General features: G+C 34.3%; 1 protein-coding gene across 2 annotated transcripts; it reads right to left on the bottom strand.

Annotated features, from left to right (window-relative positions):
* Nucleotides 1-39,028: 39,028 nt before the first annotated feature.
* Nucleotides 39,029-103,306, bottom strand: TRIQK (triple QxxK/R motif containing). 2 transcript variants are annotated; one of them, XM_054590054.1, is made up of 4 exons: nucleotides 103,201-103,306; nucleotides 59,808-59,889; nucleotides 44,312-44,397; nucleotides 39,029-40,150 (listed from the first exon to the last, which is right to left on the bottom strand). In XM_054590054.1, the coding sequence occupies exons 2-4, from the start codon at nucleotides 59,866-59,868 to the stop codon at nucleotides 40,037-40,039; spliced, it is 261 nt and encodes an 86-aa protein (XP_054446029.1). In that variant the 5' UTR covers nucleotides 59,869-59,889; nucleotides 103,201-103,306; the 3' UTR covers nucleotides 39,029-40,036. The 2 variants fall into 2 exon arrangements, with proteins under 2 accessions (XP_054446029.1, XP_054446028.1); XM_054590053.1 differs by lacking the exon at nucleotides 103,201-103,306 and adding an exon at nucleotides 76,597-76,708.
* Between the last annotated feature and the right edge of the window lie 40,873 nt (nucleotides 103,307-144,179).

Genomic DNA, 144,179 nt, shown 5'->3' on the forward strand with positions numbered 1-144,179 from the left:
TCTGTCACTCTCAGCCTCAATTCCTGCTAGTTTTAACAGCCAGAGTTATAAGGATTGTCTTCCTGGTACTGGCATTGGAAACCAGGACTGAGTGGCCTGGTGTGGGGCTGGGATTCCTTGCTCCTCAAGGGGAACCTCTGCAGCTGAGATATTCCTCTCAATTTTTATCCAGCACACATTGATGTAGAATCAGTCCATTTTGCATCTCTGCCCCTCCTACCAGCCTCAATGTGGCTTCTTTAAATCCCTTGTTGCATGACTTCCATTCAGCTAGAATTCAGGTGGTTATAGCAGTAGTTGTTCTGTAGCTTAGTTGTAATTTTGATGTGGTTATGAAAGGATTTGAGTACCACATTTACTTATGTTGCCATCTTGAGCAGATCCCGGTCACACTTATCCACAGCCAATGTCTTGATATGGCAATCACTGGGCCACAACCTCTCTGCAGTGTTAGAACGGAAAAATGGTAGATCTATAACTAAACCCAATTTTGTCTAGGACCTCTTAGATGAACTGTTTTCAATTAGTGTATTAATTAGCTTTTGCTATGTAGCAAATCACTCCAAAACTCAGTAGATCAAAATATCAATCATGTATTTTCACTTATGTGTCTGAAGTTGGTCTGAGGCTAACTGATGCAGGCTGAGATCAGCCAGGCTTAACTTTATGCTACAGGTTGAGTCTCCCATGGCCTCATGGGTTACTTAAGTTTTTCATATGGCTATGACAGAAAAGCAGAGGGATAAGCAAAGACATCTAATGCCATTTTAGGGCCCACAGAGACCTGGTACATCACTTCTGCCCACATTCCATTGGCCACAGCAAATAATATGGTCAAGACCAATGTCTTAGACCATTCAGGCTGCTATAACAAAACTAACATAAACTGGGTAGCTTATAAATAACAAACATGTGTTTCTCACAGTTCTAGAGACTGGGAAGTCTAAGATTTGGTGTCTAATGAGAACTTGCTTCCTCATTGACAAACATCTTCTCATGGTAAACTCACATGATGAAAGGGGCAAGGGAACTTTTCTGGTCCCCTCTTAAAAGAACATTAATCCCATTCATGTCCTCATGGCCCAAGCACCTCCCGAAGGCCACACTTCCTAAAACCATCATCTTGGGCATCAGGATTTCACTATACGAATGGAGGGAGGGGCACATTCATACCATATTACCTGATATCAGGAGGAAGGGGGATATGTTTACATCTAGAGAAAGAAACTGCAAAGTCCTATGGCAAACGTTTTGTGCAGGACTGATCATGGGTTTGTTACTTTATAGTTACATAGGGTCCTGTGCTTAGTAGGATCCCATGATTGGTTTAATATTCTGCTGCCAAGGTCCTGAAATTCTTAACTAGTTTGAAAAAGTGGTGAGAAAACAAATGTTGAAGCTTTTTGGAAAACAGTTTTAAAAGCCAGAGGTGAGGACTGACAGAGGAAAAGGAAAAAATAAGAATATTCTAGGCCAACTGAGTAAAGGAAAAAAATACTGTTCTGGAAAATTTAAAATATTTCTCTCTTGAATTTTACTTATCTAAGAAATAGAAAATAATATTTTTAGATAAATAACAAAATCAATCAACAACTCTTTAAAGGCAATGATGATAAACTAGTTATGAAACAAAGTTAGTTTTTATTTGGGATAAAAATTACTTCTCATTGATAATTTTGGCTCGCAAGATTTCAACACTGTGTTAGGTGATGATCATATGTTATGACCTGCATCATAAACCACTCTGAAATGTATTATAATATTAAAATTATTATTTAAAATATCATATTCAAATTGAATTAAAATTTCACATCTGTCTACAAACTAGCATGTTAAGGCTAAATGCAACTAAATCACACATTCAATCACTCGTTCACTCTCATGGTTATTTTGTTCATTCTAAGGAAGTTTATATGCCTACAATGTGTCAGATACTTTGTTTTACTGTGTCATTGAGTGCTCTTAGCATAAGCAAAGTATCTTCTAAAACTCCACAACAAATAGATGCTGTATATAAACAGTTACTATCACTATGACTTTCTTTTTTTGTATAGCAAATAAATTCCAGAAAAGTCACTAAAGTCTTAGTTAGTAGTAAAGGGTCCTTTCCCACAATATTCTGAAAAAACTGGAACTATCAGTGCAATTTTTTCCAGGAGGAAAAAATTAATGTTGTTGAAGAAGGAAGTGTGGTTATTAGAAGAGATTGGAAGGTTATATATAAAGGAAGAGGTTGAAGGGCATATAAAAAGGACAAAACTTTATTAATAATATGTTGATAGTCATTGAGGAGTAGAAAATAGGAAGACTCAGCAAATAGAGAAGACTGAAATGATAAGGGGCAGTGAAATAAATTTACTTTTCAGTCACCTTTGACTGGTCTGTGCTGAAGACCCACGTTGGGCCCATTTTTGTGGTACTTTCCTGATAGCAAAAATGTAGGCCATTCAGCAATTTATCTCTTTGCCAAACTCATAAAATATTGTTCAATGTTCTAACATACCTCAATGAATATTCAATAAATGCAAGATTGGACTAAGAGGAAGCTATATATACAGAAAAACCCCTATTTATGCTATCACAATTTTGCATTTTCTCATTTCCTGAGCCATGAAGTTGTCTATGTTGCTAATGTACAGATTTCCTGCCATTTGCTATCATTTCTCAGAAACTGTTAAAACATAATCCCATGTTTGCTGTGAAATTACCCTTGAAAAGAAAGCTGCTGAAGAGTACATAGCACCTTCTTTAGTAGTACACATCTCCCTGATTCCTACTGCCTTCCTATTTGGGAAGAAAAATATTATATCTTTCTAGTCAGTGAACAAGCGGGCATTATTAAATGCACTTTATTCTAAGCACTGTGCTAGATACAAGGATTCCTGAGACAACAGCCAACCACACCTCCTCAAGAAGGTCATTGAAGGGTAGTGAACAAAGGATTTCTCTAACTTAGGTTGTAAAAAGGTTAATTTCACTGCTATGTGACTGTGCCACACAGGGTGGGTGAGCCAGGGGAGGGAGTAAGAATGAGGACAGAGAATCCTGTCAGTGCTATTGTAGCAAACCAGAGTTAGGGCAGTGGCTTTGGTTAGAGCCTTGCTAGTGAATATTGTGAGAAATAGTCAGATTTAAGAAATATCTTAGAAGTAGGTTCCATGTTAGAAAAGGATCAAGTATGGTAATATGTTTTTTTCTCTCTCTGAATGAAAATGAATGGTGATTTAATTGACTGAGATGGGGAACATTAAGAAAGGGAAATGTTGGGGAAAAGTTAATAAATCAAGAGGTTCTTATGGGACACGTTAAGTCTGCAATACATATTAGATATCCAAGTGGAGATGCTAGGTAGGTAGGAGAGAGGTTGGAACTGAACATAAGCTTTAAATACCCTTAGTACGTCTACAGTATTTAAAGCCATGAGGTAGGACGAGATCACTAAACAAGTAAGTTACGTGGAGAAGAGAAGATATAGTGGCATGATATCTCACTCCCCCAGGGGAACTTAGCTCATACCCAACACTCTCAGCTCTACCCTGGAGCTGGGTGATATTGGCCACTGATCACTTCCTGGAACTCGCAAAGGATTCCTGTTTTTTTCCTTGCATAGATGCTGTTTAGCTGCACACTAGTTTCAGAGAGCTGTATTCTCCTCCTTCACTGGCCTTTTCTGAGCATGTATAGGAGAACCTTCTTTCTTCATTTTCTCAGCCAAAAGCACTAGTAATACAGTGTTGGTGTGTTAAGATTGACAAAAACCATTATCCATCACAGGAAATTACATTACAGGAAAGAAAAACTTTCTTTTTCTATTCCTACTCCTCCAAAATGTGCCTTTTCTACCCCCAACAAAGCTACTTTTTTTAAAAAATCGAAATTTAGTTTTGCTTTTTCTTAACTTCCCTATCCCATACAGACTCTTGACCCTATCACGGTACATTTAAAAGTTCTAGGAAAATGTTTTTTAAAAAAAGGCAAATTTCTTTCTATAATAAATTCTGCTAGTTTCTACAGTGTGAAAAGTACTACATTTTTTAAAAGAGTGACATCTTTCATTTTTCTTTTTTCTAATTATATTCATACTACATACGAATTACATATCACACTTCTAAGGAGATTCCTAAACTTATTCCTATCGATGTTTAGGTCTGCTACTTGAAAAAGTTCTGCCAGTTACTTGGGATAAGTCAGATTTAGAAAGAAAAATACTATTTAAATATGTAATAAACCAATTACTGCACACAACAGAAATGAGCACATACTAACCTTTGTAATTCACTATTTTTTACTTTATAATTTCTTTCTGTTATTATTAGTCCCTCCCTCTCACTACAAAAGGGAAATAGAAATAATTGACTGAGTTACAGAAACAGGAAATTGCTGGGAAAGCCAGCAGCAGAATGGTGGAAGCAGCCCGGCATGGGTGCTGGGCAGATCCGCGTCTGGTCCAAGCTGTCCTCACTCCTAGCTGTTGGAGCCCCGAGGTGCTCATCCAGCTGACCCTCAGCACTTCATCTGCAAAACACTGACCAGCACCTCAGAGAGCCATTCTGAAGATAAAGAAAAAATATCTGTAAGTATCTGCTACATCATAGGCACTAAATCCTGATGATTCCCTGAGACTTTCAGACTCCATGTTTTTGTTAAGACTCCGTAAAATGGCTACTGGGATGGTTGGGCAGAGCCACAGAACTTTTATCTAAATTCTGACCCTGGAAAATGCAGGAGAATGTTCCCTGGGTTGCCCATTTCACCTGTCAGCTATTATATCCGACTCCCGTCTGCCATGTCAAAGTCACAGGGCTCCGGCTCTTGGCAGTGAGTCCTGCACTGTCAGCAGTTCCTGACAGGTGAGACCCACTGGCCCAAGATCAGAAAGCTTGCTTGCTCTGCAAAAGGACCCGCCTCACCTGTCAGCTGTCACAGTCACTCTATTTACACTGCTCCACTCCAGGAAAGGTGGTATCTCGTTCCGGAGAGTAACAGCCTGGAGTTACGAAGGACAAATGAAGTGATGGCTGTTGTTTATTAGGCTCTGTGTGGTGTTTCTTAGAAATGGTTTGCTTTCAATGGGCACCTGTAGAAACGGCTTCTTTTATGGCACTTTAGAGTCACAATTGAAAGTTATGAGCATGACTGCCTGGCTGAAAAAAGTGGGATTTGGTGCTTAAAAGATCCCAAATTCATCAGCTGATTCCAAGTGACCAGACGGGCTCAGGGTACGGCTGCTGTGGTAACACGGCAGGCTCCACGTGTCCGCTGGGGTCCCATCCAGGCTTTCCTAGTTGAAGACACTGGTTCTAAATGTGAAATACTGAGCTGCCTAAAATCAGTGGCCTACCCTCAGCATCCAGCTGAAAGAGAACATCCTTAAAAAAACAGTAAATCGTAATGTTAAAAAACACAACCTGCCTCATCATTACTCAATAAACGTAAGCAACATCTAAATTCCACCAAAACTGTAGCCTGAAAGCACTGTGGTGATTGTATCTCTTCTGCTACTGACATGCACGAACACATACATGAGGCACTGCAAACACAGTCTTTCTTATTTTGGGTAGAAAAAACTACCCTCACAGGAAGGATCTTTCAAATGCAAACTACCTACAATTAGAAATAAAATAATAATCACAAGATATTGGAATAACACAATCAGAAATAAAAAAACAAAAACAAGAAAAAACAATAGTAACCATTTAGAAATACACAATTTTTGTTACACCAGTAATTCATGACCTTAAAATTCAAATATTAGAGTGTACAAAGGAGAACATTTAAGTAACTTCTCTCAAATACTCCCAAAGATACCTATACTTCCAGAGACTTCTTAGCATAGCTTTTTAACTCACACATTTACTCATTGCTGTCTTCCCCCACTGGGATTTCACCTCAGGTTTGCAGTTTGTCGAGCTCACCATGATTTCGCCAGTGTTGAGCTTAAAGTCTGGCAAAACTAGTCCCCCAACACATTGGTAGAATGACTGAAAATTCACATCCCTTTATTGAAAGTCAGTCATTTTTTTTGTCACCAGACCACCAAGAACCTGAAACACAGAACTTTTTCAATCAAGAACTCTAAGAGCATCTACTTTATTCTTTATGGTGAACTCCATCTTGTGTTGGCTGCCATCCATTCTCTATGAAAAACAGTTTAAAAATTCATTTTTGAAAAACTGTGTGTAAGGCAGTGTTTCCTAACTTGAATTATGTTATACACTGGAAATCTTTCAATTTTTTTTTTTTTTTTTTTTTTTTACAACAGACACAACTATTTAGGGAATAAGGAAGGAAACATGTTACTAAGGATGGGGTTAAGAGGAGAAACAGTTAAGTGGCAAGAGTTTTCTTTCTAGAGTTGGATTTGTGGTTGGGACACAGGTTTATGTCATCTTTTTTTAACCACAGACAGATAGGCTAGATTCTAGATGTATTGTTGGTAATTCATTACTGGTAACAAATAACTGGAATATGTGAATACATCCCTTTCAATGTAAATTAAATAAAATTGAAGGTCAATATTGTCATTCTCACATATTTTAAAATTCTTTCTTTAGAAAAAAGCAGAGAAAGACAAGGCATTTTAGCTATGCACTTAAATATGACTTTTTTCCCCCCACCTCAGTTACAGGTTTAATGAAGTCTGAAAGACATGTGCAATCATCGTTAGATACAGGGAGACCCTGCCAGGCTGTCTCTGCACCACAGTAGAAACTATGTGATGGCCAGGTACCCTGGCCAAGCCCAGCAAATGGGGTTCCCCAGTAGAGGACTACGAAGGCTCGAGAAACTCCTGCACTGAACCTAGGAGAACACTACAGTCGTAGTCAGTGCACAGAAAACAGCCGACCAGTGTCCATCCATGTGTCATGCAAATACACATGGTCTTGAGTAGCACCTCCAGTTGCCGCCAGGGGCACCTAACCAGCAAGTCCTCATGGTCCCTGAGTCCTGCCCGGGCAAGATATATACCAAAATACGTATTTCTAACACAATGAAAATGGGTCATGCTTGTTGAAGCCGTCTGTGGCAAAGGATGGTAAAGGACTCCTGGTCTAAAAAAAAATATTTACCATTTTATTCTCTAAAATGGTGTTGGGCTTGGGACTCCTCACTCCTGAGATTCCCTTCTCAAATTTTTATCCACCACACGTGTTTATGAGGCCAGCCTATACACAAGCCACGTCTCTGTACCTCCTACCAGTCTGGATGGATGTGGTTTCTTTAATTCCATAGTTATTGGACTTCCATTCAACTCAATTTCTGACAGTTCTGAGTGATAGTTGTTCTATACTTTAGTTATAATTTTGATGTGATTGTGCAAGGAGGCAAGCCATGTTTATTTATGCCTCCACCTTTCTGTCAGGGGATTATGACAGAAACCCCCTATACATTCAGTTTAGATTGAATATATTTTATGATTCCATTTTATCTCCTCTATTGGTTTGTTAGCCATATGTCTTTGTTTTATTTTAATGGTTGCTTTAGGCTTTAAAGGACACATCTTTACCTTACCACTCTATCCTTGAGTGATACTCTAATGCTTCACCTAATCCTCTACAGCTCCAGCTCTCACTGGCCCTTGTAATGATTCTTTCTCTTCTTGCCCCTTCATCCCAGAGTTTTTATCATTTCTAGTTTCTAAATGTGTTCACATCCTTTACTTATTTCTTTGTAAATAGTTTGTTTATTTTAACTATTGGAGGCACTTTCTGCCAAGAGCATGCTTGATATATAATGCAGAGAAAAAGTTGTTACCTCTGTGGGAAAGTTAGGGGAGGAGTATATTTTTTGCATCAATACTTAAAAAAATGAATAGTTATTTTCCAGACATACTGGCAAGAAGAGAGTATTACCAAGAGAGGAGATTGTACCTAGAAAGGAGTAAGGCATGGGAGAGCAGAGCATTATCATGGCATTAACTAACTCCACATTTCTAGGTGTGAGGTGTAAGACCACAATGATTGGCTACGAAGAGTCAGATACTTAAAAGTTCATTTAGCTGATCCTCTCTAAATCCATGTTTTGAATTATCTACCAAACCTTGAAAAATAATGATAACAAAGCCATCACTTACATGTCACTAATCGCCACATCATAAACTATTACTAGCTCTTTCTGGTATGCAAATACTGTGTGGTAAGCTGAGGTGGGCAAGCTCAAGGTGAGGGAGGTGAAGAATTCTTTCAAAGAAATGCCTAAATATGATGCTGTAAATGGTGTGTTCATATAAATAAATAATGTCAAAGACATTCCAGTCTTTAAAATAAAAATGCTAGATAAGAAAATAAAGCAGTGGACCTCAAATACCAGAATGGGCATAAAAGGTCACCTGATGAGGTAAATCCTCTTTCACCTTACCATGTGGGTATTCCTAGGATAAACAGTTAAACTTAGTAACAGGGAATTAAGAATTTCCTGAAGTTCCTTTATTCTACCTCTGAACAATTCTGGCAAAAAGGGAAATTGTCCTTCAAGTTGAACTTAAAAATAGCTGTTCATTTGCCAATTAGAACAGCTTTCTAAACATTTATTCATATAAATTGTACATGCTCCCTGGAAAAAGATTCCTAAAAAACATCCAAGATACTGCATAGAATATATCTCATTTAAGAAGTTCTACAGCAAGTAAATCTAATTATTGTTAGTTTTCCAAATATACTCGACAACAAAAGGTTTCATTTTTATTATTATTACCTCACTTGTTAACATCTGGGAATGAGTTGTCTTTGCCTAGGTCCTCTAGAAGGCAAAACCTGAGGAAAAGTTAAAGTGGAAGTTCTGTATTTGGGTAGTATAAGCCCAAGATTAAATAAGTAGAAAAGGAAATAAAGCAGGCATAGGTAAGATGTGTTGCCAACTACTTCACAATGAATCAGAAAAAGATAGAGCAAAATGCTCAATAATATCTTCACACAAAATGAGATACTTCACACAGGGATAAAGGGGGAATTTATCTGCCAAGCTTCCTTCCTTTCAGCATTGTGGAAGAACCTTGTATATTGTATGTGACAAATGACTCTCTCATACACAAACCTAACACAGGTACAATTTTTGAGCATCATATTAAATACTAGTTAAATTTAATTTAAAAAGTGTAAATATAACTTACAGTATTTTCTTTACACAGCCAACAAATCATATTGCACAATCCACTTTAATGACCACTACTCTAAATCACACTTTATTTATGAGGTTAATGGGGACAACTTATTCACCTCTCTGCATCTCTATGATTTCTCAGTTAAAAAAAAATAGCCATTCCTGTTGTAGTTTGGAGCCCAAGAGAGTATTGGCCTCCAATAGTTAAAATAAACAAACTATTTACAAAGAAATAAGTAAAGGATGTGAACACATTTAGGAAGAGTCACATGGAAAAAGTGATTGATAATTGAGGTCAACAAGGCTTTCTCCTACCCTCCCCATCTTTCCTGAGTCTAGACTTCAGCACCCAACCATGAGGAAGAGTAATATCTGCAAAGCAGCCTCAGAGTGTATGTTCTATGTTTGCTACTTAGAGAATCTATCTCTATCTCAATGATGGGCAAAAATGCTCACTTTACTGCTGTTAAAAGAGGAAGGCACCAGGGAGCCCAAGAGAGCACAATAAGTTGTGGAATTTTCCTTGGTTCTGTTATTTCAAGGGCAGAGGGAGCTGAGGGGGGGCCAAATGTCTCTCACTCATTTAAACAAGCTGCTCAGTAGAGCCAAAAGGAGTGTTTCTCCCACTACTATGGGCAACTGTGTCTGGGACGTGTCGGGTGTGATCTGCTGGCTGCTAGGTTCCCAACGGTCATATTACCTAGCCCTCCTTCTGTGGAAAGAAGGAAGTATGCAGTAGAGGGAATAAAGCCAGAAATGTTCCTTTGAAATTCACCAAACTGGCCCCTTCTGTGGGAATATAAAGATAAAGGATTTCTCCCTTAAAAACCTGCCTGGCAGGACTGGTAAAATGACTAAATGAAGTATACATGGAAAGCTCTTAAATATAACCATCCACATAGTAGATATTACATAAAATTAGTTTAAAAGTAATGATAGTCCTTGAACTCTAGTGTCTGAACTCCAATGGGAAGAAGTTGCCAGTAATTACTAATATTGACTAATTTTTCAACAAGCACTTTAGTCACTCCTTATATATTATAGTTATTATTAAGTACCTAACAAGGTTTGTTGGCATAGAACAATGCATTGTCTTGAATTGAAAATAGACAGTAATTCAATAGAAAAATTTATAGGCAGTGTAGAACCCTTTAAATTGAATTAGAGTCTTAAATATAGTACTTACAGTACCCTTGATGTAAGCTTTTTTAAAGCATTAGGGGAATCAAACAAACGAAGTCTATATTTTTGCATAGAGTGTTTTATGTTCAATGCTGCAATATTTATGTTTGGCACTATTCACTCCATGGGGAAAATATAGGCTGTGTGCCTTTTATTTGCTTGATGGTTCAGTCTCACTGATTCTCAAGGGCTTACTACACCCACAGATTTTGTCACAACATGTATATTCTGAAAAGGAATTTTACTATTCAAAAGTAAGCCAAGTTTAATTTTGTAATTGTTATATACTATAAGATATTATTATTTAGTATGTGTGAAGTACCTAGAAGATCTATCATCAGTGAATATGACATAACATAATCTATTTTACACAGTAAAATGGCTTGCCAGGATCTGCTTCATATCTAACAAATGGCTGATTTAAAAAGACTTTTTTTAATGCTCTTAGCCCATTATTAAATTCAGTATCAAAGTAATCAACAGCAAATAATCCAGTTTTCTTACACTTATTAAGTTCTGACTTTATCATTTCAATTAATGTTTTGCCTATGGAGTATTTATTTAAATATTTTTTTTCTTTTAGGAATTCTGATGGTTCCGGTCTTTAAATAACAATAGTGAAGGCCAACCCAGCAGTCTTCTTAATTCTCAGAACTATGTAACATACTAATCTTTTTCTCAGAGGTGGCAAAAAACAAGCACTTTATCTTGGTTTGTTTGTAAAGATCCAAAGATGTTTATTAGTTGGAGACCGTGAAGCGTTGACGACAGCGTGGAAGAGACTGCGGCCGTCAAGGATCTTCTGACTGAGGCTCAGAGTCTGGTGAAGTAAGATGGTGATTGTATGAGGCTCAAGACTCGAAAGGAAGAATGTAAGTTACAGAGTTGTACTTTCTCCACCAGATTGTTCTGGCATTTGCTCACCTAGAAACTATATCGGTTACAAATAGCAGAAATTAAATTAAAATAAAGATACTATTTTTTACAAGTACAAGGTTGGTGTACCCACTGCTGAAGAAAAAAGGACAACATTTGATACATTCGAGTTTGAGGAAGGAAAGGTTTACTGATCAAGAAGGCCTAGCTTGAAAAGATGGGAGAACTAATTCTCAAATCCATCCTAAGAGAATCTGGAATTCAGGTATCGTTTATTGTCAATTTGTCAAAGTGTTAATGGGGAACAGCACCAGTATGTTAGGACTTGGTCCTTGAGTTTTGGCTAAGAATTCAGAGCCATGACTCAAATGCAAGAAAAAGTTTATTTAGAAGGTCTCAGAGGTGTAAGAGGTGAGCATGGAAGATGTAAGCCCGCTGGGCTCAGGAAACACGTGACAGAGCAAAAGGAAGGACCTTAGGGGGTTAGGAGAAAGAAAGGCAAAGAGACTGTACCTGGGGGAAGGAGAAGGGAAGGCTCGGGTATGCAGAGGGAGGTGGAGAAAGCACTCTGGGGAAAGAAGGAGTTGGGGAAAGGCATGGAAATGCTTGAGGGAGAGGGAGTAGTACTGCCTACTGCAAAGGTAACAGAAAAGAGCCGAGGCAAGGGGTAGGTATATAACCTAGACGGGTAGCCATCAAAAGGGATCCAAGGAAGAATCCAAAAAGTTCCAGTTCTGTTCCAGGTTGACCCTGGCTGATCCGAGTCTAGTTCTGGAGTTACTACTTTGTGCATATTTCCCTACCTCTCTTTGAACAAAGGGAGGCTTCTCAAGCCTCAAGCAGAATTCCTCTAGTTAGTTAGCATATCTATAGCAGAGCTGTTAGCCTAAAGGCCATCAGAGAGAAAGCCTTTCACTCTGTTACACTATTAACAACAACAATAATAATAACCATAATTTGTAGAGTACCTATTATGTGCCAGATGTTTTACAGATCCACCCAAATGATTTTACACACACACACACACACACACACACACACAAGATCTCAGAGAGGTTAACTGTATCAAGCAAGATCATGGTTCATAGATCATGCAGCAGAGACTCAAGCCAATTTAAAACCTAAATTATTTCTTTTTTAAACTTACATTTTTGTTTGTTTTTTTAATTTAATCTTTATGTATTTTTTCCATTACCAATTGGTTCCCTTATACCTCCCTACCCCCAGCAACCACCACACTGTTATCCATGCCCATGAGTCTTTTTCCCTTTTTGTTCAATCCTTCCACCTCCTAACCTTTCCCCACTAGCTGTCACCCTGCTCTCCATCTATGAGTCTGTACCCATTTTCCTTGTTAGTTCAGTGTGTTCATTAGATTCCACATATGTGTGAAATCATTCACTTAGCATGATATCTTCCAGGTCCATCCATATGGTCGCAAAAGGTAAAATTTTCTTCTTTTTATGACCTAGTAGTATTCCATTGTGTAAATATCCCATAGTTGTTTTATCCACTCATGTACTGATGGACACTTGATTTGCTTCCATATCTTGGCAGCTGTATATAATGCTGCATTCAACAACGGGGTGCTTCTGTTGTTTTGAATTAGTATTTTACTTCCCTTTGGATATATTCCCAGAAGTGGGATTTCTAGGTCCAAAGGCAGATCTGTTTTAAATTTTTTGAAGTATCTCTATACTGCTTTCCATAGTGGTTGCACCGGTCTTCATTCCCACCAACAGTGCAAAGGTTCCCCTTTCTCCACATCCTCACAAGGCTTGTTGTTTGTTGATTTATTGATGATAGCCATTTTGACAGGTGTGAGATGGAATCTTATTGTGGTTTTAATTTCCTTTTCTCCGATGATTAGTGTTCTTTCAGTTAAACTGCTGTTATGGACCTAAAGGGGTGTGTTTGCCTCTGCACACCAAAGCTCTATCAAACACAAACAGAGGTTTGCAGCCAAGAAAAATAAAGGTTTATTAATTAAGGAAATGGTATCACAGCCAGAATCACAGGTGAGTGTGTGCTCAAAGACCTAGCTCCCTGTATGGAGACTAAGGGAGTTAGGGCCGTAGTCTCTTTTGATTGGTTAGGACTGAGGTAGGAAATCCTGGATCATTGCATCTGGTTCTGATTCAGACTTGGCGTTGCTCTGTCTGGTTTTGCAAGGGTGTGGTGGGTAGCACCTTTTCCCTTTTCTGGGTCTGGAGCTGAATAAAAACACAACTGAGGCCTAAATGTTATCTCTGCTTTGACTGAAACTTTATCTCTGTGGTCAGCAGACACCAGGCTTTGTTCCTAAGCTTATCTGATCCTGACCGGAACCTCATTGTTCTGGGGGCTAATTCTTAAGGGAATGGACAGGTAAAGGAGAGGGAAGTTGGTGAGTCAGGGTGCTGGATAAGACCAGTATGAATCAAGAGGAGGGCAAAGATAAAAGGTCATATTAAAAAATAAAGCTTCTGTGTGTTTACATTGTTGTCCTGTGAGAATAACCTACACCCATCGACCTGATCACTTGTGTTTAATTTATGGAGGAAATCTAAACCATTTAGGCTCTAGTCCATTGTCATTTACCAATACTATTTCTGTGGGGATAAACTACACTAATTTCAATTCAGTTATGCTAATTCAAAGGCATGCATGGGTTTATGATTATAAGTACCTCTGTGATTCAAAAAGGTAAACTATTCTTCCTTTTTTTCCCAATCTATCAAGTTGACTGCTTCAGAGTAAGACACTGACACATAAGATATTGCATGTTGATATAAACTTTTTAACAAAGAAAAGGAATTGATATTCATTATAGCAGGTCTTCTGCGAGAACTTGCTTTCTTAATCATAAAAACAATTTATGGGACTGTATATTAGCTTCACTTTATGAATGAGGAATTAAAAACTGACAGGATACAAGTCAGTTGCCAAAGAACACAGAAAAGGCCAGAAGTCTCATTCTCTTAAACACAGAGTGGCACTAACAGGGACGCAGAAGGAACGAGACAGACCTGGGGTCCGATCCTGGCAGTGCTTTTAACCATAACATGCCAAACTCTGGACTAGGTACAGGGACACCAAAAATGACTATGTTTCTTACACTTAATTTGCTAACAGCAGCCGTGTCTTTGATGACCCAGTTCTGTGGTGTGGCTTTTGAGTCATTTATGAGAGCTCAACCAAAAGTCCAATTTTTCCAGCTGTCAGGATGATTTTGTAACCCATCTGATTTTCTGTAGAATATTTTTTCCTGCTTAAAGAAGCTTGAGTATATTAGTTCTCTGTTACTGAATTCTTTTGATTCTTGTGAGTACAAAGGGTAATAGGACATTGGGAATCTGCCCACATCATTTACACGTTAGTATTCCTTCATATTTAAGACTTAATTTTTTAAAAAGATTGTATTTACTTATTTTTAGGCAGGGGGGAAGGGAGGGAGAAAGAGAGGAACAGAAACATCAATGTGCGATTGCCTCTCACACATTCCCCAGTGGAGACCTGGCCTGCAATGCAGGAGTGTGACCTGACTGAGAATCGAAGAAGCGACCTTTTTGTTCACAGGCCAGCACTCAAATCCACTGTGCCACACCAGCCAGGGCTAGTATTTTAGACTTTAATCATCACAATTTATAAAAATATGGACCCCTGTTGTTTGTTTACTGGAGTAGTAGAAGGTTTGACTTTTCTTAAAACTCAGAAAATCTGACAAAAGATAGGGCTAAAGAAAAAATATGCAACAGGTGCAGCTGCGCAGGGTAAGATGACAACTAATGGTTTGTCTAGAGCAATTTTGTTTCTTAGTTCGCCTCATCCCTTTATCATATGTGTCATGTAAGGAGAAGGACCAAGGAAAGGAATGAAATAGTCATAGCCAATTTTTTTTTTAAAAACAGAAGTAAAAAAGAATAGGGGAAAAAAAGACAGCAGAGCATACAGAAAGATTACATATTGTTTAAAAAAGTTATCTCGATGCTATTTTAAGACCTACAAATGGATTATCAAATGAAGTTTGAAACATACTGGTCTAAAGAGATGTTGTCAGAAGGAGTCCTAATTCCTCCACCATCTTTGGTTAGCAATAAAGTTTAACCACAGTAAGGAGATGTTTCTCTCCCCAACTTCTGCTCTTCTATTCTTTTTCTTTCCCCAGAAGAAGCCTTAAGTGGGTTCTAATAGTTGGAGTCTTACCACTAAAATCAACCCTTCTTTCTAGCCTTATCCTCAATCACTGAAAACATTTAGACTCGTTGACTTTGTCTTATCCTCAAGATGTGAAGAAACCAAATAATTAAAATCAATCATGTGCAAACTTAACAAAGTATCAATTCTATTTACAGTATTTCTGCAGAATGACATTTAACCTCTGCCTGAATAGTTATACTAATGTCTTTGTCAATTAAAAGAAGGAATTCAGGTCAGATGCAAAGAATAGTCAGGTACTCTTCTCTAAGAGCAATTAGCCACTTGGTTTTAACATTTATGTTCTTTTAAAACATTATGTTTATTTACATGTGCTTCCTCCTCTATCTCCCCAATTCATGTGTAAACAAAGTGATACAGTGTTAGCCATTTCTGGTGCATTTGTTAAGAGAACATTAGCTTCTAACAGCTGAAGATGACTGGACCTTCACCTCTAATTTATTTCCTGAAAATAACAGTTGTCAGATGCAAAAATATGTCTATATAAATACAACCAAAGAAATAAACATATGCAGAGAATCATATGCTCATAATAAAATATCTTAACGCAACTCAATTAATTGACGCTTTAGCCTTTTCAAGTTCAAGTGGCTGTCAAAGATTTATTCTGAGGCTGGCTGATGTGGTCAACCACATGCAAATACAAGATAGCTGGGAGCCCTTGAGTGTTTGGGTACACTAGAAAAAAAAAATCACTTTTCTAGATTAGGAGCCGGAGTCACAAACTCAAAAGCCTACTGGGTTTAGGCAGATGACAGAAATGAGTGAAGTGGTAAACTATTACCACTTCATTACTACGTTTTTATCCCATTACTAAACCCTGGCAAAGTTTTTCTGTCAAAAGATGTAGGCCCAGTTATCTAGATTTTTCTATTTTTTAAAAAAGGCCAGACAGCTTTTTTTTTTTAAGGAAATCTCTTTATTTTTAAATGTTGGACACTAATTTAATAAAGAACAAAAACTCAAACAAGCTACTGGCCAAACAAAATATATATGCAAGTTCATGTGTGTCCAGTTAGTACTTCTTTTAAGCAGATAGCCCAGTTTCAACTTCTTCCCTAAAATTCACTATTTATATTCACCTATATACTTACATATGAGTAAGATATTTTTAAAATGGTTTTAAAGTGCTTAAATTAAATTAGATAGGAAATGTCTTTGAGATAAATCACTTTAGAGCAGTGTCTGCTCGGTAAGGTAGTGACAGTTCTGATAGTCTGTGGAAGAGGGAGGAAAGGCAGAAAAAATATATTTTCTTGTAGAAATTACTGTTCAACAGTATTGTAACTCACCCCACCATTTTTTTTCACATTGTTTCTAAAATGTTGACTCTAATATGTAGCTTATAGATAAATAGCATGTTTGTAAGGATCCTAAGAACTAACTTCAAAAGATACGGACTCAAGTCTTCAGGCACTCTAGCTCCACGAGATTTGCTGACCTTCAACCATATAACCAGAAAGACACACACCAGACCATGGCTTGACCAATTTCAAGGTCCTTATCAGAACAGACTGTTCTGGGCTACATGTAGAGAACTTCCAACCCCTCCCTTTGATCTCTTTGTTCTGCTTTCTCTCTCCTTCCTCATTAAAAAACAAAACAAAAACCCCAAAAACAAACAAATGAAAAAAAATAACCCTCTGCCTGCACTGAGATGTTAAGATGGGCTTTGGGGCAAGGGTCCCCCATCTTCTCAGGTGACTGGTACCTGGATAAATCTCTTTCCTTCTTACCAGCACCTGTCTCATAAGTACTGGCCTTCACTGGGGCATGTTCTGTATTAGCATTACCGCCCCAGAAAAGTATCTGCAATGATGGAAATGTTATATACGGGATGGGGAAAAATAGGTTTACAGTTGGGAGTATGTAAAACACAGAATTTATTCTTGTATTATTCTTTATTAATTATTGTATTATATTCCTTACAAACAACAGTAAACCTACTTTTGCCCCACCCTGTATATCTGTTCTGTTTAATATGATAGCCATGCGGGTTCTTGAAATATTGGGGGGAACACTCTGTAAAGTTTATGCTTATTTATCCACTGTGCTGTAAATCTGAAACTAAAACAGAATATATATTCATATAAACTGTAATCAAAAATAATTTTAAAAACAGGAAAATTCCAAGATTCTATTAAATCAGAGTCTTTGAGGAAGGGCCCAGAGACCTGGATTTCAATAAAGAACCTCATGTGACTCTTGTTTCTGTTAAAGCATGAGAAGGAGTTACTCTGTTGAGGCCAGAGGCAGTGTGTGGGCTTTCCTCATTGGCAGGAGTCAAACACACTGGTGAACAGATCTGGACCTTGACTTCTCTGCAGTATCATAGCTATTCAGAGTCTGGGCTCTAAAGACAAAAAGACCTGAAATTTCAATCCTGGTTTTGCCACTTACTTGCTGTTGAATCTTGAGGTTGCCTGCTCACTGGGAGCCTCAGTTTCCTCCTGTGTAAAGTGAGGGCACTGATGAAGGCTACCTCAGAGGGCTCGGGGATGCTGAAAGGAGACGGCAGTACAGGCACACAACAAAGTGTGGTACCTAGAACACAAGGGTTGCCCAGTAAATGGCTGTCATCTTCATTAATTAACATTGCCATCTGCTCCCAGGCAAGCATTAGAAGTATTCAAACAATAAAGCATTTTTTGAAAGCACCCAACAGTTGGAAGGGTCGGTTTCTGAGTGGGACGATATAACTAGAAAACAAATATTTGACCTCACATTGTGATGCCATGAAATCTGCTACCCAACCTGGCCATTTTTGTCCAAGACAAAGACTAAAATAAATGGAATGCCTAGGTGGCAGATGAAAATTGGATCTTCCCAGGAAAATCAGGAAACGATGTGCTTATCCTGTTTATATTCCAACCTCCAGAGTGTCTGTCTTTGGGATGGAAAAATACCAATATTGCACAGTCTGTCATCTTTTGCTGTTAATTTTGCATTAAATAAGTTATTTTATTGTTTAGCAAACTGTATTTGCCAAGTGAGGTTACTGTTTAGGTTTGTCATCTATGCATAACAAATACTGCAATGAATAAAATTACAAAAATTGATTGCTGGCAGGTCATGATTTAACTTCAGTGGCTGTAGGGTGAAGTTTGTGGCAATGGATATCCATAAAGAAGGATAGTAAGATTGTTCAGATTCTCGCCCTGCTGCCATCACCAGCTGGCTGTGTGATCACAGGGAAATTACTAAACTCTGCTGTGTCGCATAGCTCCGTCAGCTGCAAAAGGAGAAAAATGCCACCTGCCCTAAGTTCCTCAGAGACTGGTAATACTATCAAATGAGATGTCAGAGAAAGTGCTTTGAAAAAGTATGACAAAATAACACTTATATTTAGTGAAAGATAGAGCCTCTCTTCTTGAACAGAAAACACCCATATCTCTTTTTCAGCCAACAAATGGAATTGGAAGAGGGTATGTATAATTATAATAAAGCTCAAAAGATCCGGTCTCATGGGCCTCATTTGCCTTGCCCTCCCATTGTTGTGGCAGATGATTAATCATCAGGTTCTTGACTTCCCACTTTGCTGACTGGCCACACTAGGGTCGTAGCCACTTTTCAAATCCATCTTCGGGCTTTGCAACTATGCAGGGCAAAAAGCCTTTCCTAGTGTTAGGTCATGCCAAAGCTAAACCCGGAACCCCCATTAGCCTAATTGACAGCATGCCTTTCCCCCGGGGAGAAGAGTAATAATCTAGCTATTTATCTTGTCTGTAGGTTTATCACCACTGTGCTCAGGCAGAGATGTTTAAATATAAAAATGAGGTAAGGCACATTCTTGCCAGACCATGTGCCATTAAAGCCAGGTTGGGGGTCAGAAGAATGAAAGGGGAGCATCTGGGATTGTGGTCCTCTCTGTTGCTGTTTAATGTCTCAAGTGGCCTTGGAGTAAGTGGCTGCTCAGGAGGGCACTAAAGGACATCTCTTTGTAATTGGGAGCAGGCTGGAGCTGTGTGGCCACTGCTACCCACGGAGCTGCTGCCTGTAAGCAGCTAGACTGCTGCTTTCCTGCAAGGCAGGAGAGGCCCATTAGACTCGTGAAAGGGTGGTTTAATTCTGCAACAAGATGTGTACAAATGTATGCCTCCTATTGAAACCCATGCAACAGCTTCCAAAGTTAATTAAAAGCTAATTTTCTAATGAGGTGGCAACACTGGCAACAACATGCTATCAGTATGAGAGCGGCAGCCAGCAGCCGGGGAGGGAACAGGCAACCGCCCTCTTACAGGATGGAGCATCCTACCTGCATCTATTAATTAGCTTCTAGCTGTATTGCTTTAATATTAGATACCAGTATCAACTGTCAAAAAAAATCATAAATTGCTTTGGCATTGCCAAAATATCATTGGTACTTATTTTGCTGCAGGACCCTTTCCAGCTATAACATCACAGGCAATGAAATCCATTCCTGGAATCTTTAAATCCAGGGGGCAGTGCCATGGATGCTCTGTCAAGTGACAGGGGCATTTTAATCCTTTGGTCAATTACTAATTGTAGGCCAGAATTGCAATTAGCTTTAATAAATAGAAAGTGCCTTAAATTAACTGCACTTATGTTGGTTTTGCCTCTTGTTTTGATTTCAAACACATAGCCAAGTAAGATGACTCATGATCATTATCCTAATGATGATGGTCTCCTGGCCACAGTCAAACTGTGCCAGACACCTGTGGCTATTCCTTCACATTCTTCACAGGGAGTGAATAATATAATGAATGATGTTATTCAAGGAGATGCTGACAATTTTCAAAAAATAAAATAATAAAATTATTATTAATTTTCAAATAATAAAAATAAATAAAAAATAAAAAAATAAGATTTCCATAAAAACTCCAGGATTCTGGATATTTAAGCACAGTTTGTAGACATATTTAGGGTCTTTAAGTCAATCTAATACATTGAATAGAAGTTTATTACATAGTCATTTGACAGTAAGGAGCAAGTAGAAAGGTGCACTTTGTACTACTTCTGTCGGAAGTTTCTTATCAGTTCAGTAAGAGAGTAAATTTTTAAATTTATTTTTATTTTTGATCTTAGAGAGAAGGGAGGGAGAAAGAGAAGGAGAGAAACATTGATGTGAGAGATAAACGTCGGCTGGCTGCCTTCCGCACATGCCCAACCTGGGACTGAGAGCCTGCCACCCAGGCGTGTGCCCCTGACTGGGAACTGAACTGGCCAACTTTTTGTTTGCAGGAAGGTGCCTAACTGAGCCATACCCGAGCTGGGACAAGAGAGTACATTTTTATTATGTGTTCATCCTCTTGGAAAATAATATAGTTAGGACTTTTTGGTCAACTGGTTTTTATATACACTGTTCTCTCATTCTCAAACTCATTTTCTCTCTCTCACAGTCTTTCTTTTAGCTTCTCTCTCCTTCTCTCATTTACTTCCTCTTCTGTCTCTTGTATTTGATCATTCTCTTTCTCTCACAGGCTCTCTTGTACTCTCACATGCTAGTGCCCTACAGAGTTCTCTGAAGCTTATAACGTGGTGTTAGGTCTATGTTGTTACCAGTTCACAGAAATTTCAAAAAATGACCCTCACATCTCACTGGCCAATACTGAGTCAAATACCATATTGAAACCAATCACCAGAAAAAGGAATGAGGCCCTGCGATTGAACTGGATTATCATGGATCAGGACTGGCCCAACTTCCCCTGAAGCAATGGCTGTGTGAATGTTGGCCACCTGAATAGAACTTGGGTTCTGTTAGAAAGGATACAGGAGAAAATAGTTGCTAGGTCAGAAACCAGTAGTATTTGCTACAAGGATTATTAGCAGTATTTAGAGTATGGCAGAGAGAGGAGTACAGGGTCTGAATAGTAGCTCACGTAATTGTTCCCAGAAGATGACGACTAAAGCTGGGCATTTTTGGGAGGAAGTAAATTCCATGTTCTGTGAGATTAAGACCTACACATGCCAGCAGGTGTGAGAAAAAGCTTAACTTATCCTAGAAGGGATAAGAATTACATAGCATTCATTTGTTCTTTAATACGTTTGTGGAGTGCTTACTATGTGCCAGACACTCCATTCGATTCGTGGTTATGACAAGTGAACAAGTCTTTAATCTCATAAAACTTACTCTCTACCAGGAGAAACTGATGACGAGCAAGTAAAGTGCATAAAGTAATTTCAGACTGTGAAGAAACTGAAACTGTGCAAAATTGGAGCGCATATGGGAGGCAATGTTTCGATTCATGTTTCTCTCTCACATCTCTCTCTCTTTCTTCTCCTTTGCTCTCTCCCTCTCCCCCCATTTCTTTCTCTCCAAAATCGATAAACACATCCTCAGCTGAGGATGAAAAATTTTTAAAAGGCAATTGAGGAAGTGACTACAAATATAAGGTAATAAAGGGAACTAACAATGAGCTAAATACCTGATGCAAATGCAATATAGTTAAAAGGCATGTTCCAAAGAATTCTTGACTTTCCTGGTGATGACTTCATTTCTGAAATATTATTGCAACCACTGTGATTTAAAAATCATGACTAAGGACATACCATCCACTAAGAATTTTGTGTACTTTATTGCTTCATTCAATAACTGTTCATTAAGCACCTACTACATGCCAGGCACTGTTCTGGACATGTGCTAAGAAATAGCAATTAACATTTCTGCTACTAGGGAGCTGACATTCCCATTGATCTATTTCTCATCAATTAAAAAAACCCACAAAAACAATGAAGTATACCCTAAATCACATTTAGCAGATGGGAATATTGTAGCTTAGACATATTAAATACCTTAATTAACATAATATTTCAAACTCTTGAATTTTTCTATTATGTACACTGCCTTTAAATGAAACAATACAAAAAACACTTGTAGTAGAAAATGCAAGTGGTAATAAAATCTTATAAAAGTAGTCTTCAAAATATTCAGAGTAAAGACAGGCATACACACCTGTGAACTGAGGTTTTAAAATAAACACCGTTAAAATTATTTATATTAACATTTTGATTACCTTAATACAACTGTGATAATTCTAATGAAGAAAAATGAGAAAGTATTTAGTATTGGTGTTTTTAATTAGAATTTGATCCACAAACGTGCATGGATGAAAGTCATTGGTCATACAAGTTCTAGAAAAAAACAGGCAGTAAGATCTCAGATATTTCTCTTAGTCATATTTTCTCTGATATATCTCCTTGAGCAAGGGCAACACAAGAAAAAAATAAGAAAATGGGACTATATCAAACCAGAAAGTTTTTGTACAGCAAACAAAATGAAAAGACAATCTGTTGAATGAGACAACATATTTGCCAATGATACAGCTGATAACAGTTTAACATTTAAAATTTATAAAGAACTCACAACTCAACACCAAAGAAACATAAACAATCCACTTTTAAAAATGGGCAAAGGACCTGAATAAACATTTCTCCAAAGAGGACATGCAGACGGCAAACTGACATATGAAAAGATGATTAACATCACTAATCATCAGATAAATGCAAATTATAGCCACAATGAAATATCACTCACACCTGTCAGAATGGCCCAATAAATCAACAAACAACAATTGCTGGTGAGGATGTGGAGAAACCGAAACCCTTGTGCACTGTTTGTAGGAATGCAGACTGGTATAGTCACTATTGAAACAGTAGGGAGGTTCCTCAAAAAACTGAAAATAAAACTACCTAATGGCCCAGTGATCCCACTTCTGGACACTTACCTGAAGAAATCCAAAGCACTGATTTGAAAAGATATATACACCCCTATGTTCTCTGCTGCATTATTTATAATAGCTATGAGATGGAAGCAATCTAAGTGCCCATCAATATATCACTGGATAAAGAAAAATGGTACATGTGTACATGGAATATTAGTCATAAAAAAGAATGAAATCTTACCATTTGTGACAGCATGGATGGACCTAAAGGGTATTATGTTAAGTTAAATAAGTCAGTCAAAGAAAGACAAAAACCACATGATTTCACTTATATGTGGAATCTAAAGAACAATATAATGAACAAACAAAAAAGAAACTGACTCATAAATACAAAGAACAGGCAGATGGCTGCCAGAGGGAAGGAGGTTTGGGGGACTGGGTGAAAAAGACAAAGCCATTTAGAAGAAGACTGATGGTTACAAACTATTAATGGGGATGTGAAGTATAGCATAGGAAATATAATCAATAATATTGTAACAACTATGTCTGATGTCAGGGAGAATATTGTAAAATATATGCTTATCTAACCACTATGCTGCATACCTGAAACTAATACAAAATGATATTGAAAGTAAACTGTAATTGAAAGAAAAAGTAATAAAATCCCAAGATTAAGGTCCATAAGTTTAGTACCTATATTTTCTTCTATGTAATTTATTGTTTCAGGTCTTATGCTCAATTTCACTAGATATTAGGGAAATGCAAATCAAAACTACAAGGAGATACCACTTCATACCTGAGAGAGCAACCATTAATAACATGACAGATAGTAACAAGAGTTGGAGAGGTTGTAGAGAAAAAGGAGCCCTCATTCACTGCTGGTGGGAATGTAAAGCCACTATGGAAACTGGTATGAAGGCTCCTGAAAAAATTAAGAATAGAGTGACCATATGACCTAGCAACCCCTCTTCTGGGTAACTACCCCAAATTTTTGAAAACATATATTCACAAAGACATATACACCTCTATGTTCATTGCAGCATTATTCACAGTGGCCAAGTCATGGAAACAACCAAAGTGTCCTGTGACAGACACTTAAATAAGGAAGATGTGGTATACATATACAATGGAATACTATTAGCCATAAGAAAAGATGAAATACTGCCATTTGTGACAACATGAATGGGTCTTGAGAATACCTTGCTAAGCAAGTAAGTCAGACAGAAGGAGTTAAAGAACCATGTGATTTCACTCAAAGGTGGGTTATAAAACTGAAAGCAACAAATGAACATACAAGAAAAAAAAGAAACAAGAACTCATAGACACAGAAAACAGTATGGTGGTTACCATAGGGAAGGGGGTGAGGTATACCAGTGAAGAGTAAAAAGGGCCAAATATACGGTGACGGAAGTTTTGATTTTGAGTGGTGGACACACAATGCAATATACAGATGATATAGCATAGAACTGGACACGCCAGTGTAAAACCTGTATGATTTTATTAACCAAAGTCACTCCAATAAATTTAATTGAAAATATAAATAAATTCATTGAACTTAAACTTGAATGCGTAGGGTAGGGGTGTTCATAGCTTTCATAAAATTCCCAAGTGTGTTCATTCAAAATGGTCTAGAATCATCTCTTTAGAAGTTACATATATCTCCAAAGGGAACTTTCTACTACATTTAATGTTAATGGGTCCATAAAAGGAGAACACATAAGAAAAAAGTAGCAGAGGTCTCTATAGAATACCATCAGGGATTCTTAGCTCCTAAATGAACAGAGGTTAGTAAAAATTGTTAAAAATAAATATTAAAAAGTTTCACTTATATTGCAAATAAGAGCCAGGAAGATCCAGCTTGGCCTGTTGCTCAGGTCTGATTGTATAACACTGACAGGTGACAAGCAGGGGACAGATATGATAAGATCTGATTTATTTTTCTGCCTTGGCTGTCAAGTAGAGTGATCTTGAGATAGAAAAGGTAGGACAAATGCTGGGAAGAGGAAAGAGAAGCCTAAAATCTATAAAAAGACTCTAAGAATTTCTATCTGTCTCAATTACATTTGTCTCTTGCCTTGCAAATATTATTTAGAACTTGAAGGAAACTTAATATCAGCTCATTAGTCTACCTTGGATATCCTTGGAACTATGAAGATTTGAAACTTTGGAAAACTGGACATGAGCAAATTTAGTTCTGATGTTCCAAATCAGGTCAGAGAACTTGACTCTAGTCAAGAGTCTGAAATGGGTCATTTAAAATTTATCTTGGGAACACTTAAAATGAAGCCAACCTATCTCAGGCTCATTTTCTTTTAAACTAGTGTTTCTCAAATAAAAGATTATGGAAATGTAGTAAACATACTGCATACCATAATATGTTTAATGAGTTTCCTATTTAGGAACTTTCTTTTTTCTAGAGCAAAATACAGCATAACTTTACAGATGTTAAAATATGAAAACTAGAAAACTAAATGGAAGTGGCATCACCTACTCAAATAATGTCTTGCTGAAAGCAAAAAGATTTAGTAGCTAAATAACCATGGTTAAAAGACTGGTTCTGGAATGAGACATTTTTATTTTTTGGAAACCTAAATCAATTATTTCTACATTTTGACATTGAAAAGCCTCAGTTTTGATGTAAAATGAGGATAACTGTACCATCTACCAGGATTCTATGAGTATCAAAGAAAAAGATACACATACATGGTTCGTCAGTGAGCCCTGGCTGGCATAGTGTTCAATAAATGGTAGCTTTTGTTGCTTTTATTATTCCTAGCTAATTAAATTTAGTGGTTTTTGTAGCTGTAAACCTGAGTGATGCTCAAGGGAAAGGGTTCAATATAATGGCACAATAAATTTTAAAACTGTTAAAGGAATTATCATATGAGGAATATTAGTAGAAAGTCTAATAAGCTCTAATCTCACATGTTAATATAATGCTCCATTAAAATGTAATTAATAATCATTAATGTTATTTCAGAGTGAAGTTTGCCAAGGTACTGAGAGAAGTGTGAAGTTATACATAATAAATGTCTAAAACATTATAAAAACATGTGAAATAACAGTATTGATATACATATAAATGGCTCTTTAAAATAACTGAAGAAAAGATAACCACTATAATTTGCATAATTGTAAACGTGTCTCTATATTTTAGCATCCAGTTACTCAGAGCCGCAAAAAGATACCTACTTTTCAGTGAAACTGTACCATACTTACCACTCACTGAGATACTTTGTTAACAAAATACAGTAGCTAAAACAGGATAGGAATTCATTTGCTCAGTCCTTAATTTGGGAGTGTGCTAGGCAATTCTGAAAGTTGCTAATTAAACGACCTTTTCATAGTGACTGTATTATGTCATTGTAATATTAGGACATTCTTATTTATTTATTCTTCATTCAGCTGATTTACTGGATTTCAGCTCTCTCAGGCCAATGTACAGGAAAGGGTAAACTAGATGTGAAGCCAGCCCACAGGGGGATAACAGACGACATAAACCATTCTATTGCTTGATGAACTGTGGTAAGTGCTTATGAAAGGTACAGCTCAAGAGCTCTGGGAAGGGAAAATGCCATTTCAGTTGAGCCTTGAAGCACCAGGTCTACAATTCTTGGGGTGGGTTGGTGGTAAAAGTGGGTTAAGAACCTGGAGAGTAGAAACAGCCCAGTCAAAGAGCAAGAAGGAAGACGGAGGTGGGCACTGAGGAATAAATGAGTTTAATTAGATTGGAACAAGGGATTCCCATAAATAGATTAAAGACCAAGGAGTGCTAAGAGGACTATGGATTGAACCCTGAGGAACATCCAGGAAGCTGAAAAGAATCAGGAAGAGAAGTGAAAAAGAAGGATAATGTGGTGTGACTGAACCATGAGAAGAAAGGGTGTCAAGCAAAATATGGCTTCCAAGAGTGTCACACTAGAGTTAGGAGTTTCTTAGTAATCTCAGCTAGATCAGATGTGGTGATGTGAGGACGTTAGTCAAAGTGCAATACGGGAGTAATGAAAAGGAAGTGAAAAGGAGAGTTCAGGGAGGTAGGTGAGCCTTAAGAGGGATGCACTTGGTTACAAAGAAAAGACAGAAAGGGTAGCATTAGGGACTGAAAGATGTCCACAGCAAGAAAGAAGAGGACAGAATGCCAGTGAGAGCACAGAGGTGAAGTAGGCAGGATATGAAGCCAACACAGCTAGTCCCTCGGCCAAAAGGGACAGAGGGGGAATAATGCAGGACAGCTAGGCTTCTACAGACACAGGAGCCACTGACTGGAGTAGCAAACAGTGGAGAACAAAGGTAACAGAGAAAGCAGGTGTTGAACTCTGTGGACAGTCCCAGTCTCAGGTCCCTTTGAGTCTTATTTTGTAGATTTATGATCTCCAAATATTGCATAGGACTAATTTTACGAGTTAGAATACATAATGCTTTGTAATGAGGTTGGAATGAAAATAAAAATGTTTTTACAACTTGGAAATATAAAGGTTATCTTGCAGTGTAGTACCCAAAGAGTGACAAACAAAAAGTCAAATATTGCAAATTTGCAGGCCTTTTCTTTATTAAAACACTTTTCGCTTAGATCATGGGAGACAATGCTGTTTATTTTCCTCCTACTTTCTACCATCTACTTTTCTCAGCCTTTTTACCTGGAGCTCCCTCATCTTGCGGATTTCTTAACATTGGCTGGCCTAAGGACTTTTCCAAAGACCACTCCTTTTCTTCATTGTTACTCATTCCATAGAAGATGTTTTCCAACTTATGACTGCAAATGTCACCCAAAATGGCTCCCAAATCTGTATTTTTAGCCTAGACTTTCTCCCAAAACTCAAGTCTTAGTTATTCAATCATCTATTTAACATCTCCACTTTAATCATCCCACAAATATGTTTTTTGGACTTCTTACATGTCAGGCAGTAGGTTTAGCACTTGGAGTACAGTAATTCCTAAGCCAAAATCTCTCTTTTGAACCTTATCTTCCTGCAGAGACTGAAAGTGGACGATATGCATAATAACTTAGTAAAATATGTATGCAGAATATTCAAAAGTAAAGTGTTAAGTAGTGAATAGATAAAACTACAGCAAGTGGCTTGGGACTGCGGGAGCAGGACAGGGAGAATCAGGTTGTAATTGTAAATAGACTGGTTAGGGTCGGCCTCATTGAGGTGGTATCTGAGCAAAGATTAGGAAGGGGTAAAAGAGTCAAACAGAAAGAACAGTTAGAGCAAAAGTCCTGAGTTCGAGCATGTGTGCAGAAATCGAGAACAGTCAGAATCATGCTTTGGTAGAGCAAGTGGAAGTGGGGTCCCTCATTCTCTGCTTTCCTACCTTCTTTTTCTCTGTAGCACTGGCTTATTATGTTTATATATTTATACTATTTTCCTTTGTTTATTTCATCTTTGCTTACTTATTCCTCCAGAATGTGGGCTCTGTGTGGACAGAAATTCTTACTAGCTTAAGTTCACTGCTGTATTTCCAGTTGCTAAAAAGTACTTTGCATGTAGTAGAAATGTCATAAATACTTGTTGAGTGAATGAATAAATAAGAAAGAATATGGCAATATGGTGGGTCTGCAACTACATTTATGGATCTTTTGATTAAAGACAGCAAAAATTTGGATATTACTGTAGTCACAGCGATTGAAGCCTAAGAACAAATAAAGTATATTTTATAAGAATATGAATATAGCATAAAGCTTAGAAGGCTAAAAGCCAACTAACAAATATGTAAACATTATTAGGGAATATTTCTGGGTAATATGATTGGGGTTGAATTTTTCAATTTTTTTGTATTTTTTATGATGAAAATATATATTAAAGCATGATAAAACTCACTCCATATATATATATTTTTAAACCTGTAAAATTTTCTGGATTTGAACTTTTGAAACAGAGGAGGTAAGTGCATATTAAAGCCTTATAATTTACCTTATAAGGGACCTTATAATTTTTGCTTCCATAAAATATAATTGTGGCATACCTCCACAAGCCACAATTTAATAAACCTGGAGTTTTGTCATTTCTAGGACAAAAGAAGATGGGGAAACATGGAGCTCAATAATGCTGTTTTGTTTCATTAAATATCCTCACTGTGTGTGTGGAAATGTGACTTGTCACTGACAGATGATAAAAGGCAGCAGACATCATTAGTGTCCATCACATGACCCCTGACACCTACTAGGAAGAGGGCCTCTGTTTGCTCATGATCAGAGGTAAAGTCTTTCTACAGATTGATTTGAAATTACTTCTTAACTTTCGTGTTCAGATCTAGCCATAAAGCCAAGAGTGGCTTTCTATTCCAACCTTAAAAACCTTCTTGTGAGGTTTTAAATCTTTTCAGCTCTACATTTCAGAATGCTTCAATGGGTAACTATGTTCACAAAAGAAGAGGATTCATGTAGTAGTTTATTAGAATTTCAAAAAAGTGCCATCTCTCGATCTGCTCATTACTAGGAACAACCTGACGCCAGGCAATTTATGATTATTAAAACATATAATTTGCATTTAAATTAAATGAATTAATTAAGATTACAATAATGTTATATTTTCTTATTGTTTGTTGCTTTAATTTTTACACATGCTAAAATAAAAATATGGGTTTTTATTTGTATTTTACAAATGGTATTAAGAAAAATATGTATTAAAGAAATTACTTAGTCTCTATTATTTCCAGTTTTTTTCATGAGAATATGTTCTCAGTTGGGTTTTTCCATTGAAATGTGGCTTCTTTATGAAATGTATTTAAGAAATAAAGTAAAAATATATTTTAATTTTTTTAAAAGATATTTCTCAATGTTAATCTACATCAAAAATCTTTTTCAAGAAACATATGAGTAACTCAAATGTTTTGTTTATAACTTTTTATCTAAAAAGGTTTTCTTGTATCAATAAATGGTAATTTTAGTAACTAAGTCATATTTATTGAGTAACTATAATATGTGGGTTATTATACTAGGTCTTATGATGAAAATTAAAACTGTAAGATCTCTCCCCTTAAAATATGGAGCCAAATTAGGGTTGTGCAACTTAAGACACAAAATACTTTTAAATTCAAAATATAGTAAAATCTATAGAAAACAAATCCAAGGTGACTTTATGTTTATCTTAGAAAATGGTCAATTTCAAAACTCTATTTCCAAGGAAATTATGGGACTGGAGATAATGGTGTCCTCTTGAACCTGAATCTCTCGTCAAGTTCCCTCAAAATAATAGTATCAAAAAAAAGAAAATAAATAAAGTCATAAAAGACTCAAGCCTTAAACTTACTAAGAAGTAGAAAATACCACAATCAAGTTACCTATAAATAGAGATATAAACATCACATTCCAACATTCCTCCTAAGATGAAATAAGCCTGTGGGTGCTGAAATTAAGAAAGGGAAAGCTTAAAAGACATTAAAAAGTAAAACACATAGGAAAAGAATAGATCCAGAAAAAGAAAGCACAACACTAAGTAGCTGAATTGGGGGTCTGGTAGTTCACAGTACCAGCCGGAGGAAAAAGGATTGAAAATGATTGGTGTTGAAGCTTCAAAATGTATTGTGTTTTTGGAGAGAATCATAAAAATAAAAATTATGACCTTGAGGATGTAGCAGAAATGAGAAAGAAGAAGAGGGGAAAACCAAGTACCTTTCAGAAATGAAAGAGAAACAAGGCATGCTGACCTTTTGTCTCTCTCCTACCACTAAGGGTATTCATTCAAACAAAATGGCCTCACCAGGCTGACAGAGGCGGGCACTCCTGGATTAGTGACTCTACTCCCAAAATGACTAGGAATAGAAAAAAAGAATCAAGCCAACTCCATACAATGCTAACAAAAGAAGAAAACAGAATTCAAATCAAACTATGTCAGCTGATGAAATGTTCCTTACCAGTAGAGAAAAAATTGTAAAACAGAATAATGCTCTAACACGACTGTTTCCTGAATTAAAAACCCTCAAAAAAGTATTTGGAGATCAGATTTAGATAGGCATATATATATATAAAGATGTAGATATAGATATAAACTACAATAATAAATCTTAAAAGACAAGACCTTAAGTGGGGAAAAAGAATGTAATGGAATAAGAGTAGATTGATCTCATTAAAGAAATTAAAAAGAAGAAACAAGTCCACTCAGGAACAAAGAATAAATTAAAAGGTACCCACAATATAATAGATTACAGTAAAATTTACTAATACACTTTGAAGAAAAGCAGAATAACAATGAGATAAAATAACAAGTTAAAAGGTCAAAGAGAAAATGGTTATAAAGGCCATGTAAAGAGTTCAACATCCATATAGCTGAAATCTCTGAAGAAGGAAAATAAAACATGTGCTATGACTGACTTGTAAAACTATAATCCAAGAAGAAAAAACTATGTTTTCATATTCAAAGGCTAAAAAACATTTAAGGTATTTAGGCATTAAGATCAAATTACCACAGTAAAACAAACAAACAAACAAACAAAAAACGCTGGCATCATACTTCTCAAGGGCAATATACAAAACAATAGTGGAGCAATATTTTAAATAAATTCAAAAATAAAAATTGCAAACCAAGTGTTTTATAACCATCCAACTGCAATAGAAAGACACCTCAAGATTCTCACCAAATCCAGGGATGCATTACACGCTAGCCATTCCTTGGCTGAATGAGCTTCATTCAGCTAAGAAATACTTGGGAAAATTTTAGCAAAGGAAATGATGAGAATCATTTCATGTATTTAATTTTAGAGTTAAATTTAAGAGTTAGATACCTAAAAAGAGGTGGTGGTATGGGTGAAAAGTTGTGTGTGTGAGTGTGTGTTATGTGTTCTAAATGTTCTCGCAAAGTGGAAAGAACACTACTAGAAATGGAAGAAAGGAAAGACAAAAGAGAAAGAATAAGATTGATTGTTTTATAGGAAATGGACCATAGTTAAGGACATCATGTAAGACTGACAATGCACAGAATAAAAGGTAATTTATAAAAATTATATTTAAGGGCTCTATAAAGGTAAAAAATATAAGAGAATCCTCTAAATAAAAATACGAATGTTAAAAAAAAATTTTAGAGCAAAGACATACCAAATATAGATGCACAGTGTATATAACAACATACATAGGGTTATTATAACATAAATTATATATAAAATGGATATCAAGGTATCAACCATCAAAAAATATGAATGGGCTTATCCATTATGAGAAAAATAAAAATTGGCTCATAAAGTAAATTTCAAATCACTAGTTTTATGCAATGGGCTAGTAATTCAAAGGTTGAAATTTTGTATGGGGCATTAGTATTAGGAAAATGAAACTATAAAACAGCAGTAATTGTGATAGTAATACAAGAAAAGTAAAATTCAGCCCAAAAAAAACCCAGCAAAAATATTCTATAATGCTAAAAGTCATAACTCACAATAAAGATATAAAATCTATATATTATCAATACACCAAATAGCAGAGCTACCATGTTCAAAAAACAAGAAATACAGAAGATGCCTGGAAAAATAACATAATAATAGATGCCATACTGACCTCAGGACAAGGAAAGTTAAATGGATGAAAAATAAGACTTTTAATGTACATTGAAAAAGTGCCTTCCAGAAAATGAGATTGATGTGGAAACTCAAGAGTTAGAAAATTTTAGTTTTAGGTAATAGTTAATAAGCTTACAAGTTAATGCATGTAAGAAGGTAGTTTCAGGAACTGAAAGTCAGCCCACCCTGACTCCAGGACACCAGAAACAATTCAACCTCTGTGCTCCAGAAGAAACCATAAGCAATCAAGATGGTGCCTGAGCCATTCATTGTGTTCCAGGGAGAGACAGCCCGCCACCCAGGCCATAGATAAAGAAAATCACCCAGGACATGGGGTATAGGACCCAGGTAGAAAATCACTGGTCAACAGATGAAAGGATGTTAGGGAAATTGCTGGACTGCAGCTTTTATTTGATCAACCTCTTTCCTGAATTCCAAATCCCTTACCTACTTTTTCTGCCTCATAAAAAAGGCTGGCTTGAAAGGAAATGTAAGACGGCCGGTTAGGGTACATAACCCACCATCTTCTCAGATCACCAGCCATCTAAGTAAGGCACCCATAAAGTTTCAAACCCTGTCTCTGCTTATTGGTTCTGGTAGTGACAGGCAGCATGAACTCTGGCTTTTCCGGTTTCAAGATTACCATTCCCTCAAGCAGCATATGAAAGAGGCTGTTTCCTCACATCCTTAATTAACACTGGGTAATGGGCTGCATATTACATTTTAATTTAATGTGTTATAATCAAACAGTAATTCCTTTATGATTTTTGACTCATGAATCAATGCCTAGAAATAATTCCCCTACTTAATTATTCTAAAAATGCCTGCCATTTCTTCTAATAGTTTTTATGGTTTCATTTATTTCATACAGAAACCACAAATATCATCAGAAATTAATCTTGTTTTAAGTCATAGTATAAGCATCTTTTAATTTCCAAATGAATACTCAGTTTTTTCAGTACATTTAATAAGTTATCTTTTTACATGATACATATTCAAATGCATCAAGAAATTTTATACATAAGTAGCTAAATCATCAGACTTAGAAGCAGATACATAATTCTTGGAGAGCTTTTTGAAATGTTAATGTATAAATTATTTTTCATGAATGCAGTGATCACATCTGATTCCCAATTACTGTTTTTTAATCTGAAATGACTCAAAAAAAATTTAAAAGCACTTATTATTTATATATGTACATATATGTTATTGCAAGAAAAAGAACCAAATGCATACCCAAGTAACTAGTGCCCAATTTACATTTGGTATTGTCCACTATTTTTATTTTTGCCATGTTTATATACAAAGAGTATATAAAGATATTTCATTTAAAAATTTTTATATTCCTAATAATCTTTGTCATTTTACTTATTTCTACCACTGATTCTCTAAAGGTTTGAAAGTATACTATCCTACCATTTGTAAATAGAAATAATTTAAATTGTTTCTTCTAATTCTCATGATGTAATTTTCCTTTAATCCAAGTGCTGTAGAACAGCCTGTTATTTAAATTTTAATTTTTAAGTTCAAATTTTACTACACTATAATCAGAGTGTTGTTTACAATATTTCTATTTTATGGAACTTGCTGATGTTTTCTATTTGACCTGACATATATTTAGTTTTCTTACATGACTCGTGTACCTTAAAACGGTGGTGTCTTCTATTGTAAGGTGTAATATTTATAAAAGGATGCTAAAAGTCTTAGTTAAAATGTTGACATAAACTTGACTTTGGAGGGAATCAGGTTATTACATAAACCCACTAACAGATTTTGGCTTCGTCACAAGCAAGGCAACCAGATTATTGTGTCTTATAAAGTATCATCAACTATATTTCCCTTAAAAAACAACAAAATTGTCTGGGTCTAATCTAACCTAAGACAGTTTACAGAAAATAGAGAAAGTAGAGGACTAAAATGAACAACATAATGAAAAAGACAGAATCTAGAATGTTGAACATTCAAAAGGATATATAATTTAGCTTCTTCAAAAAATCAATAGCATGAAAGAAAAAAGAGGTTATAGAATAAAAGAGATACAGTACCTAATGCAGTACAGATCTTGATTCAAAACCTATTATAAATAGACATCTTAGAGACAACTAAGGACATCTGAATATGGCCTTGGTAATACATGATGTTAAAGAATAACTATTTAATTCTATAAGCTATAATACATCTTAGTTAATCCAAGGGGGGAAAAAACTCCAACAAATAACAACCAAACACCAAAGTTCTTGTCAGGGATTTATACTGTGGTATTTATAGATAAAATGTCACCATATCTGAGGTTTGCTTTAAAATACCTCAGATTACAAAAAATGGGGGAAATATATGAGTGGCGAAATATTGATAATTATTGAAACTGGGTGATATTTAGACTTGAGGTTCATTATACTGTCTCTCTAGTTTTGTGTGATGCATGCATGTGGTTAGTAATGAGTCAAAAAGTCAGATAGAGAAAAACATAGGTAAGGATTAATGATGATTCTAAGTAAAAGACTAGAGGCAATTAATATAGTAAGCACATAATTAAATATGACAAAGTAGTAGTGAGTTTCATACACCCTAAACTGCCTAGAATTTAGGATTGAGGCAGATAGGAGGTGAGGAGTAGAAGGGAGCAAAAGCACTCAAATAAGATGCCTAGAAGGGCACCTCCTATCTGGATCACAAATGTTTGGAAACGAGAGTAATAAATGATTTTTTTATGTCTGGACTGTATCTCTTTGATCTACCTACTTCTCCCACCAGGGAGCCCAAAGAGATGTAAGATAATGATCTCCTCATGGTGATTACTGCAGCAGTTATATCTCACCATTGTTTATCTGTAAAGCCTTCCTTTAAAAATGAATCACAAGAATTTAAGAGACTTTCAATGTCTTTAATCTCACTTGATAAATATGAAAACGGAAAAAGAGACCTCTGACTTTTGCGTCGTCCGAGGACGCGCAGGTGAGGCAGCCCAGTGTAGACCTGCCTTGCCACATTCAACAGAGCAACTGCAGAAGCAATCTGTCACAATCAGATGGGTAGTTGAACACTAAAAAGAATGATAAACTAGAATGAAATTGGATATTGAAATCAATTTCTTTTAGGCTTACCATGAAACTTCAGATTTACACAAACAATTGTATTTAAAGAAGTTGGGGGAAAAATGCCATACTAAGATGAGTGTCCTTAAAAACAGAACTTTACACATGCTATAGCCTTTATAGTCACCATTTACTTGGTTGGTCCAAATATTTATAGTTCATTGTTATGACTGCCAAAACTGGCAACCACAGGATTGTTGTCTCAATTAGGACAGTAAACAGATTGTCTCCTTTTTTTAATGAAAAAATCTAAAATGTAAAACTTCACAGTTTAACATGTTTATTCATCCAAACGAGCTAAAAAATAATGGTGTGACATCTGCTCGAGAGGCACTGGTACCTCCAATTTTGGCTGCCTCCCCACCAAATTGGTTGTTGTTTTAAAAAATGAAGAATAGGGGGAGGTGCTGTCATCAAAAAAAAAATCTTCTGGCATTTAAATTATCTTATTTTTCTTAAAATAAGGATCTCAAGTCTGTTGCTGGCGATAAAAAAAAATTAACAAGGAGGCACAATGCAGAATACAGCAGCATTTCCATGTTTTAAGTGAATTTACTGACTCACTATGGATATTTCCACACTGCTCTATTTCTTTAAGTGACTCTCCCAGATACCTCTATACTTACCTGTATAGCTAAACCTTGTACAAAACAGTAAGAACGTTTCTTACTGTTTTGAATTCATCTTACTTAATGAGTTCGTCTGCTAGTTTTTTACTGTGGGTTGCACCAATTCTAGATATGATGTCAATGAAACAAGATCTAGCAAACATCATTCCATCTAGTGTGCCCTGGAGCCATTCTAATAAAAGGCGGCAATGCTGCCAGGAGAGAAGTGGTAGAAATCTCCCCAGAGAAGCCTCAGGTAAGTATAAAGAAACCTAATTGTTGGTAAGGAACAAAAAAATTTTTTTCGATAGTCTCTGGCTTGACAACCTTATGTTATGAATAAAATAAATTAAAATTTAAAATTTAAGTTTAATTTATAAAAGTTTACTTCTGAAGTTAATCTAAAGCAAAATTTGCACTACTGAATTATCAATTACTACAAATTTTAGCGTCATGGAAAATATAATGCTTTAGTGTTCACATAAATAGAAACATTATAATGAAAATTTAGTTTTATTTTCACCGGGAATGAAGGGTATACTAAGTTATATTAAACACACTGAGTGTGATCTTTAACATGCTAAGAAAAAGATAACATATTTGATTTCCTAGAAAAGAGCAATTCCTCTGTTCCATAGTAAACGTAACGCTAGTTGTCTTGATCTCAAGACAACCAGGATGAAACACATTTATGTCCCAATACAACCTATGACCATAAATGCTAATTGTTGAGATCATTAATATTGTGATTTTAAGTTTCATTTATTAACTGCAAATAATTTTGATCATCCACTACATGCAAAAAACTGTGTCAGACTCTAAGAGGACTAAAGATATTAGCTGAAATTTTAACATGCATTTATTAAGTATGGGCAGATCACTTTATTATTGGAATTACAAAACTGAACAAGAACATATTATCAGAATATTGCATCATTGGTTGGGATGGGAGTATTCCTTCCATCTTTATGAAATATTGATGATAGAAAATCTTCAAGTATTTTGCCACCTTAAAACAATAACAAAACCTATGCTGGTACTAAGATAGGTTTTTTTGTTCATTCGCTTTAAAAGAAATTCTAGATGAGGTTATATTTTTTACAACATTTCCTCTCAAGTGCATTTTATATTCTTGATTTTATATGCAAAGTAGGAACCAGCAGCCCTTCCAGCTTCATTCACATAGGCTATATATGTTAGGTCTGCTGCGTTAGTTGCAATTTATTCGGCAGAATATGTTAGCAGACTCTAACATTCTGAAAAGTCATTATAATTTTTTTGTCTTTGTCTTCTGAATTACTCTGAGCAGTCAATTATTGGAAGGAGAAAAAAACATGCTTAAAATTTGTGTCTGGTGCCAGTCTCTGATTTATGCCAAACACCACTTACTATTCAAAAAGTGTGGTCCTCTCAAACTGCAGGCTGACTATCACCTCTTCAAAGATTGAAACCAGACTTCAATCTGGGATTTCTCTACAGAGGACAGGCTGCTTCCCAGTTAATGTGGGTACGAAAAACTTGCACTTCACAAAAACAGTGTTATATAAACATATATTGTCTCACTTTACCTGCTATTTATTAAAATCAGAGTTTAGCCTTTGGGACTTAAGATTGTCTGGGGTCATTACAAATGAATCAGTCATACAAACGGACTAGCCATAGGTTCAGGGTATCCAAAAACTATGCAATGAAACTTGGCTATAATTATACTATGCTTAAACTAATATTTATTGCTATCAGAAAGAACATTTTAATCAAATAACTATGTTGTAAAATTTCCCATGACTTCTCGTTCCTTCTTCAGCTTTGAAGCTAATATAACATTGTATATTAACTATATTTTTAAAAAGAAACAACATTTTTTCCCCAAAAGAATACCTCAAGAGTACAACAGGATAGTGCTTTTTTTTTTTTCAGGTTAATGAGTATATAAACATTTCCAAGAGTATAATCATCTATTTTATATACTGCAAATTCTGTTATATCATACTGGAATTGGTATCTAATAAACAATTAGTACATATCCTCTCATTTAAATTACCACTGAAATTAACAATAACTTTATTTAATAAGGCTGTTTTTTAACACCATATGGGAGGGGAAATAACGAAATGAAAATTGTTCACATAAATGTGATAGGAGTGAGGGAAAAAGTATTTCTTGACATGTGGCACGTCACTCGGGAAAGTAAAAGGCCCATCATATCCAAAATGCCAGCTTGGATATTCCCTTGCCACCCACTTCACAAACAGACATACCACATGGCATTAAATGCTGTAACCTTTCCTAAAAATGCCACTTGGATTGGTCTGCTGTGGTGAGTGTCTAAGAACTCTTGGTCTGTCTCTTGAGTTTGTGATTTCAAGGGGAAGAATCCAGTAAATAACACTGAATGGTGCTCTCAGATATTTGGCATAAATGATTTGTGAGGATATTGGAAATTTTGGCTGTTTTCACACTGATGAATAATTATGCTACTTGAAAACATTCTGCAGAACATAATGCTACAGTCACATCAAGTATTTGCAAAAGTCTCAAAGAATATGTAGGGTATTTATGAAAACTTTATTCTCTTGGCAAATATGGAAACAATCTTAACATTTTACTTACTCTTCATAAATACAATGTATGTACTATAAAACACTTTGTGCACGTTTCACACTATTCATTTTCTATAAAACTTTATATAAGGTAGTGGCTAACAACTGCAATGAACACATATTTTCACATTTTCTAAGCCTTATGTATTCATGTGTTCTAAAAATATCAAAAAATTCCATTACCAGTAAAAATATTGGATATACTTGTCATTCTATTGCAACAAATGCAAAATACCTTGAAAAAATTATATAAACAGAACACTGCATATGCAAGTAATATGAGACATATTTTCTTCTATTTATTTTTCATGAAAGAGTTCTAAATGATTATCTGTCAAGAGACAAAATGTAATTTTTTAAAACAACTTTGTATTGTTCAGCTTTAAGAGATAACTCACAAAAATTACTGAGTAGGTAGGACTTCTATTATTGTTATAGGAAGAAGACCGCACAATTAAATGACAGATTGCTACATACATTCCTAACAAGAAGAGCAAACTGATACTGCAAGAAGTCAGAACAACATAATTAAAATAGAATTCCAAGTTTATATTAATAGAGTAATCAGTTAATTAAAATCAAGATCAACTGAACTTTCTATTTACATCAGTTTAGACAGCCTAAGAGGAAAGGAACTCTATTTTAGAGACATTATGTGGCTCTTTGCGCTTCTGCCATCCAGGTGCCATTTCTGATGGAGCACATGTGCACTGAACAGTTGGCAAAGACAGAAAAAAATTACTGTAGATGTATGTGCAGATAGTCTTTCTAATGATACAAAATATGTCTGGAAAGAAAGCAGGACTTCTTCGTAAATTGAAAAATTTCCCATGACTTCTTGTTCCTTCTTCGGCTTTGTGGTTTAAGTATGTTTTTGTAAATAAGGATATACACTTTTACTTCTCATATATACGTAGAAAAAAAACAGATTTAGTAATCTGTAAGTGATGGAGTTACAAACATAGATTGGCTGACACATCTGAAGAATTTGGGATCTGTTTTCCATTTTATCTAAATGCACCATGAATAGGTTGCCTGTCAAAGCAGAAAGATTTATAAAAGCATTCGGTAGCATACATTATACTACATTGCTAGGTTAAGGTTCTTTTCTTGATATATTATGCAACTATTTAAAAAGATGTATCTGCAAACTGAAAATACCAGCAAAAAGAATTCAAGATGTTGTCGTTTCAGTATTTCAGAAAGCACTGGTCTCAAGAGGTGATTTTATAAAATTATTTCCTTAAAATGCATTGATTGCTGCTCAGCTACTCTTCATCAGGTTCCAGATCAGGGTCAACATCTGCAGTCAGTCTGAGATAAAAGAAAGCATAGAAAGCCAGTAGGAGGGCCAATATAGCTGCAAGTACAAGGCCAACTTCCTGAGGAAGAAAAAAAAAGTAGACTTGAAAAAAAAAGTAGACTTGATGAAGTGAGACTGGCTAATGTTATCAGTTTCATCATTAAAATAACCATATAATTCCACAGCCTAGAATGAACAATTTGAACCTAATAATAACATTCATTTTTAAAGCTCTTTGCCATTAAGAAGCTTATTTGTACTTGACATAGCCATTTCAATAGCAAATGGATCAATGGGCAAGTCATTTCTATTACTTTCTTTTTAAATTTGTGTTTTACTAATAGTAAAATTAACATTTATACTTTTAAATGATTTTCAGTTTAGATATAAAAATATTGGGGGTAAGCAATGTAGTTTATGCCTACAAAGTTTATCTGTTATCTATTTGGTTATGTTTAACTTTATTTCTTGCATCAATAAATTCATTATTAGTTACAGAACTTGGACACAGTTTCTGTTGTTTTTTAATTACCATTTCTTTCCTAATGGGAAGAAACTATTATAACTAGTTTCTAGATTATGCCTTTTTAAACATCTTTATTAAATATTATGTTAAACTTCTAATTTTTATATTCTAAATTTTATAGTTTATAATGTGGTTGGACAAAACCGAGCACTTAGCTCATGAAGCATGATACAGTGTAATTTATCACAGCTGTGAAGGACGGTCCCAGCTATTTCCTTTGGTGATTTAATGTCGATTATATTAATCAACTACGCTGAACTAACAGCCAAAATATTTACTACATATACAATGATGAAATTCATATTATGTCTCAAAAAGTCTATAATATTTTAAAATGCATACACACTATCAGGGAATTTCCTCAATATTAACATCTCATTTGGCTAAATAGAAAAAAGAGCAAATAGTGCTAGTTCAGTTTCCTAAAGGGCCGAACACTTCCTTCCAATTTTCATTCATTTATCACACCCCTTCCTGGCATTATTTTATGAAAAAGTAATTTATTTGCATTTACATGAATGTATTTTACATATCATAAGAATGCAGTATCAATAATTCAGCATATGCCAACTGAACATTAAGAACATTAAAATGAATATGGTTTATAATAAACATGAAATTTGTACCTGAAAGTTTAAATTACAAATGGACACCTTACACAGATTTTTAGCTCATAATTACATTATTTAGATTTCCAAACTATAAAAGTAAATATTAATAAAAGCTAGGGGTTTGGAAGACTCAGTGTCAACTATTTTTTTAAGATTTAATTTTTCAACCTAATATATCAATATTATGACAAATGAAAGTGAATTTTTCTTTGCTGAAGTTTGTAACACTTTGGCATCTCAGAAGGGCACGGAAGCATCAAACAGGTTTCATTTATTTTCTTATATCCACAGCTGTGCTCCCAGACCCATCTGGTTACACAGCAACCAATTTTAAGAGGATGTAATAAACAAGTGATACACAACTGCAAAATCCATCTGTCCTGTATAGTGACAACAAAACTGTTCAACAGCAGTGATGACCATTCACACATGTTTAATGCAAGAAGAATGTTTTTACTCTTGATTGGAGGCCATCGTTCTCATCTCATTGATAATCACCTCTAACTGGTGATTCTCAACTTCTTGTCTTTTCAGACAACCTTTTTAATTTCTAAATTAGTAACAAAGGCTTGAGTAAGATTTACATACAAAGTATATTAAATTATGTGATGCTTTGAAAACTTCACAACAGTAATAATACTATTACAAAACGCTATCTCCACAGCAAAACTGAGAACATTCTGTACTACATAACATAGCTACACACTGCAGACTTAGCTGAGGTAGGGGATCTTCAGGCCAATGACAAACATCCAAGGAAAGCCTTATTTATACAAACCAATAATAAATAATTCCAAGAAATACTTTCTCAACCTGCTAGCAATTCATAAATGGTTTCTATGTGCTAGGTTCGATGTCAAGTGTTTTCATTTTATTACTTAACTCTCCTGACAACACTGTGAAGTAAATGGCATAGTCTCCCTTTTACAAATGTGCCAGCTTGAACCCAGCCAGGTCATGGCAAGAGTAAGAGACAAGACAGATTTGATCCTCGGCTTCTTTATTTTGTGTTCAGTTGTTGTCACTGCGGTGACTTTTCCATGCAGCTATTCATATTTTCTGAATATTTAAATTATTTTAAGAGCATAACTATGATTCATTTTAAAGAATAAGTAGTGAAGTAATAAAATATTATAATATTATGGCCATCCCATGTCAACTAGATAAGAGTCAAACATGTTTGATGTTCATTAGTCCCCAGTTGCTTCTCTGACATTATCAATATGGATAAAATCACTCACTGGGGAAATTAAATAGCATTAAATAGCAATGGCTAAAAGAAATTTTGTTATTTAAAATCCTATGCTAAATGACAACGCAATCAAAATTTGACAGGGAAAACTAATTAGTATGCCAGATTTGAAATGTAAAACATCCCATGGTTCTGATTTTTAAAAGTTTCCTATTATTTTAAAGAGCTCTTTACATAAATTTCAAGCAAAATAAACAATGTTTAAAGTTAAGGCTTTTTTCCCATAGGTTCATAAATCAAAATATGCCAGTTTATTTTTTTAAAAAGTTATGTTCTGACCAGAAACTCTTCTGTACGTACTTCAAATTGTAAATGAAATCTAACAAAAATTTCTCATAAAAAGATAAACTCCACATTGTTTTTAAAAGGACAAACAATCGCACTATAAGGCAGACATACTGGGAACACAATTATTTCCTTAAATTAAAACAACAACAAAAATTGTAAGACCATATAAAAAAAGAAGGTATGTGTGAGAAAGTGGTATATATTTATAGATAAATGACTGCACTATTTTTCAAATTCTACTTGACAGCTGTTCACTACATTATGTCACAAGTGGAGTTTGCTACCCTAATATTTTTCTTAAAAAAAACAAAACAAACAAACAAACAAAAAAACCCTAAACAAAAACACCACATTGTGAAAGATAAAAGTACATGCCACATTCCCTTGGTGAAAGATAACAAACAAATGCTCTCATTACAAAAAGCAATAATCAGGTAACTAATTGTAGAGTAAAAAAACTAAGCAATGTTTTTAGAAAGGTCATGTCATGGAAATAATTTTAAAGATGAATGAAATTACATGTGAAATTAGAAGAAAACTTCAAAAGATTAATCATCTCTCTTTTAAACAAAAAGGCAATTCACTCTTTTTTTTTCTTTAAAAACTGACAGCACTAACTGAGGAGATTGTATTGTAAAAACATACTGCATCACACAGCAATGCTTGATCAAAATCAGCAATCAGGAGTAAAAAGAAGGCAGTGTTTCATAATCATAATAGCAAATTCTGGAAGACAACCAAATACATCATCTGGCAGTTCAACAGCTGTTACAGCTTGGTAGTAATACCTTGGCATTTGCTATCAGCTATAACTTAGAAAAATTGATTTTTCTCATCTGTCAGATAAAAACCAAAATCTCCTTTTAACATTCTAATATTTAAATAAAATATAAGTATTAGTCATTGTAATTTTACACACTTGACAATAGAGCCACCAAATTAATTTTTCTATTTATAGTTTAATTTGACTCTAAATAGTTGGCAAAGAATTGACATGGATAATAATGGAAATGTAATTTTGTTGAATTTCATTGTACTAACACATTGGATTAATATCTGCTAACATTCTCAGCTGCATATATCCCTCTTAAGTAGTTAAAACACTGCTTTTCTAAGAAAAGAAGTATGGGAACGTCGTTAGAATTCTATCATGGAGAGAATGACAACAATAATAATTCAAAGAGTAAATTTACATATATTAATAATCTAAGTATATATAATAACATCTAAAATTTAAACAACTGTCAATGAAATTTATTGAAAATGAGAGTTTTTGATTCAGGCCACATAAATCAGTGAATACAGCAGCTAGAGAAAAAAATAAAATGCAATTTAAGTATACCTGGTTCTTGCAGGTAACACGGTGTTTTATTTTAAGACTTGGTAAAATCTCAATATAGGAAGGATGTTTCCCATTAAATCAATTCTTTATAAAAATCTTTGATTCTGGCATTCGATTCAGATTTTAAAATCTCATAAAACATTTAGAATTCAACATTTATGCAATCCAGTTTTAGAAAATAAAATGACATGGATATATCAAATTTTAAAATTATCAAGTACCTTTATTCCTATTGCTGTCTTCTTTGCTTCTGCTTTTAATTTGGTTGCCCGTAAAATAGGTTTGGTTTTTTTATAATCCTGTTTACCTAGAAAAAAATAATTTCAGACAATGAGTTATGCTTACCTATACTTCATGTTTAACAGCCATCTGAAATGTCAAAGAATGTTTAAGTAGAGTAAAACCGGGACACAAAGTTGCAAAGTAGTTCCCAGATATGGAAACCATAAACTTGTCTCCCTAAGGTCAACTTTTCCTTCTCCTTTACTCTTTCAGGAAAAAGATTTGACAGGTATCTTAGATTTGCTGTGCAGTGATTATCAAAAAAAAAAAAACTCTACTTCCTTTAGAGAATAATACGTGTAAATTACAGAGAGTAAACCTGGGGAAGCATTTGGAAACAAACACATAAATAAGTGAGTATACATAAGATCCCATTAATAGGTAAAGTTAACTTTGTCTTCCTAATTTAAGAATAACAGCTCATTATAAATTTATTTTATTATTGATATATTATTTAAATAATTAATTTGTGAACTATTCTCAAATTTTCCACATAAGAAACTAAAAAAAAAAAAATCTGTAAATAATTAACTTTTACTCATTGAATTCATTAGAGAAAAGATGTATTTTTGTTATTAATAGAAGACAGAATAAACATGGCTAGGTAAAAGATACAGGATAGCTACATTCAGATATTAGTTTCAATCTTCCCTATTACATTTCACAGCAAAAAATGAACAAAAATGACTTAGTGTCACCAAATTTCTTTTTTTTGTACCATCTCATGACTCCACTGAGTAATAAAAGAGCTATTGCAGCTGGTGAAGAAAACAGATTTAACAACAACAAAAGCACTGACTAGAATATTTGTTAACCTCACCCTCAACTAGGAACTGGGTCAAAGGAGTCTCAAACATAACAGTATAATATGTCATTCTGAGTGGGAGTTAACATTTGAACAACAATTTTATATTCTGTTATGAGGCCTTGGTTTCCATCTTACTCTCTTTCCTTTCAGCGATCAGTTCCTTTCCAAAACTTACTCCTTTATTTTCTTTCATTTCCACATCTTCCACACACTGAAATAAATTTGAAAGCTGTTGATCTAAACTAAAATAAATCATGAAAATTCAATGTATGATGTATTTCTTAATGTGTCTGCTAATGATTCAAATTTATGTTTAAAATTCCTATAAAATTTTAAAATTAGAAATGGCAGAGAAGTGAGTTAATTGGATGGGAGTCATGAAAATATGCTATAGTTGTGTTCATTAGACACATAAAATTGTTTGTCTGGAGATTTTTTTATTTTAAAGAGTATAGGCTACGTTCTTAACCACTGTGGTATAGCAATCATTCTGGATCGATGCACGTGCAAAACTTAATAAATGTTATTTGATAATGCAGGTCTAATAATTCAAAAATAAGCCAATTGTAAAAATGTATATCAAATTATCTAAATTTAAATTATGGAATGAACAAAATACAGAAAAATATTACTCTGACCCATTTTAAATTAGTAACATTTAATTTCATTGGAAAAACCTTGATAAATATTCACTCTGATTTCACATCTCAGTGGTCAGACTATTCACATGATTATTCTTGCTGAGATACAAAACAGTTCAGAACAATGAAAATGGTAGTATATCAAATGTCTCTGACACTCAGGGTTCCAAAGCAAGTTTCTAATGATAATCTACAATGAAACTGAAAGATTACAGATATGAAGCCAAGAAGCCCTACTTGTTTTATCTCATATATACCCTATAATAATCTCTGGGTGCAACAGGGAAAAAATAAACTAAAAAAGATTAACTTAACCCATACTCTTCTCACACACATATGCAATATTCTGGATGATGTGTCTGTCAGAAAACAAATTCCAATATACTTCAAAGAGTCAATGTTAAAGTGAGGATTTATCAGTCTACCTCACAGGCCATATAACCATTGGTTAAAAATATGTGTTCTATTTTGGTTGAAATCCTGTAATATCTTAGAGAATGATAGTCTAGATATATATTAAATTTGATATGAACATTTGAAACTGTGTTTATAAGTAGATGGTTATAAAAATTATTGTACATCTAGTACTGCTCCAAGTACTGAATCTGTCATTAACTTAGCGAACTATGCTATCTCCTAGCTAACTCCTTGCTAACTATGATATCCAAAAGTATATACTGAAAAACACGGTTTCAGCCTACTCAGTGAAAACATTTACGGTGGTATCTATTAAGTTCTTTATAACTACACCCAGATCTTTCCCTTATATTCCAAGAGGTTTTCAACATATTTTTTTTATAGCTTCAAGGAGAGTACCTATGTTCACCTGATTGTAAAAAATTATAAAATACAGAAGCCCCCACTTGTGGAATACTTCACTTAGAAAAAAATACATTTGTAAAACCTAGGTTTTATATAGAGATAGTTTCTTGAATACACTTGGGTCTGCTTTTGCTTATGTCAATAATGCAATAACCAAAGTCGGTATTTATTTAGCAATTGCTCATTTTATATGAGGGAGAACATGGATAATTCAAGCCAAAGAAGCCTATCTGGGGCCTCAGTCATCTAGTTTCTCTATTCTCAATGACACTATTCATGTAATTTCTTCCCAAGATATAATTTAGGTAACAATAGTGTTTCCCCCGATTTCTCCTATTGATTGATTTGTGCTTCTGTCCTCGCACATAATCCTGTGTAATGCTATTTTATTTTATTTTTTATTTTATAGCTATAAAATAATTTTCAATTACAGTTAACATGCAATATTATATTAGTCTCACTTGTACAAAATAGTGATTAGACATTTATATACCTTATGAAGTAATCACCATGACAGTCTAGTCCCCATCTGATACCAGGCATAGAATTATTTTAATTTGAAATTATCATACAGTGAAATGGCTATTTTTCCCTTTTGGTATAGAGTTCTATGAATGTTCACATTCATGTACAGATTCATGTAACTACTACCATAATTAGGACACAGACTAGTTCTATCATTCCAAAAAACATGCTTGTGCAATCCTTCTATACCCACTCCTCTTCCCACCAATAATTCCTGGCAACCACTGATCTATTGTTTATTTCTATAGATCTGTCTTTTTAATTATGTGGTATAAGGTCTTTATGTTTCACCCAAGTTGTGTGTGTATATGCAATTCATTGTTTCCTAACTGATTAGTATTCTATTCTATGAAGGTATCATAGTTTATTCACTCACTGAGGTACATTTAGGTCACGTCCAGTGTTTGGTAAGTATGACAAGAGCACCTATAAACACAACTGTCCAGGTTTTTATATGAACACACATTTTCAATACTCTGAGTTGAACTGCTGAGACATGTGATAAGAATGAGGTCAGTCTAGAAAAAGTCCAGCCATTGTTAATATAACAAGAATAGTTTGCGTGACATCGATGTAACCTGGCAGCCAAGAGGAGTGGACTGGAATGTGCGTGCATGAACAATGATGACTTCTCTGTACTAGGCAGTGGGGTTGAGAGTTGCCATTGAGTGAGCACATTTACTGTGTGGCTGTCGCATTCAAAATGACTGAGCAAGAAGAGCAATGCATCTGCATCAAATTTTGCATTAGGCTTGAACATTCCTCTGTGAAAACTATTGAGATGATTCGGAAGGCTTTCCGGGATGAATGAATGAGTGCAGCACAAATAAAAGTGTGACACAAATGCTTCAAAGATGGTTGAAAATCTGTTGAAAATGACCCATGTCTGGAAGGACTACAACAGGCAGAACACCTGAGAATGTCAAACATGTACAGGCTGCTATCGACAAAGATCAGCGATTCACAGTGCAAGAACTAGAAGCTGATCTGGGGATTCTAAAAACTATGGTGTCCACGATTTTTGACACAGGATCTTGGTAGGAAATAAGTCATGGCAAAATTCGTTCTGTGGTCTCTGCTACCAGAGCAGAAGGAACATCATGCTGCAGTTGCTAATGACTTGATTCAAACTGCTACCAAGGAACCAGATTTCCTCAAGAAGGCCATAACTGGAGACGAATCATGGGTGCCTACTAGGAGTAATATATTCTACTCAGTTGAAGAGAACTGAGGCATCACTGTCCTATGTACAATGTCCCATGTATCTTCTTCAATAGTGCCTCCATTTTTCATATTACCTGGCTGGATACTTTCTGGACTGACCGTGTGCATTTTCCCTGCTCTGACAGGACTTTATAGCTCAGCCTTAGCCTTCACTTCCTGCTAGCTTCCTCAAGATCAACAAGAGGAAAAATTACATCCCTTTACATCTTTCTTTGACATGGGATAGCTGTGCAGAGTCTCATGACTTTGGATTCCCAAAAATCTATGTCAAAGATTTTCAAATACCCTACAGACATCTCATTGCCCTGCTTTACCTAAGGTTTTAGGTCAGCCATGTGTTAGTCTCCAACTAGTAATGTTGCCTCAGGTGGTCATGATGTTAAGTACTTGCTGCTCATTGCTTACATCAAATGCCATGCAGAAAGGGCTTTTCACAAAGACTAAGCTCTAAATCAGTCAAATAAAGACAAGTTCTGAGAATGGGGCTTTTCAGTCAGCTGCCAGCCAAGCCAAACAGTGACAATTCCCTAAGGACAAATTTTGGGATAGATCCAAACCCATTATACCTTCTGCAGTGGCTGCAGGTTGTTTTTCACAACTACTATAGTTGCAAAGCTAAAGAAATAAATATGAAATTAAAGCAAGTAAAAAAAAACTTGATGTTCTTATTAAAATTCAGAAATTTTTCTTGAATAAACATTCTCCAGACTGTTGTAAATCTTTTGTTATTTTACAAAGATCTAAAAAAATTTATTTTGACTTTCTTTTGCCATTGTTCTTGTTGCTTTTACAAAGGAGCACAATTTTGAAGTCCTTTCCATTCAAGAAGTGTTTCTTTTTTTAATATCACCATATTTGAAATAATTTTCTTATACATAGCCTATATTTAGGTCATTTTATTATATTTCAACCTTTATAAATTTTCAAACCCTTTGTTCTTTAATTGTAGGTTTGAACCAGTCACATTTTCTTCCCTTTTTACTGAATTTATTGGGATACACTGGTTAAAAAAATTATACAGTTTCACATTTTAGGTCTGAAGGGATTGGCATGAAATACTCAAAGTGATGAAAACAAGGACTTACAACCAAGTCTACTTTACCCAACAAGGCTATCATTTAAAATTGAAGGACAGATAAAGAGCTTCTCATACAAGAAAGAGCCAAAGGAATTTATCACTACCAAAGCAGTAATACAAGAAACGTTAAAGGAATTCTTGAATAACAAAAGAGGAGGAAGAAAATAGTTAAAAGAATAAATATGTACTACCAATAATCACTTTCAAAATGAATGGATTAAATACTCCAATCAAAATACATAGGGTAGCTGAATGGATAAGAAAACAAGACCAATATCATATATATGCTGTCTACAAGAAACTTACCATAGAACAATACACAGAGTAAAAATAAAGAGATGGAAAAAGATATTTCATGTAAAAGAAAAAAAAAGGTGGGGTAGCAATACTTATATCTGACAAAATAGACTTTAAAACAGAGAATATAGTAAAGGACAAAGAAGGAGACTACATAATGATAAAGAGAGTAAGGGAATATAACCTTGTAAACGTTTAAGCACCAAACATAGGAGCACCTATGGAATGTTTTATTATGGAACCACGGTAATTTCTGGCTCTGGCTCACATTCTTATAAAACTAAAATCAAAACATAATGGATACTTTTCCTTGGATTCACTTTAATCAATTTTATGTCTACAATGATTATCAAGTTTCTTCCAACTACAGAAGACTAAGATTCACCTAATAATATGTATTCAAGTCCCACTGAAAGCAACTTAAACAAATCAAAGTAGCCTGTCTCCTATTTTTCCTATTAAACATGAATTGAAAATACATATTCAAAAACTTATGGTACATAATGAATAGAATTTCCTGCTTCAAGTCTTAAAGAGGGATTATGGATAACAACTAAACATAAAATCGTACCTAGAAAGAAAACACTAATGCAAAAAAATTTCAAATTATGCCTGGGTTTTTCACAGCAAAGATGATACCACACATATTCATAATTTTTATTTATATATACTTTGCAGACAATTTATGTAGTATTTACTTCTTAAACAATATTTTAAAAAGCCATGTTCAGTTATAATAGTAAATACATATTATCTGTGTTTAAAGTTCCTTTCTTACTCAGTATAATTAATATATTTCACTTTAACATGGGTACTGTTCTATAAATAACTACAAGTACCTATAAAAACATATAGTTAATAAAAATCATAAATATGTGGGCATCTTATTATTACCACTCTTCATATTACATTAATTTAGAAATAGATAATTTATATGCTCTATTTAATACAACATAGAAACCTATGTTTCTGTCATGAATTATTTAACCATTAAGAGGCAATACTCAGCTTTACCTAAGCCACTGTTTTACTGAGTTACCTTAGTTTGGTGAGAAATTAGATTACTTAACTACTTTTGGTATTTGCTTTTTGATTCCTTGGCTTTGCCCAGAAATAAGACTGCATCTTTGCCCTTTGTTGATATTGCTACCAAAGTTCATTATCATGTGAATATCTGGTTATTGTTTTCTAAGTGTTCATCTTTCAGAAGCCCAGTTGTTGTTTTTTTCTTTCTCAACAGCGGACTTTATACTAACCACACTCATTATCATCATGTGGCAGGACAGCTCTACCTCTGCCTTTGCTGCTTTAAAAATTAATGCACTGTTATTTTCTGAATACTGCATAAGCTGCTTATGAGTACATTATGCTATCAAGCAAGCCCATGCAGAAAAGCTTCCTAAACTGTTATTCTTTCAATGAAAATACAGCTGGTTCTGCTTCAAAGGCACATCTTTTCACCTGCAAATGGACTTGCTCCTACACTTATTCCTCAATTCATTGTCTTTTATTTGTGTCTGGAAATCTTTAATTGCCTTTAATTAGAAAAAAGTAAATTCAGTGCTTTAATCTTGCAAATACATTCAATCATAATTCTGTCTGGGATGAATACCAAGTTCTATTCACTGTCTGATCTCTATAACAAAGATATATAATTTATTGTCCATTTATATGGACCATGCCAATTAAGATACAATAGAAAAGTGAAGACATAAGAGTCAAAATATTTGAAAAGAAAAATTTGCAGTCTAAATTTAATTGCTCAAAGAAATTACTGGAAGATGAGTTATTTACAGCATGCCAAAAATACTGACAAAATTAAAGTTTGGTAATCAACAGTAAAGACTTTTATATTTCCTTCAACATTTTTAGAATAATTTCTCATCAACTGCTCCAAATCCCTCCTTGCTTCCTCCAAAAGCAAAACAGTATTTGGCATCTTACTTTTCTCGTATTTATAAAATTATATACAAAAGGGCAATTCAATTTGGAATATAAAGTAATTTCTCAACTGCCATATGAACACAATTTTTTAGTTATTACATTAAAAACCACAAAATAACTGTAGAAAACTCATTACAAAAGCAAGGGTCCATAGTGCTGCTTATGGAATCTTACAGCGAACTCAGTAGGTATGTCAGTCAATACAAAGGGTCGACTTTTTGACAACAATGAGATGAGTAAAATCACAAAAAATAATAAAAATGTTAATCAAGTTGATAAAAAATTATTATAAAACCAGAAACACAATATAAAATACAGATCCAGTGGATTATTACCAGCATAGTACATTTTATAGTTAGCCAGACATACAAAATGATGCCACATGTTCCCTTAAAAATAAAAAGGGGTGTTATGTATAGAAATAAAATTTGCAAAAAGCATTTTTCTCAAATTTAAAAATATCTGGACAGATGAGAGGAAGCTGGTAAATTAATCCTTAAAAACAAAAATCTCATGCAAACTTTTAAATATTGTGTAATAGAGGCAACTCAAACCAATGATAGTTTTTCAGTGCTTGAATAGAACAGCTTCATACTAATACTACATTGTAAAGGATACACCATCCCTTAACACCAGATTAAATACTAATAAACAAGTACTATACTTCAGGTTGCTATAAAGATGAATGAACAAGTGGCTCATGAGATATAAAGTGCTTTCCAAAAAATGATATTAAAAATACTAACCAAGAAACTTACTTATGTACACAGGGAGATGTAATTAAGAAGATATTATAAAGTATATCAATGTTTAGTTTGTTCTTAGCCAAAAAATTCAACAAACACTTTTTTTAAACACCTGCTGTGTGCAATGTACCCTTGGGGGTAGAGAGATAAAACCAAAGGAAAACAACAAAAAATATCACAGGAAAATTAAAAAACTTCAGAAAAGTTAAGCAGTATTATTTAAATAAATTATCAAGTCAGTAAAATATACTGCTTATTTTAAGGGAAATGACAAAATATTTAAGACTAATTTAAACAGAGTAGTTTAAACAAAGCATATATAGAACTTTTACCTAAGAATTAGGGAAATTGTTTTATTGATTATTTTAACAAATGGTCATTAAATACTTTCTATCATTAGGGATAATCATTATGGATGCAAAAATAAAATTAGGTAGAGCTTCTACCTGCAAGAAGATTGTCTCAATCCTGATAGGTAAAAATATAAATATATAAATACACACATACATATATATATACACATATATATATTTAAAACAGGTAGAAAAAAGTGGTATGTGAAATCAGTGAAGTAAAATATTCACAGGTCTCGCCTTGGCCAGGTAGTTCAGTTGGTTAGAAAGTTGTCCCAATTCACCAGGTTGTGGGTTCAATCCCCAAACAGGGCACATACAAGAATCAACCAATGAACGTATCAATAAGTGGACAACAAATCAATGTTTCTCTCTCTCTTTCACTCTCTCTCTCAAGTCAATAAATAAAAAATAATAATAAAATAAAATAAAATATTGAAAGGACTTCCAGTCCTGAAAGCATGGTAAGCTGAACTGAGATGGAGTCTTCTCTGATATAAGTACATAAAACAGTAAGAAAATAGCCATTCTATAATGCTATAAATGCATGTCATATTTACAGAGACACACATATACTCATGTATTTATGGTAAAAGGAAATAAAGGAGATGTTCAAATGCCAGAAAAAAACAACAACAAAATAACCTCAAATCAAGATAGCTAGTTCCAGCTGATATTCTGGTAGCCATGGTGTGGAGGTGGTGGGTGGTATATTAGTGCTTGTCAAGCACATGCCAAGTACAGGTCAAGCACACTGGCTTTTAAGGCTCAGGCATGTACAGTGCCTCTGTGAGAAAAGAAATGAAACTGAGATATATGAATAAAGTTAAGGTCCTCAAAGGGCTGACCACATCATACAAAGAGAAGAGAAAAATAATCTGCACTTGTTTGGAGAAATAGCAATGCACCTTCCCGCTTCCTCTAAACTCTGGGTATGGGGGAAAGATGTGTCTACTATGAGCAGTACAAATCTTAAGCCTTTAGACCCAAAACAAGGTGTGAGGTTCAAATTTCAGGCGCATTAGGCCAACAAATAAATCCAGAATACTGGCCCAAAATCTATAAAACTCTTACTGTCAGTAGTTAAATATCACATGGTTCTGCAAAAAAATTTCACAACTCAAACTGCTAGTGCACTCACAAAGGGAGAAAACATAAACAAAAACAAATGAACCTCTGTTGAAGTTTGAAACGCGCACGCACACACATACACACACACACCCATAAAGCCCAAAGGAATTTTAAAAAAAAGGAAGAAGAAAATAGTATGAGATAGAATAAGCCAATACAACAAGTGTGGAAGTTGATACAATAAGGAGGAATAGTGGAAGAATTATAATTGGACTTTAAAATAATTAAAGGAGAAACACCAAAGAAATAGAATAGAAATGATTTTTAAATTATTAAATAGCCATTTTACATATGACAAAAAAGTCACTGAAATTATATATCCATGGATGCAAGTTAGAAAGAGCAATAAATTACAGAGAGACAGAGGCAGAGAGCCAATTCAAATATGAACTAGAATTATGTACCCAGCTAAAGTAAACTTTAAGTATGAGTACAATATAGCAATACTGTCTTAGAAGTAGACATTGAGAAATTTTGTTACTAATGAATACTTACAAGAAGGCATTAGGAACAAGGAAATTCACCAGAAGGAAGATGTGAAATACAAAAGGTACTGGTTAGTAAAGACAGAAAACATAAACTTTGCTCTAAGTTATCACTGGTGATTAAAAACTTAAAAATAATAATTGTAATAACTGAGTTTGTGCTTTTAAAAACAAGAGAGAAATTAATACAAACAACATGAACAACAGAAGGAGTAATTTGGTATAAGGAATTAAAATCTTTATATTGTTTGTGGTAAAGATATTGATACATTTTAGATTTCATTAAGTCAAATATACCAGATAAAATTTGAGAAAACTGAGAAGAAATTGAATGAAAAACTTTAAAATTTTTAAGACAAGAAGGTTATTGTACAGATAGACCAAAAAAATACAAAATAAAACTGTGAAAAGATAATCTAGATTGTTCATTCACAATAAATGAGGTGGAATTAAATTTGCTTGCTCAAAATCACAGAATCATAGACTATATCAAAAACATAAAACAGTGTCCAGTCTAGATGAATGGAAAGGGATAGAAAAATAAATATCAGAATACTAAACAAAAGAGAAATATTTACCAATATTGATGTAAGACAAAAAACAAATCTAAGAAAAAAACATTAAGTTTATAAATAAGTCTATTATTTAATAGAAAAAGGGGAATTATCAGAAATATATACCAGTTTAGAAATGCTATACAGCAAAAACATAGCCTCAAACTATAGTATATACACCAAAACTGAAAAAATAGCTCCCTAGTCTCCACAATCTTAGTGAGGATGTTTTCATTCTTCTTTCTCACAGAATGACAGTTCAAACACTCACATAAAGTACAAAACAATATGAACAACACAATTAACAAAGGCAGTATTGCATCCTAATGTTAGAGAATACCTACTCACTTAAAAAACAGACATAAATTAACAAAACTGATCACATACTAAGCAGTAGAGGAAAACTTAATACCAAAACCTGATATCATATTGAAAATATTCTCTGAAAATAAAAATTAATCAGGTTAAAAATCAATCTGAAATACATATGTATCTGTATATGTCACTAATATATATAATTAAATAGATATGTTGAATATATAATATGTAATTTATATAATTGAACAGTTTAAGAAAGTTCTAAATAATATAATGAAGAAAACAGATCCATTAAATGAGTATATTAGTAAAAAAATGTTTGAATAATAAATAGCAAAAGCATCCAGCTCAAGTATCACAAAAAAAGTTAAAGAATTACAATGAAGGAAACCTTAAAGATAAGAGTAGAATTGTACAAAAAAAAAAAAAAACACCCCAGTAGGATCTAGATTAACAAAGGTTAACTCTTTACAGTGTCTATACAATTAGATAAATCTCAGTCAATATTGATGGAGAAAAAAGAGATATTGTAAAATTAAATAATATCAAATATAGAAATTCCAGTAAATATGTTCAAACTATTATTATTTTCAAAGAAGCGACATTTAGATTGCCTCTCAGCAGCAAAAATAAGTCTAAATGCAGTGGAATGATATTTTCATGTATTGAAAGAACACATGATGAAATAAAAATAAAACCTGACAAATGAGAATTCCATAACCAGAGGAAACTTGCTTCAAAAGTAATGGTATGACAGTATCATAGAAGAAAGAAACTGAGAACTTGTCGTAGCAGGCAGATATTATAGGAAATTCTGTAAAAAATGTCCATCAGGTACAAAGAAAATGATCTCAAAGATCATAGGTTTGGGATGTAAAGAATTAGGAACAAAGGAAGTAGTAAATATGTATACAACTGTATAGGATTTTAACTAAATAAACTATAATAAAGTCTTCAGTGTTTAATAAATACAGAAAGAATTAAGAAATGCAAGAATCCTATTTTGGCCTTTGTATTCTAAATTAGGAGCAGAGGTACCTGAGACTCTCAGGATAGTTACAGTGCTATTATACTGTCCATTTCATGAACTCGGATCCTGTGACTTAATTATCTTTGCATCTGCCAACACCTAATATATGGCCAGGGAAGTAGCATAGTAAAAGGCTTCTGTGGTCAATTTCTTGAAATTGAGTCCTGGCTCTAACTCTCACCAATTGTAGACCCTTGGCAAAATCCTTCAACCCATCTGTGCTGAGTTTTCCTGATCTGTAATAATTAAGATGATAATAGTTCCTATTTCATAAGACTGCTGTGAGGATTAAAAAAAAAAAAAAAAAAAAGATGTTCCCAGCACAAGATGCCTTATATTTGTTAGCTACTTCTATTATGTAAGAAAATAGGGCTTTCCATGTAAGTTAGTTACATTTTTACACAATTTGCCTAGTAGATATAAATATTTGGACTCATATTTAATAACAACTATTTATAAAATATTTTAGTTATGTTAAAAGTTTTTAAAATTTCTCATTTTCACTTTTGAAATTATTTATCTCTAGAATAATATAAGTAATATTAGCCAATGTTATACCATCTATTTTTTAAAAATTATTTCTTTTTTTTCTGTTACTCTTTTTTTTTAATTTATTTTTTCAAATACATTTGTCTCTGCCTACCCCCTACTCTGAAGAAATGCTAAGGCCCAAACCAATTCACTTCCCCTTGTTGTCAGCACTATTTCATTTTTCTTAGTTTATTGCCTTGAAAGTCAGGTTTTTCATCTCAGTTCAGTACACACTTCAAGATCATGCTCAATAATTAAAACAGTGTCCACATACTCTGAGATTCTATAACTACAAGGTATTTCCAGTCATAGTGTCAGCTCATTTGATTCTTACCTGAGCAAAGAATATTGTTTAAAAAAAAGACTTTTATGAAAGCCATTAGTCACTGTTATTTAGTACATAATTGAAAGGCAAAACTTTTAGCAGATGATAAATATTAAACAATAATGTTTAAGTCATCATTCCAAAAATGGCACTAGTCTTGCCAAATATAATTACTGACTGACCATACTAAGTTTGCATAAATGAGATTAAGTAAAAAGGGGATATTATATACATATGTGAAAGTTTATTAGCAATCTAAATTAGCTTACTAATAACTTTAATATTCACAAAACATTGTAATACTCACTTCATTTGCTATTTGTACTTTTTTAAAACACCAGTACTGAAATATCTCCCCAAGATCACTCTAGCTGCTTTTAGTCCTTCCTCACATTTTGGATCTCTTGGAAGCATCTGCACAGGACTCTACTTAAAAGAGGTGATATCAGTAATAGAAAATCTATCATCATTAGTATGAGTTCAGCCTCATGGTACTTTCTAACTCTGTCACAGAAAATCCTTGAATTAGTTACCTTAATTATTTTTTATTAGTTAACTAATAGATTTTTTATTTCATTTCTTTCTCTACCTTTACAAAAACCTTTTATATATATAACATTCTAGAGTATATGCATGGGAATCTTAAAATTGCAGGGCATTATCCTTAAAATGACTAAACAAAAGTAAACATTCACTATTCTAATTTTAACATGTTTTATTTCATTATCAGTACTGTATTTGCAAAATACACACAGAATAACTCATATTCTGTGATACTCATGCAACACTATAGTTTACAAACTGCTGTAATATTTCTCATAAACCTCACAAGAGCCGTATGAGACAGGTAGAGCATGTGCTTACTTATACAGGGTGGGTCAAAAGTAGGTTTCCAGTTGTTCGTCTGGAAAATAACACAATAAATAATAAATAATAATACAAGAATAAACTCTGTGTTTCATGTACTCACAACTGTAAATCTACTTTCAGAAGGCAGCTATGCTCACCACTGTACGTCCAACGCCAACTGTAAATCTACTTTTGACCCACCCTCTATTTTCCAGAGTAAGTAAAATAGAAAAGAGAACTTTCTATGGTTACATCACAATATAGTTACTCTTCATTTATGTGATTAGCACATCCCATTTGATCAGAGACTTCAATCTGGTAAGTCGGTCCTTCAATTTAAACATATAAATAACATAAGAACTCACACTCTTTATCCATAAGTCATCCTATAAGTAAAAAAAGGATAATAAAAAATAAATCAAACATCATAAACCTCCCCTGTAGAAATTACTCAGTTAGAAATATTGTTTTGTAATTTGCATTTATCTGATTCCCAGTTAGGTGAGTTAGATATTTACATAAGACCCTTTAATTTCATTTTTTATTGTAATAGTTCTCTGTTTCATTGTTGTATATTTGTCTATTTAAATTTCCATTTTTTAGAACTGTCTCTATTTTTGCCCATTTTACTATTTTATTTACATGTACTAGGACTTTAGTTTTCTACATATAACCTTTAATTGGTTATATGTATTCTAAATATTTTTTCACTTTGTTTGGATCTCTTTTATTTTGCAGAAATATCTTTTCCTTTATGGAGAACAACTTATGTATAGTATTTATGAAATAGGTATATTTCGTAATTTATTTTCTAATTTCTACTGCCAACTTCTTTGTTTATTCTCCAGTTATTTAAAAGGTTTTTTAATAACTATTTTTTTAATTTCAAAGAAATGAGAATGGGTAGAAGGAAGGAACACGTGAAAAAAGAGGGGGGACGTTGGTAAGGGTAAGTTACCATTTTCCCTTCTGATTCCTAATTTGCTATACTTTGTTCAGATTTATGGTTGTAGGACACTGATTCTTTAAAATTGGAGGACTTGGTCTGTGACTGGTATGTGGGTAACTTTTTATAAATATTCCATGCATTCTTGAAAAGAATGGGTAGAAAATCCTACATCATCTCAAGCATAGTCTAAAACAGATAAGCTTCTTGTTCTCCTTCTATGCTGATAAGTAGACTCTCCTCAAGTCCATCATTTTACTAAGGTAAAATTTTAGAGGAAGAGTCAGGTCAAGGAACATGTATAAAGGGCCCAAGAACAAAGACAAAGAGGTGGGAAGATTGAATGTGGGAGGTGGGAGTGGGTAGTGCAAGGGAGAGTAATGGGGAGAAAATGGCGACAACAGTAATTGAACAGCAATAAAAAAAATAAATTAAAAAGAGAATTTTAAAGTTATCAAATAATTACCATTAATAGGCTACAAAATTAGAAGTTTTACATGGATAAAAAGATTTAATTTATAACCATATTAAAAAATACTAATTACATAAAACCATCTAACCTTAAGAATAAAATTTTTTTTTGCTCTTATTAAATAAAAATTATAAGAGCTTTGAAAAATCACGGGTACACAAAAATGGATTTTTCCATTGGTAGGCAGGTCTGCACTTCATTTTTTGCTCTTTAAAACCTCTATATATTCTCGCATTATTCATATTCTGTATTTTACATGTATTATGGAAAAGTTATTTTCTTAATACCACATATAATTGCTCTTTTTCCCTTTATCTTAATTTGCAGGAATGTATCAAAGGGAAGTCACTGCTTACCAATTTGCTTTCTGTACTGATCAACAGGAAGTTTTACAGTGGAGGCATCTTTTCTACCCATCTTTGATCTCCAAAATGCCTGCTGCAAAGAAAAAAAATTATGATGAAAATCAAAAATCAAAAAAAAAAGCATTATCTACAAAATTGAAGAATAATTTATTCCATAAAATTCATTTTTAAAGCAATGGGTAAAAGTGCCTTTGACTTATTCCCATTAGGTATCAGTAAAGAACACGAAATTCTTTCAAATAAATTAGCAAGGATACAATTGCTGGTAATTACATTTTCCAATCATTTGTTCTTGGTAACATTCATTTTATCAAGTACTATCAATGCTCAATTAATGCACTATTAGAGAGAGCATTATCTGTAAATGCAAAAATAATGTAGTATTTATTCAGATGGCTTGAGGCTGTAGGCATGTTCTTAACAGTGTGTTTCTTCCCAATTACCTACTTTGCTACCTAACAAGGCTAAAGTTTGAATCTTAGATATTTTGAATTTTGTTTTATAAAACATGGCATAGGTAACAAAAGTATAGGAATTTGAGTTCTAGTTCTTCCTCTTTCTTTAAAATGGCTAAGACTAACATTTACTAATATTCTCACTCTTACTATATTACATGCACTGTTTGATTTAATCCACTACATAGCTTTCAACTCCTAGAATTTTTTTTTTTAGTTTAAATATTGTAGCTGAGGTAACCTTCACCAAAATCTATATTCTCCTTTTGTTCCTGGTACAGAGTTAGAATGTATTTCCTAACCTCAGTTCAAATTATGTAATTGAGTTGCTGTCAATAGAGTATGAATGGAAGTGATGTGTGTCACTTGCAGACCTGAGCATTCAAAACGCTCCCCCTTGAATCCTGCATTCCCCTTCCCTGTCCGATTGGCTAGGATGGAAATGATCCCTAGACAAACCCTAAGAGTACATTTGTTGGAACACAGAACCTTGGTCAGCCTGGGCTGGATAGGAGTATTCTGTCTACCACCATAGTACTCTACTGGAAAAGGAATGAACTTATATTATGATTGAGTACATTACATGTTGGTGTGGTCTTATTACCGATCCTAAGGGTCCCTCAGAGTGGTGCTCGTATGTTGCTCCTCTGTCTCTAGGAAGGAAGCTACAAGATAAAGATAAGTCGGGCAAGAATACACCGGGGCTTAAGCAAAAATATACGGGACTACAAAGCCAAATAATTTGGAGACCAACAAGGTTGGAAAAGCCAACTTCTAAAAGCCAAATAGGTGGAAATAAAAGTGAAAAAGGTGTTGAATAACAAAGGTCCACTAAGACTTCTTAGGTTAAAAAAAAGGGGGGGAGGAGATTAAGGATGTTCCTCTCTCACCTGAGCCCCTTGTTTCAGATTACCTGAAGGCAGCCACTATTGCATGCAGAGAGAAAAGCACAGAAAGTCCTGAAGCTTAGAAAGGAAGCAGGTAAGAGAACTAAATCTAGGATACACACTGCAGTGTGTCTACTGGCACATGGGACTAACCAGAAATGCTAAGAAGGTTACTAAAATCTGAGGAAACCAGAAATTCTCTCTACAAAAGTCTGTGAATGAAACCCAACCCCTGGGACTCTAAACTTAAAGCAGCAAAGTGTGCAGTCCTCAAGCAATGCAAACACTGTAGATTTGTAACATCCACTTCATATGAGATCAGAAAGAAGAACCATCTGGAAGGCAGAGCCACAGAGAACAACAGACATGAAAATTTATCTAAAAAAGATCATAATTAGGATATAAGTGTAACCACTGAACCAGGTCAAAATGGTCCTAACCTATTTAACAAGATACCGAGCTGCTTTTCAGAGACAACAGGCCAAAACCACAAGTCACACAGCCAAAGCGCTTGGAGGGGCGAGAGCTTTGACCTCCAGCTGCACCCGGATCCGAAGTCTCACCCTATCTGTCCGCCACCCCCCAACGCAGGAAGCCTTTCAGAAGCAAAGGGACCACTGTCTAGGAAGTCAGTGCTGAAGCCCTTTTACAATAAGTGGCCAAGCTCCAAGCTCCTCCAATTAAAATGTGCCCCACCAGCACTTCTGCGTACCTGCTCCCCATAACTCCTTAAAAGCCCACTTGAATTCTGGAAAGGGGAACTCAGGCTTTTGAGCCATAGCTTTCCCATTTATTCTTGCTTAGTGATCTAAATAAAGTGACTCTAATTTCTTCACTGCAGTTCTCAGAGTTTAGTGTTTGGCTCTGCTAGTGCCGGGTGGACACTCTTTCCGTGGGTAACATAAGCAAGTCACTTGTAGTCAGTACAAAGGGCCTTCTTAGCGGTCTCCTGTGTAGCAGGTTTCATCATCATGACAGATCAATAACTCCTGTGTTTTCCATTTTTCCCTTCCAAAATAGGAGCAATTATTTGAGATATGACTCAGTTTTCTTCTGCTTCATCATTATTCTTTAGGGGATTGGTGAGGCTCAGGAAGAATGGGCAAACTTCATAGTCTGTAAACCTCAAGGAACCACATTCCAATCTGAGAGCGGATGCTGCGGTTTGGCTGTACGTCCTTGACTTTGTGCTGGATGCAGTAGATAGAAACTTCTGGATCTCCCTTCTGGGGAGGCAGAAAAGAGGATGTGCATGGCCGTTTCATAACTAGAAAGATAGGCTATCGGAAAAACTGTTGGCTACTAACTGAAGTACATTCTCTCTTTCTAAGCACCCTGGGCTATATTTTCCAGCCTCCTTTGGTGCTAGTTGTGGGCATGTGACTGAGTTTCAGCTAATGAAATATGAGTATATGTCTACTATTCTAGAACTAGCCTATAAAAACTTTCCAATGTAATCATCCATCTGGCTAAAATGGAGGTAACCTCCAGAGTGACACTGGGAAAAAAATGTGATGAAGACAGACATTACATCTTGGTTGCTCAATAACTGCATAGGAATCAGCTATTCAATCAACATGTTTTCCTCTTTCACACTGCTGTGAGAACAAGAAGTAAACTTGCAGCATTTGTGTCTCTATACCTTTTGTATCTATTAGTTACAGTTAAGTAGTATCACCCTAACTAAAACAAATATGTTTAGATGTCTTCATATAAACTGACACAATTATCAAGGTGTAATTTTGCTAATGAGCATTATTAAGGCTCTCAAATACTAAATGAATTTGAATATGCTCAGACCAAACTCTACTGTTTACTTATATATGGTCATACTGAATAATGTTAATAATGCTCCCACATGATATAGTAAAAGGTGTCCCCAAATTAATCATTCTTATATATAAGAAAATTATAAATTAAACTAAAAATCTATCTCTATTTATAATATTATCAAGTTTATATTATGGAAAAACTTAAGAATATATAAAGTAAAACAAAAAATCAAATGTATTAAGTTTTCTCTCCTCATAAAGAACGTAAGTTCTTACATATAAGATTACACACCTTTAAAATTCCAGAAATAAAACCAGAACATGACCTAATCCTATATTCTCAAATTTTGTAATTCAGAACATTAAAAATAATTGTTACTACAAGTACCCTAAAAAAGTCAAAATATATTAATTCATACAGAAACCATTTGCATAGTACTTTATATTTGTTCATTGTAAAGAGGAGTCAAGTTATTTTACTCTTGATTTCTTGATTGTGTGGGGATAAAACAATACATAACTTAAGTTTAGGAGAGAAGTTAGTTTAAATGAATAAATGCACAAAACATTATTCCCTGTTAATTTAGTTTTGTCTTTTGCCTTTATGGAACACCTTAAATTTTAAAAAGCAAATTACTTAAACTATCTACCAAAACAGGCACTCACTACTATTCCTCCAATTCCTTCCTTCCTTGTCACTTAAACCAACAACCCAACAGAGATAACACTTTCGAGGCCAGTATTTTATTCACTCATTACTTGTAGTAAACAAAAATAATAGATCCAGAGGCAACGTTTTTCACCAAAGTTAACTGAAATTTACTTATTCAAAAATAAACTTGAAATATAAAATTAAGCCAAAAAATCTAAAGAACCTAAGTTTTTATAATTTCATTTCACTTAATGTAACCTTCATTTCTGCCTGGGTCTTTTCTATACTGTTGCTGTACTCAATGAGTTTTTCGAGCATCCGGACAACCAGTGTTTTGAACTCTGCATATGATAGGTTGCTTATTTCTATTTCTTTTAGTTCTTTGCTGGGGTTTGTTCTGTTCTTTCATTTGGGCCATATTTCTTTGTCTCCTCAATTGGCAGCCTCCCTGTGTTTGTTTCTGTGTATTAGGCAGAGATGCTTTGACTCCCTATTCTAGTATTGTGGCCTATTGTAGAAAGGGCACCTGTAAATTGTGTGGGGCGGATCCTTAGGTAACCTCCAGGGCAGGGCAACCCACTTCACTGCTTTGTGGCTCTCGGTCGTGGGAGTGCTTGGAGACAGGACAATGCTGTTACCTGGCTTCTAGAGATTTGCCTGGCACTTGCCCTGTTTCCAGTCACTTCACTTTCTCCCCATAGTGCCCTCCCAGCTGTTTCCCTGGTGCTGAATCCAAGAGGTGGTGGGCCTCTCTAAGTTGAGTTCCCACAGGCCCTTTAAGAGGAGGCTGCTGAAAAGCCAGCAAGTTCTTCTGCTGCCCCCAACCCCCACTGGTTTTTATAGCCAGAAGTTATGGGAATTTATCTTGCTGGTGCTGGAACCCTGGGGCTGTGTGGTCTGGCCTGGAGCTGGGATCCCTCAGTCCTGAGGTATCCCTCCTATTTTTATCCACCACACATGAATGTGGGACTGCCCAGTCTGCCGCCCCTCCATGCCTTGCTGCCCATCTTTGCATACTTGTCCCTCCTACCTGTCTTGATGATTGTGTTTCTTTAAATCCTTGGTTGTCAGACTTCCATACAGCTTGATTTTTCTGATGGTTCTGGGTGATATTTGTTTTCAGGTATAGTTATAATTTCCACTGTAGTTGTGTGAGAAGGCAAAGCATGTTTACCTATGCCTCCATCTTGACTGGATGCTCTATGTTTGTTTAGTGATTGGTAATCCCTAATCAAAACTTCAAAACTGTAAACTTTATTCTTGTGTTTATTATTTTTTATTCTTTAAGCAAAGTGACAGTCTACCAAATATTTAAACAAATGGGCCTAGGAAATGCACACATTGCACAAATGACCCACATTTTATTAGCTGCAATAAACATAAGAAGTTAGAAAATATTTACTTTCCTAAAAAAATACTAAGGCTATTTTAAATGATTTAAAGAGATATCTATTCATGTGTATGGTGCAAACTGTCAATTCCTCAGGAATCAGGAATCTCTAAAATATTCTGACTTTCCTTTGTTCTTCAAAGGCTTGTAGTAATCAGCATTTGTTTCTATTCTATTGATGATTAGCTAGTAAACTTCCAAGAAATCCAGGGAGAACTCAGCACATATAGCCACGATTTCTACTAAGACAGATATTTGCATACAGGATAATTCACAATTTAAAATGTGCTCTAATGTATGTGAAAAGGGAATAACAGATTTATATTAGCATGTACAATACTAAAATTGTTTTCACAATTTAGTTCCTTGGAAATGATATCTCATTGCCTTCTTTTATAAGGAACACTACATTCTCTGAGGAACTAACTTGCTCTAAGACCTAAAAAAACTAAAATATGGGTTTTTAAGATAATATTTATTATTTATAAATCTTGCTGTGGGATTAATTTCAGGTTAAATAATCAGTTTATTATATTCTTGGAACCTGATATCACATATTTAAAGAAGAAAATACTGATTTATTTAATATGTAAATTGCATATTTAAATAATTCATAATTTTTCACTTAATTAAACTTTATACTCTTTAGAAGTTTTAAGATTAAAGGGTGTTTTAGTTTTAATATAATTCCTTAAATTTGTTTTGCACAGCAACTTACCACATGTATTTGTAAGCTTCATATGCAACCTTTGAAAACAAACAAAAGTAGGACATCCCAGATGGAGGCAAAGTAGGTGGAAGCTACTACTCACGTCCTCCAAAGACCAAATTGGATTATAAATAAATTATAGAATAATCATCCTAAATAACCAACTTCAGACTAGCTGAAGAGAAGTCTAATATTCAAGGATTTACAGAAGAACCCACATAGAGAATAGCAGGAAGGGCACAGACACGAAAAACGCTGGACCTGCATCTATGGGTGGCAGCTGGGGTCCTGAAGGGATATCTCAGCAGCATGGGGGTTTCCCCTGAGATGTATGGAATCTAAACCCCAAGGCAGATTCCCCGGCCCAGAACACCAGAGCCAGGAAGAGACACCCATATGACATCTGACTGTGAAAAGTAATAGGGTTGCTGACTACCAGGGACAGCTGGGAGTCCAGTAGAGACACAGACACCCTCTTAAAGGGTCAACACACAGAATTTCATTCATGGCAGTTACCCAGGGCTCTGGCAAAGGGAGGATAGAGTGGACTAGAGTTGCGTGAAGAAAGTCTGGGGTTTGTGGCTCTTGAGAACTGCAGAGACAGTTGCCAGGATACCTTTGTGAAGCCATTCTCTCATATCAGAGATGCCATCTTCCTTGGGTGAAGCATTCCACTCCACGCAGCATCAGCCTTGAAGAAAGTGAAACCCCACACCCAGGACACCCTCTTGCCCCCCTCTGTGGAACATAAGCCATGCTGAGGAGCACAGCCAGAGTTCTTTCAATAAACATGCCTAACAGGCAGCCAGCAGGTAGAGGCAGGCTGAGAGGACCTCAGGGTGCCTTGGGACTTTCGCTGACCTGCCCCATGGCCAGTGCTAATAAAAGCTGGCCTTGGTGCATACCTAGTCCTTCCTGTGAGATCCGGGCCCTGCAGAGGTAGCCTCAAACTATGGGTCACTTGAAGCTCCAAAGAGGTTGCCAAAAGCCAGTTACAGGTAGTGTCTTACACTGGTCTTAACCAAAGTCCCTCTCAAAGTGCAGAATCAACACACTCAGTGGCCAGCTTCAGACAACATCAGAGCAGGATCTAATAAGCTTCATATGCAGCATATCCAGAGAGAAATCTTGGCAGGGACCAACCACCGCTGTGGTGACTTCTGCTACATGTGGTCACCACCTGGACAATAATTCACACACTGGGCTTGAGGCTGTGCCTTACAGTCAGCCAGCCATAGGAATGATCCCATGCACAAACAGGGCAACAGCAATCAAGATTCAATTATAATAGGAGTGCCCACATAACCCACCCAGTGGACATTGCTGGAGCACCCAGCTCAGGTGATCAAAGAGACAATCACTAGACCCCACAGAACACCTACTATATAAGGCCACCCTACGAAGACTGGGAGTCAGAGCAGAACTATTTAATACATAGAAACAAACATGAAGAGGCAGCCAAAATAGGGAGATAAAGAAAAGGCCCCAAATAAAAGAACATGAGAAATCTCTAGTAAAAGAACTAAATTAAATAAAGGTAAGCAATTTATCACTAATGAAGTATACAGTAATGGTTATTATGATGCCAACTGCATGATACAGGACATAGACACCATTAAGAAAGACCAATCAGAAAAGAATACAGTATCTGGAATGAAGAACACAATAGAAGGAATACAAAGTAGGCTGGATGAAGCAGAGGATCTAAATAAATAAAATCAGATATTAAAAAAAGTAACACCACCAAAGAAATACAAAGAATTGTAAGAAAATATTAAAAGCAACTATATGCCAACATTTGGGCAATCTGGACAAATGGATAAATTCCTAGAAAAATACAATCCCTCAACACTGAGCCATGAAGACTCAGAAAATTGCAATAAGACAGACTACAACTAATGAATTGAAGCAGTAAACAAAAAAGCCCCACCAAACCAACGTCCTAGACTAGATGGCTTCACAGGTGAATTTTTACAAACATTCAAAGAAAAACTAACACTTATACTTCTCAAACTATTCCAAAAATTGAAGAAGAGGGAAGACTCTCAAGCTCATTTTACAAGGCCATAATTATCCTAATTCTAATACCAGATCAAAATACTACAAAAAAAGAAAATCGTAGGCTATATCCCTATTGAACATATATGCAAAAATCCTCAAGCAAAAATTAACATACTGAATCTAGCAATACATTAAATAGATCATACACCATGATCAAGAAGGATTTATTCAGGGATGCAAGGTTGGTTAAATATCTGCACATCAATAAATGTAATATAGCATAAAATGAAAGATAAAAACCACATGATCATATCAATAGATGCAGAAAAATCATCTGATAACATCCAGCACCCATTTATAATTAAAACTCTCAGCAAGGTGAGAAGAGAGGGAACATAACTCAATGTAGCAAAGGCTGTAGATGACAAAGCCACAACAAATTACTCAGTGGGAAAAATTATAATCATTTTCCTAAAGATCGGGAGCAAGAGAGGGATGTCTACTTTAACCACTCTTATTTAACATAGTATTGGAAGTGCTAGCCATAGCAATCAGAGAAGAAGTAAAAGGTATTCAAATTGGAAAAGAAAAAGTAAGACAGTCATTACATGCAAATGACATGATGCTATATATAAAGAACCTTAAAGATTCCACCAAAAACTCCTAGAACTGACAAATGAATTCAGTAAATAAGTAGGATAAAAAGAAATCCAGAAATCAACTGCATTTTATACACCAGTAATGAACTATCAGAAAGATAAACTAAGAAAACAATCCCATTCACAATTGCTTCAAAAAAAGAAGAGGAATAAATTTAACCAAGCATGTAAAAGACCTGAACTCAAGAAAAATTATAAGAAACCGAAGAAAGAAAGATATAAATAAGTGGAAGGATATAATGTGTTCATGGTAGGAAGAATTAATGTTATTTAATTGTGCATACTACCCAAAGTAATCTATAAAGTCAATGCAACTCCTATGAAGATACCAATGGTGTATTTCATAGAACTAAAACAAATATTCTAAAAACTTATATGGAACTACAAAAGATCCCAAATAGAGACAGCAATCTTGAGAAAGAAGAACAAATCACACTACCTGATATAAACTATCCTACAAGACCATAGTAATCAAAACAGCATGATAATGGCATAAAAACAGACATACAGATCAATAAACCCACACCTTTATGGTCAATTAATATTTGACAAAGGAGGGAAAAAATACAAGGGGTAAAGACAGTCTATTCAATAAATGACTGGGGAAATTGGACAGTTACATTCAAAAAAGTAATATTAGACCACCGACTTACCCCATACAGAAGAATAAACTCAAAATGGACTAAAGACTTAAATGTGAGACTCAAAACCATAAAAATCATAGAAGAGAACACAGGCAGTAAAATATCTAACATCTTCTTAGCAATATTTTTTCTGATATAGATCCTTAGGCAAGGGAAAGGAACAAATAAACAAATGGCACTACATCAAACGAAAAAGTTTTTTCATAGCAAAGGACACAATCAATAAAATAGAAAAACAGGCACTAATGGGGAGAATATATCTGCCAATACATCTGATAAGAAATTATAACCAAAATTCATAAAAAACTTACACAACTCTACACCAAAAAAAAAACAACAACAAAAAACACAATCCAATTAAAAATGGGCAAAGGACCTGAATAGTTACTTCTCAAAAGTGAACATACAGATGGCGAATAGACATATGAAAAGATGCTCAGTACCATTAATCATTAGACAATGCAAATTAAAATTACAATGAGGTACCACCTCATATCTGCCAGAATGGTTATCATGAATAAATCTACAAACAACAAGTGCTGGTGAGGATGTGGAGAAAAGGTAACCCTCGTACAGTATGGGTGGGAATGCAGATTGCTGGAGCCACTGTGGAAGGAAGTATGGAGTTACCTCAAAAAATTAAAAATGAAACTTCCAATGACCCAGCAATTCTACTTTGGGAATTTATTCAAAGAAAACTGAAACAGTAATTTGAAAGTATATATGCACCCCTGTATTCACTATAGCATTATTTATAATAGGCAAGATTTGGAAGTAGCCCAGTGTTCATCAGTAGATGAGTGGATTAAAAAGTTGTGGTATATTTATACAATGGAACACTACTCAGCCATAAAAAAGAAAATTATATTCTTTGCAATAGCATAGACAGATCTGGACCACTTTATGATAAGTGAAATAAACCAGCCAGAAAAAGACAAGTATCATATGATTGCACTCATAAGTGGAATCTAATGAACAAAATGAACTATCAGAACAAAGAAAGGCTCACAGAGAGGAGGTTGACAGCCGTGGGAGTGGGGGGCTCAGTATGGGGATGGAGGAATTAATCAGAAGAAGACAAAAGAAAAGCTCATGGACATGGACAACAGTGTGGTGATTTGGGCGCAGGGTGTGGAGCAGGGTGGAGGAGGGTGTGGGGGTATAAATGGAGATGGATGAAGACTTGATATGGGGCAGTAAACACAAGACAGTATATAAATGAAGTGTTGTAGAAGTGTGCACCCAAAAATTGTATAATTTTGTTAACTAGCATCACCCCAATAAATTCAATAAAAAGGAAAAACTAAAGTGAAAACACACAAAGAGTAGTTTCACATTTAATCACATTCTGGTCAAGTTATTTTATTGCTAATTTATATCTTTCGTATGAAATATATAAAGAACAAGTAAAGAAATAAGAAACCTGAAGCCTTCACATATGTTTGTTCAGAAAAAAAAAAAGTATTCAATCCAGATTGTGACATTTAAATACAGATTAAAACACAGGTTATTAAAAAAAAATCCAACTTATGACTCCAGAAAAATAATCATCTCAATTTTTAAGACTAAAATATAGACCCTTACTAAGAAAACTCCTACTTAGGTATGAAATTATAAATATGCAGAAAAGATGTTTGGTTATTACTGGGTTACAATTGCGAAACAATCATGAAAACACAATCTCATTCTAGATACAGGGATGAATATAGTAAGTAAAAAAGACACATGGCCCTGATCTTTGGAAACATTACATTGTTGGCAAAGTAGTAGTTTAAAAATTCAAACTGATCATGTAATTAATATGACGGCCTATTTCCTAAATAAAGCAAAAATCCTTAATATAAGAACCATTAGTGTCCAAGTTTATCATTTGTTTTTCCTCATGTTCCAATGCACTATCAAATCCAGCTTTTAGTTCTATGAGTTTGGCAAGCTCATTCACACTTTCATGAATTTACTCATGCTCTTAAATTTACTTTCAAAGTCACTTCCATATTCCCCCACTTATGGAATCTATATTTTAATATTTCAAGCAAGGGTACGTAATTCAGATCTCAAGAGATAACTGTACATACATACAGAAATGAATAGTCAATTTAAAACAAAATAGTCAATTATAAGACTATCAAAGTGTATATTCTTTGTATTCAAGTAGAAAATGTATACTTTGATATAAATATATCAAGATAAGTCATTATATTGATGAACAAATTCCTATTGTATTAAACTGGAGGGCAAAGCAGTAGCCTTCCTAATGTTTTAAGGGATCAAGGCAACCACCTCATCTTTTCCTTACTAATTAATTTCCTTTATTGCTGCAGAAAGAGTATGTAAAAACTTTAATATTTGAAAAGCTGATTTCTAAATCTGATCACTTGCCAATGCTGATATAAAAGTTCATAAGTATCTACAGGACAGTAATTTGTGTAACCCGCAAATTCACATTCCAGGAAAGGACTCTTAGCCATTGGGACAAACCCTCCAGCCATATCATGGGACTAAAATGAATACAGTATCAACAAACAGTGCTGAAACAACTGTATATCCTTATGGAGAAAACACGCAAACAAAAGACCTGGACGCTTATCTCGCTCCGTCCACAAAATTCAATTGAGGATAGATCATAGACCTTAAAAAAAAAAAGAGTTAAACAATAAAGCTACTAGGAAAAAGATATTACTTTCATGAATTTGGAGTAGGTAAATATTTCCTAGAACAAAGAGAGTACAGTCTATAAAAGCAAAAAAAGGATGTATTGGACTTCATCAAAATTAGGTTCTTCTCATCAAAAGATACAGTGAGAAAATAAAGGTGAGTAATCAAAAGGAAGTAAATATTCATAATACCTATATATGCCCAAAGAACTTGCATCCAGAATGTGTAAAAAAAAATAAATAGAATACAACACAACCCAATAAAAAAATGAGTAAAAGCCTTGAACAGAAATTCTGCCAAAGAAGATATTCAAATGAGAAATAAACACATAAAGAAGTTCTCAACACCATCAGTAATCAGCAAAATGCAAATTAAAATTTGGATAGCACTACACACACACTAGAACAGTTCAAGTAAAGATTTACCATACAAAATATTGGGAGGATGTGAAGCAACTGAAACTTTCATACATTGCTGATGGGAATGTGAAATCATACAACCGCTTTGGAAAATTGTTTCGCAATTTCTTACAAAGTTAACTACCAGTAATTCCACTTCTACATATTTACCTAAGAGATAAATACATATGCCTACAAAAAAAAAGGCTTTATACAAGGATGTTCATAGCATCTTGATTCATAATAGCCAAAACTGAAAAGAGCTCCAATATTGACTGACGTAAGAACAGTGGTTTTTTCACATCGCGTAATATACTAATCAGCAAAATAACTGATAATACATAACAATGGAGATAAATATGAAAAACACTATGCTGAGTGAGTGAGAGAAGCATGGCTCTTTGTCCTAAATTGAATGGGCAGTCATCAGTTTTACAGGTCTTTGAAACATCATCAGTTTTACAGGTGCCTGCAACATCATTTAACAGTGATGATTATACCTGCTCCTTCCCTGGCACACATTGAAACACTGACCCGCTATGGGCTAAGGAATAAGTAAAAGGTGAGAAAGCAGAGATGGAAAGTATAGACAAATCTATTACAAAATAAAAGGGAGTAAAGAGAAAGGATAGTGTATAGAGAGGTTCAAATTGAGGTTGAGGGAGGCTTTTTGGTTATGCTTTGTTTTGTTTTACTCTTAAGGACTTTTGTTTTGGAATACAGGTGGAAATCTAAGCTGATCAAAATACGTAGAAAGAGCCAGTACAAAGCAAAGGCTAAAGATACAAAAAAAAAAAAAAAAAAACCAACAACAACAATAAAAAAACGGAAACCATGATTGAGAAGACAGAATCCAAGTAGATAGAAAGAGACAGAATCCAGTGCACACTTGAAAGAACAATTCTATCAGACTACCTCGAAAGCTTTAACAGGAAAGAGAAAAATGGATGGTTAATAAACATGTAAGATTTGAGGCTGGGTAGCCCAAAGTAGAGGGAGCTTTATCTGGTAACTCTACTTTCACTATGAAGTAGAATGCAAGATTATCTCCTAAGAGTGAAATGGAAGATGGGAAGTTTGGAGATGTGAGAGTACAGAGGCTGGAATTTATACTGTGGAGGAATAGAAAGAGTTGTCTAGAGAAAACAGGGTTAATGAGAAGCACTAAGAGGCCAAATTAATTTGGTAACCATAAACCATGGTAGCAGCAAACTACATAACTGCAAATAATATATTTATTTCTGAGTGGTCAGCTGCTCACTGCTAACATAGGGAAGGGACAGAGAGCTGGATTAAGGAAAGTTTAGGTTACCCCAGACAGGCATGACAGAAGGGCAGTAGGGCAAAGAATTCAGGAGACTATAAAAAATGACTTTTTGGTATTCTTTATCCATAGTTTGATTATATGTTTGTTGAATTTTTTTACCTAAAAAAAAAAAAAAGACTATTAACCCTTTTATAGATGTGTTGCAAATACTTTCTTATTCTATTACTTGTCCTTCAATTTTTTTATATGCATATTACTGTACAGTCTTAAATGTTTAATATAGTCATACTGTCAATATTTTAGCTTACAGCTTCTGGATTTGAATATTTCACTTCAGGGTAAAAAAAATATTAGTTTGTATTTTCTCCTAAAACTCCTTAGATTTTACATGTTGATTTTTAAGTCACCTGAATATTTTTTGTATAATGTGTGAAATAGGGCTATTTGTTTTATTTCAAGTAACAATGGTCCATGCACCTTATTTGTTGAATAAGCCTTATTTTCCCCACTGATCTGAACTATCAATTTAATCATATATTACATTGTTAGACAGATATATATGTTTGTTTCTAGAATGCTCATTTTATTTCATTAAGCTACTTGATTATTTCTGTGCTGGTGTCTCGTTTTAATTGCTGAGACTTTATAATGGATTTACATTTTTGAAATATTTTATAATGGATTTTGACATTAAAAAAATAAATAAAATCAATCTGCATTTAAAAAAAAGAAGAAAGGAACTCCTACCTTTTGAGACAACATGGACAGAACTGGAGAATATTATGCTAAGTGAAGTAAGCCAGTCGGTAAATGACAAATACTATACGATCTCACCTATAAGTGGAATCTATTCAACAAAATAAACTAACGAATAAAATAAACCACAGGCATGGAAACACGGAGCAGACTGAAAGTGACCAGGGGAGCTAGGGAAGGAGGACAATGGTGGAAAGAAGGGGAAGGGACTAGACAAAGACCATGTCTGAATGACATGACCCATGGACATGGACAGCAGAGTGGGAATTGACTGTGGGAGTGGGATGGGGGGTGGGGTGGGTGGAGGGGTGCAAAGGGGGAAAAACTGAAACAACTGTAATAGAATAAACATGATTTAAAAAATAAAAACTTTTAAAAAGTGGGTGAAATGATGTATCATGGAGTCTAAACTAGGAAAGAAAGTGAAGAAAGCAGGGGGTTTCAAGTTAAATAGAAAGTTTTTGGACTTAAAGATTTGAACGAGGTCAGATAATGAAAGTATTAGAAGTAAAATGGACTTCTTTTATCCAAAAAGAACCAAGGTTATGAATAAACTGTAAGGTAGTTAGTGTTATTGAAATGGAGCAGGTTATGATCCAGGGTAACAAAAGTGATAGGAAAAGATGATGACAAATAAGTGAAGGAAATGAGAGACCAGGATACTACTACTTCATACGTGTGAATGAGCACCCAGGATGGCGGCAGGACTCGGGCTAGGGTAAAAGGAAAGACTCTGAGCTACTCTAAATTAGGAAGACTGAAGAGTGACCTGAATATAGACAGGTAACAGTAAAAAGAGGTAGAGGGCACTAGAGTCAAGTGGAATGAACCACAAAGGAGTTGGGGTTTTTTGTTTGTTTCATCTTATATGCATGGAAAAGTCAATGATCTGAAGGTAGCAAAAAAATAGCAACCAGACCCTTAATCCACAGGTATGTGCGGAGCCGTTTCCACTTAAGATGGCTTCAGGGAAATTGTGTCTCTGAGAGAATAAGATTTCAATTAATGTCAAGAAGTAAAAGGAATAATCACTGAAGTACTTGAGGATGGATGGGATTCAAGAGATATAAAAAGAAAAATATAAGAGGGATGGGAATATCAAGAGATTGGTTCAATAAATAAACAAACAAATCAATCAAAACAGAACAATATGGACATAAGCGTTCAGGGGAAGACAAATGGCCAAACAGATCATCTTGGACAGTGAATGAAGGTAACAGAAATTTGTAGCATCCTGAACTACCTTATCTCAAAAGTACTGAGAACTGCACTGAATAATGAGACCTCTCAGGAGCCATCTGTGGCGTGGGAAATCCCAGTCCCTCTGGAAAGGGTCAGCTGGCTGGAACCAAACATCTCAGAGGAAAAATTCAGGTCTCAAGAGCCTCAAGAGCTTGAGGCACACATTCTCAAGCAGAGACTAGAGGCTCTACATAAGCCCTAGTCAAAATGTGATCCATCCATCCCCTGGGATGCTCTTTAAAATGCACATTCCTGGGTCCCAGCACAGTCCCACCGACTCAGTCTAAAGGACTAAGGACTAGGAACATCCAGTTTCTTGTGATTTTCTATTTCATTTTGGGGGAAGGGTCATTAATGTTTGAGAACCATTACTTTTTTTTAAACATTCATGGGGCATTTTTCTCTGTACCAGCATCTGAGAAATGCTGCTCGAAGTAGATGTGAGGCCTGAGCAGGGGCTGTAAGATCTTTTGGTGGAGGCTGAATGGGGTAGTAATACTTAATTGTGGAAGCTTTCAGTAATTATCTGAAACTTCAGATTTTTTATGAACTCAGCAGGAGATCATAAAAGGGTGCTGGGTGGTAAGGTGACCAAATCAGACACCTTTTAATAGATTAGAAAGATTGGGAGGTTTGATGACAACATTTGTGAGGAAAAATAACATGAGGTAACCCACTAAGGCAGGAATGCAGCAAATAGAAAGAACATGTATTTGGTATTTGACCTCTTAGAATTCGGGAACAGCTCAGATGGGGGCATGAGGCAGAGGAGAAACTGAAGATAACTGTGTTTTTAAAATTGAATAATTAAATATAGTTTCCGCGGCCTCACTCGTCAGAGATAACCAGTCAGTAAGTTTGGGGGTGGGCCAAGGAAGCTGAATATTAAACAAGCACCAAATCCCTGCCAGGGTTTACAAGCTCAGCTCTTTCATGGACCATATTGGGCAAAATAGTTAGTTCCTAATGTCACAGATAGGGGGAGAAATAAATATGAGACAGGTGTAAGCGTACAGGAGTGTTAAAAATCTGTATCATAAAAATGCTAATAATTGCTACAAGAAAGCAATACACTTGTCTGTCCTAAACCCTAATAGAATTAGTTGATCCAAACATAATTATATCACAAATTCCCTGGCGTCCTCCAAGAAGCATTCACAAATATTTTACTCACTTTTACTTTAATGTCTTTTTAATGCACAGATTGTCCTGGCATCTGGACACATGACATACTTGAAAACACATTAAATGTATACTGCCCAAAGTAGACAAAAAAAATTGCCTTGCACGTACCATCTATAATGTTCATCATTGGGGGCCTTCTGCTTTAGCCTGGTCCCATTGAATTATTTTTTAGAAAATTCTGTACTTTGCATGGATACAAAGGAAAGAGCATTTCAAATCTAGGAGGAAAAAAATTTTCACCAAGTAAGTGACTGTTTTCCTAAGCAAAAACATGATCATTACTATTTGCCAGGGTTTAAATTCAGCAAATGGGAAATGAACCTCAGCGATTTCTTGTATTATATTTGTAAAAGGAGATAGGTTAGTTAAGCTACAACTGGCCTATGATGTGACTTTTAATAGTCTATTTTAAAAGTTATTAATGATACAAATTACACTTTCTTCCAAATAAAAGTTATCTCTTATGTAAACAATACTACTTTCAAAAGATTTCTACAAGCTACAATATTGTCCCAAATTAATAAAACTGCAAATGCTGTTTTTGCTATTACAAAGTACTGAAACAACAAAAGACACATAGCCAACCACGTAAAACAGCAAAAACAGCTACAACTTTAGTACAAAACCAGCAGGGCCAGCAAATTGTACGACTGAATGCTAAGAGCTTAACAAGCCAAGAGGAATGAGAAGCAAGTGTATGTTTGGCTTCAGGATTCCGAGGTGAAGAAAGGGCAGTTTCATATATGCTTTGAACATTAACCAACCCACCTTCACACTGCTTTTCCTGAATAGACAGAGTTATTAAAAATAGAGATATAGATCTAAAGGTCCCAAAATTAGTTTTTCAATACTTACAATTCTTTAAACTGTTATTTTAATATAATCTCATACGAACCCGATTATTTCAATTATCATACAAATAATAAAAAACTCCATCTACATGGTACCAAAAACTGGTGGCTAACTGATGAGGAAAAATAATAAGCTCTGGATGCAGATATCTCAGGTTGCATCTATTTTTATCTCTGTGATTCCTAAGTAAAAACACACATATCTATTTTATCCTAATTCCCCAATATGCATTGCCTCTTCTTGGTTCTAAAGTAATATTAAAAATACTTATGGTTTAGAGTTTTCAATAAGTTACTTGAGACAAAGTTTTACTAGGAAAAAAAGTACATTTTTAATGTTTAACCCAAATGTTAAATGCATTTGGGAACTTCTGATATTTCTATCTGTGTTCAGTGTAGATAAAATGCTTTGATACACTCTTAATAACTAAGTTTGGTTTATTCAAATTAAAAATTTTTGTTTTCTTTTTTTTTTTCTTTTTCTTTTTCTTTTTTATTATTGAATTTATTGGGGTGACATTGTTTAATAAAATTACATACGTTTCAAGGATATAATTCTACAATACATCATCCGTATATTGTATTGTGTTTTTACTACTCCAAGTCTCCTTCCATCACCATTTATCCCCCCATAGTCAAATTTGCTTTTGACAAAGATTTAAAATAAAAATAAAACAATAGGGAAATGGTAAATCAGTGAAGAGAAATTTATAAAAAGCACACAAAGTTTGATGAGAGATTATGTGAGATACTTCCTCTCCATGCCCAATTTCTACAAAATGTTAGTTTTTAAAAAAAGGTTATATGGAAAAAAATTTTAAAATTTAGTCAGGTACAGATAACTCCATAGAGACAGAAAGTAGATCAGTGGTTGCCTGGGGCAAGGATTAGGGATTGACTGTAAACTGGCACAAAGGATATTTTGGGGGTAATAAAAATGTTCCAAAACTGGATTATGGAGATGGTTGCATATCCAAGAAATCATTGCCAAATTCAATGCCATGATGTTTTCTTAATTTACATGTATTTTACATTGAAGGAAACACGAACCAAGTTCCTAACACATATGAGTTTTAGGGCAATAGTAAAAGTTTGAGAAGTCCACCGAAAAGCTTTTCGGAGTCTCTACATGTACCTTGTCAACCTCTAGGAGAAGAGTTGAAAATGGCACATTTACAATGCTACTTGTCCAACTTTTCAAATTTTGCTCATAATTCATTGAACTTCCTTGATCCAGCTGAATGGCAAGCAGCGCTTATGGTAATTTTAGTCGTTTCAATGTGTATTATGTATTTCAAGTAATTAGATTTCCATATTTAACAAAAACATCCTGGGAAAAGTCACTTAAATGTACTTAAAGAGAGCAAAAATAACCTAGATTTGTCTGTCTGTCTGTCTCTCTCTTGCTAACTACTTCAGGAATAATGAACTAAAAAAGAAAGTCCTAGTTTGGCAAATAGGTGGTTTTCAAGAAATATGTGATGTCTGCCCTTTGGCATAATACAAGCATAGAAGGGAAATAGACCTAAGACCTAAAACTTTAGTATAGCCATGTCTTTTCAATATGAATGAATGACCTTGACAAAGTCAAGCCATTTCCCTTTTTATACAATATCTAAATTTTCTTCAAATGTATAAACCTAGTATACATGAGCATATGCTTCAGGTTAAGGATAATTATTATATGCCTAGAAACATATCCTTGTATATTAGGGTAGGACAGATAATAATACTACATACTTTTTAAACTTGTCTTTTAAAACCAGTGAAGACATGTTCACTGAGGTAAGCTTAATTTGAGAATGTACGGCAAAATAAACAGCTCAAGGCAACCATCAGAATGCCCTTTACGGTTATTTTGTTTCTAGTTAGTTTCATAATTCTGTAAGACTTACTAAAAATAACTTTATTAGTAAATAAATATAAAAATGAATAGTATACATCCAATTCATAGAAGCTGCAAAAATGCATTCATTATTTTGAAATCTCATGTGATGATATCATTACCACTTTACTAATATAAGAATATTTCAGGCTGGTAGTTTTCAAACAGATTGTGTTATTAAAACTTACATTTACAAACATTGATGCAAATAACATGATTATAAAACTACCAAATTATACTAACAGAGGTATACCATAAAGAGTACTGAATTTAATAATATGAGAACACAATGTGAAAAAGGCTAATGGAAAGAAGCACTGGGTTATTATTAACTACTGTAACTCTGCAATATGGAAACATAAACAAAAACACAGAAGGAAGTACAATTCTAAAAAGTATATTTACAGAGACAAATGTATTTGAAAAAATAAATTAAAAAAAGTATAAATGTTTCTAAAACAAGAGAGAAAAGAATACAACAGATTTAAACCAAAATTTCTACGTTGTAGCATATTCTCTCCCATTTCCTATTCCCTAATTTCTATTAAAGCAAATGTGCAATGCCTTCTATAAGGCATTTCAGTTAAAAAGATGCCAAAGTACTGCTCAATCACTGGCCTTTTTAAAGAACATTCAGTTTCATAAAAAGAAATGATTAATAGAAAATATAGATTTGAAATAGTCAAAAAGCATTAAAAATACTTCAAATTCCATCAGTGTTATGGACTACAGAGATTAATACACTTCAAGTGCAAAATATCTAGAAATTATCAGGATTCTAGTTATATGAGTGTTCATTTTATGAATATTTACCATATAAATTTCTCTCCACCTCCCCCATCCTTTGGGCTATTGTTGTCATACATTTTACATCTGCATTCTACTTAGTCAAATGAATCCTCTTGCCTTCCATTTAAACAAAAACAAAACAACAAACCTTTCCTCAGAATAGGCACTAGACAATGTTTAGCAGTATATAAGAACTAAGGGAGTCAGAGTAAGCCATAGCTAATATGTTTCCTTTAAACAAATATTTTTTCAAAATTTTTTAATAAGAAAAATATATTTTATATTTACCAACATATTTACTATTTCCAGTACTCTTTACTCCTTGTATACATTAATGTTTCATTTTTCTCTTTTCATAAAACATTTCCTCTAACTTTCCTTGTAGTGCCAGTCTTTGTGAAACAAATTCTCTCAGCTTATTGTTAAATAAAAAAGTGTTTGTTTTGTCTTTTATTTTTGAAGAATATTTTTTGCTGGGTATAGAATTCTGGGGTTACAACTATTTTTTCAGTACTTGATAGATGTCACTCTTTTGTCTTCTAGCTGGCATACTTTAATGAATACTTTCAGATTTTTCTTCACATTCCTCCCCTGCTCTGGCTACTTTTTTAAAAAAAATCCCCATTTTCATCAAATTAATTTTGATATGCTTTGGTGTCTATTTTTATCCTCATTTGGGTCCCTTGAGTTCTTAGATCTGTGAGTTTAAAAGTTTTCATCAAATTTAGAAAATTTTCTTCCATAATTTCTTCAAATATGTTTCTGCACCGCTCCAGAACTTTAGCTATATATATATAAGTATATATATATGACAATTTCATATGCCTCATAAGTCACTGAGGCTATCTTTCATTTTGGACTGATTTTATTACAATACCTTCAAGCTCAATGACTTTGTCTTCTGCAATGTCTATTCTACTCTTAATATCCAGTGACATTTAAATTCAGAGACTGTATTTTTCATAACTAGAAGTTCCTTTTATTCCAATACCTTCCTTTATGTATATATTTTTCTTAAAAAATATTTATAATAACTGATTAGCATTCTTGTTGGTAGTTCCACAAAATCTGTCACTTATAAGTCTGTTTCTATTGACTTATTTTTATCCTGGTTATGTATCAAATTTTCCTGCCCATTGGCACATATACTATTTTTTAATTGCATGATGGATATTATAAATATTACATTGTTGAGGGTCTGGATATTGTTTTCTTCCTTTCAAACAGTTTGAGTGTTTGTTGTAAGGAAGGGGAGCCAATTAAATTACTTGAGTATCAGTTTGATCAGGGTTTATTTCTTTGTCTAGATTGGATCTGGCACAGCCTTCACTCCACAGATAGGTAAGCCCTGCTTATAAGAAATTATCCACTCTACAGTCTCCACTAAATGCCCTGGTTGATCATGATTTCACACAATTCTGAATGGCTAAAACTCTAGTATCTCCCCATTCTCTGTAAGCGTTCATAATTATTCCATTTAAAATGCCCCTTCAAAGCTGTGTCTTGCCATATGGAGTTTTGTACTACCTATGCATGGTCTTGTTAAAAGATTGTCAATCTTGTCTAGCTTTTCAAAGAACCAATTCTTGGTTTCACTGATGTTTTGTAATTTTTTTTGACTCCATGTCATTTATTGCTACTCTCATATTTATTATTTCCTTCCTTCTACTCCCGTTGGGCTTTGTTTGTTATTCTTTCTCAAGTCCTTTTACGTGTATAGTTAGATTGTTTGAGATTTTTGTTTTTCCTTGAGGTAGGCCTGTAAAGCTATGAATTTTTCTCTTAGGACTGCTTTCACCGTGTCCCATAAATTTTGGGTCATTGTGTTCTCAGAGAATAAACCAAACTAATAAAACCTACAAAGACACTCACATTCTCTGACTAAAGAGATAGTGATTATTTTGTGTATTGAAGATTGAAATTTAAAGGATTTATTCCGAAACTCTCAAGATAATTAGTTTGCTACTTAGCAATGGCTGGTTTCACAGATTTAAGCAATAGTCTAGTCTTCATGATGTCAAAGTAAATAATTTAAATGTGAGTGCTAAGAGGCAATAAAAACTTTTAAATAAAAGTTTTGGTTTCAATTATTAAAGAGGAAAAGTATACAAATCTGACAATCATATTTGTATATTACATATTCAGGAAGGTAATTTCTACATAAATAGTGAAGCTTCATATAATTTGATAAACAAGCTGTACAAAAGTATCTAGACATGTAACATGAAAAATAGAGGTATTTACTGAAGAAGATACAAGATGCAAGAAACATTGTACATAGAGCAATGACACCTCAGTCCCATTCAAAGTAGGCACCTGGGACATCACACAGTTCTCCCAATCACCATCAACTGTCCTGTCATATTTCCCTGAATCTCATCGATGGTCTGAACTCTCTTCCCTTTCAAAGGGGACTTTAGTTTGGGGAAAAGCCAGAAGGTGCAGGGTGCCAAATCTGGGTGGTAGTGGGGCTGATTCACCTGAGTGATTTGATGTTTCGCCAAAAAAATCTGCACAAGCCATGATGCATTGGTGGGCGCATTGTCATGATGAAGGTGCCAATCACCAGAAGCTGTGGCCTTCTGAAGCATCCAAAGAGTTTCTGCAGTAGACTGTTCAAGCTTAAGGCAAAATTTGATGTTCATTCATTACTCTACTTGCTCAGTCATTTTGAATGTGATGGCTACACACTACACATGTTCATTCAAAGACTTCTACTGCCCCCACTCACTAGTACAGTGAAGTGGTCACTGTTCACACATGTGCATTCCAGTCCACTCTCCTTGGTTGCCAGGTTATGTTGATGTTACTCAAACCATTGTCATTATATCAAAAATGGTTGGATTTTTTCCAGAGAGACCTCGTATGTTATCACTACATAAACCAATAATCACATTCATTGATAAATCAATAAAATCAATGTTTATTACAAAAATGCTCTATGGAAAATTGTTTATATGATGTATATATATAGAATACATATGCACAGGGTTATACATATATACAAGGTTATATGTATATACAGCAACAAATATTCATTCTAGTATTATCTTATGCCCAAAGGGACAGCACCATGTATTGTTTGGAGCATAAAATAAGTTAATTTTAAATTAAATAGTAAAAGAAAGTTTCTAAAATATGTCCAGACAAAAACAGTATTATTTGTAATTGAAAATAAAGGCAAAGAATAGAAAAAGAAAAAGTCTATCTTACAGTTAATAATGTAATTATTAAAGAGAACAGAAAGAGTTAATTTTCCAGTGAAAAAGATGCTCTGGGCAGAATGAAAATGACTGAAGTATCAATATGAAAAACTGAAAAGTGGTTTATTTGCTAGCATAGGCTAACTCTTAATGAAAATCTACCACAATACCTAGAATACAGTGACAATATGAAAATGATGAGTAAGTTATTTCTCAATTGTGATATATCTAGGAAATAGATCAGAGAAACCACAGCATACAAACAGAAAAATTCACATATAGGAGCAAAAAAAAAAAAAATCACAGTTTACATTGTATTCACATTTAAAATCAAGCATCACTTTTTCACATTCTCAAAATCTCCACCTCCCCAAATATGGAAAGAAAAACAAACCATGACATTAATATAATATTTCTTCTAACCTAAAACAGCTGCAAAAAAACAAAAATTGCTGGAGATAAGCTTGGTTATAAATATCAACATTCTCTTTAAATAACAGAGTCCAGTTTTCATACCATCTGCCTTTTTTTAAAAGGGAAAAAATATGAAAATCATAAACCAGAACACTGTTTCAAATAAGGCTCTTAAAAATGAATGTAGTAGAAAGGCTATGAATGACCCTAGCTCCTGCCTTTAAACTTGCCCTGTTTAGCTCAGATCAAAAAATGGGATTTTATGGAAGTAAACAACTCTTATTCCATGGAAAACCTGCCTGAAATAATTAACAAAGAACAAAAAGAATGCTGTGTTCCAACTTCTTCACATTACTGGCCCTCGTCACAATATCCTATTGAACAATTTCTCTTTAATGTGTCATACACACTACTGTATACTTTTTAACTACATGTGATACTTTTGTTACCTTACTTTTTCGAAAATATTTTTAGAGCCTGTTCAAAGACTTTCATGTTATTTAAGTACAAAAATCTAGTTATTAACAGAACTGTGCTCTTCTGTTACTACAGATTTTATCCTCTACAAAAATCATTCCTATGCCTCACTCAACAAAGTGACTTTTTTCATACTTGAGTTTGGATTTTATCTTAAAACCTTTCTCTTTTTTGCCCTTAAATATTTTTCATTTTGTTAATGACTTGTGATTGAACATTTTAATTTTCTACTGTACCACATCATTACAGCTTCAGTAATTATATCCATTATCTGTATCCATTATTTAACTCCTAAAAGCATTCACACACACACACACACAAAATGTATTAATGCAAGAGGGTTTACCAAGTAGAGCGGTTCAGACTAGTATACTAGATACACCTACAAAAACAAATATCCAGTATGGTAACACTTACATAGCTTAGGTAAAGTAAAAGAAATTTAAGACAGAGAAAAGTGACGTACTCCACCTTAATAATATATGTAAATGTTTAGTCCATTCCCTCAATTACAAAGGCAAGACTCTGAAAAGCCACTGAAACAAAGGTAGCTCCGGAGTCCTGGCATATTTCATCCTCATTTTCATTTTTATTCTCCCCCTTTCCTCCTTTTCTCACTCACACACAAAGGCACACCTCTATCTTGCAAACAAAAAGAACAAAATTAAATCTTTAATCATGAGCATTTGAAGATATTTTCAAGGGCTAAGGCTGCACTTAAATAGGTCCTTCATAAGAAAAATATGTCCTAAGACGTTTTTTAATTCACTTTCATTCTGTTTTAACTATGGACCCCCTAAGCCTGTAATTATTTTTTTAAAAAGTTCTATTACAAATAATAAATGACATTAAATTGCTTTCTTGGAATGCTGCATCTTCAGTGTGTAAGGAGGGAAGAAAAGAGATTTCTTCAAAGTAATGGTCAATAATATTTAATATCAAATTAATTATTTAAAATAAATAACCATTTTACAGTAATCAATATTTCATTTTTTTATGATCTGATGCAGGCACTACAATATGACTGAACAATTAGATTACCAGTGTTACAATAGAAACTATTTTTATCTTGAACCTGTCAACTATTATGTTAAAAGTAAAGTTTTTTCATATTAAATTCAGTCTATTGCTTATTTTGTGACTTCCCTCCACTAGAATGTAGTAACACAAGAACAGGGATCTTTGTTTCCTTCACTGAAGAATCCAAACAACACAAAATGGCATATAGTTTTCAATATACATTTTTAAGTAAACATTCTCCATAAGATAGTAATATTAACTGAAAACATCCACGTTATGCTTAAATATATAAACTTAAATATAAATAATTTGAGTTTTAACATATTACCATGTTATTGTTTATAAGAATATGATCCTGATAAAGAGTGTGTTAACTCTTCTCTACTTTAATTTTTTCCTTTATGATTCTGTCACTTTTTTTAATTAAATTTATTGGTGTGACATTGGTCAATAAGATTATATAGGTTTCAAGTGTTCATTTCTATGATACATAATTTGTTTATTGCATTGTGTGCCCTCCACTCAATGTCAAATCATCTTCTGTCATCATATATTTGACTGTCTTTACTCTTTACTAACCCCATCCCCTTCCTTCTAATAACCACCATATTGTTGTCTGTGTCTATGAGTTCTTGTTTTTCTTTATAAATTTGTTGCTTTCTGTGTTCCTTCCAATACATGAGTAAAATTATATGGTTCTGAACTTTTTCTGTCCGATCTATTTTGCTTAGCATGATACTCTCAATATCTATCCATGTTGTCACAAATGGCAGTATTTCATCTTTTCTTATGACTGATTAGTATTCCATTGTATATATGTACTACATCTTCTTTATCCAATCATTTGCTGAAGGACACGTTTCACTCATTTCCATGTCTTGGCCACTGTGAATAATGCTGCTATGAATATAGGGCTGCATATATATTTGCAAATAAATGTTTCCAAATTTTGGGGGGAGATACCAAGAAGAGGGTTTGCTGGGTAGTACAGTAACTCTATTCTTAATTTTTTGAGGAATCTCCATACTCTTTTTCATAGTAGCTGTACCAGTTTGCATTTCCTCCAGCAGAGAATGAGGGTTCCTTTTTCTCCACAACCTCTTCCAACACTTATGTCTTGTCTTGTTGATCATGGCCATTCCAACAGGTGTGAGGTGGTATCTCACTGTAGTTTTAATTTGCATTTCCCTAATAGCTAGTGAAGTTGAACATCTTTTCATATATCTCTGGGCATTTGTATGTCTCCCTGGGAGAATTGTCTGTTCAGGTCCTCTGCCCATTTTTTAATTGGATTGTTTGCTTGGTGTTGAGTTGTATGAGTTCTTTACATATTTTGGATATTAATTCCTTGTTGGAGCTGTTGTTTGATTTTATCTCCTCCCATTAGGTTGGTTGCCTTTCTGTTCTTATGGACTTTTCTTTTGTTGTACAGAAGCTTTTTAGTTTGACATAATCCCATTCATTTATTTTTGCCTTTACTTGCTTTGCCTTTGGGGTCAAATTCACAAAATCTCTGAGACCAAGGTCCATAAGTTTAGTACCTATGTTTTCTTGTATGTAATTTACTGTTTCAGGTTTGCTACTTAGGTCTTTTGATCCTTTTTGAGTTATTTTTTGTATTTGGGGACAAACTGCAGACTAATTTCAACCTTTTGCATGTAGCTTTCCACTTTTCCCAGCACCATTTATTGAAGAGGCTTTTTTTCCTCCATTGTATGTTTTTGGCTCCTTTGTCAAAATTTATTTTCCCTTTTACATGTGGATTTATTCTGGGGCTCACAATTCTGGTGTATTGGTCTGTGTGTCCTTTTTTTTTTTTTTTTTTAACCAATCCTATGCTGTTCTGATTATTATCACTTTGTAGTATAATTTGAAGTCAGGGACGGTGATACCTCCAGCTTCATTCTCTTTTTCTCAGGATTGCTTTGGCTAAACGGAGTCTCCTGTGGTTCCATACAAACCTGATGTTTTTTTGTTCTTTTTCTGTAAAAAATGACATTGGGATTCTGATGGGGATTGCATTGAATCTGTATATTGCTTTGGGTAACATTTTAACTGTTGATTGTTCCAATCTATAAACATGGAATATCTATTCATTTCATTGTGTCTTTTTCAATCTTTTTTAAATTTAATCTTTATTATATTTTTTTATTACTATTTAGTCCCTTTATACTCCCGACCCCCCTACAATCACCACACTGTTGACTATGTCCATGAGTCCTTTTTCCTTTTTGCTCAGTCCCTCCACCCTCTAACTTTCCCCACCCCCCGACTAGCTGTCATCTGTTCTCCATCTATGAATCAATCTCTTTTAGTAATGCTTTGCACTTTTCATGATTCCCAGGTATTTTATTCTTTTTGTTGAAATTGCAAAAAAAACTGTTTTTCTCATTTCTTTTTCTGAAAATTCATTGTTAATATATAGGACTGCAGAGGATTTTTGCCCACTGATTTTGTATTCTGCAACTTTACCTGTTTATTTTTTTCTAACACTGAGTAGGGTTTTTTTTTGGTGAATTATTTAGAGTTTTCTATATAGAAAATCTTGTCATCTGCAAAATGTGATGCTTTTACTTCTTCACTCATAATTTGGATGTTTTTTTTATTTTTTTCTCTTGCCTGATTGCTCTGGCTAAGATTTCCAGTACTATGTTTAAAATAAAGTGGTGAGAGTGGACATCCTTGTCCTGTTCCTGATCTTAGAGGACAAACTTTCAGTTAACTGTCACTTACTAGTTAATCATGCTAAGCGTTTTTCCATTTTACAAATGATTACTGAAATAATTTAAAGGTTAAATTATTAACTATTTAACATGGTGTTTCCCAAACAGTAAATACTATGTTTTTAGTATTGTCACATCAGGTTGGCTTAATCAAGTACTGTTGAAGAAACACTTAGTCCAAATAGTTTTTAGATAAAAATAACCTGAACTTGATGATGTCAGACTCATTAAAGAAGTTAATGAACTCCCTTATATTTAAGGTTCTTAGATATAAAAACGGCCTTGCAACATACTAAACTTAAAATAACTTAATTACATATAAAATATACAGTTTCTGCTATTATTTGGCCCTCTATCCTCAGCTAAGTGACTGAACAAAAGTATCTTCAGGTAACTTTTAAGATGCATTGTCTTGTTTTCAGTAAGTGTTGGAATATATATATCTACAAATCCATAACGAGTACTCAAAAGTATTTACCTTCTAAAATGGAAGGCTTCTGAACAACAACAACAAAACAAAAGCTTAAGCACTAGTCCTCATTTTTAAATTTGACAACTGAATATCTAATCTTTGTCAGGAGTCCCAAATTATCCTCCAGTCTAAGAAAAGAATCTTGTTAGGTCAACACTTCCACCAATTCTTTGTTATTATCTCCTCAGGAATTGTAAGCTCTGATACTATTTCAACTAAGTCTGTATGTCACCATTTCTCTTACATACCCACCACATGCACTGAGCAGGTCAGCACAGTTCCTACTAGAGCAGCAGGAGTCTGACATTAGATAAAACTGGTTCTTGAAGCCTCAAATTTTTAATTTGCAATAATTTAAAATCCTGAACATTCAATATAACCTTGAGCCTAACACACAATGGAAAACAAGAAACAATTCTAAAATATCCTTTAAAGTACACTACATTCCTGACAATGTCTTCCAAAAGCTTTAAGAAAAATGTCGTAAATATTCCAATGACTTTTCTATTTTCTTTTTGAAAATTAAATGTGACTGTAACATTATACTACTTTATTTAAAAGCCTATCATAAAAAATGATTTTATAAAAGCTCTGGGTAACTATGCCACTAATTTAAAGAAATTTTCCTTCGTTATGAAATAATTAGGTCTTCATTATCACATTAACCCAAATTTGGGGGCTGGGATTAGATTACATCTAATGAACGAGTCTCTCTAATGGAAAAAATATATGCAAAATTTTTCTAAGTGTATATTTTTGAATTATTGCTGAACTCTAAACAATTTAAAGAAAAAAATGAGCTTCCCAACACAATTTTTACAGTAAACTGTGTAATCTAATTTTTTATAAGCACATAACACTGCCCAGCAACCTCTTTGCTCCAAGTCAGCTGTATCTCCCATTTGACTCAATTGTTATTCCAACTGGCAGGGCTCTGCTGAAGTCTTCAACCCACCTTCATTTTAGTCTGGGTACCTGAGCTGGTCTACCAAGTCACAAAGAGAATAGAAATCATTATGTAAGAATTGCTTACACTGCAAGCTTCTTCTGACTCACCACACATACCAACACACACATTTGCACGTACCAAACACACACAAATCCACGCAAGCATGTTCAGCCACAAACATTGCCACGTCAGTACCTCTGATTTGATTTCAGTGTCCTGTCTCCTCCTGCTAAGGCTTCTACTCTGCCCTGGAGCCCACCCCATCCAGATACACTTTCCCTACCTTCTGTTCCCCTCCTTTATCTCCTAGATCTTTGCCCTTCTGTAGGGGTCTCACCGGCCTTACTGTATTAGCATTATCATTGGTGTTATTCCTCCCGTCACGCCCATCCCCCACACCGCTTGCAGAATAATCTCTCATAAATAAAATTTAATCAAGAAATTCTCTAAAGTATATCACTTAATATTTCTCTACATCCTTTAGGACAGAGTTCTATTTCCATAGTTTGGTATAATCTAACCCCTTTCTCGCTCCAATCACCTGCCTTCATCTCCCGCGCGCACTGTGCTCCAACTACTTTGAATCACACACAGTTCCCTAAAATTTTATTTCTTTAACAGCTTACTGACTGCCCATGCTCTTTCTTTCTCTGGAAATGCTTTCAAATATTTCTTTACCTGGATATCTTATACTCCTTCAAAACAGCAGAAAGACAGGTATGTCAGTCAGTCATTCTACTTAGGTATCTGGATGTTTTCCTTTCCCTCTGAATGGAAAGCAATATTGCGCTGCCAGGTCCCTCATTTGAAATTAAGCAATTTGCTTTGACCAATGAAACTTGAAATGCCAGTGCTTAATTAGCCACTCTCTCTTCCCATTGCTGCAGTGATAATGGAAGTACCTCCAGATAAAGCCTTCGATGACATGGGTCACTAAGCGTTCCTACGCAGCCCATTTTGGACATGTAGTCTGTGTGATAAATAAACATTCGTTGTGTTGAGACGCCAAGATTTGGGCGTGTTGGTTCCTAGACCACAAGCTAGGCTCTTCTGATGGATACAAAGGGCTACCTTTTTTAGGAAGCCTTGCAAAAGCCTAGGACAGTCTGAGTCAAATGCTCCTTCTCCGAATGACGACAGCATTCTGTTCATACTCTTATCATAACCCAACACTGTAGTAAGATGGCTGCTATAATTATCTATCTCCCTTCAAACTGTAGTTCTGAGGAAAAGAACTGATATTTCATCCCTGTATCCTCATCACTTAGCATAGTGCCTAGCTCACAGCAAGTGCTGAATTAACTGTTCACTCATTCATTCATTCATTCATTCATTTCATCCACTCACTAATCATGGCCCAGGAACTACTCTAGTTGCTAAAGACAGAGTAAAATCAGAGCGAACAAAAAACCCTGCTTGAGCTCTTAGGAACTAGTATCCTTGCAAACAATGTCAATAAACAAGACAAATAAGTATATATATAAAATAAATGTAGTTTATAAGATAGTGATAAATGCTAAGTAGAAAATATAGGATACCAGAGGAGACCTCTTTATAAAATCTCAAAGTGAGTACGTAAATTATCCATGCAAATATCTGAGAAGAGCAACTCTGCAGAGAGAATACGGCAAATACTGTGAGATGGGAATGCTTGGTACGCTCAAAGAACAACAGGAAAGCCTGTACAGATGAACAAATGAGTGCTTCAAAATGAGATTGGAGAGGTAACCAGGGGCCAGGTCTTACATACAAGCCAGTTTAAGAGTTTTGTCTTTTATCTTGAGTAATACACAGAACCACTGAAGAATTCCGAGTGAGGGATGGAAGGGGGCGGTAGAAGACAAGGTCAGACATGTAATGGAGGCCCATATTCTTTCATATTATATTTCCGCTCCCCACAATACATGTGAAAAACAGATGTACCAATTAGTCAAGAAAGATTAAACACAATATTGAATAACTGGTATTTTATGAAGAACTTAATCTGTTTATTAGCTACTATGCAGGAACACTGATTATAATCAATATATATTTATCAAATATAAAAATGTACCAAAGGATCATGGTGTATCAAACATCAAGACAGATCAAGTAATTAATGCATCAATGAATGCTAGTAGACAATTAATAATACTAAACAAAAAAATAAATCAGATAAAGATTTATAGCTCTATGGATATTGTCTCATTTACCTGCATTTACCAAATTACCAAAAAATAATACAAGTACAACCATTTCCACATTGTTATACTGCTTTCCATAAGAAAGAACAACATTCTGAACACAAGTTCATTGCCAGAAGCAAACAAACCAAAACAAGAAAAACAAAGTGAAAGAAAACAAACCCCAAGTCAAAAAACCTTTTGCCGAATGTTAAATCAAATAAACACACCTTGCGCTGTGTCCTTGACGCTGCCAGGTCTGAACTGTGGAAAGCTGCCAAGTGGAAAGCTGCCAAGGGGTGTTTCCAAAGGCAGGATTTTTACTGAGGAAACTGCTCGCATCCCTGGCATATTCAATTCCAGATACCAGTAATAATAGTCTTAGTTGCTTTTTCTTACTGGAATTCAAAATTTAATATAAATATTAAATGGATAATCTGCAGTTCCCTAACTGTCCACAAAATAAAATCACTGGGGTAGCATTTTACAAAAGGTATTTTTAAGTTTGCTAATTCTGTTCTATGTTCAACTGAATTAAGTCCTATGACCAAATATACTTGGAAAATGTTGTATACTATGCCCCTGTTTTCACAGGACACACTTTCATAAAAAGGCTTTGAGAAGTTCTACAATAGAAAACCTTATTTAAATTTACATGACATAGGGTGTCCCAAATTTATTTAAATGAAGACTGCCTTCCCACTATAATAAACAGTAATGTTATTTTTGCAAATTACACTTTAAGAATGGTACATTGTAGAGCAAACATCTGAAAAGTAGTGAAAGCTGCTTCCACAGTATTTTACAGCTGAATATGAATGTAAAGAAACCAATAAAAATTTACTTTCTATATTGCAACTTATATAGAGTTGACCTATAAAAATAACTATATCCAACCATAAACTTTTCAGTATATGTTACTTTTTAAACTTAGTCAACAAACAACAAGTGCTGTGAGGCTGTGGGAAAAAGGGAATCCAAGTATACTGTGGGTAAGAATGCAGACTGGTGCATCCACTGTGGAAATTCCCTCAAAAAACTGAAAATGGAACTGCCTTTTGACCCAGCAATTCCACTGCTGCAATTACACCCTAAGAATCCTGAAACAATTCAAAAGAACCTATGCACCCCAATGTTCATAGCAGCACAATTTACAATAGCCAAGTGGTGGAAACAACGTAAGTGCCCATCAGTAAATGAGTGGATCAAAAAACTATCGTATATTTACACAATGGAATACTACACAGCAGAAAGAGAGAAGGAGCTCCTACCCTTTGTGACAGCATGGATGGAACTGGAGAGCATTATGCTAAGTGAAATAAGCCAGGTGGTGAAAGACAAATACTATATGATTTCACCTATAAGTGGAACTTAAACACCAAAATAAACAAGAAAGCAAAATATAACCATAGAAATGGAAATAAAAAACTGACAGTAACCAGAAGTGAGGCAGGAAGGGTATAACAGGCAAAGAATGGGAAGGGTTATCAAAGAGCATGTATGAAGGACCTGCGGACAAAGACAACAGAGGCGGGGAGGGGGTGGATTGAATGCGGGAGGTGGGGGTGGACAGTGCAGAGAAGGGTAAGGGGGGGGAATGGGGACAACTGTAACTGAACAATAAAAAAAAGCAACAAAGAAAATAATGTATAATTTATTTATTCTTGTTTAATGAATGTTTACTAAATAACTTTTATGTGCCAGCTACTGAACTTGTCTCTAGTTTTATGCTACCATTGCTTTCATATAGATAAGAGTATCAAATTTAAATGGTTCCAAACACTAAATAATAATAATAATAATACCAACTCAAAACCTAACCCAAATATTTGAAAACACAAGTTTCACTAATTCTAATCATACTATTAAAAAACAGTTTACAATGTGTTGGCTAATTTTAAATAGTGATAATAATCCAGGTCAAGCATCATCATATGGAAGCACAGTCTTCTTTTTAAAATGTTGCTGCAAAGAATAAAGTTGAACTACTACTTTACACCATCTACAAAAATTAACTCAGAAAAATCAAAGACCTAGATGTAAAGGCTGACACTATGAAATGCTCAGAAGCAAATACAGGAGTAAAACTTCATGACCTTCACTTAGGTAATCATTAGATATAACACCAAAAGCAAAAGTAACAAAATTAAAGACTAGATAAAGTGAACTTCATCAAAGTGAAAAAAAAACTTTTATGTGCTCTAACATACATGATAAAGGGAGAAAAAGACAAGCCACAGGATGGGAGAAAATATTTTTAAATCATAGATCTGATAAGGCTATCCAGAATATATGAAGAATTCTCACAACTCAACGGTAAAAATACAAAGAACCCAATGGAAAAAATGGGCAAAGGATCTAAACAGACATTTCTTAGAAACACAAACTGCTAATTAGCACATTAAAAGATGCTCAATATCATCAGTCAGTAGGGAGTTCAAATCAAAACTACCACAAGAAACCAATTCACATCTACCAGGATAGCTGTACCAAAAAACAGACAGAAAGAAGTGTTGGGTGAGAGTATGGAAAACTGGAACCTTCATACATGGTTGGTGGGAATGTAAAATGGTACAGCCATTTTAGAAAACAGATTGGCAGTGCCTCCAAAAATGCCAACATAGAATGACCATATGACCTAGCAATTCCACTCCCAGATATATACTCGAGAAAAATGGAAACATGTGTCCATAAAAAGATATACACACAAATGTTCTTAACAGCATCTTTCTTATAGCCAAAAAGTGGAAAAAAATCCATGATGAACAGATAAACCTAGTATATCCTTATAATAAAATATTATTTAGCCATGAAAAGGAATAATATATCAATACACATTACGGCATGAATGAACTTTGAAAACATTATGTTAAGTGAAAGAAGCCAGTTACAAAAGTCCATTTAATGCAACATTCTACAGTTCTCTTTATATGACATGTCCAGCGTAGGAAAATCTATAGAGACAGATAATAGATTAATGGTTGCTTAAGGCTAAGGGTAGGGGTAGAAGAGACAGGGAGTGGCTACTAATGGGTGCGCAGTTTCTTTCTGAAGTGATAAACATATTCTAAAATCAGGTACTGGTGATAATTGCACAGCTCTGTGAATATGCTAAAAACCACTGAATTGCACACTTTAATAAATTTTATGGTTTGAATTATGTCTCAATACGGCTATTATTAAAATGTCATAATAATTTGCATCTACAGTCCTTATTTAAAATGTTTGGGCCAGATGTATCCTGGAAGTTTTAGATTAAAGAAAGGTAATGCCCCATCTACAATGAATCCCAACTGGAGAAAACTGAGTTTTCTAATAATTAACTGATTTTTCCAACCATGCACATTTAATGTGGAAAAACAGCAGCAATTTGACCTCAAACCTATCTAATCACAGAGCTCACTCACTTTCCTCTACAAGGAAGAATGTGTTCAGATCAGCCAGCTGAGGTTAGACTTTATGTCTATAAAATGGAAAAAAAATAATCATTTTATACATATCAAAGAGATTACTGTAAAGATGAAATGAGATCATTTATGAAAATGTTTTAAATATAGAGGTTTATATAAATGTGAGACAATATTATCTGGGAAACTATTTTCACTATATATCTAAATCAAGATTTAAAATAGAATACACTTTTAGTCAAATTAGATACAGGCATTCAAAACAAATATGCTAATTTTCTTAGAAGAATGCTAAGCATTAAATAGTTTTTTTTTAATATCTAAGAAAAGAAAATTCAAGTATGTTCAAGTTGTCCATAACCAAACTTCCATCATCTCAAGTTCCCATAAAATTTTAATAAGCCACATATAAAAGAGGTATAGTGTCTTAGAGCAGTTTTATGTACTCAGAAGCCAGGAGGATTACCCTTTTACTTTACAGGTAACTTCTTAGTCTTTTGAAAATTTTAAATGACTTCAGTTTATGTAAGAGCCTGCTCACCTAAGTTTCTAGGATAAGTAGGGGATTGTTTATATTTCCTCCTTCAAGGAAACATTTGTTATAAATAGGACCTAAGTGGGTATAAGCCAAGGCAACTTCTATTCTGTTCAAGCATAGTCATAGCATTAAAGAATTTTATTGTTTGCTGTCTATGAAAAATAGTATAAAAACCATTATTCTAAAATATGAATCTGATCATGTTCTACAGTTTAAAAACCTAAAATGGATCCTCATTGTCCACAAGATGAAAATTGCTTTCTATGGCATAACAGACTTCTCAGTCTGGTCCAGCAGGCCTTTATTGCCTCAACTCCAGCCCCTTTTCTCCAAATTAGGTTCTAGCCACTGAACTTCTTTCATTTCCCAATCACATGATCCTACTTGCAATTTAGCGGCTTTACAAATCTTGCTCTCCTTGTCTCAAGAGCTTGAATTCACAGGCATCCTTCAAGACCTCATTTCAATTCCACTTCCTCTTTTTAATCACCTATGCCCGCCAAGCAAATCTTTATTGATGAATTGATTGGCATATAAATCACTTATTACATACTGTGCATTTATGTCTACAAGCACAGAATTTTGGTGTACACTGGTAAAGTCACCATTATTTCTTACAATATTACAATATTGACTGATTTTTGTCTTTGGAAATAAAATTCTAAAATCTTTACAAAAAACTTCTTTCATTTAAGGTAAAGATGGAAAATGAATTATAAATGTTAAGAATAATAGATTCTTGTTTTTGATTCCGGTCCATATGAGACCAAAGAGATGCTGGAGTAAGCAGAACATCAAAGTGCAATAACTGAATAACTTTGAGTCCTTTGAATTAAAAAGCTCAGTGTTACACACTACAATTTATAGTCCAGGTCATGAGATATAGAATTCTTCTGTAAGGGGCCAAATCATAAATATCTTAGGCTTTCTGAGTCAAAAACCAAAATCAAGATATAGCTGTGTCACTGCGATTTGCGGTGCTCTGAGGAGCAATGCATAGCAGGAGAGCACCAAAACTGCATTTTTGTTGCAACTACTCAACATAGCTGTTTTTAGTTCAAAAGTAGTCAAAGACAAATATATAAACACATGATTGCAAATGTGTTCTAATAAAACTTTATTTATAAACAATAAAATCTGAATTTCATACAATAGTCACATCACAAAACACTGTTTTAATTTTTTCAACTATTTAAAAATGCAAAATCTATTCTTAGTGGGTCATACAAAAACAGGCAGTGAGACAGATTAAGGTGGGCATCTGTCACAATTTGCCAATTAATGGTTTAGGTATATTTTTAAATCTATCCTTATTCTTGAATTACCAGGTTTTATCTTTGTCATAAATAAATCAGAAGATAACAAAAGTTTACTCTAAAATCTAGAGTATTGTTATTGAATTTTTACATTATACATCTTCTCTTGCAAGCAGTTTATTACATTTGCAGTCAACTTTTAACTAGATTTAACATAATACTTAGAGCTTTCTCTATATCCTAGAACTCTAGAATATACCATTAATTGTATAAATCTATAAACCTTGGCTTTTGTGTTTATATTGTATCATCTTTTAATCATTGTTTTATGTCTTAATTGTGTTTTAATTTTTTTCCCCAAAAGCAACCAGGATGTAGTTGTCTGTTATATTCTTCAGAGTCATTTTCTATTACCCTCACAACAGAAATACAAACTGCATGAAAAAAAAACTTAGCCCTAAAAATGTTGCTCTGTTGTCTTCTGATATTTAATTCTACAGAAAAAAAAATAAAGTCTGATATCAGCTTAATTTTTGTTTCCTGATAGTGATGTGCCGTTTTTCTCTTTCTAGGTTTTTAAAGGATTTTTTATCATCTTTTTTTGAAAACTTTTTGATACTGGGTCTTTTTGGGCTGTTATGTCTCATATAAGAAAAGTTCTTTCTGCATTGATAGGTCTTTTCAGCTCAGAATGTTTTATTTCATGTTACCTATTACTTTTTTCCAAATGCTATTTTCTTCTTAGGGACAATTATGTATATTACAGTCTTTTCCACAGAAACTCCAAATATTCATATAGTGAACTTCATTCTTTTTTCCTCCATATATCATTTGTTCAAGAAGCTAGAACTTTTCATGTCTATTTTCCACACCAATTAAATTTTCTGCAGTGATATCAATTCTGCTCTTTACTGCACCAAATGTGGATTTATGATATGATATTGTGGTACACAGAATAATGCCGCTCCCTCAAATGTGTCAAAGCCCTAATTCCCGGAACCTATGAAAATGTAAACTTACATGGCAAAAGGGACTTTGCAAAAGTAATTAAGTGAAAAACCTTTAAATGGAGAGATTATTCTGTATTATCCAGTGGGTCTTTAAAAGTATATAACTTTTCCTAGCTGTGGACAAAAGAGGATTTGTCTACAAATGAGAGTCAGAGAGATGCACTGTTGCTGGCTTTTGAGATGAAGGGTGGGAACCATAAACCAAGGAATATGGGCGGCCTCCAGAGATGGAAAAGGCAAGGACATACATTGCATCGCAGAACCTCCAGAAAGGAATGCAGCCCTACAGATACCATGTTTTTATCCCCATGAGAACTATGCCAGACTTCTGAAGTACAGAACTATTAGATAATGATTTCATGTTGTTTTAAGTCCCTAAATTTGTGGCTGTTACAGCAGGAATATAAAACTAATCCAATTCTCATAATTTTAGGTTTTTTTGTCATCTTGTTTTACCTTACTATCTTCCTAGTCACTTAATCATTGTCTGTTCTTTATATATGGAGTTCTACCCACAGAGGGCATGCAGTCTTGTATGTGTTTGATGAAGAATTTTCTTAAATATTTTTCTTAACTTAAACTTCTTAGAGTTTCACAGGTATGTCTCTGAGTCATCTGCTGATTTCATTTCCTTTGGTTATGGGGATTTGTTTTTTCTGTCCAGAACATTTTTGCATTGAAAGAGACTGTATAGATCATTTCTACATAGTCCAGTGTTTACCAAATGTGTGTATGCATGGGGTGGGGAAGGGGTGTTATTGAGAAGAGACAGAATGGACCTCTAGGAAACAAATAGAATCAAATATTGGGCAGTTCTTTTGAAAATTATAACTTCCCATCTGCAAAAAGTGATATACCTTGCTCAGAGAGATTCAGTGCTTTATTGAAACACTGTGAATAGCAAGAACATACTAAAATACGCAAGCATATTCTTCAGAAAAAAAATGGTAGCAAATCACAAATCAACTCTCTTCATGCATAAGGAAAGAACTTGATGCCTGGAATCATTATAAAACCCAACAAATGATATATCTGTGTTGGAGCCAAGTCTAAAACTTTCAGTCCAGTGTATCTTCTACCAGGTATAGGTAATAAACTGTAATACACAATAAGGACTTTGCCACAAGTATCAACATAATTTACTTTTCTACATCATGTGATATATAAATATTTTTAATATTCAAAGTATGTAAAAATACTCTTTGGATTAAGCCATCTCCCTTCTGTCTTTGCCTAAATTTTAAGTTGTTCAGTCTAATTGGTCTGTTATTTTTGCAACTATGTCACCACATAACACTACTATAGAAGAACTAAACTTTTTTATTCATGTTGTCACTGTTGATGTTCAGTGGCTTGAAAACCATGAAAACGACAAGATTCTCTCATTTATGAAACTGTCTCCACCTTCTGATTCAAGAAAACAGTGTTTGTTAAACCTCTCAGTATAGACTATTACCTTTCTATTGTTTAACATTGCAAAAGAGGTAAGCTAAGAAATCACCTTTTCTTTTTCCCCACAACATACATCTATCCCACTGTATTACTGCAAAGAAACTTAACATTTCTACCATATAAGAAAGGATTAAATGTATGTAATATGTATTGTATAAAAAGGTTTGGCTCACAGACTCTATGATCCTTATCTGTCAAGCAAGAAATGTCCTGAGAATATCAAATATGATAAAATATGTACCACTCTTTTCCATTACTATCATTTTAGTCATTCTGAAAGAATACCAAAAATAACTATATTCTAATTTTCATTAAGACCTTTACACTTACAGCCAAATCTATTGATATGAAAAACATGGATACATATGAACAAAGACTAGGGGGAAAGATTAGCCTCATGTTTTTACATGAAGGAACTTCCACTGGAACTGTGGTCCTCAATGGAGATGTTTTTGACCTTGAAGTAGAAGGAAATTCTTTAAGCTGGTGGACCTCTACATTACACAACATTTAGCATGCCTAAACTGTAGGGTCTGCAAACCAGTAGTTTTTTAAAGATATTGTAATAATTTAAAGTCATCTCCATATATTTCAAATGGCCCATAGGTATCACCCAGGATGAAAAACCAGAGTACTAGATTAACTGTCCTGATTTTGCACTCCTTATTCACAGCTTCACAATAAGGAAAATGATCTGATCAGTAGAAGAAATCCATTGGTCCATATTGTTCTAATGGGTAGAGATAACCTATTATAAACCTGTGAACAGTAAAAGGTTTGCCCTCTTTCACTCTCTCTCTGTCCTGGACCATGCAGAGTGATAACTCTGGACTAAAATCTAGGTTCTGAGAAAGGGAGTGGAAGTAGCAGGGGGCAGGAGGTACTAGTACTCGTTTAAGGTCTCCTCTCTCAAGCACTATGTCCAATCAGCTCTTTAATAACAAAACATATATTGCAAACTCCAGCTGTCTGTCTACAAACCCAAGAGAAGGAAAGAACTATTATTTACTAATCCCCTAAAAACTGTAATTCTCTAATCTATCTGTCCTTATTCCAGTTCTCTATTAGAAATGAAACTGTATAGATCATTTCTACACTGTCCAGTGTTTACTAAATGTGTGTATGCAGGAGGAGGGGAATATTGGAGAGAAAAGAAACAGAATGGACCTCTTGGGAACAGACAAAATAGAATCAGGAATTGGGAGGTTCTTTTTAAAATTATAAATTCCCATCCGAAAAAAGTGATAAAGAAAGGGATAGTTAAATACTTATTAAAAACAAGACAACAGGCCCAAAATGGAGTTGCTTATGCTCAGCCCCATATCACCAAACCAAGGCTTAATTACAATTTCAGCTCTTCCAGAACTGGAATCTTAAACCAGTCTATCAGGAATCACCTGATCAGCACTAACTAGCTAGGTAATCTGCCGGATAGACCCCTGCCGTCCTCTAAAGGAAACCCACAATAATCAACCGGTTTTGGTTGTTTTTTTTTTTGCCAGTATAAATTCCTCATTCCCACTCCCTTCTGCCTAAAAGTTGAGCTCCTTCCCATCTGCTGGATTGAATGCTGTCCAATTCATATCAATTTTTACTCAAATAAACTCTCAAACATTTTAATATTTATCTTTTAACATACTAAACAGTTTGAATAAAATTGTAAGTGGTAAAGAAACAACAGGTACTCCTATATACTCTTGTGTTTATTACAAAAGCCATATACCTTTCCCTCTTCATTGTTTTCCATATCTGATGACAATATCCACTACTGATAGCCACTTTTATTGATAAAGCTAGATAAAGGAAACTGTTTGGAGGCAGAGGGGCCTCTATTCATAGCCTTTTATTTTAATACAGAAATCAGGAAAACAGCCAGAGTGGAACCAACCACAGTATTTTTTAGCCACAGGAAATTAAAATGTTATAAAAGGTTGTTCACATAAGTTTAAGAAGAGTTTTAGGAGTCAGTTAATCATATTCCAGTGGTATTTTTTTTCTTTGTCCAGAATGGAACCCAAAGAGAAAATTTATGTATTTAATGTTTACTTCAAAAATACAATTTAATATTTTCCCAAAATATTTGATAAATTCTCTTCACTTCCTCAAATACAGAAATATGATTTAAGAGAATGATCAAAGGGATTTGGAATAAAATACGGCTGACATGGTGTTGAAAGACAGCAAAAATTTATTGAGCAATGACAGTTCCTGTTAAATGTTAAAAAAAAAAAAAGAAAAAGAAAAAGGACTGGGGATTGGCTGAAGACCCTGAACTAAGGTGAGCTATAGTAAGATGCACTGTGGAAGAAAGAATATCCAACTCTGCTCCCCAGCTATGTAGCTTTGGGTATCAGTTACCCAGTCTCTCTGTGGGATGAGGCAAAGGGAAAGAGTAATTTCCTTTTTACTTAAGAAGTTGATCAAAAACACATGTTCTTAATCTAGCGTCCACTTATGCTTCAAATTTGTCTTTTTCTAGGAGGAGAGTCAATAGCTTTCCTTGGCCTCTTAGAGTGGTATATGTTACCAAAAAGATATTCATCATTGGATTACGAGGTAATCTTTCCCAATCCTTTCAGGATATATATAATCTTGAAAAAACCTAGTAATGTCAGGGGGAAAAAAAGTGTCATGCATGACATTCCTGGTTCACCTAACCAGAACTAATCAATAATGGAGAGAAGAATGGGTTTCTTCCCCATTTCTTAATAACCCAAAGATAAAAGAGAAATTATAAGTCTGAATATATTTTAAACTGATTAATCATAATTACATATGTTTACAAATTCAGATCACATAGACAAGAGATGAAAACTGTAATCAATAACACTTTACATCTGTGTAGATCATTATTTTAAAAATACTTTCACAATCAATCATCCTCCTTACTTTTTAGGAACAAAAGTATCCCCACTTTATAAATAACAGTTATGAGGTTTGCCTAAGGGCAAACATTCCCTAATCCTGCAAGTTTCCTGATTTCTAGGCCAAGGTTCTTCCCAGTTTTAACAGGCTATAAAAGCTTCCTTCTTAGAGACCTATACAGTACACCTTGCAGAAGGGAAGTAAAAGCAGACTTTTAGCTCCTTTGTTTTCTCTCTGGAATGTTTATTCTGCTGAGTCACTGGGGAACGCCTGATATGAGCAAAGAAGAAATTTAAAATAGTTATTTGTGGTTACCATCTCATAGTTAATTATTTACTATGGGCGAATGAAGCAAAAAGGGGATTTATATGCTAGTATCACCCCTCTCCAGTGGGATCTGAAAGGGAGATCATAAATATATTGTCCAATAATGAATTGCCTCAACTTCCTGAGAAGCTCCTTGAGATCAAACAGGCAGCAGCCAAGAAAAGAATTCCACATGGAAGAAACCAGATGCCCCTATTCCTAGTCATCCACGTGGACATCCTTGTGGGTTCAGTGATTCATCAAGCACTAAGAAACCCTCCTTCCATCCACCCCTAATAAAACCACCTCATGCTGCCTAAAGCTCTTCTTCACAAATGTTTTAGTCTGCAGATAACTGAAGATTAAGAAAGGAAAGTAGGGGAAAGTGTGTAGAGTCATAAAATGGTAGATGAAGGGGCTGAGCGGGAACTACACAACCACTGAACTGAAGAATGAAATGAACGGACGCGAATAAACTGACAACACAAAGGGACCAATCCCTAGTTGAAGGCCTAGGGGAGGTGGGCGGGGATAGGTTTCCAGGGCCCAGCCACCTCCCCCCGACACCGTGGCAGAGCGGAAACCACGCGTTCCTTAGCAACCGTGGCGTTCACGCCCACACCCAGAGCGAAGCCCGAACAGGGTAGTCCCCACCCCCACCGTGAGCACCTTTTCGCGGGAAGGCGTCCTTAAGTCATTACCATACCTACGGAATTTCCCAGGGCCTGGGTTCCCCCTCTTCCAGAGCCTCCCTCAACCCAGCACGCCCAAGTGCCGTTCCCCGGAGCGGAAAGATCGTTTCCAAAACGCTCTGGGGACACGGTAAGGAAGTGCGCCCGCCTTCATTCCCGGATCCCCAGCTTCCCGGGAAGGGCCTCCCCGGCCTCCCAGAAGTAACCCTCTCCGGACACACACACACACACACACTCACACCTCAGCTCAGCCAAGGCAAGGACCGACAAACTTCGTGACCGGCTAGAAGTGATGCTGTACAGGGTCCTGTCACTTAGAGGCGGGGGCTGGAGGAGCCAACTGCACACCTCCACTCGCTGAGAGCGGGACGGAAAAGAGGCGGTGCTCTACAGAAGAGGGCGGGACCGGTCCTCAGCCTGAACTCGGATTGGCCGGTCTCTCTCGCGCCTCTGCGCTGGTCCTGGACACAATTGAGTTTTCCCTGCGTCCTTAGCAGCCTTTGGACGCGAATCCTCGATTCAAATACCCGCCTGGAAATGTGACTGTAAACATTCAAAGCAAGGGCTGCGACTTGTTTTATAAATATAAAACACAGAAACATGTTCTTTTGATTATTGAACTCTTCCCACCTAACACAGTACCCATTCACAGTCTCCAGGGATCATCCTGGATGTATGAACTGTCTCAGAAAACAATGCTGTGCCAATTCAAGCTTTTAACGGAAGATTAATCAACATAGGAAAAGTGATTACTGAAATAGGACCAACAAGTAAAGTTTGGAGATACGAACAAGAATCCAGTTTTCACATGTACAAAATGGGAAGAAATATTATTAGTTATAACTTAGAAAACATTTGACAAATAACTTATAATCATGTAACCCTCACAGTATGCAATGAGAGATATTATCTACAGCCTACAAATGATGAAAATGAGGCGTAGAGAGATTACATTTATTCAATAATTTAACTAATGGAAAGGTATCTGTAGTCATTATTTTTATACTTGTGGTAAATTAAAATTCTTTAAAAAAAATTGTGTGACTTCCCATTTAATTCTCTTGCTGAAACATGTCACTTTCCTCTAGGCCAGTGAATTTCAACCAGTGTGCCGCAAGAATTTTTAAAACATGCAATAGATGAATGTTTAGTCAGGGTCACTGACCTCTTTTCCCTTAGATTGCCAAATTAAAAAATTACAACAACCAATACAACAATAGCCATACAGTGTGAATGAATCAAAACTATACCTATTATTTTTGTCAGATTGGCAAAAAATATAACATTTTTGGTGTGCTGCAGAATTTTAGTAATTAGTTTATGTGTGCCATGAAACGAAGAAAGTTGAAAACCACTACTCTAGGCCAGTCCAGCCTATCTTAAAAATGCCCTTGAGAAGCGAAATAGCGTACAAGAGAATTGAGAATTCTAAGTAGACTAACTAGGAGGTTCTCTGAAACCTCCCAGAATATTAGAGCTAGGAATTGAATCCATGATATAATTTTATTTTCTCTCCTCCTAAATCATTTGCTAGTCTCCAGTTCCTCTCCCAGAATAAAGGTACAGTTAAATGAGATTATCTTAATACTCTTAACCAGATTAGGGGGTGAGGGATTAAAATAGTGAAACCTTTTCCTGGCTATATGAAACCAATACCCAAAAGTGTTTATCTTGTCAAGTAGAATGGTAGTAAGAAAAAAAGAAAAACTAAAACAAAATACAGTTGGAGAAATGCTTTGAGATTCAATTAAAACATTCACCATACTATAAAATTGTTGGAATAAAAAAAACATTCCAGTTGCAAATGATGTTATTCTTTTTCCTGCTGAATTTCCAATTCTTCTGAAAGCTGACTATAAATACCTCTGTACAAAATGTTTTTGATTTATATGACTCATGATCGCCGTTACATCTTTAATCTTCTAAAATATTTGGCTTTAAATGAAAAAGAAAATGCTATAATCATTTCAATAATATACTTAAGTACATTAATAAGTACATTAAATACTGTAATATTAAAGGAGTGAATTATTTATTTGAATCTTTTTTCAATTGCATATTTAAATAACTACAGCAAATGCATGTGTTTGAATATTCTCACATATATGAGATGCTATATTTAAATAAATGTATTATAGTCATGTAAATGTGTAATCATTTAAGTAAACACAGCTGTATATGCCCCATATGTATAGCTCCAGATGTTTGAAGCATACATTCAGAATTCTGGAACTCTACACCTTGATATCTGGTTAATCATCCAGTAGAAAATACTGTGCTACATATGCACAGGAATACATTTTAAAATTCTATCCAGAGCGAGGAAATAGGTGAGAGCAGTGAATAATGAATCTCTGGAACTGGGCTTCTTATCTTGAAAAGATTTTGGTGAAATAGCTTATCCTAGCAAGTTGTTCTGCAAGTGGTTTATTGATCTATAAAATGGGCACCAGCCATCAAGTCATATAAATATGACTATTGCAAAGTAGCCTTTGAGCACTTTTCAAAATAATCAAACTCCAAAAAAATAATGTTTCAGTTAATTTGTAACACTCTCCAGTTTTAGAGTATGAGAATCTCATGTTATCCATGCCTCGATTATTTATTTTTTAACTTATGCTTCTGCTTTAATACTTGGGAATGTATAATTTGAAATTTCCCCAGACACAAATGTATATTAGAAGAAATTATGAAGAACAAACTAACCATATAAAAAATAAAATGTATCTTAAGGATATCAAATAATTTAAAATTAAAACATCCAGAGGTATGTTATGAATAACTTATTTCTTTACAATATAGTGACAAACATCATTTAGTTAAATTTGTGGTAAGTTGGAATATAAACTAGAACCTAACATTTACCCATGCTAATTTTTTTTGGTCTAAACAATATCAATATACATTGAAATGTAAGGGAATCAATTTGGATCATTTGTATATGTTATGATCCTGTCAAAATATATATATATAATTCATTGAATATATTAAAATAAGAAATGTAACATCAAATTATTCAATCGTGTCCAGCAGTCTATCTAGCTAAACTTGTAGCATGGGCTGCTGGCTGCCAACATGCCTTCTGCAGACAATCACCTCCTGCCTAATCTGCCCATTAGCCCTGCATGGTGCCAGAAGACCAAGTTCCAGCACAAGCTCACATCCTGATGCCATCAGCAGCAGAAACCCATGTGGCTGTCAGCTCTTGTATAGCTAGCTGGAGGCCATGCAAGAGCAGGTGGACCTCTTAGGCCAGAAGAGCCAAAAACAGGAACACTTCACTGACTCCAAGGACATTGTCCAATAACAGCCATCACGTGTTCATGCACCAGCTGCTAGACACCCACACTATGGGCTTGTTCTCCAGCTGCAGGGCTAGAGTCTATATACCACCCAACTATTTTAGTGCAAGGCTGTTTGGAGTGGGCCTTGTGTCATAGAATGCAGTTTCTACTCTAAACTAATCCAACAGAAGGTAAAAACCAAGCTCTTCGGTCTCAGGTCATTTTTACAATGAGCTCTTCCTGTTCCAAAAGGGCCAGACCAACAAACAATCACCATTTGCTATCTTCTACTTTAGGGAGAAGTATCTTGACTATAAACCTTGGGAGAAAAGTTCATTATTGTCTACATGGTATATGAAGTCTCCAGCTTGATTATTGTGGGAGATATTTTCATTAGAAGTTCTTAATTAGTGGAGATTATCCAGAGATCTTAAAAATTGCATTATAAAATAGAAAATTTGAAGGAGTTTCATCACATCTGACATTCCTAGCAGTTTCATGCTGGCCCTCAATCAATCCTGGACCTTCCTTTGATGCTGGTCACAGACTATGACTCATTCATTCACTTGACACATAATAAAGAAGCCAAAGATACCAACTAGTTCAGACTTCCCTAGAAGGCTATGTAAACAGATATGAAGGTGTGATGGTACCCATGGGTACCTTACTAGTTTAAGCCTGTGTCTTCTTCAGGGCCTTGTTTCTAGGGCCAGGAATTGGATTTTGACCAAAAAGAGAAGTTAAGAGAGACTGAAAGCACTGGTTCTTCCTACAGAAGCTAAGGTGGAAACTGAAAGACAATTTTTGTTTGTTTGTTTGTTTTTGTTGTTGTCCTTGTTGTTGTTTTGTGGAGCAGTTGGGGGATTCTATCTTCCTTTGGACCTACCTCTACTGTGCTATTTCTGGCAAGACCGGCCCTTAAGAGACCCTCATCTTCCATGCATGTCCCCTTCCCCAATAAGCAACTGTGACCATGAAAGAAACTCCCACAACCAAGGGTAACTAGTTGTATAAGAGGTAGAGTAAAAGAAATTTAAAGGAGTATACTTCCATTTCTCTAGCCTTTATATTATTGTGGTCATGCATTTCACTTCCATATATGTTACGAACTCAATAATACATATTATTATTTTTGTTTTAACAATTCAATTTTTCTTTAAAAAAGATTTAAGAATATAAGTTTTTAAATATTCATCTACATATTTATTATTTGCAATGCTCTTAATTTCTTTGTGTAGATACATGTTTTCATCTGGTATTATTATTATTTTTCTGCTTGAAGAACTTTCTTGGACACTTTTTATGGTGTATACCTGCTAGTGATGAGTTCTTCACCTTCTGTATGAATGAATAAGTCTTTATTTTGTCTTTATTTTTGAAAGATATTATTCCTGTATATAGAATTTCAGGTTGGCAGTTTTAATTTCAGCATTTGAACGATGTTACTCACTCTCCTGCCTTGCATTATTTCCAACAAAAAGTCTGCTGTCTGCTATTATCTTATATTTGTTCTTCTGTAAAGAATGATTCTTTTCTTCTCTGTCAGCTTCTAAGATAATCCCTTTATTGATCACTTTAAGTCACTTTATTGTATCATGATGTAATTGTCTTCATTTTTTTTTTGCGTTTGGAGTTTAGTAAGCTTCCTTGAGCTATAGGTTTATAAGTTACATCAATTTTGTAAAAGTTTCATTTATTATTGCTTCAGATGTTTTCTATCCCCCAATTCTTTCATCTCCTTAAAGGAAGCCCAAAAAATTCATCAGGTTACTGTATGTTTATATGTTTCTATGTTTTTTCTCTCATTGTATAGTTTTGGATAATTTTTATTGATCCATTGTTTTCTATTTCAAGTTCATTTCTATTTTGTTCTGTGAATCCCCTCCAGATTTTCATCAGGTATTTTTTTCTATGTCTAGAAGTTCAATGTGACACATTGAATATATTATCCATGCCTTTTCTTAATATATTCACTCATTCCTCTATCTTTTTGGGCACTTGGAAAGTAATTATAGTAGCTGTTTTATTATCCTGTCTACTAATTCTATCATCTATGTCACTTTCCGGGTCTGTAATTATTGATTGAATTTTTTTCATTATATGGGTCATATTTTCTTATTTTTTTGCACTCCTGGCAATTTATTTTTTTTAACTGATTATTACACATTTTGAACTTTACCTTGTTAGATGATGATGTTTTTGTGTGTTCCTAAAATATTCTTGAGCTTTGTTCTGGAATGTGGTTGTTACTTAGGAACAATTTAATCCTTTTCAGGCTTGTTTTAAGCTTTGTTAGGCAGGAGCAAAGTAACCTTTCATCTATTAATCTCTCCCCACTACTGACTAAATACACTTGAGTTTATTCTAACCAATGCTCTTAAAATTATGATGTATTTCCATTTTGGCTAGTGAGAACACAAACCGTTCCTGATCCTCTGTTAGCCCTGGGGATTGTTTTCTCTGCTCCTACCAGGTAGTTCTTCTTTCAAACTCAGGGTGTTTCCTCACACACATTCAGTAATGAGTACTGAATTGAAATTCAGTGTAACCTCTGTATCTATACAGAGCTCTCACTCTGCAGACTTCTCCTGTCTGGTAGTCATCCCTGTAAACTGTAGCTAGCCTTGGCCTTGCAAATCCCCAGCTTCATTGTCTTAACTGAAGATTGAGGCATTCATAGGCCTACCTCATTTTGTTTTTCTCTCTTAGGAATCACTGTCCTGTGCTGCCTAATGTCTAATGTTTGGAAATCATTGTTCGAGATGTCCAGTTCTTTCATTGTTTCATGTGAAAGTTTAGATCTGATGTCTATTACTTAATCATGAGTAGCTGGGAACAGTTTTGAACTGCTCAATTTTATTTTAAAATTATCACATGTTGAAGGGTGTAGGAGGAAGCTGCAGTCTTCAAGAGCTGATTTGTATTGCCCTATAAACACATTATGGCAGTAAGAATGCAGAATAATTTAAAACTTAATTGAAGTGTAAGAACATCAAATTTTGGTTGCAAATATATGCAAAGTCTAGTTTTTGTGTACAACTTTTCAGGGATTTTTTTTTTTTTCATTTCTCTGCTCAGAATCGAGGCAACCAGAGTCCCTTGGGAATAAAAGCATGAGTATATTTATTTTGCTTCCTCCTTATACTGAGGTTTCCAATTCAGTATTTGAGAGTTTGTTATTAGATTTCCCATCTTGGGTGGGCCCTTACTCTTAAAGTCTGTGAAAACCACTGAATTTTCTAGCTTTGACATAAACTTTTAGGGCAAAAGCAGTTTCAGTATCCCAACTGCTTACTGAAATACAGCTGTTTTGATTAACTTATTGCGTAATATACCACCAATCTAGTGGTATGAAACAACAATTTTAGTATGGTCAAAAATCTTATGGGTCAGGAATTTGGACAGGACTCAAGAGGAAATGCTTGTCTGTTCCACAATGTCGAGGGGCCCAGCTGGGAGGCCTGAAATGCCAGGGAAAGACCCTAATGGCTGGCAGTTGGAATCATCTGTAAGCTCTCCTGCACAAATGGCTGGTACCTGGGTTAGGATGTTTTGAAAGTTGGATTGCACTTTAGCTGGGACAGTTGACAGCAGAACCTATACATAGCCTATCAGTGTGGCCTGGAATTCTCACAGCATAAGGTCACATTGCAGAAGATCTTGGGATGGAACAAATTGTTGTAGCTATCTTTGGAAAATATAATTTGCCACACCTCTGATATTATTTGTTGAAAAATGCTTTCATCTTACTGGCTCTTTGGATGTCTAGATGTAAATATGGGTTTGATATAAATTAGATATAGATACAGATATAGATATCTCTAGCATATTTAGTTGTTTTCAGCATAAAGAAATTAACATGAAGGATTTCAAATGTCAAAAGTCAACTTGGATATTTAAGCTCAATAATAGCACTAAATAGTGGACTCTTGACTTTCATGTATATTTTTCAACCAATTTTTTTAAGTTCCATGAAAATCTTATTGGCATTTTGGTAGGTATTTCGCTGATACTCATTATTGATTTTTAGATAACTTGTAATATTAAGTGTTCTTATTCTTGAACATTATTAGTCTTTTTTATATGTCATTAACTAAATTTTCATAATTTTTTCTACTCAGGTTTTGCCCATTTCTTTTTAGGCTTTTTTTTATATTATAGTTTTGTGGCTTCATAAATGAAATTTACTACATGCTTTTATATTTTCTAACTACTTACTACTGGTTTCTAGGAAGCTATTAATTTTTATTGTACATTGATCTTATATCTAGCTGTTCACATTGCTTGATTTCTTAGCTGTTACAAAACGTTGTTTGTTGATTAACTTGAAATTTGGAATAATGTACAAATAATGATAGACTATCTTGGAATTTGGAATCTTGTATGAAGGTATAAATCAATGTACATATCATTTTATTTTCATTGTTCCGTTAACTAGGTCTGTCAACATAATGTTGAAGAGTAGCAACAATAAAGAGAATTTTCATTTTGTAATCGTATTTAAAAATATTTTTAATGTTTCACCATTGTGATATGATGTTCACTTAAATATCTGGTACTTTATTAAGTTAAGAATCTTCTAGCTTTGTTTTGTTCAGTGTTTTTATCATGAATGAATATTTCTATGAAATGTTTATCATTCATTGCTCACCAAAATAAACAAGTAACATTTTACTGTTAGTATACTAATAAATATTTTAATATGAGAATATAATTTATCCTGAAGAAACACTACCCAGTAATGTCTTTTTAAAATGTTGCTTGATTTTACTTATTAATATATTATAGTTTTTTTGTATCTATTTTGTAAGCGTAATTGGCACTGTGTGTGTGTGTGTGTGTGTGTGTGGTGTGTGTGTCTAATCCTGGCTCAGTTTTGGTAACTGAGTATACTAGTTTATGAATTAGATAGTTTCACCTTATTTTCGTTTCTCTGAGAATCTTAGTAGAGGATAGGAAATTGTTTATTTCGTAAAATCTTGTCAGAACTCACTCTGAGTAACAACTGCCTGGACTTGCTACTGCTTCAATTTCTTCTGAGATTAGAGTTAATTCAATTGTTCTACTTTCTCTTGAACCTACTCAGAAATTCACACTTTCCTAGCAGCAGATACACTTTATATAGGTTTTAAAATTTATGAGATAAAACTGTACATTTTCTGACACTAAACTTTATTCAGTAAATTTGGGTTTCTAATATGTTTCTCCTTTTTTTTCATGATCATATTTTCCAGGGTTATTTTTTTTACACTTACCTCTCTAAAAATATTGCTTTCGATTTATGTTGGTCAGCTTTAAAATTTTTTTTATTTTATTAATATGTTTTAATTTTATTGACCTCAATTTTTCTAAGTTTTTTGTTAATTTTTTGTTCTATATTTTAAGTTAGTTTTAGTCTTTATTGTTTTCTAAAAATGTATTTTGGTCCATATATCTTTGAGTTCTGCCTGGGCACACAGTATACATTTTGATAAATAGCTTTTTATACTTTTAAAAATGGTTTATAATTAAAACTTACTTTCTTCTTAATAAAGAACTTCTTAGAAGTATTTTATTTAATCGATGGTTTTATAGATTTTCGGAGAGCCTGGAGGAGGAGCTAATATTTGTGGTTAATTTCTTATTTCTTTGCAACACCTTCAGTGAATACATCCTCTATAATAGCAATTTTGGGATAGCATTTTGACACTTGTTTTGTGGTTTAGTACATTGTAAATTATATTTTATTTTTGGTGCCCTATTTGTGTTTAAAGCCTCCATTGAATACAAACTTCTATAAAAACATATGTTAATCTACTAGATCAAGTTTGTTAATTGTGTTGTACAAATATTTTGTATGCTTATTTTTATATCTCCAATTCATAAAATCATAAGTTTCTAAAGGTAGGTATTAACATTTTTACTATGATTGTGGATGTAGTAAAATTTTAAGTATATTTATCAGTTTCAATTTATATATTATGTTGCTATATTGATTGGTACATAAAGATCCTTTACTGTTCTATATAGCTACAGTTCTTATATTATACTAAATTAATATGCAATATTCCTCTCCCTACCCCACTTGATGCTGTTTATCTTATTTCTATTTGGTCTAATATTACTATTGCTATTAATTTTTTTAAACAAGTTTCTGGTTTATCGTTTTATTTGTTTGTTTTTTGAGTGTTTTCTTTTTTGTATTTTTTCCCCAAAATTCCATCACCTTGTTTCAGGTGACTTCTCTTATTTCCACTGAATGAAGTTTGCTTTGCGTCTTTTAAAATTGCTCATAATTTCTAGACCAAATGGGATACGCCTGTGCAATCATGAATGTTTTTAAAATATATTTACTATGATTTTCAAGAAATTGAAAGACAGAATGCAGCATTTACTTAGTGCCATTTTGATCCTAGTATATTATAGTATTTTTAAGCTCTGTAGATTATCATGACATCTCAAGAACATTATTTTTTCTATTGAAAATAATATTTATTTTTTATTACAGAAATACAATAAAATCCCACTTATAAGATATCCAGAAGTAAGTTTTTTTTTATTTTTGTATGAATCTTAGAAAAGTAAATGGTGACAAAATAGATATATTTAAAATTAGCAGTAAAAATTATACTTTAAATATCAAGGGGAACTATTATATTCTCTTTTTCATACAGCTAACTGTTCTGTTAGACTTCCTGAAGAGAGTCACATTATAAGCCCAGATATAAAATGCAGTTGTCATGGCATATTGAGGGTTTTCTTACTCCTAGGGGTGGGGGGTGGCAGATAGTGCCTAAAGGAAGTAATAAAGAGAAAGGTAGACCTTATTACAATCCATTCTGAAGAATTTTGGGCCCTTTCAGAATTGAAGTGGTAGACCTACCCAATCTCTTTGTGATAGGTTGGGCAAGTTATTTAATGTCCCTGTGCCTTCGAGTTCTCATCCAGAAAATTAGGGTAATAATATCCAGTTCACAGTGCTGCTGTAAAAATTATATAACATGTGAAAAGTTATAAAATTGATAAAAGTTAAAAATAAATTATATATGATGTTTGAAAAGTTATTAAAAAGTTATAATAAATAAATAAGTTATTTAAAAAGCTATAACATGTTATAACCTTTTTGTAAAAGTTATAAAAATTATATATAATTCTTGAAAAGTTTTAAGTAAATTATATATGATAATGTTTGAAAAGTTATAGGGTTATAAATGAACTTTACAAATGACATCATATTCAAATTTACTCTAAATTACTTTTATTTACTCTGTAAATTGGACTAAAGAGAGAACAGGGTTACAATCTATACGCTTGGACTCTGCTGATCTCAGACTGCTCTGTTGGAAGTGATGCCACAACAGACACAAAATAGAGGCAGACAAGAACTGAGAGAAGTGAACTTCAGCTCAAGGCAAAGCAAAATATTTTGCGATTGTTCTTATGCAGAGAGTAGATTAACTGTTATAAGAAACAAGTGCCAAATTTTAGTGACTTAGCATGGTACAGGTTTATTTCTCGCTGACTTCACCTTTGGTATGGAAAGCCAGTGGGGTCTTTGCTCCAGTCAGTGAATCAGGCTTCTTTATGTAGAGGTTCCAGTGTTCATAGCACCTTGATGATCTTAGGTGAATTCAACACGTATGGAAATAGAATAATACAAGTAAAAAAAAAAAAAAAGAACATATGGATGTATTTTTAGGGACCATGCATAGAATAAGAAGTATGTATAATTTCCAAAGTTTTCATATTGCATTGGCCAGAAATTAGTAACCTGGTCATATCTACCAGGAGAAGGGAAGCTTAGAAATATAAGCTTTGTGGCCAGGATTAAAAGAAAAACAGAGTTTGTTAAGCATACAACGTTGTTTCTGCCACAGATATCATTTGATCAGATGCCAGAATAAGGGCAGGGAGTCCACTAATTTTTTTGTGTAATTTCCTCACTTAAATTTTTTCACGTACCTCTTTTATGATCTTCAAAAAATCCAATTTTTGCTTAAACTGAAGAATAAAAACAAGAATATTTTTTGATTTGCTAATTAGCTCAGCTCAGCATATCTTTGTTTAGTTCTGGATTCTTATACCTAGCTGAAAAGTTCAATCACTCAACCACTCCAAGTTTTAGTAACCTGACAAATGCCTATCTAAATCACAGAAATGGAAAGTTAAATTGAGATAATGCATGAAAATGTACTTATAAATTAAGAAGCATGAGGCATTTTTTGTACTAATGAAAAGATGGCTGAAAAATTACTATAATGATGATTTAGCAGTGCTTTACCACTCTGTCTGGTCTTCATCAAGTCCATTAGCATCCTGTGCAAATTATGCTGTTTAAATGTCAGGTGTATATTTGAATTTTACAAGCATTATGTAGCTGGAATTTATGTCTACTTAATACTTTTTTATATTGACAGGGTTCAAATAAGCTATTATATAAAAAATAATGAAGTCATCACAAGGAAAATGATACTATCATAACATATGAGCCAATGATTTGGAAGACATGATTCAGGTAAAATAAAGGGAGAAAGAAGTTTTTAAAGGTCAAGTTTGGCAGGGTCTAAAAGTGAAGAATTCAGTTGGTTATCAACATTACATCTGATATCAGAATAAGTGTATGCTCTTACTTAAGCTAATTCTTCATGACAGAATTGAAAAGAGGAACTTAATTCTTTAGTTCTCCTTTTATTGTTATAGACCTTGGTTTACGTTTTAAAACATATTTCTTTTGTAACAAATCATTACTTATTTAACATTCACAGCCATATCTTTAATCATTTAAATGGAAACTTAAGATCAAATAGTTTTTCATGCAAAATAGATGTGCCAGATGTATAAATGCCCAAGTTATAATTTTTACGTAGGCTAGAACATGATTATTTCTTTTCTGGCTCCCCTCTTACTTTCCATTTTGCCTTTTCTCTCTTTTCTACATTTACTTCATTATTTTTCCACAGGTTTTTGACTCTGTATATATTTTATATATTTATTCAATAAAATCTGGAAACCACAAAAAGGAAAATGAGCTAAATTTGATGAAAGAATAAATGAGTTGTTCTGCCAATTATCATGACAAGTTTCTGTCAACCATCATGTGTCTAAAAGTTAATAAGTTCACCATCTTAACATTTTTCTAGAGCCAACATTAGAAAATACTTTACATATGTTTCAGTTTAGTTTTCCTTTGCAAAGTCAATTGACACTTTGATTTTGAATGATCATTATTGTTCTCCAAACTTGTATGAGATCTTTTCTTAAACAAATGACTTTTTTTAGGGGGAGTTTAAATTTGAGTTGAAGTGTTTGTGTCTGTGTGTAAGAAAGAGAGAGAGGGTGTCTGCACAATAAATGCTCACTGCAAATTTTGCTGATGACCATGCAATCTTCTTCATTCCTCATGAACTCCTCATAGCTTCTAGGACCTACCCCAAGGGTGTCCAACCCATAAGCCCTATGCGGCCCAGGATGGCTATGAATGCAACCCAATACAAAATCATAAATTTACTTAAAACATTACTTAGTTTTATTACTAAATTTTATTATTTTGATATGTGCATTTTCTATATTGGTGGTCACAAACTTGGGAATGGCTCGATGATTTTAAACGACCACTGAAAGGGCTGCTGCATAACTAGGGTTATTATGTGAGTACTTTTTCGCTTATCTGTGGTGATGGATATCCTAACAATTGTACATGGACCCTTTGCTCATCAGTTTTTGTTAGTGTTTGTATATTTAATGTGTGGCCCAAGACAACTCTTCTACTTCCATTGTGGCCCAGAGATGCCAAAAGGTTAGACATCCCTGCCCTACTACTTGTTTCTTCTGCTACTTTTTTTTTACTTCTTGAGAACCCTTACCACACACTAAGTGGTAGGTGAAATCCAATGAATCTATTTGTCCCGGATACAGAACAGCTTACTTTAGAGATATTAGAGCAGATTTGTATTCACTGTATTTTCAGTTGCCATTTGCTGTGGGAAGCCAAAGACTAACATTCCATCTCATGTATTTACTGTTTGTTCATGTCTGATGTGTCACAAAGTTCCCCAGACCTTTAAAAAGTCAGATAAGTGGGACCAAAAACATATCTGTTAACTGAGAAGGTAAAATGAGTTTGTTGTTGTTGTTAAAGGACTGAATTACACATTCCATGCCCAGACTCTGGCCAATAAGAGGCCACATAATGTAGCTATTAGCATAATCCAGGTGCTAACCCTTTATATTTACAGGATAAGAACTTTAATTTGTCAATCTACCAAAATTAACAACAGTTCAATATGTTTTTATAATGAGTAATTTTTGTTAAGAGCGCCAGATGCTATTTTTCTATTTTTTTCTCCTATAAATAAATTATGTGGAAGTCAAATTACTGAGAAGGTGTTTGCGGCCTTTAATCTAGCCACTACAGCTCATTCATGATTTAAATGTACAATAAGATTAGACTGGGGATAAAATACATGTTTGTGTGTACTATAGATTATATAGTATAAATTATCAGGGCAACCTTTGCTGCAAGTTCTCGAAAGGCACCACACTCTTTCCAAGTATCAACTGCAATAGTTATCTAGTTTCATATGATTTTGTGGCTTAACTATTAGAAATAGGCTGTGTTTGAAATTTACATTAGAATCTTAAAAGATTTTTTTCTCTATAGACAAAATATAACTACTTAGGAAAATAGTTGAACCCATATTAGCAAAATTAGCAACTGTGTTAATAAGAATGAACAGGAATAATTCATAGAAATAAACAGAAATGGATTTCTCCACTAATCTTTATTAACAATCAAAATCTAATGTAGCATGAGAATTTTACTCAGAGTTTAATAAAAGTACACCTTTCTAACTCACTCTCTGTGAGTCCAACTCCTTAAGTAATTCTGGAACTACAGAACACATGAAGACTAGAAGTTTTTCCATTTAATATTAGTTGGAATCACTGCTCGAGACTTTACCTCCCACATAGTTCTACCTTCCTATTTTATGCATGGCAGAAGGAAAGAGTAAGAATTTTTTGAGGTATCTTCATACTGCTTTCCACAGTAGCTCCACCAGTCTGCATTCCACCAAAAGTGTAAAAGAGTTCCCCTTTCTCCACATCCTCACCAGTGCTTGTTTGTTGATTTACTGATGATAGCCATTCTGACTGGTATGAGGTGGTATTTCATTGTGGTTTTAATTTGCATTTCTATGATGATTAGTGACATTGAGCATCTTTTCATAAGTCTATTGGCCATCTATATGCCCTCTTTGGAGAAGTGTCTATTCAGGTCCTTTGTCTTTCAGAACTTTCTATTTGTTGTAATTTAATATTATATGTATCAACCCTCGTGAGTCTAATCAAATCTGGTACACTAAGAAGTGATTTTTTTAGTTGCAAAAGTATGAAATATCACAAATTCAGAAAGATGTTATCATAAAAGCATCTAGAAACGGTAGCAGCTAGCTAGCTACCTTTGGTGACATTCTACCAAAAAGGCCTTCCTACCTCTACTTTGTGGTACAATCACTGATGTTTTTAAAAGAGGCTTTATATATATATATATATATATATATATATATATATATATATATAAAATTATAAACAGATGCAAACAAAATTAAAATTGTAAATGTCATAAGCTTTCTAGATTCTCCAAAGAATTTACTGTGCTCCTTAAAAACTAGCAAAGAAAAAAAATGAATTAGTCATCCTCCAGAGAATGTGAACTCTATAAATAATAATTTAATGTATAGGCTTATATGTGTGTGTATATCATTTGGTTTTACATGATAAGTATTTGGGCTTCTACATAATTAGCACAAACATAGAATGAATAGGTACTATTATTGTCTTTCAGTACCAGCAGTCTAAAGAAGCAGCTTAGTTTATGGTGAGCTATTATCAGAAATAATTGCTTGGCACAGTTAATAATAATCAAAATTATAGGAGATAAATATGTGATTCATCGGAATGAATGAAAATCATAATTTGCTGAAAACAATGATTAGAAAAATTTTGTATACTAACTTAATGCAAAGACTTTCACAATATGTTCATATTCTAGGATACAAACTACTTATTAAAATCTTATTTTTGAAGAATATTTAAAATGTGGAGGTGACTTCTCAAGTGATAAATTAGGCTACCAGTGTATTTACTATAATCTCCATAGTGATATTGATAAATGCATATACAAACATAGATATGGTATAAGGTTCTCAGTACTATCTTTGGATAACTCACTGAGTATTCTTATTTTTACCTCATACTTATTTATATTTTCTAAAATTACTATATCCCAAACGGTGCATTTATATTCTTTTTATTCTTTATTCTTTTTATTCCCTTAATAGGGAGGAGAGAGGAAGAAATGTATGTGTGTTTGTGTATGTATATGGTTCTGTAAATTCCGTGGTAGCTTTTCTGACATTTAAATAATAGAGTATTAGATAAATTGGGTACATTCAATTTTTACTTTCATACTAGAAAACAAAAAGTCAGGTATATTTTTGAGTGTTACAATTCGTTCAGTGATTTAAGTTATCTAAAAGTATTCTATTCCAGATAGGCTCTTAATCTTCAACATTTACTTGGGTAACATTTAGTAATAAATAGGTAAACTCAAACACCATCTATTCTCAAAAGCTTTCTAAAATCCCCAGTTTGGCCGATGTATTAGTTCTCTGTTTTAATTACAACAAAAGATATTTCTCTCTGAACATTTAGCAAATTTTATTTACCATAAATTTCTCAAAATCAGGGGTGATATCTTATTCAACTTTTTATACCATGGAAAAGTATATGATGAATTTGTTTTGAAGTGACTATCATTAAAATGCCTACCCTTTTCCCCCGATTTATAATTTAGTTCAATTTCAACCAAAATACAGTGGCAATTTATTAACTTTTGCCACTGGGCATATAAAACCTATAGTAAAATTTATTTTGAAAAATAATGAACAAGAAAATTAGTGTACTACAGAGGTAAAATATATATACAAATCAGTGAAAGAGAACAGACAGTCCATAAACAAATGCTTTAGCCATAAGGATTTAATTTAATATATGATAAAGATGATATTATGTGTCAGGAATGGAAGAATTAGTCTATAAAATGTATCTATTTTTAATAATCAATTTAGAACTAGAGTTCATCCCAAAAATAAATTCCAGATGTATCAAAAGTCAAAACTAAACCATAGAAGAAATTATGACTATCTAGGATAAAATATAACAGAATATCTGGATAATCAGAACAATTTAAGCCGAAAAGTAAGTGAAGGTACCATCAAGAAAGATATATACTCACAAACATTAACTACTCTTGTATTAATGATATAATCCAAAGCTTTTTAAATGATTCAGGCCAAAGAAAAAAAGATGAAAAATTCCTCATTGAAATAATTTTTAAATTTGATCTTAAAAAGATAAACAGAAAGATGTAGACTGATTTTACTTATAAAGCTGTAATTAAAGAATATTAGCAAGTTGAATCTAGCACATTAGAAATAATCATACATTATAACAAAATATGGTTTATATTAGGAAAATTAGGAAAAGCTTTTATCCACAAATAAAATTAGTGACATTAATGGATTGAAAGAGGAAATCATTATGAATACATAATTACATGCTTTAAAATATATGATAAAATTTAACTGCTATCTTAATTTTTAAAAACTAAAATTAAAAAAATTAAATATAAAGAACACTTCTGTCAATAATAACACTCATCAAAACAGTGAGACTTTATATTCTAAAGTTAGTAATAAAATAGGTATTCTTCCTGTTACCATTATTTTTAGCCCACCCACAACACTGATCATGAACCTCTATGATTTATTATCATCAGCACCTAAAACTGTACAGCACTGTTTATTTTACCTTTTTTTCTGGTTTATTATCTATCATAATGACAGAGAAGCCTGCCTGAGGTTTGCCTCCTGTCTCCTTACCCACCCCTGACATCCGCTTCCACAGAACCAGTCCCTGTTGCCAAAAAGGTTGGGGACCACTGCTCCAGAGCTTTGAACAGTGCCTGGAATAAGAAGTATGTAAGCAACCCTGACTGGTGTGGCTCAGTGGGTTGGGCGACCTCCTAAAGTGAAAGGTCCATGGATCGATTTCTGATCAGGGTACATGCCTGGGTTTTGGGTTTGGTTCGCCACTGGGAATGATCAATGTTTCTCACATTGATGTGTTTCTCTCTTTCTCCCTGTTTTTTCTTCTCTCTAAAAGTAAATAAATAAAATCGTTAAAAAAAGAATTAAGCAGAATTAAATAATTTAATTTAAGTAACATTCCATTTTACTCTTTTTTAATTTTTATTTATTGATTTGAGAGAGACATCAATTTGTTATTTCACATAGGCTGGTGCTTCTATGATCCTCTCCTTCATGTTTCTCAATTTTATGACCCAGCAATAAATTCAATTTTTATGGTTTATGTTAATCAATCAATTTTTGTTGCTTGATAGCAATACATCCTAAGAGTTATAATAAGTAAAATTTGATTTTAATGTTTTTCTTTAATTTATAAACCAATAATACAGATCTTTTGCATACCTGACCCAGTCCCCCAAAATATAGAGACAACACAAAGAGAAATCATAAGCATCACAGCAAAAATAACATCAATATTAGTACCAAAATTGACTAAAACTCTTAGAGAAGCAGATGTTCTAGTTAATTTAATTTTGTTATCGACAAATATAAAAGACGTTTCCAACATTTGAGGAAAATCTTTATGAAACACATGGCATTTTGTTGTTCTAATAAGCAATGTTAACAGCATAATATATGCTTTCTTTAGTAATTTCCATGTTATGTTTTAATCTTACCACATTCTGACCGATACTGAATATTGTCATATCAATATTTTACTTTTAATCTATGTTTTTATGAATTTCCCTTTTATGACCTAAGTTATTGAGATATTAGTATTTAAAAAATCAGTTATTATAAATTATTTATTAATGCCATTAATAGTGTGGCAATATTCCCATTATTTGTTGCTTGCCTTTTAATTCCCTAATATTTTTAACAATCAAGAGGTTTTTCTTTAAAAAAAACTTTTATGCAGTCATATGTCATGTATTAACTTAGCTAATTATCACAGCAACTCTATGGGGCAGACATTATTATCCTTGTTTTACCAATGAGAAAATCTAAGCACAGAGAAGTTACATAGCATATCTAAGTTTATTTGAGTGTGGTGCCTTTTTTAATGGTTGATATTAAGTATACTTTTCAATCTACTTTATGATCATTGATCTACTCATGCATCCTTCCTCTTGGGTTGATATTTGTAACCTAACTTTTGCTAGAAAAACATCCATTTCCACCAATTTTTCAAATTTTTTGCCAAAAGTGCAATTTTTTTCTTTTACCATCTTTTATTGTCTATATATTTCTGATTATGTTTCTGATATTTTTCAGACTATGTGTATTTTTACTCTCATAACTATGTCTTTTATCAGGCTCATTAGGAGACATAACTATTTTATTGGTTTCTCCATATAACTTGTTTTTTATTTAAAAAATTTTTATTAATATCTGCCTACAGTTTTCTAATTCCAATATCCTACTATTTTTTTCATTTACTAAGATGAGTGTTATGTTCCTTTATTTTATCTTCCTTTCATTAATGTTAAAGGATTTTTAGAGCAATAAAATTTTTTCCTGTACTTTCACTTTCAAATTTCTTGTGTCTTTGTATGTCAAGTGCGTCTCTTGGAGAAATGACTGCTCTTCTTTCATCTATCTATTCCTGGTTTCTCTTGGCTCACTCCTTTATTTTCACCTTTTCTTTTTATCCCCTTGTTTCAATTGTTTCTTTAAAAATAACTACAAAACAGGTTTTCCTCCCAGGCTGACATTTAGAGAAACAAATGTTTATTGCTTCTTTTCTTTCTTTTTTATTTTTCCTATATCATTTATTCCTGTTTTTCCCTGCATTAATTTAGAAGTTCTAATATTTACATGCTGCAATTTTAGTTCATAGGAGTCATCTAGGTCATCTATGTTAAAGGCTGTGTTTTGTTTCTTTAAGAGTACAAATATTTTTCCTTCATCTCCCTGTGTCTTCCTTTAACTCTACTGGCTAGGTCAGGTTTCCTGATTTGTTCATGCAGTGGAAAAATCTCAGTAGTAGTTACACAGACTGGCTTCCTGTGATAAAGTGATGTGTAACTATCAACTGTCAGGTCTCTACTGAGGCACCAGAAGGAGGCTTCTCTCATCTATGTTGTCTCCATTTAAAAGTCTTGATGCATTTCCAGTCATGCGCATAACAATCAGCTCAGTCCATCTAGGTGTCTTCTTTTGCCACACTTGTGGGACCAGGAAGATTCTGAATTTTAGCACTCTTACCCCTGCCACCAGGATTTCACATATTTCCTCCTCCAAATTTTGAAAAAAAAACAAACAAAAACAAAAACCTTGAACAAATACACATTGTTGCAGCTCTGTCAAGCTACTTGTCCTGTTTTCTGCGTTTCAGAAAAAACTTAGTTGATAGGATGTTTGGAACGTCAGAATGTCATTTTCCCAGAATCTCCCTGAATGAACTTATAACAATATAAATCCATTTATGTCACTTGTTTGACTAAAATTCTTCAATGACTTTCCATAGCACTTGAAATTAAATATGAAGTCCTTTCCAGAGTCTGCAGAGTTTTCCTGATCTAGATGCTGTCTAGATGCAGCCTTAGCATGTACCATGCTATACTTTCTATTTTATTTTCCAAAAATTCTTTACAATTCCTGGTTCATTGATTATACCCCTTATTATTTTCAATGTTCTCATGGCATTTTCATTTTATATTTTTTGTTATTGCAAAGAATTTAGGAGGTAAATTAATGGTTAGGTTACTGCCTTGAACCAGAAAGCAAGACATATTTGTAGGTTTAACTGTGTGTTGTGCCCTGTAGATGCTGTAATAGTAACATATGAGGAATACATATATTCCGTATATACAATAGAATACATTAAGGAGCATACTTGTATATGGAGTAAATAAATTTAAGTAAATAAATGAAGTAAATATAAGAAAAACAGTTCACAAGAAAAGATGACATAACTCACAGACTTATCTTGGTATTAAGAACTGTGATCCATTCTTCTCTAAGTCATCTCAATACTGGTTATTTATTAATATCAAATGGTAGTTATATAATAAATAGTGAATTAAGTGAGATGCTAATCCCTCTTAAATTCTTGGAAGCTTCTATTTTTGTTTTTATTACTAAGTTTACAAGGGCTTGAATCACAAACTGCTCTTTTTTTCCTAAGTGTTTTATCAAAAAGCCTTTGTGAATTTGCACAGATAAACCTATAAATAGGACCAGAGTGGGTATTGAGAGCTAAGTTAATCTTCAAAATAGATTAACTGAAGTTTTAACTATCAAGAGAAAGTGTTAGGAGAAGAAATGGAGAGATGGGAGCATCACCTTAGGAGAGGTCAATGGCAAGTAATAAGTGTCAATAAAGAATGAGGCCTAAAAACATTGGTGTCCACTAGGAAACTGCTTGGGTTGAGAATAATTAGATAATTTTAAGGTAACCAGTACTCAGTTACAGTGTTTCTCTTTCTGTGCTACAGTATAATGCCTCTTCACATCTACAAACCTTCAGTAAAAGATGTAACAAGTATCACTCTCTGCTAGTAATACATTAAAGAATAGTTGAGCAGAGAGGAACTAAGGAAGGAGGATTACATGAAGTGAGACAGTGGAACCAGAAACTATAGACAAACTGACACTAGAAATTCAGATTGTGCCAAGGAGCAAAGAAATAAGTCCTCTAAGAAACTCTCAAAAATATTATGGACCTTGCTAGAATTTATACTGCATATGTGGTAGACCATTAATGCATTATTTGCACATAAAAAGAAAGGATAGCTCTATGGGGGACTCGGGGCTTTGAAGTCCCCAGATTCACTGCAGATGGAGAAAGAGTCATTCCAGACACCCTTTGCCTGTCAAGGAAAGGGGAAGGCGATTCTCTCTCAGGGAGAGTGTCCTGAGACCCCATGCTCCTTGGCTTTCACTGAGAGGGTTACAAGCAGGGAACAGGTAGTAGGAATGTATAGATAACCTAATTACATCAGTATCTTAAGTTTACAGAGAATAGGTGATGTTTAAAGAAGACAATGGCAGGAGCACACCGAATTGCTTGGGTCCAAGATGAGTAAACATATGGCGCCAGATGGGATTTGGGTCAGGGTCTAGGAATTTTATACATTTCCTTCCCAGCCTTGAGCTGGTTACCTGGTAGATTAACAGAGCTTGAGGGAGAAACAAAGCATGCTTCAAGGAGTGTAATTTACTTCTAGGCCTGATTTTCCCTGGGGGTCCTCAGAGCTATTATTGGGTCTTGCCTACCAACCGCCTTACCAGTGCTCTGACCAAGGCTTATGGAGCCTCTCCCAGGCCCCAGCTTGCATGGGACTATAGTCCCTGACACCACTCAGAGCGGCCTCCTACAGAGCTCTAACTCTATAAACCTCAGAAGACTAGAGCACTGGATATCAAGGCAAAAAATATTTATAATTTTTAAGTGAATAGTATTTTGTCATCTTAAATGTATCTCATTTCCTGTTTTTACATCTATAATCATCAGTAGTGAGACCTGAGGTTTGTGATTTACTTGGATTTTGAAATATTGGAGATTATTTCTTTGATGTTGTGAGCGCTGGTAATGGATATGAAGGCACTATGGAAAGGCACTGGTATCTTAGCATCTACACATAGTAGATTTTGATATATATTTGTTGAATGAATGAATAATAATCAATGCATGAATGAGTGAGAGAATAAATGTATAAAGGAAACAATAATGAGAAGTTAAGAAACTTGGTTTAATTCTGACTGTTAACACCTTCTGACTTCAGCTTATTTGTAAATGTAGAGAACTTCAATTTGATCTCTGAGCTCGTTTCTAGCTGTAGTAGACCAAGTAAGAATATTAGATTTCCAAATAAGAGAACACTTACAAAAATAAAATAAAGAGGAGTCTAGAAATGTTATGAATCTAATCAATCCAGACTAATTATTTACAGAATTAATTTTGTAAACATTCACATAAATCTAATATATACATATATACACACACATTTGTACACACGCACACATATGTATGTGTGATTAGTATGAGAAACAAGAGAAATTATCAACATAAATGAAAAAATATAAATGCTTAGCTCCAAGGCTAAAACTTTATCTGCTAAAACTTCAATAAACAGTCACTATAATTTGTTCATATTTTAATCCTATATAAAGCCCCAACACAATGCTTGGCCCTTAATGATTCCTTAGTGTTTGTAGGATAAAGACTTTTTGTCAAGATAGCAAAATAGGTAAATGCTGTACTTACCTCTTCCCATGACCACACCAAAATTACAACTAAAGTACAGAACAACCATCACTGAGACCACCTGAAACCTATCTGAACAAAAGTCCTATAATTAAGGGTGTACAGAATAAGCCATGCAAGACTAGTAAGGGTGAGGGGGAGATGTTGAATGGGCTGGTTACAAACCCATGTATGGTGGTTAAAAATAAAGAGAAATATCTTAGCTGCAAAGATGCCCTCCGAGAAGTGAGGAGTTCCAGTCTAACACCAGGCTCCCTAGCCCAGAATTGCAGTGCCAGGAACTGAAGTCTCCAAAACTTCTGGCTGTGAAAACCACCAGAGATTGTGGCTGAGTGAGATAGACCAGTCCTCATTACCAATTAGGTTGAAGGGTCATCCTTCCCACTGACATGCCAACAGTAATCAAGGCTCAACTACAACAGGACTGCACAAACAGCCCCCACAGGGGACACACCTAAAGCACCCAGCTCATGTGACCAGGAAGACTGTGCCACTGTGCCCCACAGTACACCTACTACATCAAGCCACCCCACCAAGACTGAGGGACGTAGCAGCTCTACTTAATACATAGAAACAAGCACAGGATTCAGCCAAAATAAAGAGATAAATAAATATGTCCGAAATGAAAAAATAGAACAAAATGATAGGAAAAGAACTAAACAAAAAGGAAACAAGCAATCTTCCTGATAAAAGTTCAAAATACTGGTTATAAGAATGCTCAATGGCCCCAGGCAGAACTTCAACAAAGAGGCAGGACATATTAAAATGGAAACCTAAAACATAAAAAAAGGACAGTCAGAAATTAAAAATACAATAACTAAAATGATGAATTCATTCAAGAGAATCAATAGTAAATAAGTTAAAGCAGAGAATCACATCAGTGGTTTGGAAGATAAGGTAGAAGAAAACAGAATCAGAACAGCAAAAAGAAAAGAGAATTAAAAAAACTGAGGACAGTTTAAGGGGCCTGAGGGACGACATCAAGCACACCAACACTGACATCATAGGGGCACCAGAAGGAAAAGCAAGAGAGTAAACAATTGAAAAGCCTATCTGAAGGAATAAACATGAAAACTTTCCTAACCTGACAAAGAAAATGAATATACAAGATCAGGAAACACGGAAAGTCTCAAACAAGATAAACCCAAAGTGGCCCAACCAGGACATATCATAATTAAAGTGTCAAAAATTAGAGACAAAAAGAGAATCTTCAAACCAGCAAGAGAAAAGCAGTTAGTTACCTACAAGAGAGCTTCCAGAACACTACCAGCTGCTTTCTCAACAGAACTTTTTAGGCCAGAAATGGTTGTCATGAATTATTCAAAATGATGAAAAGCAGGGATCTACAACTAAGATTATTCTACACAGCAAAGCTATTATTTAAAACTAAAGGACAGATAAAGAGCTTCCCAGACAAGAAAAAGCTAAAGAAGTTAATCACCAAACCATCATTACAAGAAATGTTAAAGGGACTTCTTGCAGAAGAAAAAGGAAAAAAGATAAAAAATGTGAATAATAACATGGCAATAAACACACATCTATCAACAATTACTTTAAATAATTAAATGCCCCAATCAAAAGACATAGGGCTCCTGAATGGATAAGAAAACAAAACCATACATATACTATCTATAAAAGACTCACTTCAGATGGAAAGAAACAGACTGAAAGTAAAGGGATGGAAAAGATATTTTATGAAAAATGGAAATGAAATGGAAAAACTGTTTGTACCAGACAAAATAGATTTTAAAACAAAATCTTTCAGAGGAGACAAAGACCCAGCAATTTCAGTTCTGGGAATGTAATTAAAGAAACACAAAACACTAATTCAAGAATACATATGTATCCACATGTTCATTGCACTTTATTTATAATATTCAAGATATGGAAACAACCTGTGTGTCTATCAATAAATGGATAAAGAAGTGGTGCATATATATAATGCAATATGACTCAGCAATAAAAAAGAATGAAATCTTGCCATCTGCAACAACATAGATGGACCTAGAGGGAATTGTGCTGAGTAAAATAAGTCATAGAAAGATAAATATCATATGATTTAACTTAAATGTGGATTCTGTAAACCAAAATAAATGAACAAACAGAACTAAACATAGATTCAGAAAACATTTTGATGTTTGCCAGATGGGAGGAGGATTGGGGAACTGGGCAGAAAAGTGGAAGAGATTAAGAAGTACAAATTGGTAGTTAGAAAACAGTCATGGGCTGTAAAGTATAGCATAGAGAATATAGTTAATAACATTGTCATAACTATATATGGCATCAGATGAGTACTAGGCTTATCGGGATAATCACTTGGTATGTTATATATAAATGTCTAATTACAGTGGTATACACCTGAAAATAATATAATATTGTATGTCAACTGTGATTTAAAAATTTTTAAAAATTATTTAAACAAAGAATATTATTCATGATCTTAGTCTTTTTATTTTGATGTTTGAGCATTGTATCTTGTCTCTTTTACCCTCTCTCCTGGTCCAATCTCTTGTATATAGCACCACAAGGGAGATATGATGGAAAATAACTATAAACAAAAATAATTTTAAAGACATTCTTTGTGGGTCAATCAATCTTTTGTGATATTTAAGGAACATATTACAACAATATATTTCAATCTAGGAATCAGAAAACTTGTTTGCATTTTGCTTTGACGCTGAATAAAGCTCTTCAGCACAGTTAAAATTAAGTATTTGTAAGATAAAAAATGAATGATTAATGATTACATTATGTAATCAAATATTAAATATTATTCCTGCTTAATATTAATATATTTTAATTTCCTTTCCATATTAATTTTAATCTCTCCATTAATTTTCAGTGTTATAATAAAAGTGTAGTGAGAAAGGGAAATGAGTTTAAGCTTCAATGTGAGGATTTATATGCAGTTAAAAAAAGACAATTGGTGAATAAAGTTGTTGGGTAAGAGTGTACTTTACTGGTAGAGATTGTGAAATTTATAAGGGGTTAGTGCTGGCACAGTAAAAAGGCAGAATATTAAACAGAATCCATACTTTTTAAACTTCTATTCTTTATAATTCATCAAAGACTATTAAGGAACTTGAGATCTACCATGCTAATAACAAAACTTATTGTGAGAAGGACAAGTATTTTATGTATAATATCAGGGGAGTTATAGTAAGTATATAATTATACTACCATTTGGGAAAAATTATTATTGCTATATCTCAAATGCAAAGAAAGTAGTAATTTCATTAGTTTTTAATTCATTTCAAAAGATAGTTATAGAGGCTGTACTCTTGTTATTATTTTCAGCGTGAAGCAACAAAAATGAAATGACCTTTAAGATACTCAACTTTGGGGTTAAAGTCAGTCAAGCAAATTAACGTTCGAAGAGAGCCTAATATGTTTAAATAGGTTAAGCCCAAGAGGCACTGGAAGCAGTGAAAAAAGAATATCTCAGAGTTTAAAGAAAAATTTACAAAAATATCTCTAGAGACCTATAGAAAATCTCTCAGGTGTGAAAGGGAATGTGTGTGTGAGAGGGATGCGGACTTAATAGGATTATCATGTTTAAAGTCATAAAGGCATGAGAAAGCATGGTTTATCGAAACACAAGATTATTTAGTGCCTATTATATTCTAGGCACCCAAGGTGCTGGATATATAGTGAAGAACACATCTCCAGCTTCAGGAAGCCACAGGCTAGTATTTACAAAGATTTTATTTACTTAATAAAATTCAGAGTTGTGTGTGTGCATGTGTGTGTGTGTGGGTGTGTGTGTGGGGGGGGGAGGGGAGAAAGAGAACAGGTCAATGTGAACCAGATCACATTCTTTTAGGGTATCTGAATAAACAAATATAATTGGCTCAACAGTATTTAGGAGGCCTTTCCCTCCAGCTTTCAAGAGTGGTCATGAAACTGAATGCAAGCTAGCAAATGTTATAGGGCTGATGGAGGGAGGGGTAGAGCAGACTGTGGACATGCAGGATCTGTAGGGTATGGAGGATGTGTAAGATATGTAGATTAAAAATGGCTTATTTATTTTTAATATAGTTGAAGAACAACATCAGTTTTCAGATTCCCTTCTCTGGTCATGAGATGGTTGAAGGGATGGGAAGGTGGAGATTCTAGAAGTGTAGGTCTGGTGGGAACACAACTTGTGGGGAGAGCAAAGAGAGGAAGAAAGAGCAACACCATCAATTAAGCACTCACTATGCACCAAACACTGGACTGTACTTCACACTGACCATTGAAATATTACCACAAAACTGTATGGTGGCAATTAACTCTATTTATAGATGAAGCAACCAAGAACCAGAAAGGTTTGAAAATTTGACTCAAATAACACACTGCTAATTGAAAGGGATGGGATTCTGACTTAATCCAAACATAAAGCCTGTTCTCTCCCTACTGTCCTTCTACTTGAAACCGCAAATACATTAAAACCAAATATATGCAAATGCTGAAAGCAAAAGATAGAAGTGGATGATAGAAAGTTGAGGGGAGAGAGAGTAAATATTTGTAACCTTTCAGAAAAAGTCTCTAGAAAGGGTATAAAGTAAATAACTATTGCAGGACTATTATTAAGGCAAGATATTTTTCAAAAGCCAGGAGGATGAGATAAGAATTAGAAATGAGGGGGAGGAAATAAAACTAATTTTGGATTTTTGAAATTGGATGGATCAATCACATCCTGTAAGTTTTGAGCCAAGAATTTTGGTGAGAGGGCAAAGGTTATTTGAACTTTGCAATAAAAGTATTACCATCTGTCTTTTTTTTGTGGGGGAGGGGTGCAGGAAACATCCTAATTAAAGCTTTATTCAGTAACTTAAAAATAATTGTCATTTTTGTTTATGTGTTTCTTTTTCTTGTTAAATGGTGAGCTTCTTTGTGGTTAGGGGCCACATCTAATTGACCTTTGAACTGTCTTTGTCAGTTTACAGAGCCTGGAACACAGTACATGGTCAGTAAGTGCTAATGGAAGGAAGGACAGCAGGAAGTGAGATTGGGAGGGAGGGAGAAAAAGAGGAACCAGCTCGAACTAGATAAATTAAAATAGGGTTTTCAGACAAGCAAATTCAATAAATATTTTACCTGGGTACATGAATTTGATTCTCAAGTAGTGTGTGGTCCATGAAATAGAAGCATCCCTCAAATGACTCAACATATAATAAAACTACAGAATATAAATATGCAGTTAAGCAGATGCTGTCAGTGTTTGTAGGTGCCAATTTTTACATATTCTTTTGTAATATTATTCATGCAGTTTTCCTATGTGTTTTCCCCCACAAAACAATCCATTTTTCTTAAATAATAATAATTGCTAGCAGCCCAACTCTAATAAACAACCCTACAATAATAAGTCAGTATGTGCCCATATAGAGGAAAGAGAAAGGATTACTTCAGAAAACAGATGTCAGCTTCAAGCTTCCAAGGATTTATTATAAACAGAAATGAGTAAAGAACATGAAAAATACTTTGGCAGTGCTATTTGAATACAGAGCTAATGAAAGGCTATATTCACCATCAAATGTATGTTAACAGCCAAATTGCCAGGAAATCTACTGTTTCATGAGTGGTCTATGCCAAAACACAGACTACAATTATACATTAAAAAATGGTTAAACAAAATGTGAAACAGCAGGATTAACTTTCTACTGGGAAATCTGTTTCAGTATAATTGCATTCTGTTGTGACAAATAGAAAATATATGCAAATAATGAATTAAAAATCAATTTTGGATAAATAATGCTACAGAAAAAATAAATCCTGAGTTAAATTTGTAAATTAACAATTATTCTGAATCACTTCTTTTTTTTTTTAAATATTCATTTCAATAAACACCTTAAAAATGTAGAGGGATGATATATATGTAAACTTATTTATAGCTACTTCTGAAAATTATTTTATCATTTTTTCATCCCAGTCTATTTACTATATGAACAAAGATTAGTAAAAAAAAATTAACATTTTTATTGGTAAAATTCAATATTTTAAAGACAAGAGTCTGTTAAATAAAATAAATATTTTACATGTTGTAATTTTGTGGATCTTATTGTTTTATTATTTTTTGTAATTTTGTTCCTGTTTTGAGCACCAAGTGATACCATAAAAAGTAATTTCATAATTTTTAATCACATATATTTCAAGTCTCAAATAGAATGTACAGACAATACACTGTTTAGAAGATCCTATTATACATAGTAGTGTGGAATGAGGAGATGCTACATTTATTTTAAGAGAGGAAAAAAAAATCTGTATTTCATTTGTTACACTGCTAACTTCACTTTAGGTAATTGCATTCAGCTTTATTATTGCCCAGAGCAATAACTGATTGTTAGTTATTGAAGTCTGAAATGATTTTCTCATTTCCCAGGGGAATCTAAAGATTTACATGGTACACAGCAGTAACTAATAGATATAATCTGGTCATAATGTAGCCATATAATGTGTTATTTACTTGTGGAGAACATAGATGTTTAACATTTTAACATTTCCTCAATAAGAGTGAGGTACTTCACTCAAGATACATAAATAGTAACTAAATACTGCTTCACAAAAAGTTTACCAGAAATAATATTTAGTTAGAATTTATGAAATTATGCATATATGTATATGCAGTAATATATAAAGTTGTCCCTTAGTGATATTTTTAAATTTATTTTTTTACTTAGAGACTTCACAAAGTAATTTATATTATTTTAAAATCCTTTTCATATTGCTAAAATTTCAGCTAAATCACAGCATTTAATGTATAATCAAAATCATACTGCAAAATAAATTTAGTATGTAGTTATTTTGTGAATGTTTATTTATTTTTACCCATTATACATTTTTAGTTATAGTTTTACTATCCTCTCACTCAGAAAGTTAAATAAAAATATGCTTTGTCTTCTTTACCGTGTCAACTTGAGACCCAAAGCTTAACATAGGTTTTAGGACCCAAATGAGGAATGGCACACACATAAACCCAGGACAATGGAGAAACATACAAGTTTTTACCCAACCCCTCACTTTCATTGTGCAGAGGCCATTTTTTAAAAAATATAAGTGCATTGGTATGCTATGTTTGTAAAATGTACATGCAATGTAAATTTATTTTATGATTCTTCAATAAAATTCTCATGGCAGCATAGTGTAATAGGGGCAAATGTTTTATTAAAGGAGGTTTTCTGTTCTTTTTTTTTCTATCCAAATGATATAAATGTTTTATGAAGGTTTCAGAGTATTCCTCCTGGAAATATTATGGGGCCTATTCTCTTCACAAAGCAGGAGAGATTTTTGCATCTTAATGCCATTAACCCTAATGAGTGTTATCCACAAAACACCTTGTGCATCAGAAACATAACATCTTTTTCTCAAATAAAAAATAATAATAAAATAAACCAAAACTTCCCTGGGCTATGCATAGAGATTTATATTCTTCAAAACTGAACTTAGTATGTATAATGTATACTAAATGCATACTAATTCTTTTACTAATTCTGCAAAGCCTCATTGAAAACAATGATTTTGAATGCTTCTTACCAAAGAGTTAATAGCAAAAAAAAAAAGAAAGAAAGAAAAAAGGCAATATATTAGTGAGGGATCATATTATTCAGACTATAAACTATAGTATAAAGTATAGTTAGTATAGGTAGCTAGATATTAATAAAGGAAGGGGCAAAAGGGAATCATACATAAGAAGGCAAATAAACTAGGGCGCTGAATTCAACAGTGAGCCTGCTTGCTTCACTAGGAAGTTACAGCTTCACACACTCCCAAAGGTATTGTCCGCCCTCAGGATCTAATCCCCCAAAATTGGCAGGAAGGATCATTATTGAGGGAGGAATAAAAACAGCAGGAGAAACTCCTCTGCCTGGCGTATCCACACTAGAATCAAGATGGCACAGGGGATAATTCTCCTATTATGAGGCATGGGCAGAAGGAACTAAGATGATGGCCATAAAGACCCATCTATCTAGCTTGGAAGGGATTGGATAAGGGACTCAGAATCCTGAGAGATATAGAAAATGGATTTGTCAGGGGGAGGGTCCAACGGGAAGCCCACAAAAGATTGGGAAGTTGATTGGTTAGTTTGAAGAAGAATCTGTCCTTCCCAAGATCGAGATAATATAACCCAAGTTAAACAAAGCTCTCTTTCTCTCTTTCTCTCCCTCTCCTGGTAATACATATTTGACCCATTTCTTCGCAGTTTCTCTCTCCATTGCAGCCATGTGGTCCTAGTAACAGCTTGGGGCTTGTAGTCTGGTCATGTGAGTTCCAAGTGTCATCCTGGGCACAGCACCAGCCAGAGCACAGCCAAGAACACAGACTAAGCTAATCATATGGGGAGAGGAGTAGACTAAAGTGGACTAAGCTTCAGCACAGCACAGGATACCTAGACACTTGCTTTTGTATTGAACTTGATGAAGTCAACGTTGAGGTTTTTTCCAGGGCAAGATGGAAGGAGAGGAGACACTGGGAACCTGGGAGCAGCCTTCTATTTCCAACCCAATAAATTTTACCATGAAACCACACCTCCCATACATGATTCCCATACATGGTTTTCCTTGTGGCCCCATGAAAAGTCTTCATTTCTACCAGAAACAGTATCATCATAAATAATTTAAACTAGAGTTTAAACAAAGTACACAATAAATGAACAATACATTTTACAAAGAAATGTCCCTATATAAAACAAAATGCTACCTGCTTGTTTATTTAAAAAACAAATTTCTTCCTTTTCACTCTGTCCTCCAGCATGGATGTCACTGAGAGATTTTAAATCAGTGGACATGATTTTCTTCCAATCAGAAATTCTTCAGTGCAATGTGTAGAAAAGAGAATATGAGATGCACATTTGGCTTCGTTACCAGCTAGCAGTCTAACCTAGTCTTGGAGAAAATGGCCTGCCAATATCCAAACAAAGTTTACTTTTAATTTTAATTTGCTGAGATATAACATAGAGAATTACAAAATGTTAACACACCAATATTTCACTTATGTATAGAATTCAATCCAGTTTACAAAAGTCTTTCAATTTCAGGTCTTATATTTAAAATATGCAACACATATTTTAACAATCTGGAAAATGCAAGACATCAACAATCTGGAAAATGCAAGACATCATGCAGATTAGAGAAGTCTTTATGAAACAAGAATATCTGTGCTGCATTAGCCAGGCAGGGAGCACTGGGGATGGGAATGGGATGAACTGAGTAGAGGCAGATATTCTGACAGAAGAAGCAGCAAGTGAAAAGACCAGAGCTGAGTACACTGTGCATCTAGAAGAACTAAAGCACAACCACAACAAAGATGTAAGGCTGGCAAAAGAAATTCCATCACAGAGGAAATGGGAAAAATTTATTATGCTTATAGGATATAATATTACACAATAATTATAGACAAACTAGCTATGCAAAGATTAGTATTAATAACAAACTTTAATGAAAAATAGGTTAAAGGATAATACATATAATGTGTAACTGTTACCATAGACAGTCAGTCAGAACACCAGGGAGTCTCCTCCATTGGCAAAGATGACAGAAGGGGGAGGGCCTTATGCTGAGCATGCTGAAAGCTAGAAGGATGAATGGGCAGGGTCCCAAGCACACCAAAAGCTAGCATGATACTTGGATAGAAAAAAAGCCCTCCCCTTCCTATCCTTGGAAGACTGGCAGGCTTGAGCAGGAAGATGAGTTGATCTTTGAGACAAGAGTCTGTCATTCTCCCAGGTGGTGCAACATCTGAATAAACCTCTCCATTTTGCGCCAACACCTGCCACATGAGTTTGGCTTTCTCTGGCAACACGCAACTGAACTTCAGTTTTTGTTCAGTGACAGAACATTTTTGTAAAGTTTAAAACTACACAGACTAATACTGAATTTTTTATGGTTATATAACGTGTAGTCAAAAATAAGACAAAGCCAAACAAACCACAGACTAGAAGAATATGCACCAACATCAGGAAGCTATTTTTTCTGGGGGAAAATGGGAGAAAAATAGGATAGTGGTGTTTGAGAAGTCCCAATAATTGATTTCTACTTACTTCAGTACTCAGTAACAAACAAACAAAAAAGTTTTGCAACTGGAGAGCAAAATATTACTTCTATTTCAATCAAGTCTAGATTGAAGGATGTAATGTAGAAATGCAGTTTATAGGCTTCTTAATACTGAAAATACACATAGACAAATTATGTGTCCATGTTTTCATGAGCCACTCTGGAGTAATATAGACCGTTCCTGGAAGATCAGTGCTCCCCCCTGTAAAATTAACATGTTGTTGCTGAAGAACAATGCCATGCTTCTATTTACTGAAGAGGAAGAGCTGAACGTCCACACCCAGTTTCTTCTCCCAGACTCACAAACAAGATAAATGGTTCCTCCTCACAATAAAGGCAAGAGGCTAGGGAGGCCAGCATTGTGCCAATAAGTTACCTCCACATAGAAGGAAACAGAAGGAGACAGAGTGGGCAGGAAATTTTCCTCCTCTAAATGGTATAAAAATAACTTACAAAGAAAGCAAGCTTCCCACTAGCAGCTATTACGGTTTGTTTTGCCCACTGACAATATTCTAAGCACCCAGAACAGTGGCTGGCTCATAATAAGTACTTCAAAGATATTTGTTGAGGGAATTCAAGATGGCAGAGGAGTGAATGGAAGTCACACTCACCTCCTCCTGGGACCAACCTGGAATTACAACTAAATTGTGGAGAAATCACTTGGAACAAATAATGGAACAATAGCGAGGGAGGAACCTTATAACCTTGGACAGACAGAAGAATCAGCATTAGCACAACCTAACTGCCACTTAACCTGGTCTCCAGCAAACACGGGGGCAGAGTGTGATAGAGATGCCTGAGGAGAGACTGGAGAAGGTGGATTTGGGGAGAGAACTGAGAAAGTAGCTGGCAGGATCCTTGTGCTGATTTATCCCCCATGCAGCGGCAGCCATCTTGCTCAGGCAGACCACTCCCCTGAGCGGCGACAGCATGCGAGGACAAAATAGCCCTGCCCCTAGGACAGACTCTGCCCTGGCCCACTGGTGCTAAAGCCTGACTGCTGAGTGCAGAGTGGCAGCCACAGATAGTAGATCCCTGGCTAAAGGGGGTGTAGAGTGGTTTAGAGACACTTGAGAAGAGTCTGGAGACAGAAGCTTTGGGGAGAAAACAAAGAGAGTAACAGGTGGGATCCAGGTGCTGACTCCTTCTCCACTGGCTCAGGCAGACCACTACCCTGAGTGGCAGCAGCATGACAGGACCAAATAACCCTACCCCCAGGAGGGACTCTGCCTGCCCTGTGATGTCTAAGCCAGCCTGCTGAGTGCAGAGTGATTAGATTAACTGAAGGAGACAGGCACAGACAGTAGATTCCTGGAAGTCTCAAACAAAATGCCTAAGGTCAAACAGGGTCAACATCTGACATTATCAGAGGCAGATCCAGAAAGAAAAAAAACAGTGGTCATCTACCATAGAAGTTCACACCACCAAGTCAGGAAATCAAGGCAGATCAATTTAAGAAGCAGAAGCAAAAAAGAAGAGTCTCACAAATAATGAGAAGACAAGAAATGCGCCCCAGTCAAAGGGAAAGGAGGAATCCCCATAAAGAGAACTAAATGAAATAGAGGCAAGTAAACGATCAGATATTGAGTTCAAAACAATGGATCTAAGGAAGCTCAATGAGCTCAATGAGCTCAGAGAGAATTACAAAAAAACTACAGGGAAACTATGAGGAGCTTACTGCAAACTGTATCAACATGAAAAAAAAGCATAGAAACCATCAATAAGAGACAACAAGAAATGAAGAATACAATTTCTAAATTGAGGAACACAGTAGAAGGAATCAAAAGCAGGCTAGATTAAGCCGAGGATTGAATCAGTGAGCTGGAGGACAAGGTAGAAAAAAAACTCCCAGAAAGAGCAAGAAAATGAAAAAGGACTCAAAAAGAATGAAGAGGCATTCAGCGGAATGCAGGACGACCTGAAACGTAATAATATCCATATAATAGAGATACCAGAAGGAGAAGAGGATGAGGAAGGGATAGAGAACCTGTTGAAAAAGTCATGATGGAAAACTTCCATAATTGGAGGAGAGAAAAACACACAAGTCCAGGAAGCACAGAGGGTCCCATTCAAGAGGAACCCAGTGAGGCCCATGCCAAGACATATCATACTTAAAATGGCAAATATGAAAGACAAAGAGAGAATCCGAGAGGCAGCAAGGGAAAAAGAGGTAGTAACATATAAGGGAGCCCCAGTACAGCTAGCATCTGACTTCTCAACAGAAACACTACAAACCAGAGGGGAATGGCAAAAAGTATTCCAAGTCATGAAAAGCAAAGGCCTGCAACCAAGACTGCTCTGCCCAGCAAAGCTCTCAATTAAAATGGAAGGCAAAATAAGGGAGTTTCCCAGAAGAAAGAAGACTAAAAGACTACACTTCCACCAAACAAGCATTACAAGATATGGTAAAGGGACCACTTTAAGAAGATGAAGAAAAAGAGTCTATGAATACCCAGTTCCTTTCACAGTCACCAATACTTGATATTACCAATATTTTTAATACTTATTAAGTTGATTGTGACAATGATGTGTTATTTTAATTGTTCCTTTATTTTTTGTTGAAACTAAACCTGCTTTTGTATATTTCTTGCATATTTCTATTATTTTTAAAAAGCTTTAAATAACTTTTTGGTATTTTTTATCCATTTTTTGACTAAATATTTGTAGAAACTTTTCCCTGAAAAAAATAATAACCCTTTTTTAGATGTGTTCCAAATACTTTCCTATTTTATTACTTGTCCTTTAACTTTTTTATATGTAGATTACTGTATAGTCTTAAATGTTTATTATAGTCATATTGTCAATATTTTACTTTATAGATCCTTGGTCTGAATATTTTACTTAAGGGTAAGAAAACTATTATTTTGCATTTTCTCCCAAAACTCCTTAGATTTTACATATTGCTTTTTAACTCACCTGAATATTTTTTGTATAATGTGTGAAATAGGGCTCTATATTTTTGTTATTTCAGGTAATAGTGGTCCATGCACTTTATTTGTTGAATAAGCCTTATTTTTCCCATTGATTTGAAATATCAATTTAATCATATGTTACATTGTTAGACGGATAAATACATTTGTTTCTAGAATGCTCATTTTATTTCATTGATCTACTTGATTATTTCTGTGCTGGTGTCATGTTCTTTCAATTACTGAGACTTTATAATGGATTTAAATTTTTAAATATTTTATGATGGATTTGGACATTTAATAAATAAATAAAACCTGCATTTAAAAAAAAAGAAAGAAGGAACTCCTACCTTTTGTGACAACATGGATGGAACTGGAGAATATTATGCCAAGTGAAATAAGCCTGTTGGTGAAAGACAAATACCAGATGAGCTCACCTATAAGTGGAATCTATTCAACAAAATAAACTAACGAACAAAATAAACCACAGGCATGGAAACATGGAGCAGACCAAAAGCAACCAGAGGGGATAGGGAAGGAGGACAATGGTGGAAAGAAGGGGGAGGGACTAAACAAAGAACATGTATGAATGACCCATGGACATGGACAACAGTGTGGGGATTGACTGTGGGAGCGGGGGGTGGGGGATGGGATGGGTGGAGGAGGGCAAAAGGGAAAAGTTGAGACAACTGTAATAGAATAAACGTGATTAAAAATAAATATAAAAAAGAAAGTAAAAAAATAGATTTTTGAAAATCATAAAAATTCTATCTACTGGTAATCTCAGAACATACCAATGTATTTAAAATTGTCTAAAAGTAATAAAAAATTTTAACTGGTGCAATTAAAAAAATATTTGATGAATGAATAAAGTTCTTATTTCCTTAACAAAATGATCTGACAAAAACATTACTGAGTGTTATCACTCATTTATTTTTGATGAAGGCTACATAAGTATTATAATATTTGCTTTATTTTCCTGTAAGTTAGGAATATTTATGTACAAAAAATATGAGGCTAGGCATAATCTTAGCTGTAAAGATAGGCTAGGAACAGATCTCAAAAACACTTGAATACTTTGTAGGTAGTTTAGACCCTAAGAACACATGACAAAAATTTATCAAAGACACATTGCCTCTGAACTTAATGAGCCTAAGGCCCATTTCCCAGATTAGAAATTATTTGGGACAGAAATGAGAAGAAAGGAAAAAAATCTGGTGAAGGAAGAATTTTGGCATGAACTATGGTGCTATTTTTTCATCCTTCCAGCTCTGTTTTGGTAGGTGCATTTATGGAAACTGCCTCATCATGAAAACCCTGAGTGGAGGAAGGTGTCACCCCTGAGAGCATTTGATTTTAGATAGGGGTTGGGACAGAATACTGTCAAAATAGCCAGGCTCTAGTTTGTGTATGATTGAGTTTTGCTGGAGAATGTCTTCTAATAGCCAGTATCCCAGCAGTGGCAGGAGAAATAATCTGGCCACTAAAGAGAGTTCCTTTACCCCAAAGAAAAGCAGGATTTTTATAGTAAAATGAGTTGCATAAAATGTATGGCTTTGACGGTTTCTTTTATTCTTGCTTCCAAGTAAGACTAAGGGTCTTTGAATCAAGGCTCACTGGCATTGTAATTAAGCAGTCAGTTTTCAGAAAATTCCAAATCTATTTAGAGACACCTTCCCTCACCCACACATATGTGCTGCCTTGCTCACTCCTGTTTTCCCCAATTCCTACCGCTCAAAATGGACCTGGCATGAGTTTAGCCAGTCAGTTAACCTCAGCTAGCTGGGGAACAAAGAATCCCATAGTACTAAGATGAGGTGGGTCGGAGGCATTGCCATGTTCAAAGATGGTATTTTAACCATTTAATTTAGTACACCCTTGGTAGTAACAAAAATTTAAGGAAAGTACTTTAAATGGTGTAATGTGTATATGTATCTAGAGTATGAAAACTAGAAAGATTCTTAATATTGGCAGACCAATCCACTCCCTAAAAATCAGTCCTCAGAATCAACTCCCATCTTTCTTGCCTTTTTAAAAAGCTTCTTTTCTTCTTCCTGAACTTTTGATCACCTAATTATTTAAAAGTTGAAAGAAAAATTTATTTCCTCAGCAAAATCACACAGGGAAGGTAATTTTTCCTCCCAAGTCAGGATAATCTATTCCTTTAAACATTTCTTTCTAGCAGCTAGTAAGGAACAGTGATAATGATGAGAATGGACTCTAAACTTGGGGTGCCTGTCACCAAATCCTGGCCCCAGCACTCAGAGACTGTGAATTGACCTTGAGCAAGTAATTCAACCTCTCTATGACTTAGTTTCCTCACCTGTAAATAGGCTAATTAATATTTGTTAACTCATTGGGTTGGGATATTAAATAAGCTAACATCAAAATAACAATATTTTGTATGTAACACAATAAGCGGCCAAAATATTAACAAATGGGCTATTCACATTTTAAATTGTTAATAAGTTACATGACTTTGCACATGTATGGCATATTTATTCTAAGTGATAGGCATGTAACGCCAAAACTCGTGGGTAACAACAAAAACGTTGGCTAACTTACATATTGATTTGAGCACATGGTTCTAGTCCTCGTCAATAAGTCAATTTAGTGAGGCAACTACTTGTTTTATTTTGTCTTGATAAAGTTTCATTTGGTAAGTCCCCAGAACCTTAAGTCTTACTTGTATTTTATTTATATAATGCCAGATACTGAGCATTATTTACAATTTTTTGTTTGATGAAAAAGATAATGTACTTGTTTCCCATTTTAATGTTGTCTACATGCTTCTCAGGTTTCTAGAGAAAATTGAAACCCTGTGAGAATAATCCACAGTTTACTGAAGAAAGAGTGTTCATGTCAGCATAGAACAAAGCGGCTGTGTCACACCCTGGAAGTGTTAGAAGCAAGTACCATTAATTTAATAAAGGCCTGCAAAGAATACTCCAGGTGGCAGTTTAGTCATAGGTGGTCACATTGTCTGCTTACCACTTGATCCTGCCATCTTGACCACAGTGATTTCACAGGGGTGGGCAACTCCAAGGCAACCAGAGGCTCCTGAGATAGCATGACATGACAGTCTTACCTCACTGTGACACTGATATCCAAACTAATCATATCTTCCTTTTGGGTGGTATTGGATTGGGAGACATGTAAAAAGGTAGCTCATTGGTGGTGGAAGCAAAAATGAAAATGTACCAAAGGAAGCCCAGACAGGTAGAAATTAGATGCTGAATGAGGAGGAATGGGGCCCAGACAGTGGAGGAAGCAATGAAGTAACTTGATAGTTGCTTTGGCTCTCAGAGGCTACATTCCATTTGCTACAAGGCCCGGCTATTCAGTGTTTCTTATTCTTATTTCAAACAGCTTTTTTTTCCCTAGCTTTCCTTGAAAATTAACTAAAATTACTGTCTTTCCTTATTTTTATAGGATTCCCTGTATGAGGAAACCTGAATAGATCTCTGTTCCTTGCAAATGAAAAACCTATATAAAAACCAAACTACATGGACAAAACCAAAGTGGGGAAAGATTGGGGCGAGGCTAGGGGGGAGAAAAAAAAGAAAAAAAAAGAACCAAACTAACACACACACACACACACAAATGGTTAACTTTGGTACTTAAAATATGAACCACACTAATGCAGTTTATTAGTTCACCTATAATCAATAATGGAAAAATTACATTTACAATATTTTAATACTGGACAATCTTTTACATTATATTGCAAAATTTTTTGTTTGCTTTTCATATCTAATCTTTGGAGGGATATCTGAGCATATTTCCTAAGTGGTCCATATTTTAAGCATTTGTATAAGATAGAATATATTAGCCATTATATTAATTTCACAAAGTGATATTATAATCATAGTAATAGTCTTATTTTAAAATAATATTTTATTTACATTGTTCATATTATAGAAGTTTAAGAAATATTATTTTAAAATATATATTTTAAAATAATATTTTATTTACATTGTTCATATTATAGAAGTTTAAGAAGTTACATTGTTCATATTATAGAAGTTATCCTTAAACTTCTATAATATGAACAATGTAAATAAAATATTATTTTATAATATTTTAATTTTACATATATAAAACAATCCATTATAAAAAACACAATGGAAAAAACAATAAAAAAACACACACACACACACAAAAAAAGAACAATATAAAAAAATCCATTGTGCTTTAACTTTTAAGAAAAGTGATTCATCTTCTTAGGTATTATAAAATATATGTTTGACAAATTGTACTAGACAGTCACAGTGTGAGTTTTTTGTTCATTCACTTAAAATTACTCTCTAGGTATTATTCTTTTTAAATATTTGATGATTTTGTTTTCCTGTATGGAGAGTATGTACACATCTTATTTTTAAACAACCCTCAGAAACCCATCTATAGGACTAGGTTGTCCTCCCAAGTGCTTCCATAAACATTCTGTGAATTTCTATCTATTAAATTAACTTATTTGCCTGCTTGTCAGTGTCCCTTGCTAGTTTATAAACTGCTAGAGGAGAACTGTGTCTTCTGTATCTTATAGCTCCATCACCAGGAATATAGTGGTCATTCAATAAATATTTGTTAAATTATACAAATAGGAAAAAAGCCCACCTTTCAGAGATCTATCAATCATACATTTAGTTACATGTTTATGGCAGAAACTAAATGTTTCCACTGAATATCTACCTAAGCTATCGTTAGACTCATAAGGCAACTACGCTCCAAAGGTAATGAAAATAGATGGGATATTTCATTGTTTAACTTCAAGAAAGAGAAAGAAATTGATCAAAATTTGTCACCAGAGTACAAATTAACAAGGCCATTAAAACATTATTTGAAACCTAACATGGTATGTAGTCCATGTGGCTACTAGTAATTTAATTACTGATGATAATTATGATATTAGAGGCCTCCGATACTGAAATATCGAAAGTATAGCAACACCTGTCCTTGCATGCGCTTTCTTTTGTTTATCTAAATATGGAGCACTAGTCTCAAGCCACGTTACCCTGATGGCAGTGGAAGGGGAGAGAGAGGTGGAAGCCTGCCTGAACTTGAATTACGTAGGGAATACAGTGTGTTGTATTCTATGTCAATATCTCCTTCCAGCTGGTGCTGACATAATTAGGTATATCAAGCACAGAAGAAGGCATTTTAAATTCAAAGTACCATTCCAAGTCCTGTGAGTAGTTATGAAAGGTGTCTGAAGCAATCAATAACACATGGTAAGGTGTGTAGTTCTCATAGGTTATTCACCCATTTGGGGTCTATTATAAGATACAAAGAACTAGAAAAGCCAAGATTGTTAACTTCTTAAAGAGTGGCCTTGTTTAAAGAGGTTGACTTATTATAGTTTATTTTATTTTAAAATATATACTTAGAACTGAATCTTTTAGCACCAGCACAAAGCAGATAAATGAAACTTCCTAAAACCATGAACATCTGCCTCCTTTGTTTTCTACTATACCACAGAATCTAACATGGTTGGTATCAGCTAGTAAGCTGTCAATAAGATTTGCCTGATGGATTGAATATCCTGTCAGTAAAGCGGGAATATCCTGTGCATTATTAAATTGTTATGTGGACTAAAAATAAAATATATAAAACATCTCAACAACTGTAGCAACAACTGATGCTCCATAATGTAAGAGC

This window comes from Pteronotus mesoamericanus, unplaced genomic scaffold, assembly GCF_021234165.1.
Source record: "Pteronotus mesoamericanus isolate MK-2021 breed Mesoamerican mustached bat unplaced genomic scaffold, CSHL_Meso_final scaffold_174, whole genome shotgun sequence".
Classification (NCBI taxonomy): Eukaryota; Metazoa; Chordata; class Mammalia; order Chiroptera; family Mormoopidae; genus Pteronotus; species Pteronotus mesoamericanus.

What these genes read in the sequence shown, in the direction of transcription:
- TRIQK (XM_054590053.1), bottom strand. An exon ending in TCAGTACAGAAAGCAAATTG is followed by an intron (nt 44,398 to 59,807) that starts GTAAGCAGTGAC and finishes ATTTTTTTCTAG; the next exon opens with GTAAACAGGATTATAAAAAA. An exon ending in AGACAGCAATAGGAATAAAG is followed by an intron (nt 40,151 to 44,311) that starts GTACTTGATAAT and finishes TTTCTTCCTCAG; the next exon opens with GAAGTTGGCCTTGTACTTGC.